Source organism: Juglans microcarpa x Juglans regia, chromosome 4D, assembly GCF_004785595.1.
Source record: "Juglans microcarpa x Juglans regia isolate MS1-56 chromosome 4D, Jm3101_v1.0, whole genome shotgun sequence".
Lineage (NCBI taxonomy): Eukaryota > Viridiplantae > Streptophyta > Magnoliopsida > Fagales > Juglandaceae > Juglans > Juglans microcarpa x Juglans regia.
The window spans coordinates 8,346,497-8,464,528 of record NC_054600.1 but is presented as its reverse complement, the minus strand read 5'-3'; the positions used below and the strand labels follow the sequence as shown (position 1 = coordinate 8,464,528).

At 35.4% G+C, this 118,032-nt stretch overlaps 6 protein-coding genes and 3 long non-coding RNA genes across 9 annotated transcripts; 2 read left to right on the top strand and 7 right to left on the bottom strand.

Moving 5' to 3' along the window:
- Positions 1–20,682: 20,682 nt before the first annotated feature.
- Positions 20,683–23,093, bottom strand: LOC121259178 (naringenin,2-oxoglutarate 3-dioxygenase). The gene is made up of 3 exons (XM_041160683.1): positions 22,448–23,093; positions 21,893–22,321; positions 20,683–21,187 (listed from the first exon to the last, which is right to left on the bottom strand). Exons 1-3 carry the CDS (start codon positions 22,805–22,807, stop codon positions 20,876–20,878), a joined length of 1,101 nt encoding a protein of 366 aa, XP_041016617.1. The 5' UTR covers positions 22,808–23,093; the 3' UTR covers positions 20,683–20,875.
- Positions 23,094–30,027: 6,934 nt separating this feature from the next.
- On the bottom strand, positions 30,028–74,868 carry LOC121259175 (transformation/transcription domain-associated protein-like). Its single transcript, XM_041160681.1, is given in 36 exon segments — positions 30,028–30,046; positions 39,472–39,633; positions 40,479–40,688; positions 40,781–41,332; positions 41,557–41,835; positions 42,139–42,570; positions 42,883–43,350; positions 43,426–43,716; positions 43,815–44,029; positions 44,032–44,074; positions 44,515–46,240; positions 46,314–46,726; positions 47,453–47,800; positions 47,891–48,151; positions 48,814–49,467; positions 49,850–50,071; positions 50,195–50,416; positions 50,530–50,679; positions 50,943–51,333; positions 51,439–51,661; positions 51,771–52,029; positions 53,398–53,733; positions 53,808–54,806; positions 55,601–56,833; positions 56,913–57,011; positions 57,168–57,220; positions 57,466–57,547; positions 66,589–66,657; positions 67,431–67,490; positions 67,601–67,663; positions 67,791–67,886; positions 71,415–71,523; positions 72,044–72,129; positions 72,218–72,343; positions 73,546–74,270; positions 74,366–74,868. Coding segments are annotated over 35 exon segments (11,673 nt in total). The 5' UTR covers positions 74,424–74,868; the 3' UTR covers positions 30,028–30,046; positions 39,472–39,513.
- On the top strand, positions 36,846–38,832 carry LOC121259176 (bromodomain adjacent to zinc finger domain protein 2B-like). The gene is made up of 3 exons (XM_041160682.1): positions 36,846–37,092; positions 37,267–37,709; positions 38,020–38,832. The coding sequence occupies exons 1-3, from the start codon at positions 36,996–36,998 to the stop codon at positions 38,614–38,616; spliced, it is 1,137 nt and encodes a 378-aa protein (XP_041016616.1). The 5' UTR covers positions 36,846–36,995; the 3' UTR covers positions 38,617–38,832.
- On the top strand, positions 61,121–61,678 carry LOC121259184. The gene is made up of 2 exons (XR_005939527.1): positions 61,121–61,230; positions 61,318–61,678. It is a non-coding gene; the product is annotated as an uncharacterized LOC121259184 (long non-coding RNA).
- LOC121259183 lies at positions 69,045–70,340 on the bottom strand. The gene is made up of 2 exons (XR_005939526.1): positions 70,198–70,340; positions 69,045–70,127 (listed from the first exon to the last, which is right to left on the bottom strand). It is a non-coding gene; the product is annotated as an uncharacterized LOC121259183 (long non-coding RNA).
- Positions 74,869–94,794: 19,926 nt separating the features above from the next.
- Positions 94,795–95,872, bottom strand: LOC121260113. The gene is made up of 2 exons (XM_041161962.1): positions 95,602–95,872; positions 94,795–95,507 (listed from the first exon to the last, which is right to left on the bottom strand). The coding sequence occupies exons 1-2, from the start codon at positions 95,870–95,872 to the stop codon at positions 94,795–94,797; spliced, it is 984 nt and encodes a 327-aa protein (XP_041017896.1).
- Positions 95,873–95,896: 24 nt separating this feature from the next.
- On the bottom strand, positions 95,897–96,538 carry LOC121260112. Its single transcript, XM_041161961.1, has one exon. It carries the CDS (start codon positions 96,536–96,538, stop codon positions 95,897–95,899), a length of 642 nt encoding a protein of 213 aa, XP_041017895.1.
- A 3,629-nt stretch (positions 96,539–100,167) lies between these two features.
- Positions 100,168–106,214, bottom strand: LOC121259185. Its single transcript, XR_005939528.1, has 3 exons — positions 106,202–106,214; positions 100,425–100,430; positions 100,168–100,364 (listed from the first exon to the last, which is right to left on the bottom strand). It is a non-coding gene; the product is annotated as an uncharacterized LOC121259185 (long non-coding RNA).
- Positions 106,215–114,548: 8,334 nt separating this feature from the next.
- LOC121259180 (protein WUSCHEL) lies at positions 114,549–116,425 on the bottom strand. Its single transcript, XM_041160687.1, has 3 exons — positions 115,902–116,425; positions 115,671–115,765; positions 114,549–115,135 (listed from the first exon to the last, which is right to left on the bottom strand). The coding sequence occupies exons 1-3, from the start codon at positions 116,281–116,283 to the stop codon at positions 114,758–114,760; spliced, it is 855 nt and encodes a 284-aa protein (XP_041016621.1). The 5' UTR covers positions 116,284–116,425; the 3' UTR covers positions 114,549–114,757.
- Positions 116,426–118,032: the final 1,607 nt, after the last annotated feature.

The window sequence follows — 118,032 nt, the reverse complement described above, 5'->3', positions numbered from 1 at the left end:
GAGGTGGACCTTGGATGTTTTAGCCTGGCTTGCATTGGGTGATATTTTCATCTCATCTCATCTCAATATCTAAATATCACAAATAAAAATATTTTTTAATTTCAAATATTCGATTTTTTTATCTAATCATTATCTAATTATTACAATATTTTTAAACTTTCAAATAAAATACAAAAAATAATTCAAATTTTTTCAAATTTCATGACAAAAATAATATTAAAAATAATATTTTAACAATATTTTAATTTTATAATATTTTTATTCAACTTTTTATCCTTCATTTCTTAAAACCACATAAAATACTTTAATTCAAATAATTTATGAGAGGTTTTGATTTAAAACTCATCTCAATTCATCTCTTCATATCTAATCATTATAATTTTTTCAAATTTTTATACAAAATAAATAAATAATTGAATTTTTTTAAATCTTAAAAAAAATAATATTCTAATAATATTAAAAAATAATATTCTAATAATATTATATTCAATTTTCAATTTTTAACTTTTAACTTTCATCACATTTCTTCTCATCTCAACTCACAATCTAACCATTCTTAACTTATTTATCTCAATTCAAATATTTCATTATTATTCATAAATCATCTCAATTTATTGTGCAAATCAAGCCTAAAATGCTAAGCAAGTTCGGTCATATTCTTTATTTTATTTGTTCTTATGCATAAAAGAGAGAGAGAGTTTTGTTCACATTATTATCCAAAGAAACCAAGGGCTTGAGAATCAAGAAAAAGGGGATAATTCTTTATCTTTCCCTTTGAATCTCGTATGTTATTTCTCTGCAAAATGTTTTAGATATCCGAGTATCATCTCTTTTTTACGTCATTTCATTACTATAGAAAAAAAAAAAAAAAAGATATTAAAAATAAATAAATAAATATTTCATACCTTATCTCAAGAAGCGGCACAAGATATTTAATTATTATATCTCACTAGCGAAAGGTATTTGTTTTTTTTATATATATTTTTATAATTATAAATAATATCACAATAAATGATGATTTAACATATATATATTATAATAAAAAATATTAATGGAATCTCCCAAAATTACTGTTAAAAGTTACCGTTTAATTATTTTTATTTTTTATTTTTTATTTAATGATTAAGAAAATGATTATTAGTGAAATTATTTATTATTTATATTTTTAATGATTAAGGATATTAAAAAATTGTTAAAAAAAAGAAAAAAATGAAAGGAAAAAAAAAAAGAGTGGGCGTACCGCTAGCACTGTCCTATTATATTATTTCTCTATCTCTTAGCTAAAAGTAGTGGTCCGTGGTGTTTGCTCCAGGAACACAGAAGTCTGAGTGTTGACTTGGTCTCTGGTTAGCTTGGCCTTGATATCTAAGGCTAAAAGTCTTGTACAAAATTATTAATATTATTTGCATTTTTGGCTAGCCGCCTAAGGTGGACCAGCAAGCAATAATTTATTCACACTCAAATTTTTTAAAAATAAAATATTAAAAAAATTGGATAATGAGAATATATATATATATATATATATATATTTATAATATATATAGCTCACTAGCAGCAAAAACATGATCATTTGACGCATGCTACACTTCATAGATCCACACACTCGACATGCATGCTTTTCGGCTTGTTACTTTTAAATGATATTCACATTTTTTTTTTATGTTTAGGTAATGTTTGGATTCAGAGATGAATTGATATTAATTTAGATGAGTTAAATAAAATAATAAAGTTACTCTCACCGCTCCTAGCTCTTGCTGTATTTTTTTTAATTTTTTTTTACTTTTTGGTTAAGTAAGTATTTTCGAATGATGTTGTATTTTTTTATTTTTTAAAAAAAATATTTAAAGTGTTAAAAAAATACATGTAAAAAAAAAACAACAATTACACTAACGATAGCTCCCAGCCAGAGCTAAGAGTGGTAGCTGTAGAGCCATCTTGAATAAAATATTATTAGAATATTAATTTTTAATATTATTATTATTTTGATATTTGAAAAAGTTTAATTATTTATTATATTTTATATGAAAATTTGAGAAAATTATAATGATGAGATGAAATGAATTGAGATGAATTTCTAATCCAAAGTAAGGCTTAATTTCTTACGAAGAAAATGAACAAAAACCTTGTTTTCATGAAGCTTATTGAGTACATGATCATCAATATAATTCGACGCGCCATTAGACTTTTGGATTTATGAAAAGGTGAATCAAAAGTTCTGGGAAATAATTCGACGCGCCATTAGACTTTGTTATTGGGTAATACGACAGTTCACCCAAAAAAAAATATTAAAAAGATTATAAATTGACGAGATTTAATATGATATGTGAAGTTATATTTTAGTTTACATTAATATGAAATACCGTATTTAATTATATAAGTTCTTTTTACAAACCAAGCACTTCAGGTTGATTAGCAAGGAAATGGCCATTAAAAGAAGAAAAATGAGAAAAGTTTTAGCCGATGAAAAATAAACAAATAACAAAAACAAAAGGTGAATGTCGTATATAAAATGATTGGTCGCATATCAGTATCTATTTTACCTTTTAATAGTGTACTTATTTATAGCAGCAATGACCCTCATTATTCTGTAACTTAAACCTCTTATTTATAAATGTGCAAGTTTGATTAGGAAAAATAAAAAAAATAAAAAAAAGCCAAGGACTACGGCTTGATGGCACAAGACCCACATCTCTAAAATAGAGATCAGGTTCAGACCCCATCCCTTAATGTATATATATAAAAAAAAAAAAAAAAAAATTACAAATGAAATTAGGCGTATAATCTTTGATCCAAGAGATTAATTAAGGGAATTATTGTCTAAAGTATCATCACTATAGATATTAAAATCACCTAACTATCCTTATTTTAGAATAGCAATTAAACAAATAATAATTTTGTTTTTTCTTTTAAAAGACCTGATTGTGTGCAACCCCTCGTGGTGAACTTTTTTTTTTTTTTCTTGTTATATCTTTATTTTTCATCATTTATTGTTTTTGTTTCCTATTTTTATTGAATTTTAGTTGGGACATTTAGACAATTAATTCACTCAGAAATTTTAGGATCTCATCATATTTAATGAGTCAATTTTTTTTTTTTTGAAAAATACCTCCTTGTATTCATTAACAACTTGTATCAATTGACTCTTATCATATTTAATGAGTCAATTGAATCATTGGTTTTGGTAGTTTTAAATACAATTTTAAAAATTAATCATCTCAAATCCTTTTGAGTTCTTCTTTAAATAACTCGGAAGAATGAGTCAACAAACTAATATTTAACTTTAGAAATATGCATATTGCTAGAAAAGAGAATATTTGTTTTAGGATATACCCTTTTTAAAATTGTTATCAGTATTTGAATTTACGGTTTTAAGATATTCAAATTTCGCATAATCCTATTGAGAAAGTGTGATCCATATATATATATATATATAAAATCACTTTTTTTATAATGGGTCCTAATTTTTTTAAAAGAGCGATACTAGGTTGCTGTTGAACAATGATCACTTGGCATGCCTCTTAGGTAAAATTTATCTTTTTTTTTTCCTTTTCACACTTTTAACGTCTTTAAATATTTTTAAAAAAATATATATTAATACACTAATAGTTACTTCCTTAATCAGTAAGTAAAAAAAATTAAATACATGAACGATTAAAATGAGAGAACAAAATAAGAGGATATACTAGCATTATTTTTTTTTAAATGGCTGAATAAAAATTATGTTTTTTAAAACTGTATTTAATATTTACTCAAGAAAAAAGATAACGAAAATACAATATAAAAACAACCTAGATTATATCCTAGGTAGGATATACCTTTGATGTCGGAATAATACTCTTCGTAATAGGATATAGAGACAGAAGTTATGAAAATTTAAACAAAGACCTTTGACTTGACTATAGCAATTCAACATGAACAGAAGAATCTTTTACTTTTTTTAATTTTTTTTTTCTTGTTTTTGACTATAGTTAACAAAGTAATCGGAGGCTTTTGAAAGCTCATCCCATGGGATTTTATGGAGTAGTAGTATACTATACTAAACCAATCTTTAATCACTATCAATAATCTCATGCTCTACCATATGCATTTTAATTTTTTTTATATCACATTTTGAAGAAAGAAAAAATAACCTAAATATCTAAAACTAGCAATATTTAGTTTTTCCTTTTTTTTTTTTTAAATATTGCCTCTAATTCATGAAATTTTCTACCACAATTTGAAGTAGAAGTCAACTATACAAATACACATGCATATATACATATATATATATATATATTAATTTTTGGATTAATTATCACCTTTAAGACCAATCGATCATCTATTTAAAATATAGAAATGATGGTTACAATCGTAATTGCGTAAGCGCTGTACAATTATTTTGAAAAAATTGAATAAATATGAGATCCACATGAAAAGAAATTAATTTTTTAATAATAGATCTCACTATTTTTCAAAACTACTGCACGATACTTGTGTATTCGACGATTGTATATAATATTACTCATTTTAAATATAATTATTAGTTTTCCTATAAAGAAAGAGATTAATAATAATAATAATAATAATTAAATTATATAAATTATTAATGATTAGCATTGAACTTTGTGGGAGACGTATCAAAACAAAACAGAAATTATAATGGGGTACTTGAAATGAATGTGTAAATTAGAAAGTTTAGCAGTGTGAAAGCAAATGACGGTTAAAACTTTCACGATATAGATAAAGTACTCTAAAGAAGAGATAGACATCACGTTTGGGTACACACGGTCCACACGGAAACTAAAGAAGTAAAGGTACAGGTGGACCAATCATAATAAATGTCGGTGTTTTTTTTATTATATCCACAGGTAAAGTACTTTGCCAGTCCCGAATGTCTGGCTTCCGCACACGTGTTTCGAAAAAATGATTTATACAGTTTAGACTTTAGAGGATGTCAGTTAATTTAAAATTTATCTAAAAAAAATAATGTCAGATATAATTATAAATTATTTAAATATTATAATTGTTTTTTATAAAAACGAGATTTATTATTAAATTTTATATTTAATTACTTTTTTAAAAGAAATATTTGTATATTTTATTATTGTAAATATCATTTATCTTATATCTAACATTCTTCTTTTTTATTTATTTCTTATTTTTTAAAATTCTTAAATGGAATTTTGATCCTATTCTTTTATATAAAAATAAAGATAAATGTGAACACAATCTTTATAATTTGAAAAGATTAATCGAAGAATCCAAAGTTTCGCTTCAATTTTCTAAAAGTCGTACGGTAGTGACATGGACATAAATGAGTTCATATTGAGCACTCTATTTATATTAATTAAAGTTAAAATATATATTTTTTTTATAAATATAAGATAAATTTAATTTTTAACTATTCCATTCACATAAGTTTTCATATTGAAATAATCATTTTTTCATTATATGACAATAAAATAATAAAATATGAATTTGACTTTGACTATTCATATTAAATCTCTACATTAGATTATCTATTTATTCATGAGTAATTAATAATTTACAAAATATTTTATTTTTTTAATTATGAAATTATTTATTTTATCATATTTTACTATTTATAATATTATATATTAATTAGTAATCATATTCTAAGTAAATTATGGATTAAAAATAGAAACTAGAGAGATATTGATGAAGACCTCAAGAGAGAGAAACAAATAATATAAAATAGATTTGATGAATAAACAGTGTCTTTCAAATTTAAAAATTACTTTAGAAGTTACAAATATTTAGAATATAGCTATTCTAATGTGATACATTTTATGGCTCAATAGCTAAATTCTTATTGGATTTAACTTTTAGCTAATCCAATAAGAGTGCTCTAAAGTTGAAGAAGTTGATATTACACGTATGAGTCTCAAATTTGACATTTTGTAGAAGAGAAAACATACTTGAAGTCGTAAATTATTAAATGTATAAGAGTCGCACAATCACATTGAAAAAAATTAATAAATACGGGAGTCATATGAAAAAAAAATTTAATTTTTTAATAATAGACTCCATTCTTTTTCAAAATAACTGTATATTACTTATATATTTTACGATTGTATGTATCATTACTTTTTTAATCGAACTAATGCTTTAAACATTTTACATCAATGTCAAGACTCTCCATTTTGTGCTCACACCAAGATGTGATTGTTTCTCTTATCACTAATTAACATGTGCTCACAGCACGTTAATAATAAGTTAAATTTCTTAAAAAAGTGGGGACACCATGTTTTCGGTTTATTTTTCTTTTCCTCTTATAATAAATGTTATATATTGTACTCCTATCCAACGAGATCTCATGTTAATGAAATATTATCCATTAACCATTGAATTATTAATTTAACGAGTCAATGACACGTCTCGTAATAATGGGATGAAAGTTAAATGAGTGTAATATAACACAACTTCTAAAGTTAAATTATTAATGAATAATATTAGATACAGTTAGTTATAAATTGTACAAAAAAAAAATGTGACAGATAAAAAATAAGTTTAAGTCTCGAGAATACAAAAATAAAAAGAGCAATTCTACCGATAAGTCAATATATAGAATACATTATACACATTATTGATTTGATATAATTTGATTTATAAATTTTAAATTATTTTTTATAAATCAAATCATGCCAGATTAAAATATATCTTTCATATTGACTTATGAATAAAATTCGCACTACAAATTTAGCACTGAAATAAAAGAAAGCAAAAATTTTGAAATGTATATCTTTTATATGGACTTAAGAATAAAATTCGCATGAACTTAAAATAAAATTTTTAAAAGAGTTCTACTACGTGCAACCGGCTATGCGCAATCAACGGGTAATCGGGTGACCTCATCATCATTTGATAGAATTGAAAAAAAAAAAAGAAAAAGAAATGAAAATCGACAAGGATTGAAAAGTGGAAAGAAACATCAGAAAAGAGAGATGGCCAAATCCCAAATCCCATCTGACTGAAGCATTTCGACTGTAAACTATATGCAAATGTTTCTTTCATCAAGAAATCCTGTCAAAGCACATACCTTTCAAGAGAGCTTCTTCACTAAATAAAACAGGATGCGCAATGGACTTAGGACTATAGCTGTTTATGATTGAAGCGGCATATTTTATACAAAAAATAAGAGACAAATGGGAAAAGAGAAAATTAAAATCATTCAATTGGTAGATTATAAATAAATGAAAATGAAGTCGATTCACGAGTTATTAGTATAATTGACACAAAGCTCTTCGAAAAAAAATAATAGAAAAGGAAAAATTTCAATAAGATGTATAAGTGAAATACATAATAGAGAGTATGATGGCTAGGTCCGTCCCATACTTGTATTTTTCGACTTATACAAGTTTGTGGGGTTCCCACTTCCGTACACGGAGATTGAAAGAGTAGCACCGCTCGGTATTACCGCTAGTTATCAAATTAGGTTTTTTTTTTTTTTTTCATTTTTCTATTTTTTTTTTTAATATTTTTAAATATTTTTAAAAAATAAAAAAATACATCAATATATTTAAAATCATTTTTTTTATTGTTCGGTAAAAAAAACACCTAACAGTCAAATCGTGCTGTATAATTTAGACGACATAGTAGAGTTTTCTTTTCTAAATGACGTGTTTGGCTTCGTTTGGATCCATAACTACTCTTAACTCATCTCAACTCATTATTATAATTTTTTCAAATTTTAACATAAAATATAATAAACAATTCAATTTTTTAAATCTCTAAATAATAATAATAATAATAAATAATATTCTAATAATATTTTATCAAATCAATTTAATTCACTACAACATTCAAACATACCCTTACACTTTCTGTCCAAAATGAAAAAAAGAAAAAAACTACTTCTTCATTTATAAAATGAGATTATATCATTAAACTGACGTGACCTATGATTACACCACGGTTTCCAAAGGCGATTGCCTTTAGCTTTTTTATTTTTAAAATAAAAGAAATAATTCAAGCTTTGACAAAGTCCACAAGACACATTTCCAAATAAAAGAAAGCAAAAATTTTGACAAATTTAGCATGTGCGTGAAATGCAACAATAATCGGTGCTGTAGGGACCCAAGATTCAAGAAAATTCAACCTCCTGACTTGGTAAAGACCTCCTCTGACATTTCTTAACTATATTTCCTTTTACTTTATTGTCTTTGTAGGCAGATTTAGGGACATTTTTTTCCTTTCTGTGGGTATTTCATCAGAGTATCGAGTGCCACCTTTGTCGTTGGTTCCTTCCTTTTTCTTCTTCCTTTTCACACATGGATTATGAATAGATTCACTTTTTTTTTTTTTTTTTTTTTTTGAGTTTAATCTCCAAACCTTTGATAAAAGTAGACGTTGTAATCACAAACTCTCATGCTTTTCATGTTCAGAATCCTCACTTTTAAAAAATATTGCACTCTCAAATTATTACTTCTTAAATTTCAATCAATAGACTATATCGCAATAAAAATTACCAACTGTTCTAAAAGTTTAGACGACAAACGAGTATAAATTTAATCAGTATTTTTCTAACACATTGAATTGAAATAATAGTCTTGTTTAGGAATTTTATTCTAATTACTTGTCTACAATAGCAAATTGAGACATCCATGTGTGACATTCTTGACTTAGGTAAAAAATCAAAATCACGTTTCTTAGTCTCCTCATGTGTGCTATTGAAATTTCATATTATTATTCAAACAGTGATAGAGATTCTGTCGATTTTAGTCACACTCACATTTATTGATGATGTACATGTTAAGTTATTTTATATACTTATTACTTAAATGAAGAGTCACTTAAAAATATATCTTATCAACAATTATAAAAAAAAAATTTAAAAATAAAAAATAATATTTAACTTCGTATTTCTTGCCATAATAGTACATCAAAGTGTCACATTTCTTGCATATAACCTAACATTTTCACTTCTCAACATTTCAATAAGGAAAAGTGTTCTTGCAAGCGAGTTCGCGTACTAAATCGCGCACCGATGCTAACATATAAATCATCTATTTAATAAAACAATGCGAATTAAAGACAAAAATTATTTTCATAAGATAGACGATCTTTTTTTGTCAAATTTTTTTTTAAAATAAAAAAAATCATGTCAATATCGATATGTGATTTGGTGCGTCAAACCGTTTGTACCTAATAAGACTCTTTCAATAAAGCCCCACTTTCATAATTGGTACGGTAGGTTGGAACTTTATTAGATCAATAGAGACACAAGAGCAGCAAAGCCAATGATCCCCGAAGCTGTGCCATGTGTGGTTGCAATCCTAATAAATGAAATTATTGACACTTTAAAGTCTCACTCGCATTTACATTAGGGATGAACAAAGATATCTGGTTTGGATTTTTTAACAAATGAATCCAAAGGAAGTTAGGATCTCATTTGAAGATAATATTCTATAAATATTTTGCACAACTTTTTAATTGAATAATATTAGATACAACTATATATTATGAAAGTGTCGTATATTTTTTTGAAAAAGATTGAGATCTATCATTATTATTATTATTATTATTATTATTTATGTAGATCTTATTGTAAGGAGTTTTTCTCCCTTTTAGTGGACTAGTGAGGAGCAACTAAGAGAATAAGAAAAGAAGACTTAACTCAGAACAAATAGGCACCTCGGCCCGACCCGCGAGTAGACTTTCTAGTACGCAACCCCCATGTGGGAGCATACTATAGAAGGATGGGATTCGTCGTCCTGATGATCCCTCGAATAGCGTCTAACCATTGAGTATATATCCACATGAATAAGCGGGAAGTAAGGAGGGGGACCCTCGATTCTCTGACAAATGGACATTAGGGCTAAGCACCGACCAAGTCGGAGTCTGTATGCCCATCCTCCGTCTCTGACTCCGACTTTGTTGGAGGTCGAATCCGACCTCTGACTCCGGCTCTAACTCCAAGATGTTTATCCTCCGCTCCGACTTTGACTTTGACTTGCTAGAACGGAGTCAGATTTTGGACTTTTTTTAGACTGTTTTTAACTTCATATTTAACACACTTTTTAAAAAAGATTTTTTTGTGTAAGCTTTTAAATTGTAATTTTTTCAAAAATTACAATCTAAAGTAAATAATTCACTTTTGCTTCAATTTTACTAAAAACATAATAAAAAATAAAACTAAATAAAAACAAGTAACATACTAACATGCTTCAAAAAATTAAAAAAGGACTAATCTCTACAATAAATAGCCACTCTCATCATCTATCATCCACATCCAACTAATCACTATAATAAACATCCATACCTATCATCCATCAACCACATCTAAAATCATCCACAAGACCACACCCATCATCCACATCAATCATAATAATATTTTCTTACAACGATTCCAATTGCCATTTTCTAAGTTCCAATGACAAAAAATGTAACACCTCGTATTTTAATGTATTTTCACTGAAGGATTATTTTTAATAATTCAAAAATCTATTCTCTTATTTTATAATTATCGGATATTTTAAATGGGTTATTTTATGATCTTTAAATTGTGAAAATTAAATTGTTATGTTTTCTTAATATTTATTTATTATTGTACATTTAAAGGTATTCTAATCCTAAAATTTATATTCGATAAACCACATTACTTATGCTCTTTTCTTGAGGGTTCTCTATCATGTTTTCCATGATCGATGATCTTAATTTCTTGAAGCTTAACACTACCAAAGATTTGGTCGATGTTACTAGCTACAGACCGCTATGTCTTTTAGAGATATTGATCTTTATAGCTTGATTATTTGTTTTGAAGACAAAGATATTCATTATTTCCAAATTACCATAAGTCTAACAACCAGATATCAAGTTATTTCCAACTATCAACCAGATATTCATTATTTCCAAATTATTTCAAATTACCAGATATCAAATTACAATAATACTATAACTAATAACTTTTAACTACTATCCAATGACACTACCCAACAACTATGCATCCAGTAACAAATAGTCAATAATAATACTGCAATACAGCTAGCAAAAACATATTCAACATAAGCAATATATAACAAAATAACAGGCTAAGAATATCACAACCTCAATCATAGTGCTATTGCCAAGCAAGTAACTCAAATCTCAATCATTTTCACGAAATAAGCTCACCATATTAGTGGTTAAATTTACATTAAGATGTTAAGTATAGGAGGGAATTATCACAAGATATTAAAATCAACATATAAAACAACTAAAAAAATCTTTAAATATATTACCTGAGTCTAACTTATAGCTTTCCGCATCATCAATGGTATCCTGATAATTTTGACTCAAGCATATAGGAATAAACTTCAACCAGTTTTGTGCGCACACAAGAGCCTCTACAGTTCTAGGAGTAAAAAAAACTCCTAAAAGGATCCAAGACACAGCCTCATGTGCTAAATACCGACTCAAATGCTACAGTGGTGATCATAATGATCAAGATATATATTGCCATTAGAGCAAAAACCAAATATTTGGTGGAATTGACCTTTTACCAAATTAAAATGTCGAAACTCTTTGTAGGAATCTCAACATTCTTCAACAAATATCGTTCTAGCTCTGACGTACAATCCATCAAGGATGTTGATTTCTGCTCTTTGTGAAAGTTTTTCAAAAAGGCCAAGGGATCAATTGTACATGTACCATTACTCCTCATTGATGAACTACCTTCATTACGAGGAGTTGACGACCCAGCTACGCACCCACCACCAAATGTAACATATTGTTCATACAAATATTTCATATCCCTCTTAAGGAGTGCAACAAATTCCTCACCCTTCTCATTACTTAATATTTGGTCGAACCAATATGCTTGATTAACCAATTTGTACCATGGATCAAGAATGACATCAATAAACAAGAACCGATTTATTTTTTGAAGATCACCCCAATATTTATCATACTTTGTCTTCATTCTGAAAGTCATTGAACTCAAGTGTCAATTACTATTGTCACAAAAAGTATTCAAGTTTGCATGAATATTAATAAGCTATTAGAAATACAGATTTGATGTGATATATAGTGTACCATAAATAAGAAAGGTGACATTATAAAATACATTAAGAAACTTCATAAAGTTTCTTATGGTCTCCCAATCATCAGCTCTAGGAGCTCCTAGACCTTTTTTTCCAGACCCATCCTCAAACAAATAAACTCGTGAGTAAGGATCTTCCTTATGCAGAAGTTGGAAAGCTTTTTGAGACTTTTCAGCCACGTCCAACATAAGATAAGTCAAGTTTCATCTAATAGGCACGTCAAGACCCAAGAAACTAAAATATGAAATTTTTGACTTATCAACATAAGACTTGAAAGTGGCAAGTCTTTGGAGAGACGACTTCACATACTTAATCAAATTACAAACCTTTATGATTGAGTCATTAACATTTTTCAAACATCCACTCACAATAAGGTTTAAAATGTGAGCCATACACCTCATGTGAATCAACTCATGATCCGCAACACACTCATCGTTTCTTATTTCCCTTATTCTCAACCAATCAATAGCGGAGTTGTTAGAGGTAGCATTGTCCATTGTAATTAGGAGATTTTTTCAATGCCCCAATCAAGCATACACTCCTCCAACTCCCTCCCAATCGTTGCCCCTTGTGATTGCTAATCTGAATAAATGTAATGATCCGCTTATGCAACTTCTAACTACTATCAATAAAGTGAGCGGTGACACACGTGTAATTAATATTTTGGATAGAAATTTAAGTGTCAGTGGTTAGGCACACTCTTTGTTTGGTTGTCAAAAATATTTTTTTCAAGCTATCATTGTCTCTCAAGAATTGCCTCATATAATCCATCATTACGGTAAATCGAGAATGAATAGGAAATCTAAGATCAAGGGATTTAGTGTATTCTCGAAATCCTTGGCCCTCAACAATCCTAAAAGGTAACTCATCCACTATCACCATCCTAGCAAGGGCAGCCCTATTTTTTTCTTATTATACTTGGCCATCCCTAAACTCTTCTCCCATTTCTCTGCTTCACCTCTTGCTTTCAGGACCAAGAATTATTGACCCTTGTCCAATTTACTCTTACGATTTTTTGGGCAAAGTTGGATGTGTGCTCTCATGGCCGAAGTGCCTTGCCTTTTGGGATGACATTTCCATTACTTCCCACAATGGTTACAAGTAGCTATAGGTTCTTCGGGATCACAATCATAAAGTCTTATGAAGTGTTCTCATACCTCAGACCTGTTCTTGGGGTTTCTACTACCAGGTGGAGGGTGAGGGTTAGAATGAGAGGTACTAGGAGTGCCTACCGAAGAGTCTATTGGTCCACTAGAGTCTTCGATTATGGGAGCATCAATAGGCTGTTATGGTACTGGGACGCCAGGACAAGCTGCATATGTGAATGTAGGAGTGATTGTGCCTTCTCTATTCATGATTTAAAAACTAGAACACAACACACAAATTGGACCTATACAAAAACACAGCCCTAAATGTAATTAAATCATCCCAACACAGACCCAAATCATACCCACAAAAACAGTCCCAAAAACACAAACTCTACATGCCAAACAGATTATAAAATACACATATAAAAACAGAAACATACATTGAAAGAAACTTACATAAACATAAATTAGTTTCTTATTGTCGAATATATGTGCAATAAGGTCCATGGAAGCCACTATGTGACCCAATTATGTGAAATCCCACTTAAATGTTTTTTCCTCAAATACTACACAGATTCATAGATTATAATTAATTTTAATTAAAACAACTAGGCACCTACCCATTTACACAGATTCACAAAGCATCACGAAATAGATTCACGAAATAGATTCATTTGCATGTTAAAATCAAATCAATACCAATCACCTTGATACCGTGACGACACTCCATAGAATTTTTACTCTTCTTTAGTTCTTGTAGCTTTGTAGCCTTCTTTAGCCTTGAGCCCCTGTAAAATTTTATGAGAAAATCAAAATCAAAATAAGAGAGAGATTGAGAGATAGAAGATGAAGGGAGAACTGAGAAGAGTGAGATAGGGGCTTACCAGAAGAGAGAGAGAGAGAGATCGTGCGATGTAAGACTCTAAGAGAGAGGTCATGGACTCATGCGGTTGTTGGTGGGATTTTGAGAGAAAGGATGTGCGGCGGTGGGGGGAGGGGGGTAGCTATGCCTATGGAGTGACTGGTGGTGGGTGTGAGAATGAGTGAGTGATTGAGGTCGAGATTGAGAGAGTGGGGCCCTGGGCGACGGAGTTTGGACTTTGCACAGCGGCTCACGGGCAAAGAGGTCGAGGGGCAAGAGATGACTGGAATGGCAGCTAAGGTTTTTTGAAGGAAAACTATGAGGGCTAGGTCGCGTGGAGGGGGGGGGGGGGAAGGAGTAGATCAGAAGATTTCAAACAAAACAATATCGTTTTCATTGACAAAACGGTGTTGTTTTGCTGGGGAATAAGTTCCGCAATCAACATTGGCTTGAGTAGGGTGTCAAGCGTGGTTCAAACGAACACTGGGGCTTGTGTCTCACTCAAGCCCACTGTCGCACAATACTCGAACGAACTCACGGGTTGAGCTTTGCTCGAGCCCACTGTCGAGTGCACCTTGAGCGAATTCACGATTATAACTTAGATCAAGTGCTGGGTCGAGCGATAGTCGAGCAAACTCACTGTTTCTCAATTTTTTTGCTCCAAAACAAGTCTCCAGTGACTCTCTATTCTCCACCCCAACAATTAATAATTATACATACTAAAGAGTAAAGTCTAAGTTAGTAAGTAATAACTATCAACGTCATAAATATAATAATTATAGTAAAATATTTTTTTGAACTCAATAATATTACTTCGTGTTGGAGTAGAACCACTGCTTTTTCTAACTGAATATAATATTTTATACTAATTTCTAACTTATAAGTTATTCATATAGTATTTAATAGGCTATTAGTATTATAGACTTATACCATAGTATTTAATTACATGTTATTCTACTAATGTATTACACATTATTATATTAGTTTCTAACTTAATTATATACTAGACTTAGTATTCTATGTTTAATGTTATTATACTAGTGATTGTACATTAGTATACATGTTACTATACACTAGTTATTATATATTAGTATTTCATGTTATTATATATTGGATCATTGGTTATTATACATGACTATTATATCTTATTATACTTTAGTTATTATACATTACTATTACATGTTATTATACATTACTATTATATGTTATTTACATTAGTATTACATTACTAAACTATTATTAGTCAATTTAGTATATATATATATAGTATAGTATATTTATATTATTTTATAATCATTAGCACATGTTAGTATATTATTGAATTTAACTAACTATATAAGATATTGTGATATAAAATTTATATGATTAATACTTTAGTTATTAGACATTAGTATTATATGTTATTATAAATTGATAGATTAGTGTTTATCTATTAGTATTACATGTTATTATACATTAGTATTACATGTTATTATGCATTTTCGTGTTTATACATTAGTATTACTTGCTATTATATTTATACATTAGTAATTTGGTGTTACATGATAGTAATATTGTAATAGTATGATATTTACATATATTAAACTATTACTAGTCAATTTAGTATATTTATATGTATTATACTATAAATATATTATTTTATAATAATTAGCTCATGCTAGTATATTATTGAGTTTAACTAACTGTATAATATATAGTTATATAAAATTTATATGATTAATCTATAGAAAAAAACATATATTTTTATGAAATATGTAAAATATAGTTTACATACTCTCTTTCTCTATCCCTTTTCCACCCATCCTTCTATCACCCCCCTCATTCATTTTGCATTTCTTTGTATCTTTCTGAGATGCTAAGCCAACTTCATTTTCTGCAAGTGTCCTCTTTTTCCCAGCATAATCCGTAGTCATACTCGAGTTGCACCCCAAAGCTCGAGTTCGAGATTTCCACATTCCCCTTTATTTCTCAATTGTTTCTGTTTATGATCCTATTAGGTCTTTATATGATCTGGGCCAAATGAAGTACAGGTAAAACCTAGCCCATCACCCTCATGAACAACTCTATCCACATCACTTGAAAAGTCAACAGTAGTTTCCTTACTTATCACAAAGTTACCTTCCTTAGGATCTTTTGGTCCCTGCAAATCCTCTCCTCCCAAATTATCCAAATTCAAATTTTGTAAACCGATTTTGGTAACTACCTTATCTGGTTCCTTCATCAATGCTTGGTTTTTAACTTGATCCTCCTCCCCTTTATCCTCTCCTAAAGACATTCCATTTCCTTTTTTTTCAAAACAGTTTCTTTATCTGCATTCCTCATCGATAGGGCTGTAAATGAACCAGTCTGTTCGATAGTTCACTCGGTTAAACTCAAATCAAACTCGACTCGTGAAAAAAGAAGCTCGTTCGTGAAAATAGATACCCGCTCAATTTGTAAATGACACATCTGATAAAACTATACTCAACTCGGCTAAGACTCGTTAAGGCCTGCTCGTTTACGCTCGAGTCGACTTGTTAGCTCGACTTGATTAAAATTCATTCATATATTGATAAATATAAGCATATAACTTTTATAATTAAATATATAATGTGTAATTTAATTACTTACGTCTATATAGTAAATATACTTTATAGGTATATTTTATAATTTGTATAATAAGTAGTCGATAAAATTTAATAATTTCATATATTAGTATATTGGAACTATATATGAAATATATATATGCTATCGTATTAAGTGTATGTATTAATAATATATTGTTATTTTGGATAAATATTAATTAGTTAGATATTAATTATTTATAAATTTTTTAAAATCTTATAATTCAATAGAGATTCTACTTGTTACTTGTATAAATTCAATATTAGATTTTTTATTTTTTATTTATTTTATTTATTAATTATTAAATTTTATTTAAAAAATAAAAAATTCGAACTCGAGCTCAAGTTCAACTCAACTCGAACTCGTTTGTGGGCTAAGTTCGAGCTTAAGTTCGAGTTGAGAGTTTAACTTATTGAGTCGAGCTTGAACAAAGAATAAAAAAAAATTTCGAACCCAGGCTCGAGCTTGAGTTCGAGTATTTTGTCTCGAGCTGAGCTCGGCAAGCCAAAGACCGGCTTGGCTCAACTCGATTACAGCCCTACAGTCATCGGTTCCGACCCTTGCCTCTCACTACTTTCCCCATCCTGTTGACTAAGATGAGCATCCCCTTAACTAATTGGATTGAAGTTTCTCCCTTCCTTCACTACCCTTCGACGTATGACAGATTGTGCCTTTAACCAACTGCCAAATTGTACCTACTTCCAGACGTTGTTGCCCATACAGAGGACAGTTCATTCATTGATGGACAATTCTCCTACACTTAAAACAGCATCTAAGTAGTTTCTCATGTTGGACAGGGATCCAATATTTTGCATGATTAATGGCCACTGTTCTACCTCTAGCTAGTGGTTTTTTCAAGTCCAGTAGAATTTTCATACGAAGAAAGTTACCCCACCCAACATCATCATCATCATTATCCACTTCAACCTCTTCCATTTCTCCCAGAGACCTACCAATCCTCTCCCCACACTCTCTGATCATCCCCACCAGAGGCAAATTGTGGCATTGAATTCAAAGAGACGCCATATCAAACTTCATTTTACTTGGTTGAATAAAATCATCGAAAGAGTTAATCACAAACATGTTATGTCGAAGAACCAGAGCCTCCCATCCTCAATTCTTTTATATTCTGCATGAGTAGAAAACATAATTGTAAACATGTTTGATCCCACTTCTTGAAACACTACATGCTTGCTCAGTCTCCAAACTTTTGCCATAGTAGCTTCAACCACGTTCTTGCTGATATCTTCCCCATCAGACACCTTTCACCCTTTTTTTGCACTTCTGCCATGGCCTTTCCTGCAAAATCAATAACTACATCTTCCTCTTCCGTCAAATTAAGATGACCCCATGACGCTTCCAAACCTTCCATTGCTCTCGTAGATCAGTCCAGAGACCAAACTCCGCTAACCCAAGACTCGATCACCTTCCTTTCTCACCAAACTATTTCTACCATCCCTATTTTCTTTAGAGAGAAAAAGAGAGGAGACTTCTAAGTTTTCATTATTTAATTTTTGAATCCACATTATTAGTGTATATACACTCATATATATATATATATATTTATATTGATATTCATTTGAATTTTTCTATCCCTTTTTTCAAAACTTAATTTGAAACAAATTCTCAAAATATTTTATATTTAACACACCTGATGAAAAATGTTTGGATTGATGGAAAATTAAAAGGAAAATAAAATAAATAAAAAATTATTTAAATTCCTAACCATCAATAATGATTTCTAACCATGTCAATCAATTAAGATTTATTTAAATTTTATTAAAATATTTTATCTAATTTGAAAAGAGATAGAGATAACACATTATTTAATTTTTGAATCCACATTATTAGTATATATACACTCATATATATATATATATTGATATTAATCATTTGAACTTTTCTCTCTCTTTTTTAAAAACTTAATTTGAACCAAATTCTCAAAATTTTTTAATATTTAACACACCCGATGAAAAGTGTTTGGATAGATGGAAAATTAAAAAGAAAATAAAAAAATTATTTAAATTCGAGAATAACCAGAACTCCAAAAAATGAGAGAGATAAAATGATTAATTTGCATTCTGACTTTTCAGATACCCTTTACAATGGCTTCCCTCCTACTTATATAAGAAAATGGCCTGACTATTAGCACAAATTCTATGCTGGATAGGCCCAGGTAATAAGCTCGACAGACCAATTAGAAAGCCCACAAACCCATCTTACAATTACCAGGCCATAGTCCAACTAAGCATCGCATTGATATCCATATCAAGTTATGATATTATCCACTCATTCAAAGCACCTTGCCCACAACAAGGTGCAATAAAGTTGTATGTTACAAGTTGTGAATCTCAAAACTGTGAACTGTGAAGGACGTTCATACGTACTCGAACTACCAATTGCAACTTCCACATTACTAAGAATGGTGGAGAAGATGTGTTGCCTTGCTGGAAGAAGTTAATGGGTGTGTAGATTGTTTGAACACTTCCCTCGTATCTTCCAATGGGCCAAAAAACCCGAAATTCATGCATGATATACACGTTCCCATCCAAGAAATAAAATCTCGCATATGCATTTTATCGAACAAGTTAGGCACAAAACTCGGACATCTTTAATCCTAGCTCAGTATGATCATACAAATTCAATGATACATTAGCTCTCAAATCTGATGGCTAAGGGCATAATTATGTTATAGGTGAAAACCCTTAACCCTCTCAGTGCTTAAATAGACTTTTGGCTATCATGAAATCTAGAGGTATTTGTGTCCCACTATAAATCTTTAATTTATAAAAGATATATTTGAACTACTATAAACTCATAGGGATATGGGTGTGTGAGACTTTTAATAAAACTCTAGCATTTTTTCACTTGATCCATATGTCCATAAAACAACATTTCCACTCATGGGTTTATTACAAGAAATTAAACATATTTTGTATGTTCATTTTCATAAAATTTTCCTAATTCAAAATACATTATATGAGTTCCGTAATGTTAATGTCAAATTAGCTACTAATGTGAGTCACAACAGTCATCTGTTATATAATCAACAAAATTCCTTTCATGTACCACAACACTAGTAACTTAATTTAACACGATCTTTAATTGAGACAATTAAGACTAATACTGTAATACATTTGGGTTCTAATTCATGTCTATTTCAAACATTATCTTGTCATTATTCATTTACACCATTCAATGCCACATAGAGTGGAAAGACAAGACAACATAAACAACCATAATGGATATCTCCAAATATCCAATAACAAGGTCTCGATCAAGGTTTCATTCACCTTGGTCTCGATCAAGGTTTGCTCATCCTTCAAGAAAATACCATTGTATATCAACTCCTTGCTGCTCCAATGGGTAGATCTCTCTCTCATAAGCATATTCAATACTTAGCTCCACATCAAAAATTGTGTAAGAGGGCTGAATCAGATTTGTAACTCTTTATCTCCTAGCAAGGACTTCAGAATAAGTACATTCTCTCCTTGGAAACCTAAGAAATTCATTCTTAATGGCAGCATGATATTTGTCAAAATAGAGATGCAATTCACGATATATAGTTTTCGAGCCGATGATGTTATTCTCATTTTTTAAAAAGCTTGGTAGGTGGGCATTGGTGGCAAGAGGTGCCTTGCCTCTGCAATTATTTTTATCCATATGGGTAGATAAAAACACAAGTTGCCTTGGGTTTCTTTAGTTGCATTTAACGAGATCTAGACTGTGAATTGATCTTGCAATTTCCTCAGTGGGCCGCTGTGTGGGTTGTTATTGGGCTTACAAATACTGACCCAGTACTTTAGTTGGCCTTTTTGTTTGTTGGTGTCTAGAGGCAGTTTTTTAAGCCCAATATAGTTACATTTTAAGCCCACTAAGTATCTCATACTTTATATAATTACATTTTGCATATTAATTAAACTTTGACAATTCATATTTTAATTATTATTAAGTATATATAAGTAAGGATTTTATTAATATTAAATATAAATGCGGTCAGATTATTACATCATTATTGTTTTATAAGATGTATAAAATATGAGCAAAGCATTGAAAAAAATATGTAAAATAAATTATATAAAAAACTCACATTTTTATAAGTAGGGCGTGGGACAACTTATTTTCATATATTAGCTGTTTGATAATGGGAGAACATCAAAGGCTACAAGTCGTTCAGGGTTCAAAAGTACTACTACAGCTTCACACAACCAATCACATTGATTAGAGACATTTTAAAGGCAAAGAAAGATGCACATAGGCATAAATATAAGAAGAGCTGCCGGCACTCTGCTGTACTACTCTTAAGCAAAAATCTCCTCAATAGGCTTGGCCTCCAACTTGGCTTTCTCTGAATCCTGCAATTGCTGCTGCTGCTGCTGCTCCTTGGCTAGCTTCTTTAGCCTGGCTAGCTCAAGGTCCTTGCTCATCTTCCTCCTGTACATTTCTGCAAAAGTCATGGGCTCCAGAACTGGCTTCTCTCCTTCTCTGATCTTCAGAGGGTAAACTGTTGCATTTGGTGCTGGGTTCTGGAATGTGGCTATGGACAATCGACTGTAGTTTGAGTTCACCACTGCTTGGTGATCAGCGTTCTTGAACCTCCCGTTACTCAGATACTGCTCATAAAAAATACAAGTGAAATTCAATTAATTTCTTATATGGAAAAATTTTAGGAGAAAATCTATATGCATGCACTTCCACAGCAGCCACAAGATCAAGTAATTCATATCCTTCCAGTTTTTTTTTTCTTTTTTCTTCACATATATTAAGGGTGAATATAATATATCACTGCCATGGAGCATGCATATGGACTTATTTCATCCATTGAAGGCAGGGCCAATCAATATATATCAAAGCTTTAACAAGGTTTACTGGTAGGTGGCTCATGAAAGGAGTTTCCTGGTAGGTGCTTCGGACCTTATATATAGCTATCTACCAGTTTCTTCGTTTCTTGAATGTTGCATTAATAAACAAAAACAGTCAATGTCAATGGCAGTAGTGGTTTGAAACATGAATTCATTATTGCTGTTTATAATTATTTAATATAATACATTTGTTCTCCTAATTATATTGCAGCACTAAATATCTCAATTAAAGCATCCTACATTTAGCAATAACAATATTATTGCATAGGTTCTAAGCATAATCTCAACAAAATTAGTATTCTTTTATTATAATCAAGCAAGATTTTATGCTTTTTCCTTCAATTTTCTTAAGATTTCTTCACATGGACTTTTACTTTCTCGCATTAATGCTTTTGCAATCGACTTTTATCTATTAATTATGATATATATATATAATTCTTTCATCACTTTACTTACATGACCATGGTCTCCAAGATTGACGACGAAAGCTCCTTCAACAGGCTGAACAGTGATCCAGGTCTTGCCGCCATCCCTGGTGGCCTGAAGCCCACCCACCTGGTCCTGCAGCAACAGAGTGATGGTGCCCGGATCTGTGTGGCGCTTTAGCCCCAGTGTGAGGTCTGGCTGTGGACATTTTGGATAGTAATTAACCACAACCTTTTGGTCCATATCCACGCAAGCCTTGGTCAATGCTTCCTTCTCTAATCCCATCGCCTCCGATAGCACTTCCAACAGTTTGCATGCCAGTCCCATCAATCTGTCACTGTACTCCTCCGTCACCTTTCTCCACCCTTCTGGCTTGTCCGGCCACCTCGAATAGTCTCTGGTCCTAATTGGGTATGAGAAATATGTCACAATTTCACGCCAATCTTGCACTGCTTCTCCCTGCAACAGAAGATCAAGTTTAGAGCGTCTCGAAGTTTTTGGTTGCACAGACATATATATATATATATATATATATATATATATAACATTCAATTTAGAGGCCAAAGAAGGGTTTTAGAGCTTTACTTGCAGATGGCTGGAGACAATGAAACCGCCCTTCTTGCCGCCGGACATGTCGAAACGAAGCTTTTCCTCAGGAGGCATGGCGAAGAAGTCACGGGCAAGACGTGTCATGTCGGAGATTAGACTGGCATCGACGCCATGATCGACCACCTGGAAAATACCCCAGTCCTCACAGGCCTCGACGATTTTCTGGCAAATCTCGGTCCTCCGGCCATGGACTTCGTCTATCCCGGCAAGCGAGATGATGGGGATTTCAGTGCTGAATTGATTGTAAGCAACTTTCGGACGCTCATCTTCATCACGAACAAAGCTTGCCTGAAGGGTCTTCTCCCCCGCAAGAGCCGTGAGAGTAGTTGGGGCCATTTTTGAGTATATGCAGGAATTGACTTTGAGTTTGCGGTCTCTCTCTCTCAATCTCTCTCTCACAAACACTATTTTTCTTGGTTAATTGCGTGGGGGGGTAGGTTTTGGGTTGAATGAATGCGTTCTGAATATGTGTAGCTTTAGATCATAGGAATGGCGGATGGTTGCATGCTTTCTTGGGGAATAGATAGGCTTTATATATATGTACTGAAAAATGGGGGCCGCATAAAGAAGAAGAGTGGAGGGTGTCAACTCGTGGCAGGCAGCTCCAACTACCACCATATGCTCGTGACTGACTACTCTTTCGCATGTACATACATATATAACTACCAAACCTAATCCCTTTTGTGTTCTAGAAGTACCTCCTCGTCTACTTGTAATTCATGGCACCATTTGTCTTCTCCTCTTATATATATATATATATATATATATATATATATATATATATAGTGTTTTGTCCTTTTTTCAGATACCAAAAAAAAAAAAAAAAATGTAGGCTTTATATATATATATATATATAAGTTGTTTCTCACTTAAAAATATGATTTGCGCACTCAAATATTTAAAAATAAATAAAAATACGTTATTTTTAAGAGAATAATTTACAATCTAATTTATCTTATTAAATTATATTAATTTATAAATTTAATTTTATAAAATCTATTTATGACAGTAGTACTTGATCTGTCCCTCATTGAATATAGATAATTAATGTTTGTCGTTTTAAAAAGTTTTAGGTGGTAGAGTATTCCAAAAACTAATATTAAAGAGATTTTTTAACATTGTCGCAACTCAAGGCTGTTGTATTTTTAAGAAATAGAAATTTATAAAATATGCAACGTGTCAACTTTCTCTCCACAAAACCTAACTAACTCCACGTATCACCATTTTGATTGCCAGGCGTAGTAGCAATCCCCACCGTTAACATCGTCAAGGCTTTTCTCTTCAAAAAGCAAGTCCTTTTTATCAGAATTACAGACATATTTTCTATTAAGTCTAACTCAATTATCTATGGAAGGGGTATTTCTCCTTTTAGTTCTGTGAGTAGTAACTAAGGAAATAAATGTAAGGAGCAATTAAGGAAAAAGAAAAAGAAAAAAAGTTCAGCCCTAAACAAATAGACCTCTCGGCCTAGCTTGCAGGTAGGCTCCCGTGAACGCAAGTACTTCCATAAGGGAGCAGACTGTAGGAGGATAAGACTCACCGTCCTGGAGATTTCTCGAATAGCATTCAACTCTTGAGTACCTGCCACATGAACGAGAGGAAAGTACGGGGACCATCGATCCTCTGACAAGGTGACATCAACGGACTACCAAAGATACCAGTAGAATAAGGCAAATTGGAGAATCACACCGCATTAATGACACCACTACCTAAGCAACATGCCATATTAATAACGCCGTCGCAAAGGTACACAACATTAAAGGACCCCGACAAAGAGAACAATAGTAAGGACATGAGCTTTGCGGGGGCAGGCACGATCTGTTCTACCAGACTTCTGGTATAAATAGCAATTTTCAAGTATGAAAGAACTCTCTAGTCTCTAGACTCTCTCATTATTTACAAAATTCTAAAATACTCTATTGATTTTAGCATCAGAGACTCCCTGGCCAAGGCCGACCTCTCCCAGCTCCTTTCTTCTTCGTTTTGCAGGCCTAGCTTTGAAGACCCTAGTTGCTAGAACCTGGCCTAAAAGCTTACGAAACACAACATTAACAATTTATATTATTATTATGAAAAATATTATTATCAGATCAGTACGTAGATTACATAAGATAAAATGTTTATAAGGTATAATCTAATTTAAAAGATAAGTTTTAAAATTCAAATCACATAAATCAAATCTTATAATTTAAGTGATATTGATGGTGCGTTCTATACACCAACTTGATAATAGAACAACTGTATTATTATTATTATTGTTATTGTTGTTATTATTGTTATTTGTCTCATGTAACATTTCCGCATTTGCTTTGTTACTCATCTTCGACTTCATGCATCCATACATTAATAACATCAACAAGATTAAAATTCTACTAATTTTGAAATGCTTATATTTTCTTGAACTCAAATATAGATTTGGATATTTAAAAGAAGGTATTTAGCAAATTTCTGTAAAAACCCAAACGGAAATGGGACATATGAATTAATCTTCCCATCAGCCACTCTTTATTATCTCACACCCTACACCCTATAAAAAAAGAAAGAAAAAGTTGTCAGGTGTGGAGTGTGGAGGTAAATAGTGACTGGTGTATAGCAAAGTCCAGGACATATATTAGCTTTTGAGGTCCCATCAAAATAGGCAGAGCATGGACAAAAGTATATTTTATTATCTTCTTAAAATACCCCATGACAGAACATCAAGATAGAGGTTATATTGTTTTTTAAATTTTGCGATCTTGAGGGTTTTAATTTTCAAATTTCAAGATTCTTTACAATATAGAGGTCTAATGACTATTCTTTACAACATCTCACATTCCAAATCAGTATATATAGATGCATTAGTTTTTTTTTTCCTTAGAAATTTTGGGGCAAAACAATAACTAGAAATATTATATATATATATATATTTATATATATTCGAATACATAGACAACTAAAAACATTTATAGGTAACTTGAAAAGAGAAACCCAACCCTCCATTTTTAAGGGAAACAGACAATTAACAAAGGACAAATTTGTAGAAGCCATAACAAGGTGACATGAAAGAGGGAAACCAAATCCTCCATGAGATCGAGACTGTAAAATTTCAAACATATATAGTGAATTTTGCCCCAGATGATCTATGGATGTAGGTTTTTATGCTGGATCACATAAATCTTCGTGTCCAAGTAGTGTTAGGCTCCAATCATGTCGAAAAAATACATCAACAACCATGAATGATTGATAAGTGTTAGGCCACACAAGAATCTTACAGAACGAAGTTTACACACTGACATGGCGTAATGTAATACTACGTTAGATTTGTTTTACAATTTGATAGATCACATTAAACCACGTTAGTGTATAAACTTTATGTATGAGATTTATATGTAGATCAAACATTTATTGCAAGCAGTCTTCCCTCAAAATATCAAGCGGTAGACCATACATTTAAGATGAGAAATTGATATTTTACTAATGGAGAGAGTTATCTCTCCTCTCTTTTTTCTTTCTACATAGCCCCCCTAAAAAAACTCAGACCAGGGGAGGGGGATGGAGCTTTGGCTCCTCCCTCCCTCTTCCCTTCCTCCCTCATCCTTCCTCCCTTTTCTCTCTAGTTTTTCTTTTATTTTTTTGGTTTTGTTTACTTTTTCATTTACAGTAGGGCAAAATGCATATCTGTTGTTCTCCGGAGCCAAGCTACTACCACGTGCCCCACTGTAAGATTTCCAAGGTGCCGATCCTTCAGACGGACGAAGAATCTCGTCGAATGGAGCGGTGCGTGAGCCACACGTGCGGCCCAAAGTGGGGGTGTGACATCTACGCGCCACTGCAAGGAGAGCTCTATCGCTACCACGCGCGGCTTTTCTAGGACTAGGGCCATCGGTTTTTTCAGACTTGACGTTCCGCATTACTTCCTGGGGACGCGCCACCACAGTCTCGGTGTCTGCATTTTTTTATTTCCTTTAAGGTTGAATATGCGGATTTACAGCTTTCTAAGCTGTAAATCGCTATTTTCCCATGTATCTTTTACATTTTCTATTATTTCTTTTGTTTTAGGTTAAAAAAAAACACATAGTCTCTTGTATTTTTTTTTCCATTGAGTGTGTCCTCCACTCCATCTTAGACAGAGTGTGGGGTTGTTTAATTCTGTCTTAAGACATAATATGAGATTTGTTAAATCTGTCTTAGGACAAAGTGATGTATCTCAGATAGTTTATTTGTAGAGAGTTACAACAATGGATTAGACCATGTTAGTCACAAAAAAATTTGTATATTGAGAAGCCTTAAAAGTAGTAGTTGGCTTGTATTCTGTGTCTCAGGTCAAAATTATAATGTCTCATTATGAATGAATGTAGTTTGTTCTACCTTAAAAAAAAAAAAAAAAAAGTTATCCCTCATTTTGAATAAATTATCTCTCTATTTTTTTTTTTTTGGAGCAAGTTGACTACTTTTCATATATAAATAAAGCCAATACATCAGGAACTGTTTTAAGAAAAGAACTTAATTATACATGTAAAAGAGGTGGATCTTTTCCACTATGAAAATTCAACAAGGAGGGTAGATTTTGGATTAATGGGATATTGTCATAGGCTTGTGTCGCCACTGCCCATTGCACCAAATAGTGCCCGCATCAATTCATGGAATGATGTATTTTCCTAACCCCCAATTCTTTGAAAAATAGGAGATGATATTTTGTATCATTGATGGTTGGAACCATGATCCAATCTTGAACAGTAGAATTGGATATTGCCTCTATGAAGGAACTTGAGTCCCCTTCAAGTAATATTTTTTGCAAGCTCAATCGCTTTGCTTCAGTAATTGCTATCAAAGCTGCTTTTGCTTCTCCTAAGTTTGGACTTACACTGCGAATGAAGTCAGTAATGACATAGATAAGTTTTCCTGAGTCATTCCAACATAGAGCTGCTATTATTGACCCTTGGTCCCTTACGACCACATCGAATCTGATTAGGAAATAACCATCTGGATGTCTGGGTGCTATCTTTAATTCATGATCATTAACATTAGCTCAAGCTGCTATGTGATGTTAGAAAATGGAGAGAACAGACTCTACAAAAGACAATGGTGATGGGGATGAAGGAATCTGGTTGTGGACTTTTTTGCTTCGAAGAACCAGAGGCTATCCATAACTATGGTGGCAAAAAGTTGGAAGGAATGCTAGTCTTCTTCAAGAATTTTAAGGACAACTAAGGGATTAAGAATGTTTTTTATCCAGACAAAGAAAGGTTGTCTTGAAAAAGAGGTGATGTCGATCGACCATTTAGAATGTCTCCATAGAACTCTAGAATAAATGCAGTTAAGAAAAAGGTGAGGAATGTCTTCTCATTCAGTGTTGCATAACGGGCAAAGAATTTGATCTTCCTCAAGATGGATTACATTGTTGATCTTTGCTTTGGTGGGAAGGATATTGTGACTTATTTTCCAAAAAAATAATTTCAATCTATCCTGCACTTTCAGTTTCCATAAACTCTTCCAGTTAGGAGACTGATTATTGAGATTGAAAAGATTGTTTACATTGACAAGCACAACATATGCTGATTTGACTGAAAATTGTCTAGAGGAGTGATGAATCCAATTGATATTGTCTTGAACATCCTGGAAATTATGATTGGCTAGAGGTATTTTTGGATTTCTCTTAATGAGTGTTCTAAGAAGAGGGTATTGAGGAGAAGAACATTCCATCGTCTTGGTTCTTCAAGAATGAGTTTAGAGACGGACGTATTAAAATCAAGCTCTAGATTGTAATTGGGATTTGCATCCGGGATGAGGTTGGACATGGTAGAAACCCAATGATCAATCCAAACCTTAGTAGAAATGCCATTAATAATCTGATAGAATACGCTAGATCGCAAGAAGTCTTTTTGCTTAAGCAAACTTTTCCAGAATTGAGAGTCAAAAGCTTTAGAAGGAACTTCCAGGAAAGATTGAGTTCCAAGGTATTTTTTGGTAATGACTTCCTTCCAAAGGCTTGTTGGTACATTGAGGAGAGACCAGACGTATTTTGTGACCAAAGCAGAATTGAAAGAAGACATGTTTCTGATGCCAAGACCTTCCATGGATTTAGGAAGACAAATGGACTTCCAAGATTTTGGGGTGAATTTCTTTTTTTTTTTTTTTTTTTTTGTCTTCAAAGCCTCACCAGAATCTTCGGAAAAGAGAATCCAAATTCTTTGTTATTGTCTGTTGATGTCGTGTTTTGCAGCCCAAATAGTTCCGCAAAGCCCAAGCTCCCAGGTACCTACAACTAAGAAGAAAGTGAGGCTCCCGTGGCCTTCGAGATCACTCCCGATGCCTAAATCAGTAGATTGCTCTTTTGGAGAAGGAAAACACAATGCAAAATAAGAGTTACGTAAATTGAATCGAGGTCCTCCCGTAAGAAGGTTATTCCTATTTATACCTGAGTCGGGCCTTTTAGTCGAGAGAGATCGTGGCGTGTCAGATGCCAGGCCTGCCACCACCCAGTCTCTGTCGCCTTAGTGGGGGCTAGTCTGCGGCCTAACGGGGGATTGCGCCTTGTCTATTGTCCTACGTCTGCGCGGCCACCATTTCTCTGTCATGCCAGGAGATGTTAGATTGCGGGTGAGCCGTTCTTGGCTCGTGGGACGCTCCACTGCGCGTCGAATTTCCTGACATCGATCTGGGTTGGCTCGTGCCTGGGACTCGGGGGCATGATGATGTGTTGCCCACCCTGCCCAATAATTTGATTTGCTAATTTGCAGACCTCGATCCTCCCGGACCCTGAATTGACAGGCCCGGATAGACCGGTCCTGCGCTTACTTGACTTTCCGACCCTCTCACCCTAGTCCTTGGCTTTCCTACTTGGGCCCAGGCTTCGGAAGCGGGCCTTCCCTCACATTGTCTTTGGGATAAGAGTGGAGGACATAACATAAGAAGGGATAGAGCTTGCAACTGCTCTTATGAGAACTGTTTTAGTAGCTTGAGAGAGAATTTTTTATTTCTAACCATGGAGCTTATTTTAGACTTTCTCCATTAATTCTACAAGGAATTTTCTCCTATAAGCTCTATTGGAAATGTGTAGTCCTACGTATTTAGAATTTGGAGGAAAAATTCTGAAATTGAATGAGCTTTTGACTACATTGATGGAGGCCCAGGTGGTATTTTTGTTGAAATGAAAGAGAAAATTTACTTCCATTAATGCTTTGTTCAGACTATTGATTATAAACCTTGAGGCAATTTGAGGATTTTTATGCATTAAGAGCTATTGCTGACCCAAATAGAAACAATGCGTAAGCAAAAAGGAGATGGGTAATAAATTATCGCTCTTAATTTATATTCTGATTTTTCTTTATCAGATTAGTACTGTTATTGATTACTTTTTTTTCTTTCTTTTTTTCCAGTTACTTAAAACTCAAATACGGCCATAATTAGACTGTGGGGCCACCTCTGTTTTAGTTAAGAAAGTGCATTATATTAAGTAGAATAGCTTTTTATTTCTTTACACTTATCTATTTAAAAAAAAAAAAAGACATGCATACACCCATAAATAATGTAAATTCCAACATTTTAAATATAATAAAATTTAAATACTCCATCAATATATATATATATATATATAGTTGTAAAAAATGTAATTAAGTTCAACAGTTTAGATAATAATAAAATTTAAATACTCATGCATCTATCTCTCTTTGTACTGTAAATAATTATTTGAGCAAAAAGTTATTAAAAAAATTGCTACGGATAAACATTTAATTCAATGACATTTAGGTTGATTAAATATTAAGATACACTTTTGGTGTAAAATATGATATAATTTATAGTTTTTTATTCTTTGTTTTGACTGTGCGATATAATCCAAAGTAGCATATATGCATGCATCTCCACGTGGTATTCACCTAACTGTTATCAGCTGAGTTTAGATTAGTGAGATGCATGTGACCACCGACCCTTTTTTTACAAGCTTTGAAGATGACTTTGTAATCGGATAAGTATTATTTTTTTAATTATATCTTTAATCAACTAAGTAGTGCATCAAAGTAGTTGGGGTTCATATTTCAACTAATTAACAATTAAATACTTCGTACACATTAATGACTATTACTCAAGCAGTTGAATATTATGTGTGGCTTGTTTGGATACTAAAAATATTTCAGAATGTTCGTAAATAGTAGTAAAATAGTTTTAGTTAAAATCTTTTATTAGGTTTCGAAAAATGAAAGAAAAAAAGTTGAATAAAAATATTATAAAATTAAAAAATTATTTGAATATAATTTTTTAATATAATCTTTTTTTTGAAAATTACAAAAAATTGTTTTTTTTTTGTATTTTGTTTCAAAATTTGAAAAATGATTAGGTAATAATTAGATGAAAAAATTTAAAATTTAAAATTGAAAAATATTTTATGTTTAAGTAATGTTTTGAAATGAAATATTTGAAAATATCTGAGAATACCTTAAAACAGTTGTATTTCCAAATGGATCTTAAATCTTGTGAGAAGCTAAATTAGACTATTATACTTGCTTTATTTGGCAAAAAGAAAAAAAAATGTACACCTGGTTCCAAGATGGCTCGAAGATTATCCTCAAATATGACATATATAATGAGTTTTGTATAAATTAGCAATTGTTCACATCATACACCTTACATCTATAATTTTTCATAGAATATGAGTGTATTTTTTATAGAGTATATGAGTATTTTTTATGAGATGTGGAGTATGAAATGATAAATAATAACTGATGAGAAAAATTTTTCAATAAAAGAAAAGTCATGCCTGAGTACGAGATGGTTCAATATTCCGGACTTAACTTTTCGCCCTCTTTCTTGCCCATAAAAACACTTCAATGAGTTTGTATGAAATAATTTTATTTGTAAGTTTATTAATTATTGCACCGTCAAAATAAACTATCTAGAACCCAACCGCATTAATTTAAATGGCAAAACATAATATATGTTGAAATCTTTTATTAGTGTCATACGTTTGCTAATAAATATATTTTATTGACAATGGCCAAATATTTGTAACAAGAGAAATGATATAGACAAGCTCCAAATGCACAACTCTCACATAAATCCTTTATAAAATAGCGGACTCCACTTTAAAAAAGTGTAAAAAAAATTCGCGTTTTCTTGATAGTACGCACATTTTTATAAAGAAAAACTCAACTCATTATCCCCACAAATTACACACCATATATTATTTTTTGTTTTTATCTCTTACTATTGTGTGGTATATCATATATGGATGATGAGTAGAAGAACTCAATTAGTTTAGGAAGAATAAAATAAAAAAAAATAAAAAAATAAATGTAATATGTGTTGTGTGGAGATAATGAGTGGAACTATACGAAAGAAAATTTTGGTATATACGAAAGAAAATTATGTGTGGAACTATATTACTGTATATAGGGGTGGCAATATGTGACACGACCCGTTAACTCAACATGAACACAACACGATAAAAGCGGGTTAGGGTTTAGCCTTAACGGGTTCGGGTCAAAACGGGTTGACCCGTTAATACACGATTGCTTAACGGGTTAATAACGGGTCAACCAGTTTTGACCTGTTATAACCTATTATGACCCATTATGAAAGTTAAAATTACAATTATACCCTTATACCTAAAAAATAAAATTGTTGGGATTTTAATTTCGATATTTTTATTGTTTAGATTGTAATTTTGGACTTACGGTTAATTTTATATTTTTTTATAGATATTGTGATTTTAACATTTATATAAAAATATGCTAAACTTAACTAGATCAAACGGGTTAATTTTGGATCTGTTCAATCTATTTACATAAACGGGTCAAAACGGGTTGACACGACACGATCCGTTATGTTAATAGGTCGTGTTAGGCTTTGAGATTTTGACACGATAAGTTTAACGGGTCGGGTTAGGGTTGACCTATATAGTATAATATGCACGTCTTGACACGACATGAACACAATCCGTTAACACGATTTGACACTCCTAACTGTATATGTATATGGAATGTTTCTAAGGATGAAAGAGAATGTAGACGTGGTAAAGTTTTTGTTGTTTTCTTTTTCTTTTTCTTTTTCTTTTTTTAAAATCACATTTTATTAGTGAAATGTTGTCACTTAACATCCCCAATTTGAGATAAGAATTAATGTTTATATCTTTATTAAAATTTAATCATTACGATATATAAAATGCAAGAAATTTTGGCCCAACAGTCCTTATGCTATGGGCTACTTAGATTTAGAACCTATGTAAAAAAAAAAAAAAAGAACCTGTGTAATTTTTCTTTATTACAAAATATAAATGATTTGGTATTGAATTAAATACACATATAGTTTAGTTTTAGAGAAAAAAACCCTATGCACCTTCTTCCCCCCTCTCTCTCTCTTAAAAAATTAAGGATTTGATTTTTGCCGGAGGGGAGGTGGCCTCGACTTCCTCCCCCTCCTCCCTCCTTTTGTAAGGGTCCAGAGTGATAGCAACACAAGGATTTGTTTGCAGCAGTAGAGCTGGATTGTTGAAGGCTCGTGGGAGGCATCATGTGCAGCAGCAGAAATAAGGATGAAATGGTAGTTTTTTTAGTTAGAAGATTGGGAATACGGCTGGTCGTGGTGAGGTTGCATTGTCGTTTGGGTTTAATATGATTAAATAGAACAGTGTCGTTTGCATTAGTGGGAAATACTATTCTGTAAATAAGGCACAAAACGGTGTCGTTTGACTAATTGTTCGACTATAAATACAGAAGGAAAAGTAGTAATACGCATGAAATGATTCAATCAACTTTCCCTCACATTTTCTCTTCTCTGTTCTCTCTCTCCACATTCTCTTTCTGAACATTCTCTCTTGGAACTTCTCTCTCTACTTCTTGGAGTTCTATTCTCGGTGAAGGGGGCCATTTCACCTTCCTCCATTTACCAACCTTGTTTATTAAGATTTCTTTTCATTAGTTTTATTTTGCTTTCTTCGAGGTCTAAAAAGACAGCTCTACAACTTTCTTGCAACTTTCAAGAGACACGTGCAGCACAAGTAGATTTATAGGTCGAAAATCGTTTAGAGGAAAGTGGTGGTTTTGCGAAAATCACCACATGTGGTTTTCACGCACCACCCACATTTACGCGTAGTCCTCACACGCCACCTCTTCCGACAGCTCTTCTCGACACACATTCTAAATCACTGGACTCACCACCAACAGACCTTTCAGATCTGACCTTTGTGGCTGAAAAGAGACAAGTGTGTTGCCTTCACAGGTCATCACAGGTTCTGAAGTCTATCGGAATTGGTCCAAACTATAATCCATCATTTTTTGCATCTATCTTACTATTTTTTTTTGTTTCTTTATTGTTAATTAAAATAAAATAAAAAATAGTTCTTCTCTCAGACGTTTGTCTGTAGAGATTGAGTCTTCTCTTTCTAGGATTTCTAGGAAGGGTGAGGTTAAGTCTCTATTTAGGCAGAAACTGTTGTATCTTAGACGTTTATCTGTCAAGAGTATCAGCAATAGTGAAAATCAAACTAGTCACAAAAGGAAATAATGTATTGGTGGAGCTCCAAATGCATTATTTTGATTCATCATGTCATGTTTGATATGAGGATATTCCAGAATATATCCGGTCATATATGTAAGTTTCTCTGATGAATTAATGATGACAATTTTCTTTAAAAAAATATAAATATAATTTTTTTAAGATAAATGTTTTATTTATAAAGAAAATTCATAAAAATAATCTCACAAATTAATGTAATTTAATGTGATACGTTAGATTATAAAATTATTATTACTAAAAAGTTAAATACGATGCATCTCATCAAATTACGTAAATTTATAAATTTATTTTCGAGAAATATCACTTATCCGTCTGTTAATTTTTACTTCTATCAGTGTTAACAGAAAAACTAGACAGTTTCATACATGAGAAGACCTTAAAAACAGATGTGAATATATATGATGAGTTCGTCTTCCTTAAGTGCGGTGAACACTCTCTCTTATCAGTTTCTTTGCCCCTTGTTATAAAAGATAAATGATTTGTATAACTTTTAAATAGATAAATTTTGCGCATAATTTTATAAAAAAACAAATGTAAAAAAATCTATATTTTATTAATAAGTCATACCTTTTCGCTTGTAATTTATGCGATTTTTTTTTTCTTTTAACTTGAAAGGAAGAATTTGATCCTTAATTCTCATAATAAGAAATCAAGATGTTGCATTCAAAGGATCTTGACAATTTACGCAAAACATATCCGTGCCAATCTTCTCACAAAATTCTCCCAAAAAAGTGTTCTCTCTCTTGGCAATAAAAATGGCGAAATGAATTAAAGGAACGGTACATCTTCTTATGTCCCATCAATGCCTCTCTCTGCCCGGGATCAATTTTTTTCCCTTCTTTTAATATTAAAAAAAAATATTAAATTAATTTTTTAATAAATAGTAAATATTTGTATTTAAAAATATTTAAAAAAAAAAGAAAAAGAAAATTGGACACCCATGAGTTGGATAGAGTCGGTCACAGCCACTACGGCTGGCCTCTTTCTTGGTTTTCAACAATTTTAAAAAAAATTAAATATAAATTATATTTTATTATACAAAGTCTTATTTAATTTTTTTTAAAACCATTATTTTTTAAAAAAATAAGGTTGCAATGTGAAAATCTTTGAAACTAATATGTGTTTTCGGTAAAAAGGTTAACAAATGATTATTTTGTTTAAAATAAAATGGAAAAAACTATTTTGCCTACCAATTCTTACCGCTCTACCAGACGGCTCGGAATTTTTTTTTACTTAATGATTACGGAAGTGATTTTAAGTGTATTGGTGTATTTTTTTATTTCTTAAAAATATTTAAATATATTAAAAAATGTGAATAGAAAAATTAAAAAAAACAAGTTACAAAAGCAACTAGCGGTCAAAGTGAGTGGGCTACTCTGCACCCAGAATAGCTCGACTCAAACAAAATTGCACAACATCCTAGGCCCCGTTTAGATAGTGAAAATATTTCATCTCATCTCATTTTAACTCATTTCATCATTACAACTTTCTCAAATTTTCATACAAAATATAATAAACAATTTAAATTTTTTAAATTCTAAAAAAAAATATTAAAAAAAATATTCTAACAATATTTTATTCAACTTTTAATTTTTATTTAAAATTACCTCATATAATCTTATTATCCGAACGTGACCTAAATATCACATAGGACAAGGACTACTTGGCCAAAACTTCTGAGAAAATAAGCAACGTGGTAGGATCTAAATAGTTTTGCTTCTTAAAGAATGGGTAAACTACAAAATGAATTTTGAAAAAAAAATACACTTTAGGCACCCAATATTCTGCACTCATTGAGATTAATGTTTTAACTTTGAATATGGATGGACAAAAAAATAATTAGATTAGTCATTGATCACTTAGGCAGCACTCAACTTTTCAGATTAATGTCATTATCAAATGTTGTATGAGTAGATTCTAAGTTAAATAGAACTTTATACACGATATTAAAATATTAGTAATATTAGATATAGTTATAAAATGTGTAAGTTTTTGACAGGCCGGTCTCTTTAAAAAAATGACTATTAAAAAATGACAATGCTAGGGTGCACACCAAACATGCACCCCAAATATGCACACCAACGCAAATGAATTTTTTGTCTTTTATTTTTCTTTTAAACATTTTTAACCATTACAAAAAAAAGAAAATACAAATTTATTAATAATTACTTCATTAACAATTAAGAAAAAAGATTAAATTATACAAGTGGACATATTTGGGAGTTATACTATCATTTTCTATTAAAAAATGAGTATTTCATGCGGGTGTTAGATATGTCTACCATTTTAAAAGAAAAATTCTACTCATCATCTTACAACACATTTGTTTTTATTTTTTATCTTTTTATTTTTTTTCCTTAACATGTGTATGGTGTAAGAATGATGAGTAGAATAACTCTTTTTAAAATAAGTATACGATGCTTACACACTTTAATACTTTACGACTATACAAATAATATTCCTTAAAAGATATAATATATATTGCTCATAAATATAACATTACTAAATCGGTTCCTTGAGCATCTAATTGTAAGTTTGAAAAATATTGCTGATAAATGACATTATAGAATTCCTATAATTGGTCATTGGACAACTAATTCCTGGATTAATTACTTTTTATATATTTTTTTCTCTCTCGATTAATTGTTAATATTCTTTTTGCTTTTATCAAATGATATGATATTGCCTAAACGAGAGAACCGTAAAACCAGAAACCGGAGAGGCAATTTCACTAAAATTAAAAAAAAAAAAAAAAAAAATTCACAACGGCTAGTTTTTTCGCAATCGCGGATCGACGCTTCCTTTTTGCAGGCTCCAACGGTCATCTTAGCGTTTAAACCCCGTTGCCAAACCTCTTTATAAGCACCCAAATACCTTTTGCTTCAAAGACATCAATTTTTCATCGTTCTTTTTGAATCCAGTTTTCTTCCGTTCTTTCTCTATTCTGTTCCTTTTCCGATCTCTGACCTTTCCGGTCGAATCAGGGCAAAAAATTAGTCAGTTCTCCGGAGACTCTTTTCTTGATACAAATCCAATGGAGACCCCATCATCAACCAGAAGAGTCACAAGGTCCCAGGCTTTGGCTTCTCATGTAAACAACGACAACAATAGCAGCGGCATTCCCATCTCAAGTGAGTGATTCTCTCTTTCTTTTTCTTTTCTTCAAATCTACGTAGACAGAAAAAGAATGGGTTTGCTCCGTTTCTTGATTAGTTAAATGGGTGGTTCTTCAAAGAAAAATATCTTGTTTTGTATGTTTGTGAATGACCATAGATTGATCTTTCTTGTTTCGATGGTTTTTTCAGGGAAGATTGAAGATTCTGAAATGGGTCTCTCAAAATCGAGGCAAAGAAAAGTGAAACAACAAGAAGATCGGTCGGCGCTGATTGATATAACTAATGACTCTCCGATAGTTGGGCTTGCGATGGGGAGCTTGGAGACCCCATCATCAGCCACAGCCAAGCAAAGGAGCAGCCGAGCCAATAACAAAACGCCTGGGACGGGAGAGGCCTTACTTAGGGGTCAGGTCAAGACCCTCTTGCAGAGGGTGGAAGAAGAGGCTGAGCTTTCGAAGATCTCGCTGGAAAGCCGTCCCTTTCTTCATCTCAAAGGCTTTGTCAACTCACCGGCCGGACTTCTTGCCCCAACCCCGGCGAACACCCCCCAAATCTCAAGTCTCTCTAGCAACAACGGTGATTTGGCTTCTGCTGTGCCGTCTCCTGTTGTCGAAGAACAATTGATTTCTCAGGTTCGTTCGACCTGTGCCTATCAAAATGCACTTATAGATTTGGAAATTTCATTTATTATATCTTATATATTATGATTGCATTTATGTGATTGAAACTTGGCTTTCGGTTTGTAAAAAGCGGTGATCTTTTGTCTACTCAAATTGAGAAATGTATCCAAACTTTCATCTATATGACCAAAAGTTTCCCGGCAGATCAATAATCTTGAAGATTTTGAAAATAAGAATCTGGAATATTATTTGGGTTCTTTTTGTTATCAGCAAACTCTATTGTTTTTTATTATGATATTGTTTATATGAAAATCGATGGCAGGTGATCAGTAATATATTCGACGGAAAGAAGCAAGAGAGTCTTGAAACCGAAAAGATTCTGATAACGAGGTCATTACTGCTGGATTTCTCTGAGAAGTCTGAAAACAACTCTGATTCATCCGAGTGTCCCTCAGGGCTTACTTACCAAGCGGGAGGAGGAGAAAGTTATGACAAAGAGAAGTCATGCGCTGAAGATGATGACGCTTCAGTCTGGTCTATCCAGGTCAATGCAAGTACCCATGATGAAGATGAGGAAGAAGGAGAAGAAAAAAACTATTATGATGAAGAGGAAGACGATGAAATTGATCAGGAAGAAGGAGATGAAGATGATGGAGGACTGGTGGATGAACTGTGTGAGGGAATTAACAACATTTTCGTGAATGGTAGTAATGAGAAGAAAATTGCTCCCAAGTTTGAAGGAAAACACACGAGGTTTGTATACGACAGTGAAGATGAGCTTGTTGGAGCAGAAGAGGAGTGTGCGAAAAAGAGTAGTGAGGATTCGCCAAGTAAACTGCGGTTGAAGGGCTTGCCCACACCAAAAGGGAAGCACCTGCGTTTTCCAGTGCAGGAGGAGGAAGGAGGAGAAGATAACTGAAGTGCTTTTTTTTTTTTTTTTTTTTTTTTTTTTTTATGACTATGGCTGGCTGTCTTTCTTGACACCTTTGTTTTCCTTTCAACTTGATTTTTTGGTTAGAACTTTTTCTTTCTTACTGTTTTGGGATTTTGGGGATGTTTTTAGAAAGTTCACTTCACCAAAGTGACAACTTCGTCGAATGTCACATTAGATTTATGAATTTTTGGTTCAATGTCAGACGGTAGAAGATAACACTGTAAGTGTGACAATTAATAAAAACAAAGGACTTTCCCTACACGTATATACGCGTTTAGAGAATGGTACATGTAGTTGTAAAATATGCAAATGCCGTATAGTCACTTTGCAAAAGAGTGGAGCATATTAATTAATATATCTCCTTTTTTTTTTCATTCCATAAGCTTTGAAAAAAATTAAATATAATAAAATTCACATAAAAAATTAATTTTTTAATAAAAAATATCTTCACATTAGAGGAGAGAGACACTCCAATTCTAAGTGTTATTTTTCCTTGTGCAAAAAACCCAATGGACAAAATTCAAATTAGAGGAGAGAGAGAATCAAAACTCAATGAAAATAGGAAATTTCATTACCCATAGGGATTTTTGTCATTCCTTTTCTTGATAGGGAAAGGATTCTCTCCTGCAAAACTTACCGCCTGCAAACTTTGGAGGAGAGAGACTCTGCGTTTGCGTGTGTGGGGTGGGTGAGAGAGAGTGAGAAGAAGCCAAGGATTTTAAACATATGAATTATGCATATATATGGTGGTGCCAATAGATAAGATACCAATAGAAGCACATAATAAGACACAAAAATATTTACAAGATGCCCTTGACCCCCCATACTAACAGACTGCACACACCATCTCCAGTAATCAATAATCATAGGCCATTATTGAAGTCAAAACCAGGGATGCCATGTAGGATCCATCATGCACAAGTTCCTTGGGGTCAACGCAGCGTCAACCAGCTCAGTGACACCCCTCTGCACCCACTGGGGTGGGTCCACAGTATTCTCCTCCTGTGTTTGTAGGATAGTAACAACACAAAGATCCATCAGAAGAGGCTTTAATAAAAAAGATGAAGCCCATGTATCTAGAAGATCACCAAATTTTTTTTTTTTTTTGGGGGGAATATTCTAAAGTCCCTCACTAATGCATATATCATATTTCCTCATTTTATCCGGCTAGCAATAATAAAAATAAGGAGAAAAGTACACAAACCCCCTCAAACGACAACCTAACTCGCAATCACTTTCCTATAAACTCTATTAATTTTGACAATCAACCCTCAAAGTACACAATCTCATTTTTTTTGTTTGTTTGAAACATTTTTTGACAAGTCAAAAAAGAAAAAAACTAACCAAATTTCAAATTTCAAATTTTTAACATGAAAACATGTTTTTTACAAGTCAAAAAAAAAAAAAAAAAATATGAAAACATTACAATATGAAAACAATAGACATAATTTTTCTACATTAATTATATTGTTTAAAATACTAAAATTTTAAGAGCTATTTTTATTTTTTCAAACAATATTTTTTAACAAAAAATATATATTCTTTTTAATTTAAGAGGGCATTTTGTCTTTTTTGAGAAATTCTAGTGTTCAATTTATCTTTCTAATGAGGAAAGGAGTGGACATCAATTTCTTGATAATTTGGGAGATGGATTGTTGAAATTGATAATCTTGGGGTGGTTTTAAATTGGGTAGTAGTGTGGGGGAGAGGTGTATTTTCATTTTAAAAACATAACACAAAAACAAAGAAAGGGAATATTCTTTTCTTGTCCTTTCCTTTCCCTCTTCATTCTCGCTCCCCTCCCTAACAAAATCCCAAACACAGCGAAATTGGAGGCAGGGGCTTACCTCTTCACAGAAACACTGTGGGGATATTCCATTAATCCGGCTTATTACATGCTCGACATTGGTTGTAACCTTCTGTTTAAATTCGACGGGGTTAGTACTGCCCCCTCCAGCAATAGGGGCCAAGGGAATGCCGAGTGGTCTTCTCCAAGACCAAGACAGCAGCTCATCCCTGAAAAACATAGCTAATTGATGCCATAGATGCTGACTTTGCTGCAATATGGCAAATGTGAGATCAAGTCAATCAAAATGGTTATTAATGATTTAATTTAATTATCATACTGACAGTTCTGAGTAGAACTCACTTTGGGTGAAACCACAGCCTGCGCCGCACCACACATAGCAGATACTATTAGGCCTTCCACTCCAAAATGCGAGAAGAATGCTTGCATGTTCCTTGTCAGACGGAAAGGCACGGGTTCATTGAACTCGATCATTCCATTTGCATCATATGCAGGATGAAAATCGTTCTGGAATATTTTCCCTGTGTTCTTGGCAAATAATATCTTGTTTGGGGATCTTCCCCCAATTTGTAGCATGAAAGACATGAAACTTGAAAGGGCCAATTGGATGGCAAATTGCTTTTTGAAAGCCCACATATGGTTGCCACTCAGCAGAGTCTTGTACATATATTGGGAGAAAATGTTGTCAGTTACAAGAGTTCTTGTTATGTCAGTATAAGCTTGGAGACGAAGATCTACTACAGCTTCTGGGGAGATTTGGCCAGATATTGCTTGGTTCAATTGCTCCTTGAAATAGGTGATGGGCAGATCTGCCTCTCTGTCATTCCTTGCACAGTGGTTCTCATACACCTCAAGGAAGGTGCTGTACATCAAATCATCTTCTACCATGCGGACCTATTCATGCAGTAATCAGTTAAAACATTAGCTTTAGAAAGCAGCAACTGAATCAAGAAGGGACATGACTTGTTAGGACCCTCTGTTGGCAGGTCCCAGTCTGAAAACACGGCAAATTTATTAGTAACTCTTTCGCTACCTTGTCAAAGTTGATCATATTCGTGGATTAAAATATATATAAAAAAGTAAACAAAACGGATTTTTATACAAGGAAAGGTTATAACCTGTGACCAAACAGGAATAATAATCGGTGTGTGAATGCATATGTGACGGCGTCTTGATTCCTTGTGCTTATCAAACATTTGGTTCATCACCCTGAAAAGCTGCAATATGCGTTCATCACTTCTAGCATTAGGGGTCAGTGATGTCTGGACAATGAAATGACGTTGAGAGCCATCAGAGCCAATTAGAGTCAGACGCCGGAAACTACTTCCATGTCTTCGCACAATCGGTATATCAGCTCCGATCCTGTCTAACTTCACTGTATGATCAGGTGCAATTTCCTGTACATGCAGGGTTTTTTTTATAAGAATAGCAGAGAAAGCACTAAAGAACAGTACGAAATAATAGCAGACTTCAGCTTTAATAAAACTATTATTTTTTTGTGAAGGGAAAAATAATATAATATACTCTACACCCCCCCCCCCCCCCCCAAAAAAAAAAAAAAAAAAAAAAAAGATGGCCAGGGAGAAAAGATATATTATTTGCAGCTCCATATATCCAACTAAAAACAAATAGTAAAATCCCTCAAATAAACAGGGATCCCTCTGAGAGAACTAAAACATGCATACACCCGTTACATTTACCTGATCGCTAAAATACTGTCCGGGAACCTCAACATCAACAACGTGGAAGTCACGCAGCACCCTGCTTTCCTCTTCCAGCTTCAAGACAGCTGGAAACCTGTCCTCAACATTGCTCTGGAGAACATTTTTCCAATGTTTCAATCGTTCGGTCAGTTCAGAAAGGGTGGCTGGGAAAGTTGTCGTGCTTTCTGGATCAAGATCACGTTCAAATTCCTGCTTGTATTCTCTCACAAAATCGACATGCTTACTCACAGCATCTGCTGAGAAGCAAGCCCTACAAACACCAGAGAGCTCTTTCTTGAGAGATTGGGGGACCTCTGCTGTAGTGGCGGTTGGGTACTTGTAACAGCGGTGGAGAAGCGCGTTAACCACTGCCAGAAGTCTCTCCTCTGGCAGAGTTACAAATCTTGAACCAATTTCAGTGAGCAGAATCTGCAAAAGTTGTTTGGTTTGGACCATTTAATTTTTATGGTCAAAGCAGTATATTTTCTTTTTTGTAAGTATACTCAAAACTATTTCCACAATGTCTTTCATCAATAACAATGAATAAGCATATGATAAACCATGGCAGTAATCAAAATATCCCTTTCACTTCTGTCAAAATCTACTTCTCTAAATGAGGGTGGTATTAACATAATGTTTTTTGAAGAAAAATGCATTAGTATTTTGACTAAAAAATTATGAGCCAAAAAATAAATAGAAATCAATTGATCAACTGAATAAATCTACAACAGAAATCATCACCTCAAGTTCACTGGCTAAATTTGTGTGCTTGCTTCTAAGAGCCTCCATTATATCCTTTGCAGCATCAAAAGCACTAGCAGCAGAAGCTACCAAACCCAAAGCACCACTACGTCTTAATGCATTCTGACTACCTTCGTTGATGGTTGAAGTACTTTGTTGCAAAGCTTGGTCATTTCCTGCATGGACACTGCTCTCCACACCTGACTGTTCTGGTTCCTGCCCATGAGAGTTTCCACCATCATGGGATCCAATTCCACCACTAGATTGAGAGCCTTGGTGAACTTGATTGGCTGAGGACACACCATGACCTTGTCCTCTCGCATTTCCATCATTCAAGCCAAGAGAAGCAGCACCAGTGCCCGATACACCTTGCTGCATTCTTTGTTGGGCCAATGCCCTATTTAATTCAGACTTATTTGCAACATCACGCCGTTCAAGCAAATATGTTCTCAGCCAGTAATACAGAGCCTGAGATTTGTGATGAGAGAATCTCAAGATCATTGTCAGAATGAAGTAGAGTACAATAACAAATTAAAACATTACCTGTGGATAGACACTGGCAATTTTAAGTAGAACAAGTTTGCAATGAGGAGCCTCTGTCCTCTGCAGGGATAGTAAGAGTTGTGGAATCCAAGAAAGCCAAACCCAGTGGGGTATTTGGTCATAATACTTATCAAATGACTTCCCCACAGGCTCATTGGGAGTATCAAAGCTGAGAAGATACAGAACACGTGCTAGATGACTTCTTGAGTTAGACACGCCAAATTTAATACCTTGAAGAAAGCAGCTGACAGCATATTCTAACCAAATTTCATCATTGGTTTCTTTATAAGCCTACTCACATCAAATATCAGTTCAGTATATAGAAAAAAGTTATTAAATAACACCAATGGCTTTGGACAAAAAAAGAAAAGAAAAGATGAAGTGTGTACCATGTCACAGTAATTTCCCCAACTTATCCATCCTTTTGGCAAATTCTTGAAAAGGGTGATAGCATTAGAATACTCAAGATTGGCATTTTCAGAGTCATTTAACTTTAGCAAGAAATCCCCCTTTAGGCGGAAAATTTCTGCCTTGTTTTTCACAGGAAAATATTCTAAATTAGTGCTATTGATCAGATTAAGCCCATTGGTAAGCTCCCCTTCATTTCCAAAAGAGCCTTTGCCTGCTCTCTTATCTTAACAAAGGCCTCCTGTAAACATACAACAGAAAACTGATGAGACAGCTATCTCTACAAGCCCTCCCCAAGAGCAAAAGATGGAAGAGGTGACAGGAGAGGCGGTAATGTAAAGTAGAAAACTATCAACAATCTGCTTTATAGCTGACAAACAGAGATGTAAGCTCAATATAACCACTAGACATATCTAGATATGGTTAAAAGCTACCAGAAAATCCACCCAAACGATGAAAAGAAACAACCCTCTTAATAACTACATTTAGCCGGCATAATAAAAATTCATTATCCCTAGAATAGAATCAATTGCAAGTTTTATCTTGAATCCCAAAATTCTACAAACTGGGCCTATTGAAGGACAAATACTTGCACTAGTAGAAAAGATCCCAAGAACGTGACAGAGGATACAGTTCTTTGTTTCCCCTTCTTGATCTAAAACTGGTTTTAGTTATTATTACCTGCACTTCCATGGTGGAATGGCCATACATCTTTTCGAGTATTGTCACACAAACGTCATAAAGGCCTTGCTTACGAGCAATGTGAGCAAGCCTATTGACGTTCCATGCTTTGTCACGATAACCAAGGTGATGAAGTTGTGAATTTGTGGTGCCAAAGTCTTTGAACGCATCTATGACAGCATTATACATTTCATTTCTCCATTGGAGCAAATCGTACCAAACACACATATTATCCCATTCATTCGGAGTTCTCAGTCTCCAAGTCTCAAGGATGTCTTTGAGATCAGCATAAAGATTTCCATGCACGCCAACAACAGAACTACCAGAAAGTTTGTTACCATTTGCAATGTCCACAAGGACTTTAGCTGATTCTTGAACTTCAACTAGCTGCTGGAATTGCTGCAAAAGAGGAATCCTCGCATGAACAGACATTTCTGGCAACTGCCACCATTGTTCTAAAGCCAAATCGACACCTTTCCCCACCATGTTTTCAGCATCCACCACACCATTTGTGTTTCTATCATGAAGAGCAAAAAATGCTTGAATCAACCGAAGTTTTGGAGTTTCTTCTACTTGAGCCTTCGGAATTACATGATCCTTCATATATGCCCAATCAGGCAACTTCCAGAGACTGTCAAGTAGTATTTCATAATTCTCAATACTCTTGCCAAAGTCCACCAGTGCATCCCATTGACTAAGTTGACTAGCACAATAAAGCCATTGCTCTTCCCAAAGACACATCTCAGCCTTAGGTACCGTGTTGTTATATGTGCCTTGAGTGGCCTTAACCATGGCTTGGTAGAAGAGACTTTGAGCACGCTGCCAGTAACCATGTTGAACTAAAGAAAGCCCAGCCCTGGTTTCTGCAGTGATTGATCTTTTCTTCCACAACCCACACCTCATATCTTCTTCATTAAGCAAGCGATAAAGCTCAGCCAGAGACTCAGAGCACTTTGTGTCATTCATGAACATGACATGACTTTCCAGCAAAGCCAATGCGATGTGCCATGCATTGTAAGTCTTTCCGATATATTTGATCAGCTCACTGGGCATCCGAAGTTGAGGGTGGCTCAACTGAAGCCCCTCCAGGAGTGCTTGCACAACATTTGGCCTGCTGGCTTGTTGCTTCTTATGATAGTCTTTTGATAGGAGAGTTATCATTGGTTTAGCTAGTGCTACCTGCTCCTCCTTATTTAATGTCACCCAGACAATGGGAAATACCAACACCCACAAATGGTATGCAACATTAGCATCTGTATGAGCAAGCTCTCTCAACGGAATAACAAGATCAGCCACCTTGAGTTTGCTCATCTCGTTCAGAAACTTTGCATGCTTGAAAACAAGCGCTTCAAATGTTAAAGGAGCTTCCTCAGAGCCTTCTGGAATATTAGGGACCTGGTCCTGCATCCCAGAACAATCTGTAAGAGGACCTGCAACCACAAGTGGTGGCACCCTAGCTGAGTTTGGAGCCAATGTAATAGGTTTATCTTCAACTAAGATTGCCAGAAGCAGATCAAGGCCTTGTTTTAGCCAGAAGACATCACTCAAAGCTTCCCAATCCTGAAGTTGGATGATGTATTGCAGCCTTGTGAACAGTGTCTTTTGAAGAGATTCATGATAAAGTGAGAAGAATTTCATCCTAATTTCTGGATCTCTTGCCCGTAAACCAAGCATGAATTGCCTTTCCACTTTCAGAAACACCTCTTGACGCAGGGACAGGGGTAATCTGGAAGCCAATCAAAATAATTTACTAAAACCAGGATTCAACCATAATGTAAGTTAATTTAGAATATACTTACTTATTTGAATCAGCACATATTCCATAAAGAAGCTGTAGATATTTCCTATCCCACTCTTCCAAAGCACATGGGGAGAAGTTTTGCTTATCAACTTGTGAAAGCTTCTGAAGAAACGAAACTATTTCCTTCGGAGTGAGAAATGAACTTGACATGACCGATGTGCCTGGCTTGCTGAAGTCATCTTCAATCCACCCTTTTATCACATCAAGTATGCAAAGAAGCACACTAGAATCAGTGCCTTTCTCCGAGAGCAAGGCATTCAATATCTGAGTTATGGATCGTTTGCACTCTGGAACAAGCATGACCCTCTCACTTATAAGTTTCAAAACAGAGTTTAGATTAGAGATGACTACTCCAATATCGGCACCTTGACGAGAAGAAGTGACTGCAGAATCAGGATCGGTTCGCTGGCCCTGTATATGGATGATAGTTTGCTAAATGTAATTCAACATGCAAGAAAGTGAATCATACCGAGTAAAAATCACAATGCATGTGATGATATCCAATCAAAAGGTTCTGGTGAATAAGACAATGCATTTAATTTTGAACTTGCACATAAGAAGCCTTATGATCTCACCTATTATGATCTTCACAATGAAAGTCAACTGGTAGACACCACGATTCATGAGAAAATCTACCGGTATTCCCAAATCCCTTTTATCATTATAAAAAATGACAGACAAATGAAACTTTGGAAAAAGGAAGATTACACTTTATCCAAGCATGCAACACTATCTACTATACAAACACGATGAACTACACAGATGATGGAAAAATTGCAGAAAGAGAAACATGGAGAATGGCAGATGGACAGAAATTTAATATTCTGATAAACATTAGTAGTAGCACTGGCAATGTAGGAAATAAAATCATATAAAACAGAACATACGCTAAATACATACTAAAAAGATCCAAGACCTTTCCAATCAGTGGTCATGTCTGATTAACTCAAATGAGCAGTCATGCAAAACAAAAAGAAAATATAAAAATTTATGTCGAGAAAAAGATGTTAACATGAAGAAAAGGAGGGGGGGGGGGGGGGGGGGGGGGGATTTACAACTAATTTAAATCAGACCTCTCCATTTAAGACGGTTTACAAACAAGAAAACGGGGATGGCATCAGAGAATAAGGGGCATACTTGTCTCAGATGAGAGCCTGCTGATAATCCCATATCTCGTGCCAGGCGTTGAAGGATACGAACAAGGATGTTAGGATCAACAATGTTCTTCTGTACCTCTGTCAAGGTTTTAATGACAAGCAGCACAAAGCTAATTGAATTGGCAGTGTTATCTTCATTCGATGCTTGAGGAGCTGTGACAGTATTAATCTGCTTCTGTATCAGCTCGTCAACCTTCTGGTACAATAGTTTAACATCTGGTGGAGTAGTGGCTGCTTCTAGGGGAAAAGCAACAAAGACCATCTTCAACAAGGAGCACAATGACTTTCCAGCATCTAACATTTTATGCTTGAAACAGGGTTCAAGAATCTGACAAAACATGCACAGAATAGCACCAACCATGAATACAAAAATTTTGGTCGTGAGACCTACAGGTAAAACACAGAGTGGGGTACATACTTGAGAAATCTGATTGATGTTATTTCTAATGAACAAATGTGGCTGCTTCTCCAAAACCTTGTTCATTACATCTAAGCCCTGTGCAAGAGCTGTGGAAGGGTCCTTTGACTGAGATGGTTGAATACTGCTCAGCAGCTTTTCTAAATAATTGAATTTGACATTGGCATTAGGCCACACTTCTAATGCTTGTGAAAGTAGCTCCAAAGCTTGTTTGTACATTATATTTGCTTCCTTATCCTTAGGCTCAATGACCAAGGCAACCTGTTCTCAAAAAGACAACTAAAACATTAGAAAATAAACATCATGATGACTAAAACATCACAAAACTTAAGACAGATTAATGGTAGAAATGTGTCAAAATTATGTTAGGCTCTTATTTTTTTTTAAGATGGAAGACATAGCACTGAAGCACCAAAAGAAAGGTAGCCCAACCACAAGATCGTAAGAAGTCTTTCTATGAACTGCTCTCAACATGGGCAAGCTTTCAGGAATAATACTTCACATACAGTCAGAAGACATGGACCACATGTCTGTCAACATGAATATCATGAGATAGGTGAGGGTTCGTAAAAGATTTCTGTTAGTGGGAGAAGATGGATTTTTTAATTTTCAAACCATAGATTTTAGCATCAAATGAAAAAACTAATCAACTGGAGTTACCTGCGAAGCAATAACTGACACTAAAAGAAACTCAAGAACTCAATGAAGAACAATTATAGGCAAAAACTTAAAATGAGAAAACAGTGCAAAGAAAGTACAACAGTAATGTATATAACTTTTACTTTCATAGAGAAGTTGCAAATAAGCAACACATCAACAGGTATACAGCCTTAAAAATCAAAATTTACTAGTCATTGCAACCAAAAAGCAGAAACTTCAATGAAACTAAAATCATGCATATCAGAACCAGAAGAAAACCTCACCCTGATAAGAAAATTAATAATCAATTCTTCCATGGCAGCATTTGGCTTGAATTCTTCATCAGGTTGGCTAGCTGATCCAGGGGTTTCTATGTTCGTTATTGATGTTGCACCACCTGGGGACATGACACAGAGGGATTGAAGACTAGGCTCAACTTTTACTCGCTTTGTTGAATCTTCGGGGAAAGTAGACCCATCCACTGATCGCTTAGGATCAGAAACAGCAGAACCAGGATTAAATCCATCAATGTGCTGGCTGGCTACATCGCTATCAGTTACTACTTTCATTTCATTTTGCCTTTGCCTTTCCCAACCAACCACCAATCCAGCAAGTTCAATGGCAAGACGCCTGTTTTCGGCTGTGGTGTTATATGGCAATCCAAGGCGACTGAGTGAATTAACCATCTGCGGTACAAATTGTGCTCTGCAGCTGTAGAAGAGATCTGAATGGCGAACAATGAGCTGGAAAATGTGAATCAAATTAGGAATTGAGTGACCTTCCTCGACCAGAATCTTTTTCGTGTACCGTATCCAAATTGGCATACGAGACTCTCCAAGAGGCAGCCTTCTAGGTAGTGCTGGCATTAGTATATCAAGGGCCTGCTTGACTAGCATTTTGTTTTCTGGTTGGCAAGTTCTAAGAAGTGCTACAAAAACCTGAAATATGGGTCAGAATACCATTTAAGTACATCCTTATAAAATATAGAAACATTTGCTTTCTACATTCATTTTGTGTGCATAAGTGTTGATGCATGTAGGCTGCACATGTTTCATATTACCATAGGGAAAGACAAGAAGGCAGGAGGAACCACAAGCACCAAAAAGGGTAAGTTCTAAATACTCCCGATTCAGGCATCATATGATGTACAGCATCAGAGACCATAGATTAAGAGTAGAATCCTGGTTCACTATACTTGTTGATGTTGACTTAGGAAATTTAGAAAATGAGAAGAAAATGACTTAGGTAATTCATTATACACATTATGATATAATAATCATACGAGCCATCAAAAGAGATATAAAGTCTACACTGCCATACCTGGAGAATAATTTTTTCTGGGGCCTGATAGGCCTCCAGGAAGTGGCAAACATTCACAAATGCCCACTGCTTACTGGCACTATCTTCACGTTTGAGATGATTCCAGCCAAATTTTATCAGCTCTTTCCTATGATGAACAAGGTCATTTTGGAGGTACTTAAGAAGCAAAGTGGCGAGCTGCAAAAGTTCTATTCTCAAAGGCTCATCATACTCGGCAGAAACCTTCAAAAGCGGTGCAGAATATTTGGAATACATTAAATATGTAAGGAACAATCATTAAATTGTAGGAAATATATCATGAAATAGGTCAACTTTAATTAGTTCTCGATAAAGTCAAGAAAGCACCTCTTCTGGAGGATCAAGAAGTTTGTCGACAATTGTTTTTATTATAGAAGGGTCAACAACCTCCCAACTTTGGCCGTTTTGGAAGGCGTGAGCAAGCATTGGGAGAATAAGCATTTGCATTACAACCACCAAATGATCATGAGCAAGTTGCTTTGATTGGAAAAGGTTCAAAAAGTGCAAGAGAAGATCTCTTTTCATGTTAGGCGCATAACCTTCTGCAACCTGAAAGAAAGCATGACAATTGGTGCACTAGTAACAGATCACATGAACAATTAAAATAGGAGATAAATCATAAAATCCTCCCAAAAGAATCTCAGATCCAACGAGTAAAATACCTCAATGATATAGAACTCCTTGAGAAAAGTATAGTCGATGCGACTATGAAACAGGAAGATAGACAGTATATCAAAAAGTACATTCACTTCAGTTTTATCATGCCTTAAATAATTCAGGAAGCATTTGACAAGCCATTTGCTTTCTTTCACCTGCATTACAATGATCATGATAAAAACAAATAAACTAAATGGCAACAAAAAACTTAATGTGGAATATTAAATACGAAAAAAAGGAAAAAGGAAAATGAAAATATTTAATCAGGAGCCAAGTTAAGATGAATTGGATATTATTTCAAAGTGGCAAAAGGACAGGGTTCCACATAATACATAGAAGAGGTATCTGAAAATTCACCCACTAACAAAACAACAAAAGAACAGAAATCCCATCACTCTGTAAAATGAAATAAACTTACTTGCACTAAGTTAAGCTCCTGTTCATTATGCAAACGAGATATTCTTGCAGGTGACTTCCAAACAAGTACCAACGTATCAAAGACAATACGGTTACTCTGTAACCAGCCAGGTATTAATTTGACCAACGTTTTGATAAGTGCAAGTCCCTGAAAATAAGCATCTGAAGTTGCACCAGATGGGGCAGATACCGGAGTAGAAGTATCAGGTAGCGGAGTAACAAGGCCTTCCTCACCTAATACAGCAGCAGGTGTACTTGAAGTTCCTGGAGTCATAGCAACATCAGATCTTGGTACAAATTCAGGGAAGGCACTTGCCAGTATCTTCTGTGGTGACTTTGCAAGTTCATCTCTCAAGGGCTGGCCTGCATCTGATTGGATTATATACATACACCTGGATTTAACGAAAAATGAAAGAATAAGAACGATGAAGAACAAGTCAATATCTGATTCTACAACGCAATCAGAAGATTAACTTATCCATCACAGTAAACCTTACCGCCTGAAGTATTTTGGTTCACTTAATCGGGCGAGAAAATAATCTACAGCAAGTGTTGCATATCGATTTAAAAATTTAGTGAGTGGAAGACGATATGGACTGTTAATCTCACTGTATACTTGTCCAGGTGGTAGTGCTCCTTCCAATTCAATTGTCAAGGTTACAAGTTCATCAAGAAACTTCGATGCAGCCACAGGAAGCAGGTGAAAAAGCTCAATAATAGCTGACGGAGCAGAAAAATCAACATGATATCATCAGTACAACTGAATGTGAGTTTCTGTAGGTATAAAAGTAGCTCTTCACCATACATAGATGAAATCTAGATGCATTACCTGCTGCAATTTTTGGTTCTTCACCAGCCTTCCATGACTTCTGACTTTGTGCAAGCTTTTCTGGCTCCAACCATTTCTTAAGGTGTTCTAACAACTTGCCACCCAAGGTAACATTAAACCAATTGGATAAAAGCTCAAGCAGGCGAGCTAGGCCTTGCAGAAGAGGCATGCTGAGATTCTTGGTATGAGCCAAGTTAACTAAAATAGGCCTGAGGCTACTCTGCAACAGATCTTTTGGCATCCTTTGCTGATTAATAACCTAGATGGACATGAATAACAGCATGAGCAAATTCCAAAACATCCCAACAGAAGCATACCCAATATTGAAGAGGAAATGAATGTTTGTTGGCGGACCGTACGATGACATACGACAGGTCATCTTAATCTTTTGGATTCCAAATCAAGCAACCAAGCACACAAATAAGTCTAAGGAATTACTGACCAGAATCAAAAGATAGAGGCAATACTCACTCAAATGCATTATGCTGGTCAATAGTTAAAACTATGCATATATCATCAAGATAATATGGAAAATAAATAAACACCACGCCGGCCCATTAGCTTCTTTTTAATGGAAGGCTAAACGACTCGGGTCAGGTGCTTTGACACCAGGCATGAAAATGGATCACCTCGTAGGCGGGGGGGGGGGGGGGACTAGAAACCATGGATTTCTGGCACAGCACAGGAAGAACTGCTGAAGCACAGAGAAGCTCCAGCTCTAGTGTCTACAGGTGTAGGATGGAGACTCAGGCTAGCCAGCATAATGAAGCAGATTGTGACAAAAACAACAAAGCTGGCCCATCATACGAACAGGGGTTTCACCTCTAGGGGAGGGCGGCACACCATGGGATGCTTGAAAAAAGGCTGGTGACCTCAGCATCTCGCTCTCCTCCTGCCGAAGCCGTTGAATTGCCACAGCAAGGGGATATGGAGGCAGCTGGTCATTTGCACCAGAAGGGGGGAAGATGATTTCCTTAGGGCCTGAGCTTCTGCCTTCTAATAAACAGATGAGTGACTGGTAAGGGGCAAACTCACAGTGGTGTCAGTATCCAATTCTGATGTAGGGGAACATCCTCGTGAGGAACCCCTAAGTTGCAAGCCATTGGCTTTCTGACCCTAGATAATTTGAATAGACTTATGGTGGTATAATGGTGAACTTGCAAGCCGAATGGGAAGCCTGTGGACCATCTCTTACTTTACCATAAGGTAAGTCTATTTTGGCTCATACGGGTGATGTTTAGATGGGTGGTGGATCTGTTAGCATGCTGGAAGTAGCCATTTGAGTGTCATCACAACAAGACCTTATGGAAAATAATCCTGATTTGCTTGATGTGATGCATATGGAAGGAAATAAATGATCCTCTTTTTTTTTTTTTTTTTTTGGTTTTGATAAGTTTGATTTACTTTTTATTCTCTCTAACCATTGGATGGAAGCCCATCTATGTCTTCCCAGTTTTAGCTTTTAGGATTTTCTCAATCTCCTCTCTGATTAGGCTTGTTTGAAGTGTACTCCCTATGTACCTCGATAATGTTTTTCTTCTTGCTTTCTTAGATCATTAACAAAACTTATCTTACTTAAAAAAATATGCAAAAAGAAATCAAACAATGTGATAGAGCCAAAGAAAACCTGTCGCAAGCCCTCCTTTGCAACAGCAACAATTTCTGGTGTTCGACATGTCAATAACTTAAAAAACATGGAAATAATCTTTGCACGCAATTCAGAATGATTTGGAGTTTTAAAATCTGCCCAAGCCATTGTTGTGCAGAGTAGCTCAATGCAGGCTGTTCGAAGTTTATTTAATGACGTGGCCACTTTTGGATTCATGAACTTCACAACCCACACAGTTTCGTCAGCCTCAGCTATTTGCAATGCTTCTTGCAGAAAATTCACTAATTCCTGAGTCAACTTGAGTAGAGGTGGCCTCAAGGCCAGGCAGAAATTCAAAGCTGTAACTGTCCCAACCTGATCACCATCCAATCAGTAAGAGAGGCAAATTTGATAAATTTCTAAATGTAACCATTAGAAACAGAGTGTACCTGCTGATCGATAGTTCTTGTTCGTAGAGGCCGCATTATAAGAGGCTGAAGCAAAGGTTGATATAAAGGTTCAAGCAACTCGGATACCTCACTACCAGTTCTACTAGCCAAAAGCGCCAAACATGACTGCACATTCTTTCGCACAATAACAGAAGCATTGGGGTTGAACAACTCTGAAGCAAGAAATTCAACCACTCCCTGAAAGCTTTGCTTGCGTGGTTCACTGTTTGCTTCATCAACATTATTCACCACACGAAGAACCTGTGTAAGCACTTGACTTGTCTCTTCTTGCTCTTTGCTGGCATAAATAGGAAGCCTTTTAAGAACATATACGAGCCCACGCACAATTTTCACTTGGAAAAGGCATAAAATTTCAACAGTGACCTTTCCAACCAAAGCACCAAGTCCCATAACCCCTCCCATTTGTGCTTGCCATGTACTCCCATAGCAACAGTGCAAAAGACGGGGTAAAAGTTGCTCAAAGACAGGAATTCGAACACTTGGGGGTGGTGAATATACAGGATTCATAGAGGGACTAGAGACAATCATAGGTGTCCCTGGGCCTCTTGACATCAGTAGATCAGCATGCTTTGAGCGAGCAAGAAACAAAAGTGTTTCAGCAAACACATTCAAAGCATTAAGAGCAGCTCTGGCATGGAGCCTGTTTTCATCCGCTAGTACATCAACTAAAGCATCTAAAAATATTAAAGGGTCCAACTCTTTCAGGTTCAAACAAGTGCCATTCTTTGACCTAGAATTAAAATTAACATTTGAGGAAAGTACAGAACCCCCAAGTGCAGAAGTCACAATCGAAGCATTTTCAGAGGAGGTATCTATATGAAATATCATCGCAAAATGGCGGCAAACATTGAAAACAAAATCATCTTTAGGGTCATTAACATCTGGTTCCGCATCAGCCGCAATGATGGTCATTAACAGAATCTTGAAAACAGACTTCTCAGCCAAAAGTTGGGTCTTTGTCTTTACACCTAAGTCAGCCTGCAATAATGCATCATTTACCCACAAGGCCAGTAGATTTTAAAATTTTAAAATAATATAATGCTACCAATATTTTAGTTGGTAATTTAGAATAATAGATGAAAGAGAAGAACAATATGAACGTATCCTCTATTAGAGCAAAAACAACTAGAAATTGCTTTAAGACAGAATAACGATCAACTAAAAGCAAACAAATCATGCAGACATCATAATCTATTAAATATTGCGAAACTATTTTTTAGCAAGAAAATCTGAACTATGCAGACAACAGATTATTTACCATATAATACTTGCAAACATAAGCAACTAAATGACCGACCATTGTGAAATTTCTCTCTCTTTGCTGTTAGGAAACTTAATGAAATGGGTACTTTTTGAGTAGAAATGTAAGACTTATCAGAAAAGTAGCCCTTCAGTTCCAAAACTAGAACAAAATTTACATTTTCTAAAACCATACTAGCACTTTTCAAGTCAATACACAGAGCATTACAGGGGCCTCAAACAGGTAATACGTCCACAATCACATCATTACAATACAACTTCCTCAAATTTGAACATCTTTATCACAGCACTAGACTATTAAGATGACTACCATAATTGTACCCAATAACAGGACAGCAAAATGGTATAAAACATTTAAGACCAATTGGACACACAAATACCCACAAAGAGACTCCCACAAGTAAAATTACATTGAAAAGAATATGAATCAAACAAAAAACCAATAGCTCAATAAAAATTTGATACTAAAGCATTATAGAGAACTAAGAGCATCAGAACAATATCCAATTAACCTTTATGTCTGATGCCTCAGACCTCCGTGAAGATGTATCAACAGCAGAAACTAACAAAGTGGACAATTGCTTGGCTGTATATTCTTCAGCAGTAACATTTCCTGGCAAATTAAGCTGAGATGCTAAGCAAACACGAAGGAATTTTAGGGCCCGATTTCGGTAGAAAGAGTCCATGGAAGCATTTTTATGCACAGCAGCTGCTACGGCAAGATTTATGCATCGATCCAATGGCACCAAAAAAGGTGTTGAAGGCTCAAATGTTAGAATTAAGCGAAGCCCATGCTCTGGATTCTCCTTGCACTCAAGGGCGAGGGGCTCTTTAAGAAAGCGTCTGTTACGACCACCTAACTTGCCAAGGAGTTGCAATGCTTTTGCACCCCAAGGATAGGGAGCAGGCCTCAAGTGAGACCATAAAGCCAAAATCACCTCAGACATAACATTGGCCATACTAGGTTCTAGGAAGTCAGGATTTAAACTATCTACCCAAAATTCAAGTGTTCTTAAACCTAAACTCACAAGGTCATCACTTCCTTTAAGACACAAAACAAGAGGCTTCATAAGACGGGGAAGGTATGGTAACAATGAACTTAAGCGTGCAGGCAAGGTTAAGCAGAGCTCTAACAAAAGGTCCCTCATATCTTCTCCAGTTGGGCCCTCAAGCATAGTCAATAGCATATTTAGGCAGGGTTGTAACATGGGAATCAAGTCTCGCAGTAGAAGTTCAAATTTGCATCCTGTCAGTGCACGAAACATTGTGCGAAGAAGTTGCATATAACCAAGAGGCCTCTCAACTTCAGTAGCATTTTTCATGCAAACTTCCATTATAACAGGCACATGAGGCTGCAATATACGTTCGAAATCTGAAGGTGCTTTGGCAACAGCACCAAATATAAATCGAAACAGATGCAAAACCAATTTTGCTGCAGGTGAATCTGGATGCTTCAACACATCAAGTTTGCTGCTTACGAGGAAATTGACCAAAACATCAGCAAATGGTCGGTATACTTTAGGGGCTTGCAAAAGTGTAGAAAATATATGGACAAGTTGAGTGTTGCAAATCATGCACTCAAAAAGCTCTGGCATGCACAATGAGAACATGTCCATAAGATCTCGAGGTTCCATGATAGCTAAAATCTGAGAAAAGAGATGAAGCATTTCCCTCTCCTCATCCTTCTCTTTGAAGAGAGCTAGGCAATGCACACCACTCTTTAAAACACCAGAAGCTTTCCACACCTAGTAGAAAAATTTAAAACAGACCAAGTTAGTCATGCCCAGGAGCCTGTGAAGAAACTCCGCATATCATGTATCGTACCTCATCTTCTCTCAACCCTTTAAATGCTTGAGGTACAGATAAATTGGATGCTGGTGGAACAAGCACCTGTGGATGATTTCCATGTGTGGAAGGAGAAACCTTAATCATCAGAAACATCACATGAGATAACAAATGTCAACCATACACATGAGGAACTACTAAATTAGAGAATAGAAGAACCTGTGATCGTGGCAAATGTGATAACAAATGTCAACCATACACATGAGGAACTACTAAATTAGAGAATAGAAGAACCTGTGATCGTGGCAAATGTGCATGCGTGATGCTCCATATGATAGTCTTCATTCCTGATAATATATACATCCATGCATAATAGTCTTTAGAAACTTGCATAATCAACAAAGATCCTCAAATGGCATTTTCACCGTAACACAAGAAAATCAAGAATTCAAAATAGGGAAAAGAATCAACCAGGAGAAAACTAAGAATCAAGGTCCCTGATCCAAAAAGGTTCCTGATTTTCTCGAAATGTTAATTATTAATTCCTGCAGCACAAAAAGAAGAAGGAAACTAATGGAAGAGGATCAATTACCCATGACCAACGTCTTTATCAGATTCTTACAATCACTAACTTCCTTGGAATGTTCCACAGGGACCTGCACACTCAAAACTGCCTGCAACAGGAGGAATAAGTGGTTAAGATAATAAAGGAGAGTCAACAAAGACATGCATGATGGCTCAATAAAGAAAATGAGAATGAAGGATATCAGTTTCATTCCCATTAAGACAACAGATAAGTCCATTTTCTGCCAAATTAAACAAATACATACATATATAGGTTTGATGACCCTGCATGGTAACTGATGAAACTTGACATAATTCATTCTTATTAAGCATAAATTCTCAAGATACCATACACCAGTTTCTTGAAGGTTTTAAATATAGCAGAAGATCAAAGTTGAAATAAAGCCTTTTTTTTTTTTTTTTTTTATAAGTAATAAGAAACTTTCTTCCCGAGAATAGGCAAAGCCCACGTACACGGGATGTACACAAAGGAAAAACCTACATCTTTCTAATAACAAAAGAAACTCTAAAAAAAGTTCTGAAAGTTATCATCTTCCATTATAAGAGTTTTAGCCCACAAACACAAAGTACTCAAGAAAAGGTCCCTAAGTTCTACTGTCGAACGTTCTGTGTCTTCAAAACATCTCTCATTCCTTTCAAGCCATTGACACCACATGAGACATGAAGGGATCATCTTCCAATTATCAGCAGCATACTTTCTTCCCTTTAATCCATACAGTGCTGCCAATAGATCCACCACTTCCTTAGGCATCAGCCACAGTAAACCTGTCCGATTAAAAACCTCATTCCACAAAAACATGGCCACTTCACAGTGAAGAAATAGATGATTAACAGATTCTCCAACCTTCTTGCACATGACACACCAATCAGCTATGTACATACCTCTCCTCCTAAGATTATCAGTTGTCAAAACTTTGCCAAGGGATACCACCCAACTGAAAAAAGCCACCTTGGAAGGAACCTTCACTCTCCAAATATTTTTCCAAGGGAACTCAAAGCTCCTGTGACAGGTTAATATGCTGTAATAAGAAGAAACCGAGAACTTAGAATCTCCAGCATGAACCCACAGCATGCTGTCCTCCCTTCCTAGCATCACCTTTGAACAATAAAGTCTTTACAAAAAAGCAGTAACATCATCCACTTCCCAATCATTGACATCACTAAAAAAGAGTTAACATTGCACTGAATATTATTATCAATGCATGAGAAAGAATGTTCCACAGCTGCAGTTTGATCCCTTGCAATCCTAAAAAGAGAGGGAAAATCCGACTTAAGCGTAGAATCCCCCGACCAAATGTCATGCCAAAAAATATTTTTCTTCCCATCTCCCACCTTCAACTTAATATGATTAGAGAAATCCCCCCAACCTTTTCTAATGAACTTCCACAAACTCACCCCATACACACCTCTAATATGTTTTGAGCACCAAGCTCCCCACAAACTTCCATATTTTACATCAATAACATTTTTCCACAAGGCATTTCTTTCCCAGTGATATCTGCAAAGCCATTTCCCAAGTAGTGCTCTATTGAACAATCTCAAGTTTTTTATCCCCAACCCACAAGTAATCGGTTGACAAACCTTTTTCCAACTAGCCAAATGGAACTTTTTTTCTTCTCCTTTACAACCCCACAAAAAATTCCGATATAAACTCTCAATTCTTCTTTCTACCCTTGCCGGCAACAGGAAGAGAGATAAAATAAATAAGTAGGAAGATTAGACAAAGTACTTTTTATCAATTTAATCTTCCCCCTTTAGACAAGTAAATCAATTTCCGACCAGCTAACCTCTTTTCAATTTTCTCAATCACCCCATCCCAAATAGTAACTGATTTATGTGAAGCCCCCAATGGAAGACCAAGATATCGCAATAGGAAGTGAAGAAATTCTGCAACCCAATATATTGGCCAAGTCTGAAATATTCTCAATGGTACCAACAGGAACAATTTCAGACTTGGATTAATTAACTCTTAGCCCCGGGACAGCTTCAAAACACAGCAGTAGTGCCCTTAAAGACGAAGATGATCAGAATTGGCCTGACTAAATATCAATATATCATCAGCAAATAATAAGTGAGAAACTTTTAAACTATTCCAGGCCTCATCACCCACCACAAAGCTCAACAAAATATTACCAACCACTGCCTTCTCAATCATTCTACTCAAAGCATCCATAATCATAACAAAAAGGAAAGGAGAAATGGGATTGCCTCAAACCACACGAGCTATTAAAGAATCCAACCGGAGAACCATTCACCAAAATAGAAAATCTCGGCGTTGAAACACAATAGAAATGAAGCTCTTTTGCTAATGAATTTCTCTATCTTCTTTTATTTGATGAGTAATAATGAATTTTATTAAATACAAATAGAAAGAAATTTCATGCACCTTTTCACAGCCTTTTCACTTTTTTCTCTCCGTACACTTATCCATGCACATCAGTATCCTCACCTCCGGTGCTTCTCGCTGAAGTTGACTCACCCTTTGCCAAGGTTTCTTTTTCCTTTTGGTACTTGTTTAGTCTGTTTTGAATATGAAGTACGTTAGGCATGTCAAGGTGGAAGCAAAATCTTTTGTTTTCTCGTGGGAGGGGGGGTGGTACTATACTATACGTATCACTGAACGTAATAGAAGATTGGTCACATCCATTGTAGTAAGCAGGGCTTTGGCTACATAGGTGGTCCAGATGGTGGAGGAAGGGTTAGCCTCTCGTCGACGGGATTCTTTCTTTAGGCAAAAGAGGATGGGAAATGGAGTTCTTGCCATTCAAAGGCACGTAAATGCCAGGGGGTGCTTCTTGCACTTGGCAGAACTCAGGTTTGAGAAGAAGAGGGGATCGGTGATGATTCCTAAAGGCTTGAAGGGCAGTGGTTGGGAGGATTTCGCTTACAATCTGGGTAAATTCGCAGGCCACCATTCGAGAAGCACCCCTATTGCTGGTTTGCATGATTCCATCTTGGAGGAAGAGAGTTTTCCTCCCTCTAACGGAGGTTCATGTGCAGCGGCACTGAGTTTGCCGGCAAGGAGTGTTTCTAACACTATGGCTGACAGGTATCAGGCTATGGGTGACAGGTTGGGTAGCATAGGAAATCTTTTTAGCAGACCTATCGCTGTCAAGGGTGATACAGGAGCCTCTGTTGCAGGTCCTATGTTGGGCAACATAGAAGGAGTGTTGTGGGAGGTCAGAGGCCATCTGTCAGGTCTTTAAGAAGAAATCTCTACTCTTATGAGTAAAGTTGATTGGGGCTTAAGTGTGATAATGGGCCAAGGTTGGAAAGAGGCCGCTGGAAAGACTTTTGATCAGGCTTTATGATAAGGCTGGGAAAGAGGCCGCTGGATTGGGTTTGCGCAGGAAAAAGGCCTGCGTTGGGTTGGGCCCCAAGTTGTACCTTTTGAAGAGGCTTTCGTTGGGCCCGCAAACGGGAAGCCCACAAGGCCCATCTGGTGGCCTAAGGCAAACTCTTGGGCTCGAGCCTCCTCCTCAGGCTCAAGTATCCCAAGCCCACCGGCATCACAGAAATTGCCGCTGGTCCTCGTCGACCCTATAGGCACTGTCACCGTCGTCCCTACTGACACTAACAGAGTGCGACTATATGGCACAATGTCGACGGTATCGATAGGGTTGGGTCTAAACGACGCCGCCGGCTGTTCTCAGGACACCAGAGGTTCGTCATTGTCACAGAAAGGGTCGACTTGCCTAGTCGCACCCTTGGGTTGCATCCATGACCTTGTCTCGGCTCGGGAGGAAGATTCTTTGAACCCCGTGGTCGGCAAGTCGCACCCTTGGGTTGCATCCATGACCTTGTCTCGGCTCGGGAGGAAGATTCTTTGAACCCCGTGGTCAAAGCCCAAGCTGGTCAGAACCCAATCGTAGCCCCTGCGGTTTTGTTGGAGGTGGTAGCTGAGCCGCCGGCACCCTCTAGGTTGGTTGCTTCTTCGGATCAGGTTGTTTCTTCGGAACTGGAGATGGTAGAAGAGCCATGTGTCCTTGAAAATGCTGGCTCTCTGGTTCTGTTTACTGCTAATAGGGATGGGGAGGATGAACCTATTCCACTCTACTCCTTTCATCCCAATGTGTCTAATTGGGTTATCCAGAGAGCGATGGACATTAAGAATATGGTAGGAATTTCTTACGGGGATTTTGAAGCTGAATTTATGGCCCTACTTACCGCTGTAGAGGCTGTGAATGCCCAATCCAACTCCGATCAATCCTTGGCTTTGGCTAAAAAAAGAGAAAGAGAATTCAAAAGGCTAGATTGGGCAATGAAAGAGGATGGAGGTGAGAAGAGCTCTACTCGGGAGCGTAGTAAGGGGAGGGGTAAAATGGTTGTCCCATGAAACCAAAAATAATATCATGGAATGTGAGGGGGCTACATGATCCTAATTAGCAACTCCAAGTTTGAAACTTACTTTGCTAATGGAAAGGGACATCATATGCTTAAAAGAGACTAAGTTGGAAGTTATTACTAGACAAGTAGTTCGCAGCTTATGGAGAGGTCAATATGTTGGGTGGTCTTACCTATCATCAAAAGGAGCTTTCGGGGAGTTCTAATTATGTTTGACACAAGGGTCGTGGAAAGGGTGGAGTGTGTGGGTGATTTCTCGGTTGCATGTTCTCTTGTTAATCTAGAAGATGGCTTCAAATGGGCTTTCGCTGGTGTTTACTGCCCAAATATTGATTCAGAGAGAAGATTTTTGTGGGAAAAATTGGCGGGAGTCATTAGTTGGTGGGAGCTTCCAAGTTGAATTGGGGGGGAGGGACTTTAATATATCTTGCTTTCCAAGCGAAAGGTCGGGAGCTTATCACATCACTCCAGCCATGAGAGATTTTTCTGATTTCATTTCAGAACAGGAGCTCATGGACATTCCACTATCAAGAGGCACGTTTACTTGGTCCAACAACCGTGATTGTCCTTCTTGGTCGAGGATCGATAGATTTTTGCTAACCCCCGATTGGGAGTCACACTTCCGAATGTAGCTCAAAGAAGATTACCCCGCTTATGCTCTGATCATTTCCCCATCATTTTGGATTGTGAAGGCATCCAAGGGGGTAGAAGGTACTTTAAATTTGAGCAAATGTGCCTTAAAACTGACGGTTTTGTAAACAGGGTCAGACATTGGTGGACTTCCTATAGTTTTCAAGGCTCTCCCAGCTTCATTATGGCAAAAAAGTTGAAAGCGCTGAAACAGGACCTGAAGCAGTGGAATGAACAAGTTTTTGGCAATGTGTTTCAACAGAAGCGCTCTCTTATGGAGGAACTACAGGGTCTGGAAGGCAAGGAGGAGGCAAGAACCCTTTCTGAACTTGATAAAATTCGCAAGAGACAGGTAGTTGTTGATCCTGAAATGGTTACTCTGATGGAGGAGATTTCATAAAGACAGAAATCAAGGGTACTCTAGCTTAAGAAGGGGGACAAATGCACGAAATTCTTCCATAGGATGGCTAACTCTCATAGGAGGAACAATGCTATTGACACACTGATGGTAGATGGGGTAGCTTCTAAGGATCAGACGGTTCTCAAAAATCTCACTGAACAATACTATCAACAACCCTTTTCTGAAGAGCATCATTGGAAACCGAGAGTGGATGGTTTGACTTTTTCCACATTAGACCAGCAGAGTGCAGAGTGCTTAGAAAGGCCATTTACAGAAGAGGAAGTGAGCAATGTTATTAGAGGTATGGCAAGTGATAAGGCTCCCAATCCGGACGGGTTTACTTTGGGTTTCTGTCAAGTTTGTTAGGAGGTTCTCAAAGAAGATATTATGCAAGTTTTTCATGAATTTCATTCTAATGCTAGATTTGAAAAGGGTCTCAATGCCACATTTTTAGTCCTCATTCCTAAAAAGATGGGGTCTAGGGATGTGAGAGACTATCGCTCCATTAGTCTTGTGAATGAGATGTACAAAATTCTATCCAAAGTTTTAGCTAATAGACTCTAAGCTTGGTGGTGGAAAAACTAATCTCGAAGCCGCAAAATGCTTTTGTCAAAGGTAGACAAATTCTTGACTCGGTACTTATAGCGAATGAAGTCTTGGATGGCCGATTGAAGTCTAGAGAACCCGGGCTACTTTGTAAGTTAGACATGGAGAAAGCATATGATCATGTTAACTGGAAGTTCCTTCTCTACTTACTTGGAAGATGTGGTTTTGGAGGGAAATGGCAGAAATTGGTAGAATTTTGTATCTCTTCAGCGCGTTTCTCTATCTTGGTAAATGGATCACCGGTGGGTTTCTTCAACTCCTCTCATGGCCTGAGACAGGGAGATCCGCTTTCTCCTCTTCTTTTCTTATTTGTCATGGAAGCTCTCAACAAGATGATTAAGGGCTTGGAGGATGGTGGGTTACTCCATGGTTTTTTGGTGGGGAATGGTGTTCTCAACATTTCTCACTTGGTATTTGCCGACGACAAGCTTATCTTTTGTGGTGCACACCTTGGTCAAGTCCAAGACTTGAGAGCACTACTCCTTTGTTTTGCTGTTGTGTCAGGTTTGAGCATTAACCTCGCAAAGTCGGAAATAGTGCCAATGGGGGTTGCCCCAGATGTGGAGATTTTAACTACTACCTTGGGATGCAAGATATCTTCTCTTTCTATGAAGTATCTTGGCTTACCGTTGGGGGCCTCTTTTAAATCTGAAAGGATTTGGAATGATGTAGTTGAAAGCGTGGAGCGCAGATTGGCTACTTAGAAGAGGCTATACCTATCGAAAGGTGGTAGGTTGACTTTGATTAAAAGCACTATTTCTAACCTACCCACCTATTTTTTGTCTTTGTTCCCGCTCCCCACAAAGGTGGCTAACCGCATTGAGAAGCTACAAAGGGATTTCTTATGGAGTGGATTGAGGGAAGAGTTCAAATTTCACCTGGTTAATTGGTCAATAGTTTGTACCCCAATCTCTGGGGGAGGGTTGGGGATCCGCCACTGGATGAAATTTAATCAAGCTCTTTTGGGTAAGTGGTTGTGGAGGTACCAAAATGAAAGGGAGGCCTTATGGAAGTCTGTTATAGATTCTCAGTTTGGGAAAGCTTGGGGAGGATGGTGCTCAAATGAGGTACGAGGCACTTATGGTGTGGGTTTGTGGAAAAACATAAGGTGCCTTTGGGGGACCTTTCGAGGACATGAACATTTTGTTGTAGGCGATGGTTCGCGTGTCCCTTTTTGGTTTGATATATGGTGTGGTAACCATTGTCTACGAGATACCTTCCCTGCCATCTTTGCGCTTGCTAGAGCAAAGGAGGCATCGATTGCCGACCTTCTAGTTTTTTCAAACGGCACCCCTCAATGGAATATTGATTTCATTAGGACAGCCAATGATTGGGAGTTGGAGTCTATTATGGAGTTCTTTGCAGCATTATATTCCACAAGTATTCCAGGGGGCTCTGGAGATAAGATGCATTGGAACCATTCTAAGAAAGGTATCTTCTCTGTCAGTTCTTTTTATCAAAAGCTCACGAACTCCGGAATGTCTATGTTCCCGTGGAAGAACATATGGAAGACGAAAGCTCCTTCAAAAGCAGCTTTCTTTGTCTGAACAACATCTTTGGACAAGATTCTCACCACAGATAATTTGAGGAAACGACGGGTTATTGTCCTAGATTGGTGTTGTATGTGTAAGAAGCATTGGGAGTCAGTTGATCGTCTGCTTTTACACTGCGAGGTGGCCAAGGTTTTATGGGAAGATTTTTTCTTAAGAGTCGGATTGTCTTGGGTTATGCCTAGTAGATTGGTGGATTTCCTCGCAAGCTGGAGAGGACTATACGGAGACTCTTTGGTAGAGGCAATTTGGAAATTGGTACCAATATACATGTGTTGGTGTATTTGGAGGAAGAGAAATGCTAGATGTTTTGATGATCAAGAGAGAACAATAGATGAGCTTAAAGTTTTCTTTTTTAAGTCATTGTTCCTATGGGCGGGGGCTACAGTTGGTAACGGACTTAGTGTCCATGATCTTCTTCTTTCTATTGTAACCTCTAGCTAGGCATTTTTTCATGTATACTTCCTGTGTATCTGGGCTTTGCCTATTTTTATGAATACAATATCTTTGATTACCTATTAAAAAAAAAGGGGACATACAAAAGGTTACTAAATAATTACAACCTGAAGTTCATATCATGTCAAAGGAAAAAGAAAAATGGAATATGCCCCATATCCACTCTATCACAAAGGATATAAAAAAAGGAACTGAAGGTCCTTTATACAGCACTCCACACCATTGAACATCTGATTATTCTTTTTCCTTTTCCTTCAATGATCAGGTGATCAACTAAACAATGACTTATATTTAATCGGTCGACAATAGTCTTTAAACAGTAAACACAAAAAGTTGTTTTTCTCTTTTTGATTCTACTCTCCTTTTTGTTACATCATAAAACATTTCAAATTGATAATCCCCAAAATTATTGTTGAAGAGGATTAACGCATACTTTGAAAGACACATAGGCATTGAAGAAAAAGAATGACTCTCAAGTTGTTTGCCAAACTCCATTTATCATATAGTAAAAGGGATGCAAAGGGGAACTGCTCTAGTGAGGGTAGTCCATCTCTCCCTCATGTTGTTGAATAGGAGGGAAGACAAGTGGAAGGAAGGCAAAAATGAAAATACAACTGTAATGATCCAAGGAATGTCCCAGTCACAACTAATTAGGAAACAACATGAGATTTGACACTCAATGCACATTTATCATATCATTTTTTTATAAGTCACATTTATCATATCATTCAAGATAAACACCATTACACCAAGCATCTAGTTACTGCTATTATAGCATGGAAGCACCATGCATAGACAGGTCAATTACCATTAACAATAAAACCACATACCAACAAACGTTTGCAATAAGTTTGATAAAGATTAGGTGTAACTTCTTTACTTATCAAAAAAAAAAGATTAGGTGTAACACTCTTGAAACTTTTACCATATGAAAGGATGTACAGAATACATAGAAATTTTGTTTTTCTTGTTCATAAGAATACAAAGAAAATTCAACATAAACAATAAAATTTATAAAATCAGCTCCTTGAATGCAGAGGATGAAGTGAAAGTGAGAAATTAGGTAAGTAACTTAAGCAACTCCAAACATTAAAACAAACTAGTCTTCAAACCGAAAAATTCTAAATGAAAGTTGTAAAACAACCTGCACGGGGAGCTCAAGCTTTGACCTCAAGGTAGCCCGATCCTTTCCCTCCTCACCCTCCTCCAACAGCTTTCAAGAAAAAAGGAAGCATAACAGCATTCACAAGTAAGCAAAAAACATCAAGTGAGAAACCAGAAGAAATAGACATTTGAACAGGACAGGGTTGAAAAATATGATCAATCATGGAATACAACCTGGTACAGCTTTAAAGTAGCCTACCAACATCAACGCACGGTAATGGTTGAAGAATTTGTGGTTGACTATTACAGACTCATGTAAAAGCTGACAATCTGACAAGTTTTCCCCTCCCCACTCAAAAAAATCAAAAGAAAACAATATATAAAAAGAAAACGACAACACAAAAACACATAATTACGCATAGGGAATTGATTGGCGCACGGGCCAGAAAACAAAGACAAACACGGAATAGGCATTTTCCACTGTTAATATGAACGCCTATTCCGTGTTTGTCTTTGTTTTCTGGCCCATGCAATTAGCACCACTCTTGTGCGTATATTTGCAAAAAGTTCCATTGCATTGCTGTAACATAGAAAAATTATGAGGGGAATGGTAGATAAGGCAACAGAAGAACAGGATGAATCCAACCTCTAATAAAGACATTTCACTCCAATGACTGAAAAATTTTTAAAAAAAAATTAATTAGCAGAAAAGGAATCCTTTAAAGCCTTTTCCACTAGTCGCCAGTTTAATTAACACAAATCCCCCAGCCCCCAAAAACACACTGAAATTCTCTTACTTGCCCTAATTCCATGGTAACACAGCAATAAATCAAGATATTTTACAAATATCAAATGGGAAATGGTTCGGATTTCACAAACTACCTGTGGAATGGTACGCTTGAAAGTACTGAATTTCCCAACAAAAGCATCTAAAATACGCCCCTATTGAAAATAAATAAATAACAACAGTCAGTGCCCAAAAGGAAGACATATATCCATAAAATCTACCACTGCAAGGTAATCTAGCATGAAGGTTACATCGTAACTCATACCAATAGAATCCGTGCTTCATCCATAGATGGTTGGTCAACACCTTTTTCAAATATTGGCTCCACCTAATTCCCACAAATTTAAAAGACTCGCTTATCACACATCAATATCAAATATATAAGCTAGAAAAAGCACCATATAGGGAAAAAAAAAACTGTTAAAAATAAAAAGAACAGAGTTAGAGTTATGCACCAGATTCAACATCAACCTAGCACAAGTAGTATGAATGCTGAGCGACAATGAGGCATCATGCATGTTACTTGAGAACAAATAAATGATCCGTGAGAGCTGCATAAGCATAAAAATTTATCAGCGAATAGAACGAGAATTTTAAATGACAGAATATGATAGTAACCCATTTGCGTAAATATTATAGTGGCAATAACAGCTATATGCTAAGGTTAATAGTGCAGCATATGCAGAACATCAAGCATTGGGAGAGGGGAAAGAAATAAAATGGTCAGAACTCCAGCAAAAGAGATGCAAACTGAAGACAGGGAATCCTGAAGACAGTTCAAATGCAACATGCCTTTTTACCCAGTTAAACCTCAGACCCGTGTTACGTGTCCCATCACACGGATCAGGTAAGTCATCAGCTCTTTCACGAACGAGACGTGGCCTCTAGAAATTGCTAGCACACAAAGTTTCAAATCATAAACCTAAAAGGAGCATACCACCAAGACCGAGGTCCTAACCACTTGAGCCAACCCCAAATCCTACTTGAACTTCAAGTGCTTGGCGCACAATAGATCAATTTCTACGAGTAAACATCTCTTTTCTACTTTTCTTTCTCTAACTTAGTGCAACAAAGCCAGAAAATAAGTAGAATTGATTGAGGGTTGTTAAAGATTCTAAAATACCAACTCACTATTAAAATTACTAGATTTTTTGTATAAGCCATGAAATTGGTTGAAGTTTCAAAACAATTCAGACACTAATAGCTTTCATTTTTTGATAAGTAATAAAAACTTCATCAAATAACGTGAAAGGTACAGAAGTAAGCCCATGTCTCCAAAGGCTGTCCAAAGGATAGAATATTAAAAAGGCTGTCCAAAGGATAGAATATTAAAAAAATCAAGTTTAAGCTCCTCCAACATTCATTCACAATCCTCAAAATTCTTGTCAGTCATTTCTCTCCAAATACACCATATCAGGCAAGTAAGAACCGTATTCCACACTCATGCAATTTATGAACTGATACAAATAGTGAGCTATCAAACCATTCTAGAATGATTGTTCATAACAAAAAAACAAAAAACAAAATAAGTTTTGGTCAAACACCCCTATGCTATGGGCTGCTTAGATTTAGGACCTTGTGCATTGTTTTTAAGAAATAACCCTTGTGGTATGAGCTAATTAGAAAGTGGTCCTTCAGCTAGTTTTCCATTCAATGTTAACCTTACATGTGAAAACTTCATAGATTATAAAGTGAATTCCCCCCCCCCCCCCCCAAAATAAAAACACAAATTAAGTTTTTTTAAACAATAGTAAATAAAAGTTTATGATAAAAAAGACTTTTATACTTTATGATGAACCTATTTTGAAAGAGAGAGCCACCCCAGGGCATCTTACCACCACAGGTGACTAGTACTTGGTGATCGAGTTCTAGCCACCCCAAGGTAGCAACCACAATGGGGTGGGCCCTTTCCTTTTTTAATAATTTTAATATTTTTCAAATACAAAATATTAAAATACAAAATAAAATTATAGTTGTGATTGCTCCTTCTTACAACTTTCTCTCCATACAATTTTCTTGTTCTCATGCATATTCGTCACCTCACCTCCAGCGCTTCTCACCAGAGTTGACTCCCTTGGTCCACGACGCTTCTTGTCAGAAACCCCTCTCTCTCTCTCTCGTCTCCCTTTTCCAGTCATTTTTTCTTTCACTAAATGGAGGGTGAAAGGTGTTTTACGGTGGAAGCAAAATCTTTCATATTCTCGATGGTGGGTGGTAGTAGTGTTCACATCACTGAAAGAAGCAGAAGAATGTCTACATCTTTCGTCTCAAGTAGGGCATCGGCTACATGGGTGGTCAGATGGTGGAGGAAGGGCTAGCCTCTCGTCGACGTGAAAGCTTCTTCACGCAAACGAGGATGGGGAATGGAGTCCTCACTATTCAACGACACGTTAACTCTAGGGCTTGTTTCTTACATTTGGCAAAGCTCGTGAATGTTAAGAGGAGAGGCTCGGTGACTGTCCCTGAAGGTTCAAAGGGCAATGGCTGGGAAGAATTTGCTTACCACCTCGGAAAAGTTGTCGGCTTCCAAAAGGGAAGGGAGGCAGCTAGGGACATGGAGGCAAAGAGGTTTCTACCCTCCAAAGGTGCCACCTATGCCTCGGTTCTAAGGTTGTCGGTAGGGAATGACTTGGCTGCAGTGGCCAACAGTGCTCAAGTGAAGGGTACACGACTTGGCAATGAAGGAACAGTATCTTCAAAACATCTCTCATTCCTTTCCAGCCAAAGACACCACATTAAACACAAAGGAATCATATTCCATCTGGCAGCTACACATTTCCTTCCCTCAAAACCTCTCCAACATGCAAGAAGATCCACAACTTCCTTTGGCATCACCCATTGTATACCTGTCCGACCCAAAACCTCATTCCATAAAGACTTTGCCACCTCACAATGAAGAAAGAGATGATTTACAGATTCATCATCCTTCTTGCACATGACACACCAATCAGCAATATACAAACCATGTTTTCTAAGGTTATCCGTGGTCAAAAATTGCCCTAGAGCAACCACCCAACTGAAAAACGCCACCTTAGTAGGAACCTTCACTCTCCAAATGGTCTTCCAAGGGAAAGTGCAACCAGAATGAGAAGTCAGCACCTTATAAAAAGAACTAATTGAAAACCTGGAATTTCCAGCATGGTACCACAGTAAACTGTCCTCTCTTCCCTACATCACTTTTGAATTATAAATTCTTCCCAAAAAATCAGAAACATCATTCACTTCCCAGTCATTTACCTCTGATAAAATCAACATTCCACAGAATATTATTATCCGTATGTTGGAAAAAATCTGCCACAGCAGCATTTTGATCCCTTGCAATCCTAAAAAGAGAGGGAAAATCATATTTGAGAGCTGATTCCCCACACCTAATATCATGCCAAAAAAGAATACTCTTCCCTTCCCCACCTTAAATTTAATATGTTTCAAAAACTCCCCCCAACCTTTCCTAATGAACTTCCATAAACTCACCCCATACGCTCCTCTAACTTCATTAGAACACCCATCCCCCCACCCACTCCCATATTTAACAGCACAACATTCTTCCATAAAGCATCTCTCTCTACATGATATCTCCAAAGCTATTTCCCAAGAAGTGCTTTGTTATACATCTTCAAATTTCTCACCTCCAATCCAACACAGAAAATTGGTTGACAAACCTTGTTCCAATTAACCGAATGAAACTTTTTTCTCCTCCCATACCTCCCCATAAAAAATTGGGGTAAATTTTCTCAATTATTTTTGCAACCCCTGCTGGCAAAGGGAAAAGTGAAAGAAAATACGTGAAAAGATTAGAAGACGTAATCTTTATCAAAGTAATCTGTCCCCCTTTAGACAAATATAGCTTTTTCCATCAAAGTAATTAGTCCCCTATTTAGACAAGGAAGATAAAATTGAAATGTACCAAACCTTTTTTTTTTTATAGTAACTATTAAAATAAAATAAAATGCACCCAACCACAAGTTTCAACCCTTGTATTAATTATTAACAGAAAAAAAAATCAGAATAAAAACCCATCTAAGCAAAAACAAGGATAGAAACAATATATTTTGCATCAAACTTCTCACAAAAAGCAGTACCTGAGACAAGGAAAGGTCCACCCGAACATGATGGACGATCTCTGCCAGCAAACTATAAGCCAATGGTCTCAATGTCTCAAAGCATGCCCGGCCAGCACCAACTAGAACCCTAAAAGGTTCAAAGTAAAAAGGCCAATGAGATAGTTAAACTCCCACACGAGTCCGAAAAATTACTACTTCCGTCCCATATAAAACCCAACTTCTTAAGTGGTCATCATTCAGCATACTGTCTTTCCACCGAAAAAGAGGTATCCACTTTTCAACTAAGTAAAGCATATTTTTTTAAAAAATATTCTGTCCATTGACTTTTTGAAGTGGACAATATTTGTGGAATTCAAAAATGGGCCAAGCTTCCCTCAAATATTTTCTGCAATCGGTCGATTAAACTCAGAGAGGCTGCACATTGCAAAATTTCTTATGCAGGTTTGGTTTCTTAGAAAATCGGGAAAACAAAAATGGTTTGAGAAATTCTGTTATAAGATTTAAGTCGTGATTCACTAATGACATATAACATAATTCCTAGTCATTGTCGAGAGAATTTTTGCATGTATCTAAGATTTCCCCAATCAAAAGGATATCCATATCAGTTATGACAGTTTGAAGTCACCAACAAAAGGTCATAATATTACCTCTCTTCCAATAGCGTGTCAATCAAAGGAAATAAACCCCTCTTGAAATCGGTTCCGAGAACATGTTTTAAGGCTACCAACAATTCCTGCATCCAACATGTATAACTTTTCATGATTAATGAAATGAAAAGATCCAGGAAAAAAATAGAAAGTTAGAAAGGAATAAATATTCACCTTTCTAATGGATACAGAATCTGAACAAGTAACAAGCAAATTGACAATGCTTTTGCATATGCTTTCTTCATGTGGCCTGATATAGTCAGCGGAGCTCTTCAACAGATATGTTAAAAAAGAAACTGTCTGCAGCAACGAAGAGTTCAGATTAGCAACAAGTTGTTGTAGGACTTGGTAAAAACAAATAGATAAAAATACAGCTTGAATCATACTCTATTTGCAAATTTGAAAACAAATGCAACTAAGGATGAAATTGTAGACCATATCTCCACCCATCTAGATTTGGTTCTTGCAATTCCCAATGAAAAGCACTAGGAATTTTCTTGTATACATCCAGTATACTTGGTTACTCCTATTGATTTATATATAATACTTTTACTTATAAAAAAAAAAAAAAAAACATTTCTATTGTGTCTATTGCGGAAGCTACAGTGGAAAAGAGGTAAGATTCATCAGAGACTGACTTCAATAGAAACAGACTTCAATAGAAACATTGGATGCATTTGGGAGCAGAATTTAAAAAGGAAATTTGAGACTGTTTCAGCTTTTATGCTATTAGGGTGAAGTTGTTACCTCATCTTGGACCCCCACCAAGATTCAATTTTCTAGGGGATTGGCAAAGAATAGAAACCCACGTCTTTTTCAAGCCTTAACTAAGAGAAAACATATTGAAAGACAAGGCCAGTTGCCTTGTCCAAGGATAGAACAAGAGAAGGTTTATTCCAAAATATCGCCATCTTAGTGTGGAAAGGTAATAGTGCTAGTGTGACCTGTTAAGTTAAGAATTTTATAGAATTCCACAAACAATTACTTTTAAACCGTTAAGGATCCTCTCTCAATGAAGGATTCTTCCAAAAATGCATAAAAGAGACGCAAATCCCAGGACAAAAACAACATGATCCTAGCACTTGAGTTTCACACGCAGTAAAGGTAACACCTCAAGGGAGGCCCAAGCCACACATGGGAGGCCCAAGCCACACATGGGCCTATACTCTAAGAGGATTAGTCAATTATACAATTGGAGTACCATTGGAACCATTATAAAAAGCAAGAACTTCTCCTACCCAATCGACGTGGGATCCCATTCACCACCTACTCTTATCCTTAGTATGGGTATCGCAATCTCACCCGTTACCCTTATCCTTAGTATGGAGTATCACAGAAAAATAGCAGGCTAAAAAGCAATATATGCCTCATAACAAACAACTCGGACCACAATCGGTATACACGTGTTAACAAAGCTCTACTCAGCCTTCTAGGAAATCTCTAACTAAACTTCAATCCGTGAACATTTTTAACGCGAAGAACTACCAACGACAACAACATACCTTAACCTGTGCTCCCTTCAGCTCAATGAAGTGGGTCTTCAGATGGGCAGGAACCTTTTCCGGACCGGGAACTGATATAGCAGCAACCATCAATGGCAACAAGTGCGGAATATTTGTCTGAACAAGCCGACCATATAATTGGAACAGAAACATGACCACCAACGGACTTTCTGTAACTATTTTGAACGAGCGCGTACTCGGGTTAAGCTGCCCCGTCCCAGCAGAGCCCCCCATAGTACTCAAAGCTTGATCCGAAGACGAAGACGTATCCATTGGCTTAACATCTTCCCCACCCGCCACCCCGCTTTCGAAGAAATGGCTAACAGTCAGCTTAAAGTTCTGGTAAATTTTGCAGACGAAGTCCAGAAACGGCTGGACCTCATGCTCCAAAGTCGGTCTGAAGTTCCTGAGGAGGTCGAAGATTATACGGATACAAATCAAGCCGTTCTCTTCGTTGTCGGTGGTAAGCACCTGCATGGCGACCTTCAAGAGCTCCTGCACGAAGGGGCGGAGGACCTCGCTGTGAGGAAGGCGATTGAGGATCTCCACCACAATGTTCCGGAGCTTGTGCTCGGGATTGTCGATGAACTGTGGCTTCGTAATCTGTAAAAGTATAATCGAGAACGCCCGGAAGTAGCATTTCAGAAAGTTCAAGTACTCGGCCGTGTGAGCGATTTCGAGACTGTCCCGAACATCCATTGCCATCAGAAGCCTTTGCTGAATTGCTGTATCAAAAAGAAACCCAAATAAATATCATACGCAAATACTACAACTTTGTAACACACAGAGGGAATGTGAGAGTGAGAGAGAAAGAGAGTACAAATATCGGGCTCGACGAGATTCTGGGAGTGCAGCTCGAAATTCTGAATAGGACTCATTGTGGCGGAACATATACAACGAAAACCCTAGCTTCGCTGTATCGAGAAATTCAACGACTAGGAATCAATTTCGTATTGCCAGAGCCTCTAGGGTTTCGGCGCAAACGCTTCCTCAATTCTTCTCTTAGAAACCGGTGCTTCGCAAAGTCTGAGATTGGAATTGAAGGGAGGGGGAGTTTGATATTGATCGTAAAAGCTGACGGAGAGACTATAAAACGGCGTGAATTTGGTTGAAGGACTGAGAAACAGCAAAGGGTTTAAGAGATTATCGTCGCGAAATTCTTCTATCAAGAGCTCTAACTACACACTACTTTTTGAGTTCCCTCGCTGTCGCTTTTTCATTTCCGCAGCCGTGAAAAGGCGAGAGAGCATTGGGGAGGGAATGAATTCCTACTGCTCTGCAATGGGAGTGTCTTTTATGGGCCTTTTCCTCTCGCGGCTTCTCGCTTTCCCAGTGACTCGAGTCTGGCAGCATACAAATTACGTTTTGCTTTTAACCAAAAATAAATAAAATAAAATAAAATAAAATATATATATTAATAATTAATAAAGTTCTACAAATTCATTTTTTAAAACAACATCAAATTGAATTTTTGTTAAAAAATACTCTTGTAAATAACTTCATATTTTTTAAAAAATTACCATAACTAATTCTAAAATCTATTTAAGTACATGTTGGATACAAAAATGATTTCATCTCATCTCATCTTATCCCGTCTCATCATTACAATTTTTTTAAATTTTCACACAAAATATAATAAATAATTCAAATTTTTAAAATCTCAAAACAATAATAATATTAAAAATAATATTTTATTTAACTTTCATCTAAAATCATCTCATCTTATCTCACTATTCGAACGAAGCCTAATTGATTAGGATTAGTAACGTCCCGTTTAGATTCAGAATTGATCTCAACTTATCTCATCTCATCTTATCTAATTATTACAACTTTCTTAAATTCTCATATAAAATATAATAAATAATTTATTTTTTAAATTTTTAAAATAATAATAATATTAAAAAATAATATTCTTACAATAATTTATTTAACTTTTATCTCAACTCATTATCCAAACATCACCTAAAATTTTATAATTAAAAACTCTATCCTAAAAAGTCCTATTTCCGACTGCAATTTTAAACCGACGCTTTAGTATATAAGTTTTGAGATCTAAATTCTTAGAATATGAGTAAACTCAAATTTAAAAATAATTGTAAATACAAAGGATTTCTATGAAATTCTAACGTCCTATGAATCTTGAAATAACTATTTAGTTTTTTTTAAATATCATTATAAATATTATTTAAACTATATTAATTTTTTTTACATATTTTCTATCTTTTAATCAAATGAGGAAAAGTATATAAAAAAATATTAAGACTCATTTGGATTCAAAAATAAAATGAATTGAGATGATTTATGAATAATAGTAAAATTTATGAGTTAAAATTTATTAATAATAATAAATAGTAATGAGATAATCTCTCAATCCAAATTAGCTATAGATATTAAAAAAAGACTTCTTGATCAGATAGTAATATAAAAGTTCATTAAATCAAATTGTGTCCATTCAAAACAATATTTTAAATAAAATGGCAAACAAGTTCATGAAAAAGTTAAACAGGCTAGGAATTAAACATCAGAAAATCTTGACGCCGTTACGGTAGACTTGAAACTCGAAGAGTTTTTCATTAAACTTTTAGGGCTAGTTTGGGCAGTAGAGTATTATGAAAATATTTTACTATTATTTGTTATTTTATTAATATTTTTCACTTATTATTTATTACTATTTAATATTCTATCATTATTTTTTCATTATTTTTTTATTATTTTTTCATAAAATATTTGAGATCACCTCACTACCCAAACGTAATATAAGCATCACACAATATTAGTCATCTAAATAAATTTTTTGAATACTATTAAATGTACTTATAATTTTACTTAGTATTTTATTTATAATATTCATTTTGTTAGTTTTTTTTTAAATCCAAATTTTAAATTTTAAATATCATGATTTGTAGCATATCAGTAAGTGATATGTGAAAAATAAATTATTTTTAAGTACATTAAACATTTTCCAAATTTTAATAAATATTATAGGATCACATGTGACATATATAATATAGGCACAGGGCAAGGTAAAAAAATAATCGGACTTATGTGTATCAACTACTAGTAAGTCTTACGTTTTTATTCTTTTTGAGTTAGTAAAGTCCTGGTGTTACATAAAAATAAAATTACAAGTGTCATTTAAAAAATTAAAAAGACATTGGAAGCACTTTAATACCAAGGCTCATCACACAATATGTAATGAGATTTCGCCGGTTAATTGAAAGGACTTTAATACCACTATAAAGACTCGTGGGGTGCCACTTAGGCCTGAGTTGTGAAGGCCCAACAAGCCGCTTAAGTCCTAAACACTCCCTTAACTTAATAGGGCTCAGGTCAGTTCGTTAAAAGGAACGTCCACCCACTTATCCTAAGACTGTTGAGATATTCACTCATTCAAAACAAGTGGATAATCCAAAGGAATCGAGATTCAAATTTTAAATAGTGGGCGAAGCCGTTAATCTAAGTGATCTTAAGAAAACAAACTCTCGATTTAAATGAGCCAAATACGCTAACGAAACTCTAAAAAAATAATTGGTTCTAAGAATACTTATATCTTCAATGACTTAGCATTGGAGGGGTCCTTTTCAACCCTCAAACTCTCTTACTCTTTGGTTGCAGGAGATAGTGAGTGCGTAACAGTAAAACACGTCCTCAACACATATATGTGTATTTTAAATAAAAATGCATTCTCATACGATTTTTGTTCTCAGATACAATATTATTTTTCAATCCAACATCAGTTTTAAAAATAATAATTTTTTTAATATGTGTATTTCCCAACGCGATAATATTTTTTATATGATTTTGTTCGCATATACTTGAGTAATATATTTGATTTGCATTTATCTAACGGTAACACATTTTTTCATTTTTATATAATGGTAATATTTTTTTCAGTTTCTCTAACGATAATATCTATTCACGTATTGACGATAAAAAATTTTGTCATTTCTCCAATAGTAACATTTTAAATTAGTAGAATTAGATTGATTCAATCACTTTATTACAAAGGCTATGTATAGGTTAACATGGATTGAAAAAAAACAAATCTTATGGCAATCAGAACAATATGCATAAATGATACTATAAAATGCTTATGAAGATCTACTCAAGAAGTCCAAACTTAGTACAACAGTCTGCAAGCACAGCTTGCAACAACATGGAAAGCTCTATATATTAGCACATGTCCTTGTCCAAACAACAAATAATTTTTCGCAATTGCTCACAGCAGCTCATATCTAAAACAATTTTTTCAAACATCACCTAGAAGAAAAATATCTCAAACCAGCAAATCAAATATGGGATTCCTTTAGCCAACATGGAAACAACAAAGCAGTGAATAATTAAATGCCCAAAAATCCATTAATTTCTCAAAATTGCTCACAGCAACTCAATAACAAATAATTTTCTCAAACATCACCTAGAAGAAAAATGTGTTAGACCACCAAATCAAAAATAAGATTCCTCAAGCCAACATAAAAACCCCCAGGGCAATGAATAATAAAATGCCCAAACAACAAACAATTTCTCAAAATGCCAACCAATTGAATTGAAAAAGAAAAGCAGATCAAGATGGATAACTCCAAGAAGTCAAAAAGGTAACATAGAGCATAAACCATGGCAGATTTTGAGAACAGATCCAATCGAAATGCCAAACCCTAGAGCATTGTTGTAAGGAAACGAGATCACAAACATATTTCAATGGTCAAAGTTAGACTTAAAGGTAAGGAACAATTATAAAGAACAATATGCATTAGATTCAGCCATGGAAGGGGGCTTTATTAAGTAAAATCATAAGAGAGATGAGTACAACTTACATATATTTGGGCCGATAAAGAGAAAATACAGTCAATGGTGGCAAACAGTGCGACGGAGGGCAGCGTCGAAGAGGGCAACCGAGAGTGGAGAGAGAGGAACACGCGGGACTAACGGCCCGAAAGGAATGGGAGAAAGAGATTGGGAATATACAATGGGGAACCACTGTAGCTCCCCTAAATCAAAATCATAAAATAGGGAATGAGATGAAATGAGGTTTTTCATGTTCTCCCTAAATTTTCCCCCAAACTTTGGGGATAACAGTGGTTTAGGGCATCGGATGGGAATAATCTAATTTAGCTAAAAAACACATTCTCTAAAATTTTTTCCTAAATTTTACTCGTCTTCCAAAAACCTCCTACATTTCATTCCATATCATTTTTCTATTATATTAAAATAATATCTCTATATTCTTTCTTTATTACTTTTTTCTATCACTTCCATTTACAAACTTAACTACTTAATATTTTTTTTTCTTATGTTTTGAACTATTACTCTAGTGAATATTTAAAAAAATTAAATTATTTTTTTGCGGGTATGATAATATTTTTCAAATTAATTTTTTTATATTTTATTAATTATTTAAATTATTTTTAAAATTTTTATTTAAAACTATAATAAATATGTGTATGAGGGAAATTGTAGATGGTTGGAAGAATAATTTATTTTATTTATTATAATAAAATATTGATAAAAGATGACTTAGGGGATGAATAGTGATTCCTTATATTTGGGAAACTACTGTTCATCCCCTAAATATTTTCCCTAAAATAGAGATTCGGATGTATGAGAGATGTTAACCAAAACCGTAAAATGAGCCTCAAATTATAGTGCTATGGGGCACCGCCTGCGAATGCTCTTAGACCACCCATGCGAAAAGGATTTATTATCCTCTTAAATAAGCTATATGACTCATTTGGTTATACAATTTAGATGAGATGATAAATTTATGAATAATAGTAAGATAATTTGTTAATAGTAGTAAAGTAGTTTAAATTAAAAATTTTATGGAGTTTTGAGAAATGAGAGAAAAAAATGAATAAAAAATTATAAAATTAAAATAGAGTTATAATATAATTTTTTAATATAATTTTTGTTTTGGAATTTGAAAAAGTTGAATTATTTTTTGTGTTTTGTTTGTAAGTTTGGAAAAGTTATAATAATTAGGTAAAAATCAAATGAAAAATTTGGAAACTTGAAAATCTAAAATTGAAAAATATTTGTATTTAAATAGTATTTGAATATTGAGAAAAGATGAGATAAAATGAGATGATTTCAAAAGTTTGCAAAACCAAACTATATCTACTCTTTTGGCATGCCATCACTTTAGGTTTTGTTTGGATCTTCAACTCCTTTCAATTCATCCCAAATCATTATTACAACTTTTTCAAATTCCAACACAAAATATAATAAATAATTCAACTTTTTCAGATTCTAAAATAATAATAATATTAAAAATAATATTTTATCATCTCAACTCAACATCTAAATGCATCCTGATGATAGTTCAACTCATGCTCAAGTCGGAGATTCTTGACCAATCGGATTTGGGTTAGCGACAAGAGAATCCTAATCCAACTCCGGTAATTAAATATTCGAGTCATTCAAATTTATGTTGAGTTTAGTATTTTTTTATCTTTTTTGACCTTTATGTTGAGTTTAGTGTGTGTGTGTGTTTTTTTTTTTTTTAACCGTTCTCCATAATTATATACACATTTTTTAATGAATCATTCAATCTACTTCAATTACATCATTATTTTTCTCTTTTTTTACAAAATATTTTTTCTTTGTTTCATCACTCGTATGCACACATCAATACATTAGAAACTTTTAAATTTTTTGGAATTCAAATATAGATTAAAACTCTAAAATAGGCCAGGAATTTTATAAATATTTAAAAATAGTAAATTTTTATAAGTGAAAAGGAGAAATAGAGCATATAAGCTCTTTATGGTCTCATCGATGAAGGCATGAACACGGACAAAAGTGGAGTATGCATATGTTTCTATACTAGTCGACGATAAAATGTTAGGATAGATATTTTACCATTTTTTAAAGTTTCAATTTTGCAGGTTTTAAGTTTGAAAGATGATCAATCTAAGATTCCCTACCATGCAAAGGTTAGAGAATTATTCACAATCCGAAGGTTTTCACTTTTCAACGATTGCAAGTTTTTAAACTCACTTAGTTAGGGTGTAATGGATTACGTTTAGCCCGGTTTGGTTCTGAACTTGCTATTGAACCGAAGCGATACAACTCGATTTTGGAATTCTAAGAACCAAAATCAATCGGTCCATCTCGAAGACTGAAACTTTTGATTTTTCAATTCGATTCGATTCGATTCGATTTTACAGGTGTAATTCAAATTTGAATTTTTTTATTGGACTGGTTGGTTTTTCTTACGCAAATGATAATTGTTTTAGCCAAAATACGAATTTTAGAGACCATACATAATTTTCAGTTCAAAATGAGTAATTTTACGTAAAATCGCGAAATGCATAAAAGCAGCGTAATAGTTTTGAAAAAGAGTGAGATCCACTATTAAAAAATTAATTTTTTTTATTGTGTCCCATGTTTTATTCATTTTTTTAAAACGATTACGCAGCGGTTTCACAATTCACAGTTGCAAATATATTTTTTCACTAATATTTGTTGCATACATAATATGATAGGTTTGATAAACATTATCTTGTATGTACTAAATCAATTACATTTTAATAATTTAATATTAATATTCATGTTTGAGAGTAAATTTATATCAAGAAGTATAAATAATTAAAATTAAAATTTTATATAACGTATAATATATATAACACATAATATATATATTAAAAAAATAACATACGTATATATTTCGGTTCGATCAGTCCAATTCAGTTTTCAAATAATGAAAATGGGGACCAAACCGATCAGTTCGTTTCGATTTGGTCAGTTTATCCATTTTTTCTTTCAACCCTACACTCAGTTATCAAAACATGTGTGATATTTTTGCCATTTCATTGAAAACTAGGTATAAAACACTGTAAGTTTATTCATAAATTATTAAGGTCTCGTTTGGATTTGAAGATGAGTTGAGATGAGTTGTGAATAGTAATGAGATGAGTTGTGAATAATAGTGAGATTTGTGAGTTAAAGTTAATGAATAATAGTAAATATTAGTTGAGATGAGTTAAGACTTCTCAAATGCATATATTAAGAGTATTGTGAAACTATTTCAGAAAAAAAAAAAACTGTATTCCGTTCCGTTTTATACGAGCTTACTCCTAAGCAATTCAAAGCATAACAACAAGATTTGCCAAACAAGAATCGTAAAAGTGATGGATTATGTTACCTCTTGGATGAATGACTTGTCTAAATCGCATTACAAACTCATTTTATCAAGTCAGTCATATTTACTCCTTAATAAAATCTCAACCTCTAACTCTCATAAGCAAACCATAATGAAAACACTAAATAGTATAAACAATACTAGATTCTGTGATATTTGTCATCTCATTAATTGTTTATAAATTTTGAATAACAATTTTAGAAATTGTTTTTTCTTATACACAGTCTCACAAGACATGAAGTCTGAGCTACTTTTCACAAACCCATGTCCACTACATCATAATATGGAAAACTACTCATTATACGACAATTAATAATCTAAGACAATTAGATCATCATCTCTTTTAAAATGACTCTTTTCTAAGATTGTCAACAGTGTTTAAAGAATCTCATCTTATTCAATAGGTTGTTAATAAAAAATGACTACGCACATTAGATATCTTCGAATTGATGTTTTGTTTAGATCGTATGTAAACAATATCAGAATCATTTATTTGTTTTTTGTACCAAAACAGTATAAGCAATAATCATGCGCTAATATTACTTTGTGCCTAAACATCACAAAAACTAACCATTTAATTCTCATATGAGAATCAACTATAACTCTTTTAAGAAAAGTTCTTATAAATATGCGATCAATGGTTATCTAAAATCAATTCAATTAGTGCCAATAGATGCATCTATTCCTCTATCAACTCCACTTTTCATTTGTCAATTAGATCAACCCCATGTTAGATCATATAAGAGAAGTGAATCTAAAATTTTATGTTAGGATTCCTGCTATGTGAATTCAGTACATTTAGCGGAGCCATATTACAAATAATATCTTTTAGTCTCTAAATGACGAGAGAATATTGATTTATAGCTACCACACTATTTATTAGGATATTATTTTCTCGTAAATTTTGAGAGTTACTATCACTAATGCTACATCATCGTTAGTTAGTGAATTACTCCCATTATTTTCGACGATCTTTTTAAAAATTTTAAAAATATTAAGAAAATATTAAGATTAAAGTAATGTGGAATAAAATATTTTTTTCAAAAATTAATTGTTAATAAAATCCACAATATCCCACCCTTACCAAAAATATGAGTAGTTTCCTTGACTCAAACAAAAATATTCAAGTTTAGATCTTCCATATTTTAAATAGAATTCATGTTTGTACAAAATAATAACTCAGCATTTTGTAATAGTGAATGAACTTGATCTACGGACGACAAATCAAAATTAAGGCCGCAATCCCATATAACATCAATCCAAGTGTGATGAAACAACTGTTTTGTGTCATAATTCACTTATAACTTCATTCTCAGCAAGTTATAAAACTGTGAGATAATTACTCTCGTCATATAACTTATATAATTTTGATTGTTGAAAAATATTTTAACTGGAAAAAAATATTTTACTTCTAAAAAAAATTTATGGAATCACATTTATATGATGAGACAATCTTTCTTATTTCATGTTCTTAGTGTGCATTTATAAGAACTTTAACATAGAAAATACTCATATTGTCTTTTTATCTTTGACTCAGTTAAATAAAGGAGAGGGATCTCATTAACAAGAATACCTTTAATTTCTCAAGTTTCACACTCATTATCCTATACTCCAATGACACATTTTAGTATATCATCTTTACACTCTAGAAATAATATTACTAAGTCAATAAGTTATTATCCAATTCCTAAAACTCTAAGAATTCTCACTAACATCACTATATACATTGAGTCTTAAATCAAATTAGGTTTAGACTTCGCTAATGTCGCATTAAAAACGCTAAAAGAAAAAATTACTTTGTGCAACAAATGCAGTATGTGACGCTTTAGTAGTTAACTAGCGATATATCTCTATTTCTCGCTACTCAGTATTTTCGTATTCTCCAATCCACTATAGGAGAGAAAATAAAACCTTACGAGAAATTATCTTAAACCTATCTTGCATTAAACTTAATTAAGTTGTACCTAATTATCCAAACTTTTCCCACAATTACCATGCAAACCTCCAATATGCTTGGTATTACATTACTCTCAAGGGGTGCTCTAAAATTTATATATTTACAATAATTTAATTTTTTTCTCTATAGAGAAAGAAAAATTGAGCAAAATTACCAATATTAATACCACAGAGAGTTGTACTCATAAAACATTTATATAAATATACCAGTCAAGAATGTATTCAACACTTTTGCACATTCTGATTTTAATATCCTAACTTGCCAGACATACTAGCAAGTTTTAGAGAGCATATGTTTATCTGTGAGATAATATTGCTCCAAGATTATAATATTCAACTTCAAATATAGGAGCAATTAACCTTTGTATTGCAAAAAAATGGTGATACTACACCCACAAAGAATCCTCACCGAACAACCAATTTTTTTTTTTTTTTTTTGCTTTTTTTTTTCAAACACTTTTAACATTTTTAAAAAATACAAAAGAAAAAAAAATCACAAATGCATTAAAAAATACTTCCTTAACCATTAAGTAAAAAAAAAAAAAAAAACCTAATTGTTGAGTTTTGTAGGTGAGAGTAGTGTTTTCCAAAAAATAAAAAAATAAAAATAAAGCAACTTTCGTGATTACTCCTAAGATTCTCAAAGGCAAATTAGTGGTTTAACTCTATCTGATAGTTGATTCCTTCTACTTCTATGAAATTATAGTGTATGCATTCCACGTGCATTTACAATCTTACTTTATACCTTTCAATCTTACTTTATACCTTTAAGAGGCTTTTACAATATTAATGGTTTAAGACTATCTAACACTCATAATAATCTTCATTCGTTCTAACTATTACTCATGGAGGGGATTAATGTGACAATTAAGTCACATACACAATTTCTAGGTTTTTTTTTCGGTTATCTCAAAGTTATTAACCTAGGTACATTTAATTATACACACGTTTAAGAAATTTGCCACGTCAATTCAAGTCAGAACAAAAATAATTAATATACGTCGCAATATCGAAAATTCGTTTAGTTTCCTAATCATCTTTTGCGTCACAATGTCTAATTATTAATTTCTACCTTAATTTCCATACAAATTTATATCATATAAGAAATTAATTCCAAATCAATCTCAACTATCCATCCACTAAGAGAAAATTAGTCTGTTAGTCACATGCAAGCACAATTCCTTCCTATATTGAAAAATTCCATGTGGGCCAATCATAAGCATGGACACTACAAGCTCAAGCTACTTAATTCTCTATGGATGTTTTATGGGACAAAATAATAAAAAATTGAATTTAAAAAAATAGCCCTAATCCATCTATGCCTAAAACAGGTTAGCCCAAAGATTATTTAAACCAACCAAAACCAGTTTCTCTCTCTCTCTCTCTCTCTCAAAACAGATGGGTTTTGTTGAAAAAATTACATGAACTGGGCGAAAAGCTTAATATAATAAAAAGAGAAACAACTCAACACCATTTGAGTCCAAACCAAAATCCATCACCAAAGGAACCTTGCTATTCATCTTCCTCATCCACCCGTTCAGTTACAATTGTAATGTAAAAAAAAAAAAAAAATTGGCATTCATTAGTTTCAGCGCAACAGCCATTAATGACAGCTCATCTAGAGAGAAATTTTTTTTCTCTAACCACCGCCATGCTCTCAGCTATTGTGCCACCCTTCAAACCAGGCAAAAATGTTGGAGAACCCATCAACATGCCATGCTCCTCTACGTGCAGCTGAGCTCGCAACACCACCATGGTGTGCCCTTCTCTGCGCACAATAGAGGACAACGCCTCTGTCGAGGAGCGCGCCACTCTGCTTGCAATAGGGCACACCACTTTCCATGGTGCACGCCATGATAGTGCTGCCCCACGCGGCATCGTGTGCAGCGATGCTCCTCCTTCAACTACGTTGTGGACTACGATGCCAGCAGTGTTTGCATGGCTTAACACGCAGTTGAGCTCGTCGCATTGAGGTGTTCATCACACCTCTAGGTGAGGCCATCGTGGGTTGTGATCCTCCATGATAGAAATTGCTGCTAGCCCTAGTGTGTGACAGTGATTATAGTAGAACCCTAGGCAAGCTCAGTGTTGTTGGCTACGCTACTTTCTTGCGCAGACAGTGCTAATTGCTGCACCACCCTTGTCGGAGAGACGCGGCCAAGACGAGCACAACATCATTGGTAGGCGCCTCTGCCACCGTGATTTTTGGCCCTGCGGTGGTGCCACCACCTGCAACAGAGCACATAGCTCTGCGTGCGGCCCTACACACTGATTTGCTCGCAAGGAATCAGCTTGCTACACCACCATGGTGCATGGCTCTGTGTGAGTTGCTCGCTGCAGCATCATCGCACTCTCGAGGGTGCTCCTTGCCCAGCATGCAGCTTCCTCGATGCATCATGTTGTTTTGTGGGGTCACAGCACTAGTAAATGACTTTATACTTTATGCAGAGCTGCGGTGTAGCATGTAGTGAAGTTTGTCGTAGCCTTGTGTACGAATCTTTTCATTGCACATCTGCGACAAAGCTTGGAGGTGCGTGATTGCAACTGACCCTCTGGTTCGCACAACATTGAGGTGTATAACACCTTCAGGTGTGCATCGCACCAAGGTGGTCGTTGTTCTATAACAAGACGCACGACCAAACTCATGCGCTTCGCTTTGCGTGGGTGGCCAGCTACAACCATTTCCACTTCTCAAGCGGTCATGGTTACCAACAGAGAATGGAATTTTCTTGTCACAAAAAAAAATTTTTGAGTGAAGAAAATCATAAGAAGCACGTAAAAAACAAATTGGGAACAGCCGATTATGAACTCTGATACCAATGTTAGAAATACTAAATCAAAATATACAACGAAAGAAAAAGTGAAAGCGAATTTTACCATTAATTCATAGTTTCAGTGTTAGAAATACTATATCAGAGTACACAGTGAAATCGATATTACCTCATTGGCAAATCGCAGATCTAGTATAGTTGTTCCACAAATTTTCTATCGTGGTTGTTCATCCGAATGCTTCACGTATCGATAGTGGAGTGTGTTATGTGATAATACCAGAGTAACACTCACAAATTCCATAACCTATGTGCAAGGACTAGAGTGAACTGACACATTAAGAGAGAGATCATGTTTGTTGTGCCAGTCTCTCATCCAAAGGGGGTGAGAGATAGCCCCTCTAATTGTAACCCCGGTAAGCTATTACTGGCCGGCCATAAAGGCTCATGAAGTGATTATTACTAACCCTCAAGAGAAGGGGGTGCCTATTATGGGTGCCCATTTATTGCATTAGAGTATTATCTTTACTTTGCATCTTTTCTTAATCTCAATCCCTAATTCTATTGATTTACTAGTTGTTAATATAATCCTTATTCTAGCCAAACGTTTGTTGGTGTCAATTTTAGTCAAGCGCAATGTATGCTTCGATATAATCATAATTTATATTTAATAATAATATAGTATACAACTAAAAATTTTGACTTATTATACAATTTATATATATATTAAATGGTTCAACTTATAGTTTTAAATTAAGTTAATTCATTTTATAAAAAGTTATATCGTTAGAATTTTTAATCAAAATTCTTTAGTTGAATGGTTAAATGGTTAGAATTGTATTGTGTTGGTGTTTCTCAATATAATATTGAATCACTTATCCGTGATGAGAATCAAATAGTTGAAATGATAAATGCCAAGAGCAAGAGAGCAATCTATGGATTAGAAATGATGAAAGGATTTGATCCTCACCTAACATAGCAACATGAATTGCGAGCTTTGGCAAGGATTTTGAATTAAAAGCGCCGTAACAAAAGTTATGGCCAAAAATAATGATGATATCAAGTAGTTATCTATTGGGTCCAAACAATTTGGGCTAGGTGGGCACCATATATCCCATTCCACCCTACAAAATAAGAGTAATGTTAATTTTCATTTTATACTTGGCAATATTTAATATTTGAGAAATTCTATTTACAGTCTTAAGCGGATGACTGCATGTGTAGTTCTATTGATGAATGTGGATAAAAGAGAAAAAATATCATTTTAAAAAAGATATTATTGTAATTTTTAATTTTTTTTAAATATAACTACTGTATGAGCTTGCATGAACAGTTCTCATTTGAGGATTGTATGTAGACTAACTCTTAATATTTATCCTTTTAGTGATTCGTGTTTCAACACTTCAATGTAAAGTTACTTTAAACATCGACTGATATAATTGAAGATGACAAAATTTAGAATAAAAATAATATTTATTTATTTTTTTTAAAAAAATCTTGGATTCCTAATTAAAGTTTTTACGAGAATTAGAGAGAAAATGTTAATGATTGCCTACATAAATATTTTGAACAAATTCTTCTAGCAACATTGAATGCTTAATAAATGGTATAGTATTCGTTTTATATGTTTATCTTTGTTTCATTCTAAGAGAGAGAGTTAGAAGATGTGTTGATTTAGATTAATAATTGTTAGTACTGTTCATTTTGGATTTATCATATATTTGTCATTTTGAGTCACATTGATTGAATTGGTACATTTTAACAAGAAATCGCTTAAAATGCATGGGCAGGAGTGGAGCATGTCTAATTTTCCAATTGTTATGATAATATCTTGTTTCTAAACTCAGTGGCTTACGTTTTCTAAGCAATGACGAAGAGGACCAGAACATGTTATTAAAGGGCTCTATTAAGATAAAATGCATGGGTTGCCAAAAACATAGAGGATGTAGGATCAAGTAGATCGTGCAAACAACTTGATACACTATCTCCCATAAACTCTTTTGAGCCAAATTAATAGGAAAAAAGAAAGGAAAATCCATGAATCCAGAATCGTCCCCACCCATAGAAACTACAAGATCATTCCAAGGAAGCCTGCGGCCTCTAGGGATGGAAGGTTTATCATATATGGAACCTTTTTAGTAAAGAGAACGCATTATCTTTCCATTTTAAATAAATAGTATAATGAGTTTATTATTTAAAAGGATAGACGTTCGAACTTATATATATTTGTTGTCCTCAACCATTATTTATATGAAAGTGATGATAATAGTTATATAAGTTCGATCGTGTACTTTATTTAAAAGTTGGAGGACAACGATCGAACAAAGTGGAGGACGTACAACAGATATAAGTTCGAGTTTTTAAGTTTGATCGTGTCCTTTATTTAGAAAGTACACAATCGTTGCAAAACATGATAATAATAGTTCGATGGATTTTCATAAAGCATCGTGTTATTTAGTAATAGCTGGTGATGATGACGAATCCAGCCACTTTTATTAGGGGTTGAAAATAGAACTGGCTCCAAAACTGAAACCGAACCGGCCGATTTTTTTTTATGTGTAGAGCTGACCAAACAGATTGATAGGGAGAGAGAAAACTAGCTAAATTAGTTCCGGTCGGTTTGGTGGTTTGGGCCGTTTATAACGTCTCAATAGAAGGTCCAAACCACATAGTCTATACTCTAGTCAATGATACAATCGAAACCTTATTGAAATCTTATAAAGAGCAATAACTTCTCATTTTCAAGTAATGTGGGATCCCATACACTACCTACCCTTATCCTTATCATATGAAGTATCACAATCTATCCCCCTTAAATTTTTGACGTCCTCGTTGAGCTAGTTCGTCATAGGTGGCATGACTCAAGTCCCACATTTCAGGTTAGGATAGGCTCTGATACCATTCCACCAAAAAGATCCTCTTAAGTCCAGATACATTTTTGTACTTCCTGAGTGCATGGTGTAAAGAGAACGGTGTGCTTCCTTGAGTATCTTCCTTTTTATTTCATTATTATCTGGCACACACAATTTACTTCCAAACCACAATACTTCATCCTTAGAAACATTGAACTCAAATTTATTGTAACGCCCCGACGCCGAGTGTTCGGAGAGTTAACTCATATAACCTGTTAATCAACTCCAACCATGTTAATATCTTTCCAAAACCAAGAATATATCCTTCCAAATCTTCAAATCAAACGTAAATACATCAGATTAATAAACCATACATATTCACATATCAAATCCTCAATATAACAACCCAAATAAAATATCAACTTTTCTTTATGTCTCAAATAATAAACTAGAACAAAATAAAATAAAATTGATATAATTCTCCATAAACCGTCTAAATCCATTGAAATCAACTTAATAAATAAATAACATTCAACAGCAGCACTAATACCGCGAGATACCCAAAACAATTCACAGCTAATCTTGTTCACAAACTCTAATACTGATCCTGAGCTGAACCGTTAATGTCATCTGAAAATATTATGAATATTAAGGGGTGAGTTATCAACAACTCAGCGAGCAGAGAGCATATACTAGTATGTAAACATGAGCATTTATAACGTTTGATATGTAGAACAAAACATTTTCTTTCAGAATGTAGAAACAACAAATTTTACTTTCGAAATGCATAAACTAAAACTTGGTGCAAAATGTCAGAGCGAAATTTTCAGAAAGACAAACTCATTCCCAAAAATAAAATCCATTGGCATATCCAAACTGAAACATTATAATCATATCACTTCATAGCATCACATTGGGACAAATACTATGTTTAACCCCCGTGGTAGGGTTATAAACCACCATTATACCCATGGCTGGGCCGTATACCATGTTTCACCCCCGTGGTAAGGTTATAAACCACCATTATACCCGTAGTTGGGCCGTATTCCATGTTCCACCCCGTGGTAGGGTTATAAACTGCCATTATACCTGTGGCTGTGCCTTAACAGAAATAGAACGGAACATCATCGGAATCAGATTGCATTCATATACAGAATCAGAACTTCATGCCAAGATTTTCAGATGACAAATCATATCAAAACAAAGTACTGAATAGCTTCAGATCATTTCCAATGTTCTAAATAAACAGAATCAAAATATTTTCATTTATTCATAACAAAAACTTTTAGATTTTTATATTTGCTCTTTTGCATAGTTCAGAAACAAAATGTACAAAATTGGCTCATATCTACACCATTCATGACAAAAAATACATTCTCTTATATAGAATTATGCATATGCAGAATAAACATCTGAGGTCGTTTTCAGATTTCTTTTCAAAAATAAACATGCTTATTTCAAAAACAACCTTATTTCATTTCTTTTATGCAAAACTAGTATATGAACCCCGCTTACCTGACTTCCGTGTACAAAATATGCTTTAGATTTGTCCTCTAACAGTATCACAACCTAAAACAATAAACGTATACCACATAATTAATAATCCAAACAGGTATACTACTAAGCTCAATTAATAATAAAAAACTTAAACCAGCCCATTTTTAATCTAAAATTCCCCATAAGGTAAGTCTGGATAGCCCACTTCAAACTGTTAATATTTTCACTCTAGCACCACCAAGTAATTTCCACCTATCCGCCACTTAACCCAACCCGAACAGCCTAAAAATAACCCAAAAATTAACACTAAATAGTCCCAATTACTAGTCCAAAAAGTCTCACAAAATCGTTCGAATAATCATACTCCTCAACTTCAAGACTTCCAACATGTGCAACCACAATTCAACAGATAGAACACAAAACACCATAAATTTACATAGGTAATACGTTGTAACAAGCTTACTGCAGTAGACCAACACTACAACCATATCAACAACACTTTATCCACATTTCAAAAACTAACCATGTAATACCCAAATACTACCAAAGACTTCGGAAAAGGCTTACCTAAAAGAGTCACAAACTTCAAACCACTTTGAATGGATGCAACCCACTGAAGTCTACGCTCAAAGTTCACATAAATCTCTAGTGAAAGAGAAAAGTGTTTCTGCACAAAGGAGAAAAATTGAGTGGTCTGAAAGTGTACAGGACGAGTTCAAACGGAGAGGAGATATGCGTGAAAATTAAACAGAGGGTAAGATAAAAATAATGAGACTAAAATCAGATGGTGGGAGAAGAGACTTTACCATGGTTAGCACTTCCGATGCGAGGCTCGGCAGCTACACTAGGATCTAGAGACCCATAAGCCGACTGTACAAAACAATCAACCAACAAATTGTCACGAAGCAGTCAGAGAGGCAAAGAGACACAGAGGATGGGAGAGAGAGATGACTCATCGTCGTGGAACCCAGTCAGCGGCGATGAGTTTTCGAGGACACACGGAGAGAAGAAAAGAAACGCATCTCCCGCAAGGATGAACTAGTATATGAGTAAGAGGGAGAAAATCGGAGTGATTTAGGAGTGGTGAAGGAAATCTTCAAATGAGGAACCGAGAATAATTGCAGGAACGTGGGGGGAAGGTTGGAATCAGAAGAGAGAAGAAATCGGGAGTGAACTGGGATGGAAAATCGTCTGGGAAGAGAAGAGAAAAGAAAACCACAAAGGGAAGAAGAAGACGACTCACCAAAACGACGTCATCTCGTCTGAGGGTCTTCTGGGTTGTGTTTCAATTGTACCTGGGCTTAGAGCCCGAGTGTTACATCCTCCCCCCTTATAAAAATTCCGTTCTCGGAATTTGTCACAAGTTATCAAGATCACTGATGAACAACTGTGGGTACTTGACTTGCATTTCCTCTTCCAATTCCCATGAGGCTTCACTGATAGTATGATTATTCCATACCACTTTAACCAATGGAATAGTCTGATTCCGTAATACTTGTTATTTTCTCTCTATAATCTGTATCGACTCTTCTGTATAAGTAGAATTTTCCTGAAGTTGAAGAAACTCGTAGTCGATAATGTGGGTGGGGTCAGGTATATACTTCCTCAACATAGATACATGAAATACATCGTGTACCACTGAGAGTGCTGGTGGTAGGGCTACTCTGTAAGTCATTGGTCCAATCTGATCAAGAATCTCAAAAGGCCCGACATATCTAGGGCTCAACTTGCCCTTCTTTCCAAACCTCATAACCCTTCTCATGGGTGCAATCCTCAAGAATATCCTATTCCCGACCTCAAACTCTAATTGGCGATGACGGTTATCTGCATAGCTTTTCTGTCGACTCTGAGCTGCTCTCATTCTAGCTTGAATGGTCTCAATCTTCTCTGTTATCTTCTGTATGATTTCTGGACCCAAAATTTATCTTTCTCTCACCCATCCCAATACAAAGGAGATCTACACTTCCTACCATAAAGTGCTTCATAAGGTGCCATCTCAATACTAGCCTGGTAACTGTTATTATAAGCAAATTCGACCAAAGGCAAGTGTCTAGGTTCCCTTGAAATCCAGCATACACGCTCTCAACATGTCTTCCAAGATTTAAATGGTCCTTTCTGACTTACCATCTGTTTGTGGGTGAAATGCAGTGCTGAAATTTAACTTAATGCCCATGGCCTCCTGTAAATTTCGCCAAAATTTTGAAGTGAAACGAGGATCCCTATCCGACACAATTGACACAGGTACCCCATGCAACCTCACTATTTCCTGTATATACAGCTCGACTAGTTTCTCCAGCTTATAAGAAACTTTGATAGGTACAAAGTGAGCGGTTTTCGTCAAACGGTCCACTATCACCCATATTGCATCCTGACCAGTCAGTGTCTGTGGTAGACCTGTAACAAAATCCATAGAAATATGCTCTCATTTCCATTTTGGAATCTGAAGTGGTTGCAATAACCCTGCCGGTCTCTGATGTTCTATTTTCACCTGCTGGCAGGTCAGGCATTGTGCCACAAATTTGGCAATCTCCCTCTTCATGCCATTCCACCAAAAAGACCCCTTCAAATTCTGATACATTTTTGTACTACCTAGGTGAACTGTGCAAGGGGAGCGATGCGCTTCTTCGAGGATAAGCCTTTTTATTTCATCATGGTCTGACACACAAAACCTATTTCCGAACCTTAACACTCCATCTTCAGAAACACTAAACTCAGATTTATTTCCTTTTTCTACTTCTTTTATTAATCTCGCTACCTCAGAATCTTCTTTTTGAGCAAGCTTAATTCTGTCTATCAAAGCTGGTTGAACTGTTAAACTGGCTACCAACGCTTGCTGGTCACCAGTAACAACCTCAAAAGCAACTCTCTCTAAGTCCATTATTAAGTGGGGATGAGAGGTAAGAGTAGCAACTGCTGGTCCCATTGGCTTCCTGCTAAGTGCATCAACTACAACATTAGCTTTGCCTGGATGGTAGTTAATGTTGCAGTTGTAATCCTTGATTAGTTCGAGTCATCTCCTCTGTCTCATATTCAGTTCCTTCTGAGTGAAGAAGTACTTCAAACTCTTGTGATCCGTGTAGATTTCGCACCTTTCACCATATAAATAATGTCTCTAGATTTTAAGCGCAAAGACAACAACGGCTAACTCCAAATCATGTGTGGGGTCATTTTGCTCATAAGTCTTCAATTACCGAGATGCATATGCTATTACTTTCCCATGTTGCATCAATACACACCCCAATCCCAATCGTGAAGCGTCACTGTAAACCACAAATCCTCCTCTTTCGCTAGGGACTGTCATAACTAGAGCTGTCACCAATCTCTTCTTCAATTCTTGGAAGCTTTCCTCACATTTTTCGGTCCATTCATACTTATTGTTCTTCCTGGTAAGGGCGATAAGAGGAGCCGCTATTTTTTACAAATTGTCTATAAACCGATGGTAATAACCAGCCAAACCCAAGAAACTCCTAATTTCGTGCATATTGGTTGGTTGGGTCCAGTTAACTATTGCTTCAATTTTCTCGAAGTCTACTGAAATACCATCCTTTGAGACTACATGTCCTAAAAATGCAATAGACTCAAGCCAAAACTCACACTTATTTAACTTAGCAAATAATTTCTTATCCCTGAGTGTCCCCAGTACTTGTCTCAGATGGTCTTCATGTTCAACTTTGCTCTTGGAGTAGATTAATATGTTGTCAATAAACACCATTACAAATTTATCCAAGAATTCATGAAATACTCGATTCATCAAATCTATAAATACTGCTGGGGCATTGGTTAGGCCAAAAGGCATGACCAAGAATTCATAATGGCCATACTTGGTCCTGAAAGTTGTCTTAGGCACATTCTCTGCCGTGATCTTCAATTGATGATAACCCGATATGAGATCAATCTTGGAGAATACCTGAGCACCTTGCAACTGATCAAATAAATCATCAACGCGGGGCATCGGATATTTATTTTTTATGGTCACTCGGTTCAGTTCCTTGTAGTCTATACACATTCTCATTGTCTCATCCTTCTTTTTCACAAACTAAACTGGAGCTCCCCAAGGTGACACACTGGGCCTGATGAAACCTTTGTCTAATAAGTCTTGCAACTGTTTTTTGAGCTTGGCTAACTCTGATGGTGCCATTCGATAAGGGGCTTTAGAAAGAGGTGTCGTGCCTGGGGTTAACTCAATAGCAAAGTCTACCTCCCGCTCAGGTGGCAATCTAGAAAAATATTCAGGAAAAACCTCCGGATATTCTCTCACAATAGGAATCTCTTCTAACTCCAATTCTTCCCTTGGTTCATTCGCCATGAAAGCTAAGAACCCCTGACACCCATCACGTATTAACTTGTCAACCTGAAAAGCAGAAATAACTGATGGGAGGGTACGCACTCTGGAACCCATAAATCTAAATTCCTCTCCCTCTGGAAATTTGAACACCACTTCTTTTTTAAAGCAGTCAATACTGGCATAACTGGAAGCTAACCAATCCATTCCCAAAATCACATCAAACCCAATCATAGGAAAGATTGTCAGGTTAGATGGTATTACCCTCTCGCTAAAAGTTATTAGGCACTTAAGTATAATCTTGTTGCAAGTCACTATATCACCTGCTGGGGTTGAGACCCTCAAATTGTAATTCATCTCATCAGCATCAACCGGGCAGAACTTAACATAATCCATTGAAATAAAAGAGTGGGTAGCCCCCGAGTCAAATAAAACAGAAGCCTTATTGAGAAACAGGAGGATAATTCCTGTGTTTACGTCATATAATCCATAGTGATAACAAGATAAGTAATCCTTAATTCTTAACATAAAAACTAAATAGGAAATTCATAAAGATTATACCTGTGATGACATCATTCTTGTCCTCAGCTTCTCCCGGTGTCAAAGCAAACACCCATGCCAGCACAGTCCTCCGCTGATTGTTGCCTTGGTTATTCGGCCTAAAGTTTTTAGGTGGATTGGGCCTTCCGTTGTTCTCCGCAAGCAATGGACATTCTCTAATGAAGTGTCCATCCTTACTGCATTTGAAACATGATCCCACTTCCTTTCTGCACTCCCCAGCGTGTATGCGGTTACAGAATTTACAGAGATTATTGGTATGATTTCCCTGCATCTGTCTCTGACTTGAACTGCTTCCCTAATTTCTCATCTTCCATGGCCCTTGATCTAAACTAGAGAATCCTTGTGGAGCAGCTCTCTTCCTCTGTTCTTGCAATTCAGCACCCCTCTTGAGGTTCTGCTCAACTAGCATTGACTTGTGCACTAATTCTGAAAAATTCTGAATTTGTAGGACCATCACTAGTTCATAAATCCTGTAGTTCAAACCTTCCTCAAACTTCTTGGTCTTTCTTTCCTCATCAGGAATCAAGTATGCGGCGAAGCGTGATAATTCTGCAAACCTTGCAGCATACTGGCGCACAGTCATGGTCTCTTGCACCAAGTTGGTGAACTCTCGAGCTCTAGCTTCCCTATCCGCTTTAGGGAAAAATTGGTCAAAGAAATTCTGCTTGAATTGAGCCCAAACAATCACTCCAGTCCCCTCAGCTTCCCTGATGACTTTTTCAGAATTCCACCATCTCTTTGCTTCTTCAGGACACTTCAAAACACTGAATATTTCTTCAATGTCTTGTATCCAATCCTCCGCTGCGTTCGTATCGCCTCTTCCATCAAAGATGGGAGGATGCGTTCGATTAAATTGTTCAAACGTAAACGTGCAACCCCCATCATTGTTATTTTCGTTCAAATCTTCAAGGCTTCGAACTCGACGACGAGCTGCCATCCTGAAAGCTTAAATTTGGTGAAACATTCTAAAATAAATAAATGCGAAAATACTAAGTAAATAAAAAAAAAATCAATAAAATAAATAAAATATGTGTATAAACACAAAAAAAATATATATATATATATATATCAGATAACTATTTAAGCCTGACATCACTTAATACTCACATACATCATTAGAATCTAAAACCTCAAAGTTACGAATTCAATTCCTAACATCTGCCAAATCTAAAACCTCAAATCCCATCAAAATCAATCATAAGGCTTTTAGAAACTCAAACTTAAATATCCACATGATCAACCATATAGTCCTCAAGTTCCTATACTGAAATTTTTATATCTTATGAACCCACAGATATCTAAACATCCAAGGTTTATAGTACGCAGAATTCTAACTTGTCTCTGATACCAACTGTAACGTCCCAACCTCGAGGGTCCGAAGAGTTAACTTATATAACCTGTTAATCAACTCCAACCATGCTAATATATTTCCAAAACCAAGAATATATCCTTCCAAATATTCAAATCAAACGTAAATAGTTCAAATTAATAAACCATACATATTCACATATCAAATCCTCAATATAACAACCCAAATAAAATATCAACTTTTCTTTATGTCTCAAATAACAAACTAGAATAAAATAAAATTGACATAAGTCTCTATAAACAGTCTAAATCCATTGAAATCAACTTAATAAATAAATAACATCCAACAGCAACACTAATACCGCGAGATACCCAAAACTATTCACAGCTAATCTTGTCAACAAACTCTAATACTGATCCTCAGCTGAACCATCAATGTCATCTAAAAATATTATGAATATTAAGGGGTGAGTCATCAACAACTCAGCAAGCAGAGATCATATACTAGCATGTAAACGTGAGCATTTATAACGTTTGATATGTAGAACAAAATATTTTCTTTCAGAATGTAGGAACAACATATTTTACTTTCAAAATACATAAACCAAAACTTGGTGCAAAATGTCAGAGCGAAATTTTCAGAAAGATAAACTCATTCCCAAAAATAAAATCCATTGGCATATCCAAACTGAAACATTATAATCATATCACCTCATAGCATCACATTGGGACAAATACCATGTTTAACCCCTGTGGTAGGGTTATAAACCACCATTATACCCGTGGCTGGGCCGTATACCATGTTTCACCCCCGTGGTAAGGTTATAAACCACCATTATACCTGTGGCTGGGCAATATTCCATGTTTCACCTCCGTGGTAGGGTTATAAACCACCATTATACCTGTGGCTGGGCCTTAACAGAAACAGAATGGAACATCATCGGAATCAGATCGCATTCATATACAGAATCAGAACTTCATGCCAAGGTTTTTAGATGACACATCATATCAAAACAAAGTATTGAATAGCTTCAGATCATTTCCCATGTTCGAAATAAACAGAATCAAAACATTTTCATTTATTCATAACAAAAACTTTTAGATTTTCATATTCGCTCTTTTGCATAGTTTAGAAACAAAATGTACAAAATTGGCTCATGTCTACACCAATCATGACAGAAAATACATTCTCTTATATAGAATTATGCATATGCAGAATAAACATCTGAGGTCATTTTTAGATTTCTTTTCAAAAATAAAAATGCTTATTTCAAAGACAACTTCATTTCATTTTTTTTATGCAAAACTAGTACATGAACACCGCTTACCTGACTTCCGTGTACAAAATATGCTTTGGATCTATCCTCTAACAGTATCACAACCTAAAACAATAAACGTATACCACATAATTAATAATCCAAACAGGTATACTACTAAGCTCAATTAATAATAAAAAACTTAAACCAGCCAAATATTAATCTAAAATTCCCTATAAGGTAAGTCTGGACAGCCCACTTCAAACCGTCAATATTTTCACTCTAGCACCACTAAGTAATTTCCACCCATCCGCCACTTAACCCAACCCGAACAACCTAAAAATAACCCAAAAATTAACACTAAATAGTCCCAATTACTAGTCCAAAAAGTCTCACAAAATCGTTCGAATAATCATATTCCTCAACTTCAAGACTTCCAACATGTGCAACCACAATTCAACAGATAGAACACAAAACACCATAAATTTACATAGGTAATACGATGTAACAAGCTTACTGCAGTAGACCAACACTACAACCATATCAACAACACTTTATCCACATTTCAAAAACTAACCATGTAATACCCAAATACTACCAAAGACTTCGGACCACTGCAAATGGATGCAACCCACTGAAGTCTACGTCCAAAGTTCACAGAAATCTCTAGTGAAAGAGAAAAGTGTTTCTGCACAAAGGGGAAAAATTGAGTGGTCTAAAAGTGTACAGGACGAGTTCAAACGGAGAGGAGATATGCATGAAAATTAAACAGAGGGTAAGATAAAAATAATGAGATTGAAATCGGATGGTGGGAGAAGAGATTTTACCACGGCTAGCACTTCCGATGCGAGGCTCGGCAGCAACACTAGGATCTAGAGACTCACAAGCCGGCTGTACAGAACAATCACCAACAAACAGTCACGAAGCAGTCGGAGAGGCAAAGAGAAACAGAGGAAGCGAGAGAGAGATGACTCACCGTCGTGGAACCCAGTCAGCGGCGACGAGTTTTTGAGGACACACGGAGAGAAGAAAAGAAACGCAGCTCCCGCAAGGATGAACCAATATATGAGTAAGAGGGAGAAAATCAGAGTGATTAAGGAGTGGTGAGGGAAATCTTCAAATCAGGAACCGAGAACAACTGCAGGAACGTGGGGGAGAGGTTGGAATCAGAAGAGAGAAGAAATCGAGAGTGAACTGGGATGGAAAACCGTCTGGGAAGAGAAAAGAAAAGAAAATCACAAAGGGAAGAAGAAGACGACTCGCCAAAACGACATTGTAACACCCGGGCCAGCCAAACCACTTTACAAAATTTTTGAGTTATAATTCTGAAAAAAAAAAAATCGTTTGGGATTACGAGTAAAATTTTTTTTAGAAAAGAGTTTGAACCTAAGATATTTTTGGCAGTATATAATTTTTATATAGGTTTGATAATTAGGTTTTGAATTCTTTAATGGATCAAGGGGATGTTCATCGGAAAATTTATGGGATAATTATATTTATTTTTAGGTTGATTAAAGACCCAAAAACTTAAGGTAAAAACCTGCAATAATCTCATACATGGGCCAAGTATTGTTTTTTTTTTAGACTTAAGAGCCCAGCCCAGCCCTTGGAAGCGTTGTCCAATTTCACGTCGCACGGTGTCAAACCGTTTCCATTTTCATGCACGTCCATCCCTTCCTCTTCTTTAGGTTTTCTTTTTCTGTTTCCACTTATAGCTCTTATATATAGGTTAAACATTCTCAACCCTAGTTCACGTGCCGCTGCCCTCTCTTCACGCTCTCAGCCGTCCATTTTAAGCTGAGACCTCCACTCATGCCGCTTCACCACCTCCAAGTAGCCACAACCCAGCCACTGCAACTCCACGCATGGAAGCTCCAGCCCTCCCTTTTCCCGTCGTCGCTGGCCATAAAACTGCAAGCCTTGGTGGCGTTCAGCAGCTCCGCCACTTCCACAGCCAAACCGACGTGTAGCCACTTCCCCGAACTCAGTCCACGCCCGAAACCTCAGCCTTGTAGCCGCCTCCCAACGCCTCTGTCGCCTCCATTAGAAGCCCCGAAATCCTCTGTTTTAGTTGTCTAAAACAGAGCAGCGTCCAAGCTGCTGCAGTCACGCTCCATCGAGAGCTCCACCGCGCCGTGCCCACACAGAAATTGCCGGCGAGGACCTTCCATCACCCCAGTCCGCCGCACGCCGCCTCAGCTCCCCGGTAAGCTCACCATTTCTAGTTGGTTGGTTCTTCCCACTCGGTATCTACCTCACTTTTCCCTCACCGTGTGCCTCTCTCACTCGTCTCCCTCTCATGCTCTCGCAGCCAGTGATCAAGCGCCGCCCCCCTTTCGCTGTAGCCAACCACCAGCTCCACGCCGTCGTGCCCCCACCTCTCCGTAAGCATTTCGGCAGCACTGTGTGGGGTTTTTCTTTTCTCGCATACATATATATATATATGTGAATGTATACGTAACTTACGTTAACTTAATAGTGGGAAATATTATTGCCTTTTTATGTTATGTTTAGGGTGTTAGCTTAATTAAGTTTATGTTATGTACTTTGGATTTGAAATCCTGAGTATATTGTGTGGGTTGTAAAGTATGTTTTATTTAGGCGGAGACGTGTGGATTTATTTTGTTAAGTGGCTATTTTTTTCAAGGGGCTAATATTTTATTGGAATGGTTAGTAAGTAGACTGATAAGTAACACTTGAAAGAATATTTTAAAAATATTCTTTTAAAATATCTTTTTAAAAAAGATATTTTTGTTTTATCATTATTTAAATAAAAGTATGAGTTTCTACTTATAATAATTTTGTTATAGTTATGTTATTTTGCATTATAAATTGTAGTAAGATCTCTATCGTAAATAAGTTAGAATTAAATGTTTTAGTCGAAGTTGGATATTGATGAGTTTAGAAAGTGATGTTAGTATTTTAAGAATAATGAGAATTTTGGGTTTGAGGAATTAAAAATGGATTATTTTAGAAGTTGTAGGCTTGAATATCGGAATACGAGATTGATTGGAAATTTATGAAAATTTATGTGATTATCTTATAGGTGACGATTAATTTTTGTTCGGTATTGTTGATGAAATTTTCAAAAGCTAAGAAGTCCAGGTAAGCGGAGTTCCTATGCTAGATTTGCATAAAAATAAAATGGACTGAGGTTGATTTTTTTTGAAAATAAACATGTTTTGTTATGAAAATATATTTGAACTACCTCAGTTATTTGTTCTGCATTACTCATGAGATTCTGTTTAAGAATAAAGTATTTTCTGGCATGACTGGTGTAGACATGAGCTATTTTGCATTTTGCTTCTAAACTCCGAAAAAGAGAGCGAATATGAAAGTTTGTGCATAAAATGATATGATATGATTTCTGAAAACTTTGTTCTATTCTGAAGATGTTCTGTACTCTGATATGATATGATTTCTGAAAACTCTGTTATGTTCTGAAAATGTTCTGTACTCTGATATGATGAAATTTCTAAAAGCTTTTGGCATGACATTCTGAATCGGGATGTGGTATGTGGATGGTGACCTATTTGACCTACCACGGGTGCTAATAGTGGCTTCTGTTTGAGTTGGTACCAACTGTTCTGTTTCTGGTGCACCCACTTTGGAAACAAAGTGGTTTTCTAGTGGTCTTTTCTGTGTGCACACTCGGGGCTCCGAGAATAAATAAGGGGAAGATTCACATTCTGTTTCTGCTCGGTTAGCTACCGGGGTTTGCACAACCCTACCACGGGGGTTAAACATTGCCTCTGATGCGATATGATGCTCTGGAACGATGGTGGTCAGTTATGCTATGCCAAAATAATTTGAATAAGAATATTTTTGAACTTTCGCTCTGATATTTTTATAACATGTTCTGACTCTGCATTCTGAAAATAAAGTGTTTTGCTCTGCATTCTGAAATCTGTAAATGCTCATGTTTGCATACTAGTATATGTCTCTGCTTACTGAGTTGTTGATAACTCACCTCTTATCTCCATAATGTGTTTCAGATAATTTTGACGCAACAACTGAGAATCAGGAATAGAGAGTACTTGCAAGTTTTGTGGATCATAGAAGACTAAGTGCCTTAGGGTACAATGACTTTTGGAGAGTCTTTTGGTAGCGTTGATATTTTATGTGACTTTGGTATGTTGAGTAATGAATATTTCTAGTCTTTGTGGAAAAGTTTATGTATATCAATGAGACACCACTGATGTGCCCTTATGTAGGAACATGGATATTTGTGTTGAACGAATAGGTTAATATGTTATGGAGACTCTGGTTTATTTTAAAAGTATTATTTGGAAATGATTTTTAGGTGATATGAGTTAACTCTCCGGACCCTCGGGGTCGGGGCGTTACAGACGTCGTCTCGTTTGGGGTCTTCCGGGCTGGGTTTCAATTGTACCTGGGCTTAGAGCCCAAGTGTTACATTTATTCCCTTTCTCCACTTCTTCTAACAGTATTGCTAACCCCGATTCTTATTTCTAGGCGACCTTAATTCTTTCTATTGCAATCATAATCCTTGATCAGTTCAAGTCATCTCCTCTGCCTCATATTTAATTCATTTTAAGGAAGAAATACTTCAAACTCTTGTGATCTATGTAGATTTCACACTTTTTCCCATATAAATAATGCCTCCAAATCTTAAGTACAAATATAACAACCGCTATCTCCAGATCATGTGTGGGGTAATTTTGCTCATATGCTTTCAATTTTCGGGAAGTGTATGCTATAACCTTCCCGTGTTGCATCAATACACACCCCAAACCCAACCTTAAAGCGTCACTGTAAACCACAAATCCTCCTCTTTCATTGGGGACTGTCAGAATTGGAGCTGCCACCAATTTCTTCTTCAATTCATGGAAGGTTTCCTCACACTTTGTAGTCCACTCAAACTTATTATTCTTACTGGTAAGAGTGGTAAGATGAGCTTCTATTTTTGAGAAACTGTCAATAAATTGACGTTAATATCCAGCCAATCCCAAGAAACTCCTAACTTCATGCACATTGGTTGGTCGTGACTAATTAACCATTGCTTCAACTTTCCTAGGATCTACCGAGATACCATCCTTTGATACTACATGTCCCAAAAATGAAATGGATTCAAGCCAAAATTCACACTTCTTCAACTTAGCAAATAATTTCTTATTCCTGAGTGTTCCAAGTACCTGTCTCAAATGCTTGTCATGTTCAGTTTTGTTCTTGGAGTATATCAATATGTCGTCAATGAACACTATCACAAATTTATCCAAGAATTCATGAAATACCCGATTCATCAAATCCATAAATACGGCTGGGGTGTTAGTTAGGCCAAAAGACATGACCAATAATTCATAATGACCATACTTGATTTTGAATGTTGTCTTAGGCACATCCTTTACCTTGATTTTCAATTGATGATACCCCAATCTAAGATTAATCTTAGAAAACACTTAAGCACCTTGCAACTGATCAAATAAATCCTCTATGTGGGGCAGTAGATATTTATTATTTATGGTTACTCGGTTAAGCTTTCTGTAATCAATACACATTTTTATCGATCCACCATTCTTTTCACAAACAAGACTAGAGCTCTCCAATGTGACACACTAGGCCTAATGAAACCCTTGTTTAATAAATCTTGCAACTATTCTTTGAGTTTTGCTAACTAAGATGGCGCCATATGGTAAGGAGCCTTGGAAAGAAGTGCCGTGCCTGAGGTTAGTTTAATGGCAAACTCCACTTCTCAATCCAGTGGTAACCCACACAAATTTTTAGGAAATACCTCTGGGATATTCATTCACTATGTGAATATCATCTAGCTCTAATTCTTGCTTTGGTTCATCCGCCACATAGGCCAGGTATCCCTGACACCCATCACATATTAACTTGCCAACTTGGACAACATATATAATTGGTGGAAGGTCACTCACTCTGGATCCCATAAACTGAAACTCCTCTCCGTTCGGAGGTTTAAACACCACCTCCTTCTTAAAACAGTCAATACTGGCATAACTGGAAGCTAACCAATCCTTTCCTAGGCAAACCCAATCATAAGGAAAACTATCAAGTTAGGTGGCATTTCTCTCCCACTAATTGTTACTGGACACCCATGCATAATCTTATTGCAGGTCACTGAATCTCTCATTGGGGTCGAGACTATTAAATTGTAATCCATCCTTTCAGCTTCAACACGACAAAACTTGGCATAATCCATTGAAATAAACGAGCGGGTAGCCCTAAAGTCAAACAAAACAATAACTTTATTAAGAAAAGAGGAAGAATTCCTATGATTACCTCAATATAATCCATAGAGATAAATAAATGAGTAGTCCTAAATTTTAACAAAATCGGACTCATTGAATAAATAGAGAGAATATACCAGTGATTATGTCATTCTTGTCATCCACTTCCCTAGGCGTCAATGCAAACACTCGTGCCTACACAATTCTGCGCTGGTTGTTACACTGGTTGATCACCTAGAGCTTTGAGATGTGTTAGGCTTCTTGTTGTCCTTCAAAAGCAAGGGACATTCTCTAGTGAAATGACCAACCTTACCAAACCGAAAACATGACCCTACCTCCTTTATGCACTCCCCAATGTGTGTTCAATTACAATACTTACACGGGTTATTCAGTTGATTTCCCTACATCTATCTTTGACTTGAGCTCCTCCCCTCGTTTCTCTTCTTCCATGGCCCATGCACCAAGTTGGTGAACTCTCGAACTCTAGCTTCCTTGTCTGCTTTAGGGAAGAAATGGTCAAAGAAATTATAGTTAAAGTGAGGCCAACTAACTACTTCTGTCCCCTCAACTTCCCTGATGGCTTTCTTAGAATTCCACCATCTCTTTAATTCTTCAGTCAATTTAAAAGCTGCGAACCGTATTTTCTGTTGATCTGTGCACTCCAAGACACTGAATATTTCTTCCATGTCTTGAATCCAATCCTCAGTTGTGTTTGAGTCGCCTCTTCCATCAAATGTGGGAGGATGTGTATGATTAAATTGCTCAAAAGAGCAGCCTCCCTCGTTGTTGGTATCGTCCAAATCTGCCAGATTTTGAACTCGGTGAAGAGACGTCATTCTGTAAGCTTAAACTTGGTTAAACGTGGTAAAGAAGAAACTCACAAAAAATAAGTGTATATATATAAAAATTTAAACATAGATACAAGATTAATGGGTTAAACAATTCTCTAAGCCAATATAAATGTAATTCATACTTGACCTCAAGGAAACTTACATATTTCTTAGCTTAAACCTCAGATTTCATAAAATTCGTTCGCAGAATCTAGAACGTCATATTTCATCGTACTCATTCCTAGTGCCTACAAATTTCAAAACCTTAAATATCAATAGAGTCATCTAGATAGTCCGTATTTTCTATCCATCAAATCTGAAACTAACCTCCTCATACCCACATATATCTAACCCTCATATGTTATAGTTTGTAGAACCTCAAACCTGGATCTAATAACAACCGTAACGCTCCAATGAAAGACTCAAATCACATGACCTATACTCCAAAAGGACTAGTCAATTATACAATTAGAGCTTATTGGAACCTTATAAAGAGCAAGAACTTCTCTTTTCCAAGCAATGTGATATCTCATACACTACCTACCCTTATCCTTATTATATGAAGTATCACACCGTTGCTTTGGACTTGTTTAATGAAATTTTTTCTCTAAATTATGCCATTAGGCCCTTGTGTACATAAACTTAACAGCAAAAGTCGGCCTCAGAAAAAAAGCATGAAGACTGTAGTCATCCCATTCCAACCGTCTAAACAAAGAAATAAAATATCCATATAAGAATTGTAATAGCCTAACCCCACCCAAAAGGTCCAGCCCACACATAAAGGCCCAGCCCCTTCTCTTTTTCTTTTTCTTTCCCCCCACCTCTTCCTTTCCCTTCCTGTAGGTTCTTCCCCCCTCTCTGATTCTCTCTCTCTCTCTTGACAAACCCCCTTGCCTCTCTCGCACATCCCCTCCCTCACCTCTCTCTTTACCCCCCAAATTCACTCTCTCACATCATTTTGTCCCTTTCTCTGATTCTCTCTCAATCCCCATACCTCTCTCTCTCTCTCTCTACCCCCTAGATTCACTCTCTCACATCCCTCGATCTCTTTCTATGATTCTCTCTCAATCCTCCCTATCTCTTTCTCTCTCTAAATTCCCCCTATATCTCTTATATATATATATATATCTCACTTTCACCCATATATATTATTTATTTTACTCTCTTTCTCCCTCTCTCTAAACCGTATATAATTATATATATTCTGTGTGTGTGTAACCTCCACCCACAACCACTACTCCTTGCTATTTCATCACCATCAATGGTAATATTGGATAAATTCTCATCCCTCATAAATAGTATATTTAATAAATTCTGAATAAGAGATTTGTTAAGATTTAGTGTTGTGAATTGTTGATAATATACTTAGTTGATTAAGCTGTTAGGGTGTTTTGAAGATGAATTTAATATTCAAGTGTTAGTGGTGGGTATTAGCTAGAATTAATCTATGTTTATGCCACTATTATATGGTTGAGTGTAAACATTATTTACGTTGAATTAATAAAGGGATAAAGGCTAGTGTACATGCTGTCCAGCAGTGTATTTGCAGCCCTAGAAATTGGATTTGTCAATTTTGGAGGATAATCTTTTAGAAAAAGTCTAAATTCATATTATTAAGGATTGTGTGAAATTTTAAAGTTAAGTGAGATCATGTTATAATGGCCTTGAAATAGGTTCCGAGTGATTGTTGGTAAAGGAATATCGTGACTATTTTGACTAGAAGTGAGGTAAGTGGCTCTTTAATGAGTTTTTAATATAAAAAAAAAATTGTTGGTTTTGTTTGGAATGGTGCACTTGAGTATTATATTTCAAACTTGTGTAAATTTTGGATTTGTGCACATTCTTATTCTATTTTGACTCTACTTGTGGGAGTTGTGCAAATTTTGTAATGGTTGGAATGTTTGAGAAGTGCTATGTGCTTATTAAATTTGAAAGTTAAATGTGAGCATGCTATTTATTCTTGAGCTCATAATATGAGGTTTTTGTGACATGTTTGACGTCCCTCGTGGCTTGATGTCTTCATAGCATGATATCTTTGTGGTATATTGATGCCCTCGTGGCATGATGTTTTCGTGGCATGATATTTTGTGGTATATTGGTGATTTCCCTATTATCATGTGGTCATGAATATGATATTTGGCTTAATATGTTGGTTGAGATATAATTGTATTGCTCACATTATTAAAAATTTATTCACTCTCTTATAGTTAAGAGAATTGCCAACTCCCACATCTAATTAAATTGCTACTTACTGAGCACGTGACAACTCACCATATCATTTCACATAATTTTCAAAGTTGTAGAAAATTCATTCATTCAAAATGATAGCTTTTGAGTTAAAGATTCTAGAGTGGACTTGGTTTAGTCACTTGAGGTTAGAAGTTTTAGGGATTGATGGTTTTGTTGCTTGAAGATGGTTTTGATTGTATGGAGAGTTTTCTTATGGTCATATTTTAGTTATTTTACAATTTTTATTGGAGAATCTGTATTATAATTATTTAGAATTTAATGGCTCTAGCCAAACTTATGAGTTGTGAGTAGTTTAGAGGTTGTGTATTTGAAATATATTTGTAAACAAGAAAAAAGTTTTGAAAATATAGGCAGAATTCTGTCCGTTTATGGTTTTGGATTTGAGGCGTTACAAGAATTAGTTAACTTCAGTCATTTAATTCCACCCATCTCAACAAAGCAACAAAACATCTATATAAGATTCATAGAAAACCAAATCTGGTCCTCCTTCACTAATCATTAGACCTCTAATCCATATTCTTTTCAAGCTGTGACTACAACAACTAGCTTTTATGGACTAAGAATAACGAAAATACAAGTAGACAAGAATAAAGGAAAATTTTCTACAATCGAAGAAGCTTTACCAATCATCAAATTCAAAGGTGGTCCTTCCTAATCAAATTCAAAGGGAGAGTCGAGAGTGAGAGAAGTCAGAGAGATGAGAGAGAGAGAGAGAGAGAGAGAGAGATGGGATGCATGAGAGGCCAAGCGAGAGAAGTCTAAGAGATGAGAGAGAGAGAGAGAAATGAGATAATTGGGCCGAATGGAGGCCGGAGGGAGAGTCAAGATCGAGAGGTCTGAGAGATGAGAGAGAGATGGCGTGAAGGTGAGCTAGAGAAATGAAGAAGAGGAAAGGGATGGAGAGGACTCGGTTTATGGCTTCATCTTATCCAAAACGACGATGTTTTTATTATTATTTTCTAATACATATTAATAATACGATACTATTTAGCTTAAGTAAATTAAATGTCATCGTTTTATATCAGAATAGAATAAAATATATATATATATATATAAATATATATAATTGGTCGATTCAATTCCGGTTTGAACCGAGTTCAAGAAATCAATGAACTGACTGACGTCGGTTTCCTCCACTTTGGACAACTGACCAACTAGTTTTCCACCAGTTTCAGTCAATTTTAGTCGGTTGTGGTCGATTTATACTATTCACTTCTAGCCTTTATGACGTATCTTTGGGAAATTTAGTCCCACATTAATGTATCTTTGGGCAAAAAGATATTGAGGAATTAAAATATCCTTGCTCTATGTAGGTTTTTGTAAAGCCCAGGCCCATGGCCCAGCTAGTAGAAGCCCAGCCCGAAGACTCTCGAAACGGCACCGTTTTAGTAGGTTAGTCATCCCCTTCCTGTTTTTCCCCCAACCCCCGATGGTTTCCCCCCATTTTCTTTTCCCCTCCTCTGTTTTTACCGAAAACTGCTCCTCTAATCTCATTCTCTCAACTCGACAGTTCTGTTTTTCCCTTGTTGGTTGTTCCTCAAAGCTTTAGCTCTCTCAATAGACCCATCTCCTCTTCCTCTCTCACTTGGTGATCTTTTATCGTCAAGTATCTCTCTCTCTCTCTCTCTCTCTCTCTCTCTCTCTCATGTTACACCTTGATGCTGAAACATGAGGCCTTCATTGTCAGCACTCTCTCTTTCTCTCCAGTGCAGATTATTTTTGTTGGTTATGTGATTTTGTGCTGCATTTTCGTTAATCCCTGAAGCCTTGTAACCATTGAAGCCTCCACTGGTGGCACTATCATTCGCCGATAACCCACTTTCCTTCTCTATTTCTCTTGCCCGCACACACACGTTCACTTCAATTATTTTTTTATTCACTCCAATGAAATTTTTGGTTCATGTTTTCATATAGTGCAGTCCGTGGGTTTTTCTTTGGGCATTTTTCTTTGTATAAGCGAGCACCATGTGTTGGAATATTTTCTGAGTTTGGATTATTTGGGTGGGATGTGCAGTGAATTTAATGGATACTCAGGGTTGTGTAGTGGTTATTTTTATATTTTCAGGTTTTGTACGACTGATGGAGTGGAGTGTAAATTATTTGGAGATACATTATTGATGGATTGATTGAGTTGTTGGTAGTGGCTTGGAGTTAAGGGACATTGGAGGGGGTTGATATTTTGATTATTTGAGTTTTGATGTTGGTTTCGGTGATATTGAATTTGGTATATGGTACTTTGGGTTGAAGTATGGGTTGTCCAAGTGATTATATAGTTGTTTGAGTTGAGTTAATTTTACTGAAATATGGTTTAGAATTTGGGTCTTATTTTTAGATCGAATTTGTGTTGTTGGTCTTTAATACTTAGATTATATATATTATTTTTTATGAATAGGTGACGAGACTGATATAGGTCATTTTCAAGGAGGCATAGATAATACGCTGCAGGAGTCAGGTAAGCAGGGTTCTTATGCTAGATTTGCATAAAAAGAAATGAATTGAGGTTGGTTTGTAAAAATGTGCATGTTATTTTAAAAGGAAATGTGAAAAACAACCTCAGTAAATATATTTTGCATTTACTCATGAGATACGTATGAAAGAGAAAAGAAATACTTTTGACATGAAATGTGTAGACATGAGAAATATTTGACATGATTCTGAAATGTGCAAAAGAGCGATTGCGATATCTATAAATTTTTGTATGTATGATATAAAATGATTTGAGTTTGTTTATGATCAAATGGAAATGATATGAATATGTCCAACACGTGGTTTGATACGATATGAATATGAAAAACCTTTGGTATACTTATCTGTTTTAATCTGATTCTAAATATGTTTCTGATATGAAAATACTGGTTCACGTGATATGGTTGGTACCAACATGATATAATATGATATGAGTGCACCCACTTTGGAAACAAAGTGGTCTTTTATGTGTTCTTTCCTATGTGCACACTCGGGACTCCGAGATTGAAAAAGGAAAAGTTTCATAATATGATATTGTCTGGTTTGGCCACCGGGGATAGCACAACCCTACTACGGGAGTTAAACATGGTATATGATATGATACGATATGATACGATAAGATGAAAATTTTCAGTTATGTTATGCCAAAGTGTTCTTAAATATGAAAATGGTTTATGAATGTGAAAAGATTGAAATGTCGCTCTAATTTTTCTGATAATACGTTTTGAGATATGCATATGAGAAATGAAATGTTTTGCTTCTGCATACCAAACTTTCTATAAAAAAAAGGGTTCATGTTTACATACTAGTATAGGCTTTCTGCTTACTGAGTTGTTGATAACTCACCCCTTAATTTCAACATTTTTACAGATGATATTGATGATCCAGCTGGGGTTCAGGAATAGAAATTGGAGCTTGGCTAGATATGGATAGAGGGGCGGGTACCTATGAGTACCATTGTTAGTAGGAGGATTTAATTTGAATTTTTTTGAAGTTTTTTGTGTTAATTAGATCTATTGATACTTAAGGATGTATCAGTTTATTTTGTTGAGGTTATTGGGATATTGTGGACCTCTTTTGGTTTAAGTTATTTTGATATGATGATTTTTGGGAGTTTATATTATGGTTTTTGGGAAAATATGAGATCGTGTACTATTTATGAGATCTTTAGAGTTTTTAGATGCTTTGGAAGACAGGTTTGTAAGTGACATGTATTAATTCTCCGAACCATCCGGATACGGGGAGTTACATTTGGTATCAGAGTCTATCCCAACCAGAAATGTAGGACTTGAGCCGTGCCACCTATAATAGACAGGCCCGACGAGGACGTCGGGAATTTAAGGGGGTAGATTGTGATACCCCATATGATATGGATAAGGGTAGGTGGTGTATGAGATCCTACATTACTTGGAAAGGAGAAGTTTGTGCTCTTTATAAGGTTCTAATAGGGCTCTAATTGTATCATTGACTAGTCCTTTTGGAGTATAAGTCATGTGGTTTGGGCCTTCCATTGGAGCGTTACAGTTTTAGACTTTAATTTTTGTTCTTGAGTCGATTGTGAAACATTTTTGTTTTTGTGAATTTTCATCTCACTAGAGAAATGCTTGGTCTATAAAGAAGTTTTTTAAAAATAAATTTACAAATCTACGTGGTTTGGTGTACGTGGTAGGTTACATCAAATTATAAAACTATTTTTATTTTAAAGTAAGAAAGTTTACTATATTTTAAAATATTTTTATATTACATACCACATTCTTATTCCACTTAATTATATTTCACTATATATGATGAGACGACATGCATTGCCCATCAACCTTTGCGTTTACTTTGCTTAGACGGTAAATGGTGGTGAAATTGTGGGATAAATTGATAATAATGCAATATTGTTCTGATACTCTGAGGTAAGGTAGTCCAATGTATCCCCCGTATACATTTCTACTTATGTTAGGGATCACACCACTCTTCAAAATCTGTGGTCACTAGCTTCTTTTGAAACATGGTTTTCAGAAAAACTAAAACCACACTAGGTGGCCTGACACGATTACCACAAATAAAGGTCGCACTGTGGAGGCCAGTAATGGCCTGGGTCTGATCTAATTTACTTTCTTTTGTACTCGTACGAACTGCTGATGACTCTGAAAGAGAGAATTTTTGTGCCGTTTCCGATAGATCAAGCCATATATGTCTATACATCATGATACTGTGCAACTCTCCTTTATTAGGGCAAGACTGCCCTTTTCCCCTGGCGTTTCTGTGCAATATGCTAATCAACGACATGCAACGAAATCTGATCTCCTTTTAAAACATTAAAGTATATATATATATATACACGAAAGAAATTAGATGTTGGGCTCGAAATTGCTACTCGCCTAATGAGCATGAGGATCATATATATGTGATGATAAAGCAGTACAAATGATAGCCGGCCCCAACCTTTTTTAGGTTTTCTCCACTGTACGTACGTAGGTAGAAATTAAAAGAAAACAAAATGGAAAAGAGAGAGAAAAAAAAATCAGTGCATGATTTGCTGTGTACGTACAGACCTTTAGAACACTAGTTTCCAAATAAAGGGAAGGGTTTTCAAAACTCAAGAAAACGTACTACGAACTTGAATTAATGCATTACAAAATCCCTAGCTAGCAAGGGCTTGGCATTGCGTACATGATGAACATGCAGTACTAGTACTGTACGTTTCTAGTGGCGGGGATGGAGCTAGCATGCAAAGCAAATCAAGGCAAAGCAAGAATCCCCTCATATTACTCTTAAAGGGAATTGCGTACTTCAAGTCTCGGAAAGGTTCAAAGATTCTCTCGGATCCACAGCTAAATCTCCATAATATCCGCCAACAATTAAAGGAATAGAAGCATTTTGTGTATAGTTTCCTAAAGTCAATATCCTCATTTTCCTAAAGGACATTAGAGCCATTCCCAGCCTTAAAAAGTATGCAAACTTGTCTTTCGAATTAATGGAATGCATCCACCCAAAATCTTGTTGATGGGGACCCTTTTTGCAAAATCGAAGCTGTTCATAAAGCTAGGGGAGCTAAAAGACACGAAAGAATGAACAGAAACGTGAGTTAATTAATTCAGGATATTGAATCATGTTCACGCGCATATGTCATCACAAACAGTCGATCGATATCTTTACTGTCCAAATGTACTCATGTCTCTAGTACTGATCCCGTTACTCCACATGATGATCCATTTACTTAAAAAAAAAAAAAAAAATCAAGTATATGTGATAGATTAGTTGCGATAAAAATGACTATTTATGATAAAAATAGATTCATTTTAACAAAAAATAATTATTTTTATAAGAAATAACTGATTACAATAAGTAATTTTCTTATAGTGATATCACTTGATCAACAAGAAAAAAACAATATTGCTAACAATGGTGAAAGAAAAATGGTTAGTTTTCACCATTTTTTTTCTAATGGCACTAAAATATACGAAGTGATCGTGCATGTACTTCTTTCGGCCAAAATGCAACTCGATCGGACCCCAAAACAGTTCCCACCCCATCTGATTGATCATCTGGATAAACTGAATAGCTTTGCAAAGTTGTTCAAACTTCGAACAACAGAGCATTAAACCAATGACCTTTGCACACATTCTGATTTGAACTCTCTTTCATCATGCTGCATATCCGTAGTACTTACCGGCCTAACAGTTCCTTCTCATAATTAAAGGTTTTCTTTATGCCACTACACATATACTGTACACAGTATTACTGATATATTTATAAAAAAAATTACACAAAAATAATTTTACAGATATGATTTCATCTGAATTGTTAGATCTATTTTATAATAAAAATAATTTTATAATTTGATCACAAACAATATATATTAAGTCACGTCAATTTATAATATTACTTTTGTATAATTTTTTTATGACTAGAAAAATTTCATATTATATATATATATATATATATATATATATATATATGATACTCGGAAACTGGTGCATGTACACAGGATATCATTGGCGAAATCTTTTAACAGTAGTACCGTTCGTTTGAGCCATTAATATTTATGTGATACCCGGAAAACTTTTGCACTGTGGCTTCGGAGCCACTGCGTATATACGTACCCTAACCTCGAGTTATGTATATATATTACAATTCGATTATTACAAGAGACCATAAAAAGCAAAAATACAATTTTTTTCGAATATAGTTTCTCCATTTTTATATAAAACTAATATTCATATATACTTGCAAATATAATTTTTTTTTTTTATTTTTTTCTACTTAGCTTCAAGGTGATGATCATCTGATAATTAATATATAATTAATTTGGCAGAAATCCATCTAATTTTACCCCCTTAATTAGCAAAGTCGACGTTGCGCACGCAGTACTATCTGATAATTCTGATATTGATCATGATATTGCAGATGAAGCCGGGTTTAATATGTTTTGGAATACATGGATCGATGCATGCATGTTTGGTTTTAATTAAGCTCCAAATTAACCGTAAGAAGGACGCGGAATCTTCTAGCTAGATAGCTATCTGTAGTTCCCAAAATGTATAAATTAGTAGATAATTATATCTCCCGATCTGTTTTAGATCAAGATGTTCATGCATGGAATCTTCTTTAAAAAGAGTGATTAAATAGTAAGTTAACCTATTAATAATTCACATGTACGTATTTTAAGCTGGGAAAAAAAAAAAAAAAAAAAAAAAAAACCTAAATACTCAATCTAGGCGGCCATGTTGATCGATAAACTTCTACCCTTATTATACATTAATTAGCATATAGAATATTATATTGATAACCCAAATACCAGCTGCTTCTTATAAAGCTGGGCTTGATCATGTTAGGGTGACGATCATGATCTGCGAGAGTAGGAGTTGAGGCTGAGCTCGAGGGAAGTGCAAGAACCGCTCTTGCCACTGTCGCCGCGGCCAGACCGATATAAGGTGGTACTGTAGAACCCGTTGGATGAAGAAGTAGTAGTACTAACGTTGCAGAAGCCATTGATGTCATCACCGTGCATGGGGAACAGTGGGAGGGTTTCTAACTCTGAAGCAGTTTCTTCTTCTTCTTCTTCTTCTTCTTCCTCTTCTCCTCCTGAATTTTCTTCCATTGATCTTCTCGGATCAAAGAGAGTGTAGGATGAAAAGTAGGGATCAATTCCTACCCATCCAAAGTTGTGGCCGATAGATCCACCAACACCACCGCTACCTCGAGTCGATATAGAGCAGTCCTATTTGAGAGAGAGAGAGAGAGAGAGAGAGAGAGAGAAACTTAGGAAGACAAGCTACTTTCATATGAAGACTTCGAGCTAACTATTTCTTCCTTGTATAATACCGTCGGCGTTCACATTTTCGTTTCCATTACCTAGCCAGTTTCTTGATTCTTGATCCCTGATCTGATCTATAGTTTGTTTTAAAAGTATTTTTATTCTTGAAATTTTCTGTTGATGTTTGGTTATTTTAAGAGGAAATTATACCTCAGGGTTTGTTCCTTTTTAGTACATTTTGGAGGGGTTGACCAGTCGAATTGTCTACTTTGTATCTCGTTGCGCTTGTTATACCAGCTACAAAACATAAATGCTATATATTGTCTATAATAGATTCAACTTGCACTATGATAACATGGGTTCAAGTTTCATATTGGTTTCAATAGATGGTTTAGACAAGAAAGAACATTAATTATTATTTTGTAAACCAATTTCAAAATATTGACTCTTTTCTACATACAAAGCGCCAAAGTTTCAAACATTAGTCACCATCACTTACCATAAAGCTCTTCTCCATTTTCACAGATCCATATCCATAGTTCCCCATCTGCCCCACAGAAATCGTCCCAGATGAAGAAGATGAAGCAGGAAACCCTGCAAACCACAGACACCCAAAATACAAAAGATCACAAACATCGCGAAATCAACAAGAAATTCCTTGTCAACGTGACTCACAAAGGATATGCTGAGAGAGAGATTAAAAAGATAAAAGGGAGATCATATGGTTCACCAGGGGTTATGCTAGCCATGGTGGAGTACTTGGTGTGGGATTCTTCACGTTTCCAACCTCCATTACCAACCCCTCTTTGCAGGGGAACATCATTATTGAACCTTTTCTTCTGCCTTTCACGAGCTTTGTGGTTCTGAAACCAATAAAAGACATTCTTGCCTTCAATCTTTCCGTACTGTCTCAGCCTAGCAGAAATCCTCTGAATCTGGTCAGCACTTGGGGACCTGACTCCATTGTTGTAGTAAAGGTCCTTCAGAATTTTTATCTGGTCAGTTGTAGGAGTCCAGCGTGTACTGCTTGGCCTGCATAGAAATCCCCCTTTCCCACTGCCGCCATCCTCGTTTTGTGGTCGTTGTTGGTTTCGTTGTTGTTGAGGTTCCATGACAGATTGAAAAGAAGAACCAAACAAAGGGAGGCAAACAAAAATACACGCAGAGAGAGAGAGAGAGAGAGAGAGAGAGAGAGAGAGAGAAGGACTGAGAGTAAGAGTGCGTGAAACGGTGGAGAAGGGTGTGGGTTATAATAGCAGGGAGCGCTAGCTAGGGGGGCACATGGAGGGATGGAGATAGGAAATCAGAGTAATATCTGGGAGAGAGGACTGAAGTTGACAGAGAAGGATTCATAAAAAAGGGAAGGAACAAAATAGGGCTTAGAAAGGAGGGTATCAGTGGAATTGCTTGGATGAAAAGGCATATATATATATATATATATATATGTATGTATGGCCATGGATGAAATTATTAAGCATTTTGTCTGGGTGTGGATTGAGACATCAGCTAGAGAGAGAGAGAGGTGAAATCGATAATATTAACCATGAAATGATGTACTTGTGAATATAAAGAAAGAAAGAAGAGATCAGGCTTCTGAAGGAATGAATGAATGAGTGGCAATATTATTGTAAATGAACTGAAGTAGAGTGTCATTAAGATTCTTGAGTGTTCTACTTTTACTGATCAAGATATCATGGCCCTCCTCTTTTTGACCAGGCTACAAGATATATACGTTTATTACCTGTGGATGACATGCATGGGCAAACCTGTAAATTAGGGACTTGCATGAAGTCCCACACACAGATCCCAGAAGCTATATATGCATGCATGGCTACGAGGCATTGCCTGTAGGTTTGCTGATTTTTGGTTCTGTTACCCTTCCCTTATTAATTAAGCTCGATCGTAGCCATGCATATATCTAGGAGTTTTAGGGAATTTCCTGGTCGTCCTTCTGATGATCAGCTAATTGGGGGATTTCTTGATGGTACGTGCATTGGAAGATCAGTGTGTGTGTGTGTGTATATTCCTGCAGTAATTAAGTTATAATCTCAACACCCCCATTTTGTTGGGATCTAACTCCGGCCCTCTCATATTTATCCCTCCAAAAGCATTCATGCCTATTGAATTTAGAGATTATGGATCCTCAATTCTAACGAAGCAGCGCACCAATCCGAATTTAGAGATTATTGATCCTCAATTCTGATGAAGCAGCGCATGGCCAATCGGATGGGAAAGTGAGCCTCATGAGTCACCATAGATCCAAAGGTTTATAGTATACATCATCATGTGCTACTGGTCTCGACCACCACCATCATCATACCCCCATTGGTCATGTATGTGGCCGACACACATGTTGATCAGTGATACAACTGCTTGCAATTCTTTGGATATCCTATATATGTTTGTCTCAAATTTATAATCATCGTCTAGCCATGTAACGCCCCATACCCGGGTGGGTTGGAGAATTACTACATGTTACTTATAAACATGTCTCTCAACACATCTAAAAAAAAAATAACCAAAAACTTCATAAGCAAAATCAATCTCATGTCTTCTAAATAAACACCTTAAAATCTTCGCAAAGTCATTACTGCAACAATAATAAACCAAAGTGTCCACAATCTCCCGGTAGTCTGAACATACCAAATTGATAATTTCATAAGTCCTACTAAACCCAAAACATAATTAAATCTAAAAGACATCAAAATTCCTTCTTTTAGCATCCTCTCCTCAGTTTAATCATGCTCACCATTCTAATCCAGGTTTTCAGTTGGACTCTCCACATTATCTGAAAATATTATGAAGATAAGGGGGGTGAGTTATCAACAACTCAGTAAGCAGATGACATATGCTAGCGTGCA

What these genes read in the sequence shown, in the direction of transcription:
- LOC121259178 (XM_041160683.1), bottom strand. Translation starts at nt 22,807, where the DNA reads ATGGCCCCAACTACTCTCACGGCTCTTGCGGGGGAGAAGACCCTTCAG. An exon ending in TTGTCTCCAGCCATCTGCAA is followed by an intron (nt 22,322 to 22,447) that starts GTAAAGCTCTAA and finishes CTTCTGTTGCAG; the next exon opens with GGAGAAGCAGTGCAAGATTG. An exon ending in ATCTTGGAGACCATGGTCAT is followed by an intron (nt 21,188 to 21,892) that starts GTAAGTAAAGTG and finishes TTTTATGAGCAG; the next exon opens with TATCTGAGTAACGGGAGGTT.
- LOC121259176 (XM_041160682.1), top strand. Translation starts at nt 36,996, where the DNA reads ATGGAGACCCCATCATCAACCAGAAGAGTCACAAGGTCCCAGGCTTTG. An exon ending in CAGCGGCATTCCCATCTCAA is followed by an intron (nt 37,093 to 37,266) that starts GTGAGTGATTCT and finishes TGGTTTTTTCAG; the next exon opens with GGAAGATTGAAGATTCTGAA. An exon ending in AAGAACAATTGATTTCTCAG is followed by an intron (nt 37,710 to 38,019) that starts GTTCGTTCGACC and finishes AATCGATGGCAG; the next exon opens with GTGATCAGTAATATATTCGA.
- LOC121260113 (XM_041161962.1), bottom strand. Translation starts at nt 95,872, where the DNA reads ATGCAGGGAAATCATACCAATAATCTCTGTAAATTCTGTAACCGCATA. An exon ending in CAAGAATGATGTCATCACAG is followed by an intron (nt 95,508 to 95,601) that starts GTATAATCTTTA and finishes ACGTAAACACAG; the next exon opens with GAATTATCCTCCTGTTTCTC.
- LOC121260112 (XM_041161961.1), bottom strand. Translation starts at nt 96,538, where the DNA reads ATGGCAGCTCGTCGTCGAGTTCGAAGCCTTGAAGATTTGAACGAAAAT.
- LOC121259180 (XM_041160687.1), bottom strand. Translation starts at nt 116,283, where the DNA reads ATGGAACCTCAACAACAACGAAACCAACAACGACCACAAAACGAGGAT. An exon ending in CATGGCTAGCATAACCCCTG is followed by an intron (nt 115,766 to 115,901) that starts GTGAACCATATG and finishes TGTGGTTTGCAG; the next exon opens with GGTTTCCTGCTTCATCTTCT. An exon ending in AAATGGAGAAGAGCTTTATG is followed by an intron (nt 115,136 to 115,670) that starts GTAAGTGATGGT and finishes TCTCTCAAATAG; the next exon opens with GACTGCTCTATATCGACTCG.